This window comes from Acomys minous (assembly GCF_964271855.1).
Source record: "Acomys minous genome assembly, chromosome: 19".
Lineage (NCBI taxonomy): Eukaryota > Metazoa > Chordata > Mammalia > Rodentia > Muridae > Acomys > Acomys minous.
In genome coordinates, this window is record NC_140499.1 from 63,606,679 (window position 1) to 63,750,457 (window position 143,779).

At 43.3% G+C, this 143,779-nt stretch overlaps 8 protein-coding genes and 2 pseudogenes across 15 annotated transcripts; all 10 read right to left on the reverse strand.

Annotated features, from left to right (window-relative positions):
* Nucleotides 1-3,537: 3,537 nt before the first annotated feature.
* LOC311589933 (uncharacterized protein) lies at nt 3,538-16,269 on the reverse strand. Of its 3 annotated transcripts, none has more exons than XM_084768676.1 (2): nt 16,194-16,269; nt 3,538-4,187 (listed from the first exon to the last, which is right to left on the reverse strand). In XM_084768676.1, exon 2 carries the CDS (start codon nt 4,162-4,164, stop codon nt 3,739-3,741), a length of 426 nt encoding a protein of 141 aa, XP_084624802.1. In that variant the 5' UTR covers nt 4,165-4,187; nt 16,194-16,269; the 3' UTR covers nt 3,538-3,738. The 3 variants fall into 3 exon arrangements, with proteins under 3 accessions (XP_084624802.1, XP_084624800.1, XP_084624801.1); XM_084768674.1 differs by lacking the exon at nt 16,194-16,269 and adding an exon at nt 5,133-5,270 and having other exon boundaries at nt 3,538-4,198; XM_084768675.1 differs by lacking the exon at nt 16,194-16,269 and adding an exon at nt 5,133-5,262.
* Nucleotides 16,270-26,930: 10,661 nt separating this feature from the next.
* On the reverse strand, nt 26,931-28,670 carry LOC311589934 (late cornified envelope protein 1E-like). Its single transcript, XM_084768677.1, has 2 exons — nt 28,532-28,670; nt 26,931-27,547 (listed from the first exon to the last, which is right to left on the reverse strand). Exon 2 carries the CDS (start codon nt 27,522-27,524, stop codon nt 27,105-27,107), a length of 420 nt encoding a protein of 139 aa, XP_084624803.1. The 5' UTR covers nt 27,525-27,547; nt 28,532-28,670; the 3' UTR covers nt 26,931-27,104.
* Nucleotides 26,931-54,842, reverse strand: LOC311589935 (late cornified envelope protein 1C-like). 2 transcript variants are annotated; one of them, XR_014776697.1, is made up of 3 exons: nt 54,705-54,842; nt 53,236-53,726; nt 26,931-27,074 (listed from the first exon to the last, which is right to left on the reverse strand). XR_014776697.1 is itself a non-coding variant. In XM_084768678.1 (2 exons), exon 2 carries the CDS (start codon nt 53,701-53,703, stop codon nt 53,296-53,298), a length of 408 nt encoding a protein of 135 aa, XP_084624804.1. In that variant the 5' UTR covers nt 53,704-53,726; nt 54,705-54,842; the 3' UTR covers nt 53,093-53,295. The 2 variants fall into 2 exon arrangements, 1 of the variants encoding a protein (XP_084624804.1); XM_084768678.1 differs by lacking the exon at nt 26,931-27,074 and having other exon boundaries at nt 53,093-53,726.
* On the reverse strand, nt 40,432-42,154 carry LOC311589998 (late cornified envelope protein 1E-like). The gene is made up of 2 exons (XM_084768763.1): nt 42,017-42,154; nt 40,432-41,032 (listed from the first exon to the last, which is right to left on the reverse strand). Exon 2 carries the CDS (start codon nt 41,007-41,009, stop codon nt 40,632-40,634), a length of 378 nt encoding a protein of 125 aa, XP_084624889.1. The 5' UTR covers nt 41,010-41,032; nt 42,017-42,154; the 3' UTR covers nt 40,432-40,631.
* Nucleotides 54,843-59,875: 5,033 nt separating the features above from the next.
* On the reverse strand, nt 59,876-61,474 carry LOC311590176 (late cornified envelope protein 1E-like). Of its 2 annotated transcripts, none has more exons than XM_084769075.1 (2): nt 61,217-61,474; nt 59,876-60,499 (listed from the first exon to the last, which is right to left on the reverse strand). In XM_084769075.1, exons 1-2 carry the CDS (start codon nt 61,332-61,334, stop codon nt 60,093-60,095), a joined length of 525 nt encoding a protein of 174 aa, XP_084625201.1. In that variant the 5' UTR covers nt 61,335-61,474; the 3' UTR covers nt 59,876-60,092. The 2 variants fall into 2 exon arrangements, with proteins under 2 accessions (XP_084625201.1, XP_084625202.1); XM_084769076.1 differs by lacking the exon at nt 61,217-61,474 and adding an exon at nt 60,930-61,084.
* Nucleotides 61,475-76,375: 14,901 nt separating this feature from the next.
* LOC311590610 lies at nt 76,376-82,364 on the reverse strand (annotated as a pseudogene). Its single transcript, XR_014783589.1, has 2 exons — nt 82,276-82,364; nt 76,376-78,325 (listed from the first exon to the last, which is right to left on the reverse strand). The product of XR_014783589.1 is annotated as an uncharacterized misc_RNA (transcript).
* A 7,115-nt stretch (nt 82,365-89,479) lies between these two features.
* Nucleotides 89,480-90,597, reverse strand: LOC311589801 (sodium/potassium-transporting ATPase subunit beta-3-like; annotated as a pseudogene). Its single transcript has one exon. The product of its transcript is annotated as a sodium/potassium-transporting ATPase subunit beta-3-like (transcript).
* Nucleotides 90,598-91,481: 884 nt separating this feature from the next.
* On the reverse strand, nt 91,482-95,725 carry KPRP (keratinocyte proline rich protein). Of its 2 annotated transcripts, none has more exons than XM_084768436.1 (2): nt 95,616-95,725; nt 91,482-94,183 (listed from the first exon to the last, which is right to left on the reverse strand). In XM_084768436.1, exon 2 carries the CDS (start codon nt 94,153-94,155, stop codon nt 92,167-92,169), a length of 1,989 nt encoding a protein of 662 aa, XP_084624562.1. In that variant the 5' UTR covers nt 94,156-94,183; nt 95,616-95,725; the 3' UTR covers nt 91,482-92,166. The 2 variants fall into 2 exon arrangements, with proteins under 2 accessions (XP_084624562.1, XP_084624563.1); XM_084768437.1 differs by lacking the exon at nt 95,616-95,725 and adding an exon at nt 94,800-94,824.
* Nucleotides 95,726-114,618: 18,893 nt separating this feature from the next.
* Nucleotides 114,619-115,943, reverse strand: LOC311590611 (uncharacterized protein). Its single transcript, XM_084769771.1, has 2 exons — nt 115,888-115,943; nt 114,619-115,198 (listed from the first exon to the last, which is right to left on the reverse strand). Exon 2 carries the CDS (start codon nt 115,175-115,177, stop codon nt 114,818-114,820), a length of 360 nt encoding a protein of 119 aa, XP_084625897.1. The 5' UTR covers nt 115,178-115,198; nt 115,888-115,943; the 3' UTR covers nt 114,619-114,817.
* A 16,720-nt stretch (nt 115,944-132,663) lies between these two features.
* Nucleotides 132,664-134,612, reverse strand: KPLCE (KPRP N-terminal and LCE C-terminal like protein). The gene is made up of 2 exons (XM_084768996.1): nt 134,548-134,612; nt 132,664-133,735 (listed from the first exon to the last, which is right to left on the reverse strand). Exon 2 carries the CDS (start codon nt 133,712-133,714, stop codon nt 132,845-132,847), a length of 870 nt encoding a protein of 289 aa, XP_084625122.1. The 5' UTR covers nt 133,715-133,735; nt 134,548-134,612; the 3' UTR covers nt 132,664-132,844.
* Between the last annotated feature and the right edge of the window lie 9,167 nt (nt 134,613-143,779).

Consider the following 143,779-nt stretch of genomic DNA (forward strand, 5'->3'; position numbering starts at 1 on the left):
TATTTACAAATGGGTGGAGAATTGCAAGTGTACAGATCTATACTTCTCTACCTGCTATAATCTATTTTCATCTATCAATCACCTGTCTTCATAAGTGAATAGCATACTCTCTCAAAAATACATCCAGTATTTATGCATGAGCCAAGTTCTAACTCAAGCCTTGTCTCCTAAAGGCCCTTGACTTTTGATTCATTATGCGGCAGCGTCAGACACAATAACAGACCCTAACACTCCCAGTTATAACTGTCATGAAGTCATTACCAAACCCTTGCTCAGGCCTGTGTGTCCCTTAACAGAAGTAAAGGAGGACATCCTTATGACATCTGTGCTACTTCGTGTGAAATAATTCCCACCTGCTCTAAATTTATTTCATCTTAAGTAAATGATGTACTTTCTGGTTTTTTGGTTATGATTTCAGCAAAAATATATGTTATAACCTTACAGGAGTAAAGAGCCTTATGACATCAACCTTCTGTGCTAATTCACGTGAAATAATTCCCACCTGCTCTAAATTTATTTTGTCTTAAGTAAATGATGTACTTTCTGTTTTTCTGGTTATGATTTCAGCAGAAATATATGTTATAACCTTTAGCAGACATGAAAATTTGCTCTGCTTTGTTTGCACTGCTTTGTTTTTCTTTTCATCCATCATGTTTAATGTAGTCATGATGAATTCCTTTACCTTTCTTAGGCTTTGTGTTTTTTCTTTTTTTAAAGATTTATTGCATATACAATGTTCTGCTTGCATGTACACCTGCACACCAGAAGAGGGCACCAGATCTCATTATAGATGGTTGTGAGCCACCATGTGGTTGCTGGGAATTGAACTCAGGACCCCTGGAAGAGCAACCAGTGCTCTTAACTGCTGAGCCATCTCTCCAGTCCAACAGTAGTTGAACACATTCAACATGTAGATACTGGTGATTTCTAAGACTATCACTAGCATCTTCATTGATGTGTGACTGTAAGAACAGATACTTCTAAAGACTTGCATCACCACACAGGAAGCCAATCTCTGAGGCTCATGACCTTGAGAAATATTTCAGTCTCATGACTTTGACTTTATTCTCCAGCTCACTTTGTTTCAAAAGGCTTAGCAACTGGGAGAGGTCAGGAACTGATTCCTGATTTCCTCAATGGCAGCTCTGTCTGGATCACCTTGGAACGTCTAGGATGATGTGGCAGAGATACCAGCTAGTCCACACTCCTGCCTCTGAGGAAGACAACACCCAGGTCCTCAGCTGACCTGCCTGAGCATAGATCTATATGAGTAGCACGCTAGCTGGAGAGAGACTAGAAGCAAGCCTCTGGTGTCAGCTCTGGAGACCCGGGCCTCAACCCAATATCAGTATCAGGACTAACAACCTGTTGACGTTCTGAAGGTTTTAGCTCTCTGGTTTATCTCTTTGATAAAGGCAATCTTTCCATCTCCTAAGATATGAGAAAACACAGAGAACTTTAACCAGAAATAATTCATATAAAAGTTGTTTTTTTTCTGTGTACTTCAAAGACAGAGTCAAAAAATTGCAATGTTCTGAGGCGATATTACTTTAGCTTTCAGTTTTTTAGTTTAAAATAAATGTTTCATACAATATTTTCTGAACAAGTTTTCCTCCTCCTTCCAGATACTCCCCACCTTCTCAGCCTGTCAGTTTTACTTATTCCTTCTCTTTTACTTTAGAAAACACACTAAATAAATAAACACATAAGTAAATAAATCTTGAAGCCAAACCAAAACAAAATGAACCAACAGAATAAAAAAAATTAAAAAACACTAGAAACATGCAAACAGCAAGACATCTATATATATCTACAGTCAAAACCCATAAAAACTCAAAGTCACAAATCATAACCTTTAAGCAAAAGATCATTAATGTAAAAATATCAGAACAAAGTATGGAGAGACTAAATATCTCCAAAATATTATTGATTTCCTTTTTGGCCTTTGCATCTTCTGCTCGGCATGCAGCTTGCCCTTAACTGTGGTTTCTATATCTAGTGAGACTTCATTAAACAAAACTAAGGTTTCCTTTGCTGGAAGTTGCCATCTGGGGATAGGTTCTGAGAGAGCACTGAGGCCTCTTGTCTCTTAGGTTCAAAAAGCGCTGTCCTCAAACTAAATGACAGTGCTAGTGACAGTGTCCTAAACAGAAGGACTGTTACCAGGTACCAGAAAAAAAATATTATTAGGTAAATGGAAGCCCAAATCCCTGCGTTCCTCAGGAGTCTCATAAGGCAAGCTTCTACCTACCAGAAGCCTCACTTGGTCTCTTCAATGGTCTCCTATTTGGTGCAAGGGCATCTAGTCCTGCTCAACCCAAACAGCCCTTAACGTCTCAAACCCACACCCAGCTGGATGCAATAATGAGTCGACCTGATCTCCCACCCGTGTGCTGCTTTCTCCCCTCTCCACCCCTAAGAGAAAGCCTTGTCAGCCTGATCCTCAATGCACCTTCTCTCTACCCATCCAGTGGTCTCACTCAGTGCTTTCACTGAGCCCTGACTTACAGTATCTACTTCAGCTCTCAACACTGGAAATCACTTGGCTTAAAACGCTGGAGACTTGTTCGTGCTGCCACAGTTTCTGAGTTTATATGGGCTTCAGCCGTGTTGACTCTGGAATGGGCTGTTTCTTTTCTATCTTCCATCCCCACTGGCTGTGAATTTTTTCTACTTCCTCTTCTGCAGCGATCCCTGGCCACTGAGAGGAGTGGTTTGACAAAGCTATCCCAATTAGGAACGAGTATGCAAAAGGCTTGCTCTAGGTACACTGTGCAGTTGTGGGTCTCTGTATTAGTTCTCATTAGGAAGTTTCTCTGAAGTAGATTTTTTTAAAAGATAGTGATCTTGGGTATAGCACATAATCCAAGGAAGTCATTAGTAATACAGTAGTATTTAATTTTTTCTTTGTCCATGAACAATGCAGTCCAAGGCACTTGGCCAACCAAACAGTGCCATGCATAGGATCTTTTACATGATGTAGGCTATAAATTGAAGGACATAGTCCTGGGTTACTTTCACAACCCTTGTGTCACTGTTACACCAGAATATTTTACAAGCATTGTAGATTGGAGGTGTTTACCTGTCTCTGTAGCTTGCAAACTAACTTCTTGTAGCATGAATAATACCCATCGCAGTAAATGGTTGCAGTTAGGCCCCAACAAGGCTTCTCCATGTCCTATGAACTATGAAGATATTGTCTTTGGTAATACAGCCTCACCATCAGTTTGTAAAAAGGGAACAGATGTTCTTAGCAATCAGTGGTGTTGTAGGTGGGTTTCCATGGAGACACTTAAGCAAACAACAGAATTTCACATAGCCCATTCCTGTCATTGATAGCTTGAAGTGTCTTCTTGGTGTTTTCTCGCCCCATTATTTGTAACTTAATTCAGATTTCTTGTATGTATGTATGTATGTATGTATGTATGTATGTATGTATGTATGTATGTGCCACTCTCTATATGCAGGAAAAGATGACTAAGGGATCAGGATAAGGATGATGCTGAGAGGGGAACAAAACGAGAGTCTTGTCTGTAGTGCTTGTCAAGGCTGTTTTATTTGTGAAAAAGACAAAGAGGCAGAGTCTTCTGAGTCGACAGCAGAACATTTCTCATAATATTCCATCATCTCAAAGACAGGACAGGGCAGGAAGCAGGGGAGACAGAGCATCACACGTGGATGAGTCTTCTGAGCATGTGTTCCTCCTGCCTGGCTTGTCTGTTGTCTTCCTCAGCCAGGTCAGCAGCAGTCCCCAGACTGCTGGCTACTGCCACAGCAGCCACTGCTGCCACCACTGCTGCCACAGCACCCACTGCTGCCACCACTGCTGCCACAACAGCCACTGCTGCCACCACTGCTGCCACAACAGCCACTGCTGCCACCACTGCTACAGCACCCAGAGCTGTGACGATGGCGACGCAGAGATCTGCGGGGCCTGTGGTGGCTCAGGCAGCAGCCACCACCCCCAGAGCTACAGCATCCCCCAGAGCTGGAGCCGCAGCAGCCCCCAGAACCCAGGCTACAGCAGGAAGACACAGGGGGGCACTTAGGGGGACACTTAGGGGGACACTTAGGAGGGCACTTTGGGGTCTGGCACTTGGGAGGGCACTTGGGGGTGCACTTGGGAGGGGGCTGGCATTGCTGCTGGCTCTGTTGACAGGACATCTTCACCTGTGGCTGTTCTGTGGCTCTTCAGGAGCTGTAAGAGAGACACATACATGTCAGACACATGGCCAGCTAACCCACCCTGAGTACTGTAGAAACACCATCTACAGTCATCTCATTTATAATATACTCATATGGTCCCATCCTGTTCCTCACGTCTTTGGAACATCAGAAACCCATGCACCCGGCATACTGCTACCTGGAATCCAGCGGCACTGCATGAATATCTAGGGACATCTAGAAAGATCTGCTATTCTTAGTCCTCACACACATGCCTCAGAGAAAACTATTTGTAGAACAAAGTACAATCATCATTTGAAGGCGATTTTACTTTAAAATCAGAATTTCATGGAACCCTATACCACACTAAGAGAATATGGTCAGCCCTGACAGAAAAATGTACAAACCCTGTTCAGACCTGCCCTGGGAGCACTAGCCCCTTTTGTGAGGACAGAGTTCAGATGTATCCAAATGATCATCTGCTCAGCTAATGGTGGCAAGGTCACTGCTATGCTGGTGGTGTCCTATAGACCAGAGAAGGATGTGAACAGATCCTGAAAGCAGGACTGTCTTTCCTCCCCAAGGCAAAGTGACCCTTTGCTCTTTCCTGACTCCAGCTCTTCGCTGACAGGGACTGGAAGCGTTTCCTTCAGAATCCAACTCTCCTGTAAAGCCTGTCCACGTGCAGTTCTTTATGCTGGAGTGACCTGGCCTGAGGGATCCCATAGACTGAAGAAACTTTGTTCTTTCCAAGGCCAAAATACCCAACGTTTTCCAGTGTCTTTCAGAACCAAAGTTGTGGGTCCTGTGTGTCAAATCTGCCACTGCCTCACACCTCACACTTCACCATGATTGATGATTTATCAATATGGCTTCAAGGCTGAGGGATCCTTCCCTGTCCTCTGTCCTGCTATAGTCTTCCAACACCTCTGGTAAATAGTCTGCTTTTCCCTCCAGTGCCCACTTACCAGGATGATGGGCAGCACAAGATCCGTGTGTGTCTCAGGGGGTGAGTGGATGGAAGTGTCCTGTCCCTCAATCCTTTTATTCTGAGCCTGGGTTCTGCCCCAGCCAGTGAGACAGTGCCTGGAGATGGGTGGCCCTGCCTCCTGACACTCGCATGGTCTTGTGACTGGTGATGAGCAGTTATACCTCACCAGCCTTCCTCCTTGTAGCCAAGTAACACTGCATCTACCTTAGAGCATGGCTCAGGCATGTGGGGAGGAAGTGGATTCCTGGATCCTTAAGCCTGGCATTCCCACAGAGGACCTGCTTTAGGCCCAACCATTTCTCCTTCTTCCTCCTTTTCTACTGTTTCTTACAGTGATATGTGCACCTTGTAGTCCATCTTGGGCTAATAAGAGGTGCCTTGCACATCTGCTTCCACCCATGCAGATTCCCAGCTGTGCCTATGTGGGTGCACATCAGACATCCACAGCTGTAAACACCACATGATGGCACCAAGATATGTTAAAGTGTGGTTTTCAAAGTCTATTTAGCCTGTGATTTTTCCCACTTAAACTACTACAATAGGATATTACAGGTAATGTGTACTGTACATGAATATATGAAAATGAATGAAATTTCAACATACAGATAAAAATGTCTCACAGAAATGGAGCATCACGTTACACTATCACAGTAAACATATGTGCAAACTGATAATATGAGTTGAGAAATGTGATGTTTTAACACACCTTTGAGATATGCCTCATCAGTGGAGAATACTTATCTTGTAGAGTAGAGGATCTGAGTTTGCTTCTTACCACCTACATGGTTCAATACCCACAAACAACTGTAATTTCAGTTTCAGGGCATCTAAAACCCTCTTCTTAACTCCAAGGATACAATCATACACATAAACAAACATGCTGAATGCTCTGTTGAAGCCAGCACACCTCTTTGATGGTAACTGCGTGCTATTGCTGGCGAGGTCACACGTGGCACATTAGTAAGAACATAATGAGGGAAAGGGTCCACATGGTGTTGAGGGAATGATATTTTTAGGTATATATACATCAGAACAGACCACATGCAATGAGGTGTTGTCAGTCTACTCCTGCATGTGAAGGGAAGAAAAAGGGCAACTGGGCCATATACCCAACTGAAGGAAGGCAGGTTATATTAAAAAGGATCACTCATTAGTAATTGACAAAAATGGGTTTCGGTGGCCATTGGAACACTGTTCTCTCTGTGTCTCTGATTTTACTCCTATTCTATATGTCCATAGGCTGTATATGATATTAAAATTTTAACTTATTTTTCCTTTCAGTATTTAATAGAAATAGTTGTGATTCATTATACAATGATGTAGTTGTAAAAAGCCATGCATTAAGATTATCTTTAATCTAAAAATGCCAGTGAGAAGAGGCAAGGAAACCCCAAAGTACATTGATAAAAATCTCTTCTCCTCAAACGCTGATGGGCTCTCGAATTCCAGAGCCTCGGGTATGACATGAGCCTGGTGTAATTGAACATGGTGATCACAAAGGGTATGACATGAGCCTGGTGTAACTGAACATGGTGATCACAAACATAATACAGTGAAGACATATGGGCATTTACATGGGCAGAGAGTTTCTTTACACAGAGATACATGTCTTTCAATGTCCTGCCACCTATATTTATCTAGCTACCCTCTGTCTCCATGCAGGAATATCATATGCCTTTTAAAAATACATCTAGATTTAAACATACCCAAAGTTCACCTCAAAACATGGCCCCTGAAGCTCCTTGACTTTTCACTTACTACATTTCAGCATCAGACACAGTAAAAGCCCCTTACACTCCCAGGTGTAACCGCCACAACATCCTTGGCTTGTTCAGGGCTGCACGTCCCTTACCAGGAATAAGACACTTAAGATCTGCCTTTTGTGCTGCTTCGTCTAACGCACTTCCTACCCACTCTCCAATTTGTTCTTCTGTGAATGATGTTAGATTTTGTTCATTGAGTATGATTTTCCCTAACATGTATGTTACAATTTTTAGGTGGCTTGATAATAGAACTTAGTTTTTTTTCTTTTAATTCATGATGTTTAATGTAGTCATGATGAATTCCTTAACCCTTCTTAGCCTTTGCTTTTTTTATTTTGTTTTTGTTTTGTTTTGTTTTCCTTATCTTAAGTAGTTGAACGCATTCAACCTGTAGTACTGGTGATGTCTAAGCATCTAACTAGCATCTTCATTGATGTGTGTGCTTGAGAGTAGATACTCCTAAATATTTGGATCACCACAAAGGAAGCTAGCCTCTGAGTCACATGACCTTGAGAATTAGTTCACTGTCTCATGTACTTTGATTTTATTCTTCTGCTCAGGTTGGTTCTAAAGGCTGAGCAACTGGGTGAGGTCATGAACTGATTTCCCCAACGGCATCCCTGTGTGGCTCACCTTGGAGCTTCTAGGATGATGGGGCTGAGATACCAGTTAGTGCACACAGCTGCCTCTTTGCAAGAAGCCTCGGTTGACCTGCCTGAGCATAGTCATGTATGAGTAGCATGCCAGGTGAAGAGGACTAGAATCAGCCTTGACTGTCAGCTCTGGAGACTTAGGCCTCCAAAATGGATGCCATGACTAGTAAACTGTGTGTGTGTGTGTGTGTGTGTGTGTGTGTGTGTGTGTGTGTGTGTATGTATGTATATATGTGTGTATGCATATATATACATATATATATACACACACAAATAGCATAATACTGACTGAACAGTTCAAATTTTTGGAGTATGTTTTAATTATCCAAAAAGAAAAACATACAAACAACAACAGAAGAAAAAACAAGGCCATAAACTTGACAAAGATCAAGGAGGTGTGTGTGTCATGCTTTAGAGGGATAAAGGGAAATAGGAAAATTACATAATTGTATTGTAACTTCAAAATTAAAAGTAAAACCATCCCTGTTACATTATGTGCTAATTTTTGAAAATTAGCCGAAAACTGTATAAGGGTACAATAAGTATACCCAGGAACCAATTTCCACAATGACCACAGGCACAAACATCCTAATTTTAAAAATAACACATAAAGCGTGCATTTTTTTAAGTTGATCTTAATCCTACCAGGAAAGAGTTGATTACACTCAAAATACCTAGGCCACTATTGCGCCAGTGGGCTTATCATGCCTGTCATTATTGTAGCTCACAGGATTCAAAGCTGAATAATATTTTCAAAGAGTTTTTCTCCAACCACCATGAGCTAGCATAGCACCTTTCTGGAATATGAACGGAGCCCAGCAGGTGGTAAATGGCCTCATCAGGACCAACACTCTTTACTATGCTCTGAGACAAAAGTGATTGGTGATTTCAGCAAAGTCTTCTTAACCAGCATCTTTTGGTGCACAACGCAAAGCAATCACAATAGTCATATTCTAGTTGTCTCTGGATGCATCAACCAAACACTTGGGGAATTATTCTGGCCTAGTTGAAGACCAGAATTATGGTATACTGAGCTACTGAGGATCGTTGTCCGCTGGTGGCAGGACAGACAGACAGACACATGTTCACATGTCATTATGAATCATGCATTGTGTTCACTTTCCTACCCACCCTCCCTGTGTGTCTCTCCCACCCCTCCCTGCTCTTCAGCCTCCTTCTCTGTCTTCCACCTTTACCTCTGCCTAAATCTGTCTGAGGAACCATGGTGAGGATCTCACAGGCACCAAGCACACACTGAGTGAATATTTTACAAACTCTTTCTCTAAATTTATATCTCTATAGGTAGGAACATAATTAAACTTAAGATCTGCTCAAGGAGAGGGACACCATGCCTAGTACTGAAGAAATCAGACCTTATCAGAACCAACACTGGCCCCCCAACCCCCATGGACAGTACTTAAGGAGTAGGTTTGAAACTCATAGAAGTGTGGAGACTTATTCATCAGGAGATTGATAAGCCGCTACACGCTTCTCCAAAGACTCAGGAAACATGGCTGAAGAAGTTGTCCAAAAGATTATGAGAGTCAGAGGACACGCAGAGCCAAAGCAAACCATTGTCTTCTGGACACGATATGTCTGGTTCACTCATAAATCTCAGCAGCTGTGGTTGCTACAGGCTGAGCAGATACAGATAGCTGATGGCTTGTGGTGTAAAAGCAATTTTCTGTAAGGGTGTTGGGACTACTAGCTTGTCCTGGCCCCAGAGGACACCACCACAATAGTTTATAGCCAGGACAGGCTGGACTCTCTTGTTTACATAAGAACAAGAAGAGGACTTGAGTTTGGAAGAAGACACAGAAAGGGACCAAGAAAGACTGTGGAGAAATGAGGAGGTGAATTATCAAACTACAGAACATGCATAGGAGAAAAAGATGTATTAATATGTTATATTAAAACATTGAAATGGCACACATTAAAGAAACAGCCCGTGATTACTGTTTGGATTGCATGGATGCTAGGATTCTTGAACAATTACTATACAGCAAATGCAAAAAATGTAGGTATAGGTTAAGGGACAGAGTTGTGATACTTATTTCCTATGGTGCCAAAAATGACTACAGAAAAATGAAACATCATTCGTGAACCAAGCCATGGAGAAACTAGGACTAGAAAGGATGTATCAAACATTGCCTAAATAGGGCAAAAGAAAAACTAACAAGATAAGGGTGAGCATTATTCCCACTCTTCAGATTTTATCTAGAGGCCAAAGAGAGAAAGATATAAAGGGACTTAAAGTCAGCATGTTTGTGCAGGCCTATAATCCCAACACTCTGGGATGCAGGGACAGGTGGGTCTCTGTGAGTTCGAGGCCAGCCTGGTCTATGGAGTCCAGGACACCCAAGCCCACACAGAGAAAGCCTGTCTCAAAAATAACAAACAAACAAACAAAAAGATAAAAGAAGAAAAGGAAAGAGAAAATTACCCCTACTTGAGGACTTACTAGCCTATCTATGAATTATCCTAAAGTGGCCCTAGAAAAATGTCAGATATCATGTTTTACAAAATCAATATCCCAAGTTAGTAGAATTTCTGTAATTGAAGACTGAATATACTATCATAGAACTCAGAAAATACTGCCATTTCATAGTAGCTTTAAAGAAAAGAATGCTATGAAATAAGATCAAGGAGGGAAAAAAGTTCTTAAGGAAACTAAAGATAAGGTATTGAGGAAAACACTAAAAGATGGGGAGATCTCACAGACTAATAGAATTAAAATGTGAAAATAACAATATTATAACAAGTAGTATTCAAATTTAATTCTATCCTGGTCAAAGGCAACACAATAGGAATTTAGCCGAAACAGAAGATACAATGGTAAAATACCTTGAATTTAAGAGATTCCATACCAACAAAGAAATCAAACAAGAAAGCACAATACTGAAAGTAGTACAATAATTAGCTTCAATTTATATTACAACACAAAATTATTATATTAAGTAGCATAAACTGCTGGATACTAGCAGAAAATAGATGTGTACACCCACAGAATAGACTTCAGAACCCAAAGATAAATGTACACAGACACAGCTATGTAATCTTTGACAAAAGTGTCAGTAACACACGTTGAAAAAGAGAGTGCCCTTTCAGTGATTGGTACTGCAAAAGCTGGTACTTATGCAAGGAAAAAAAACTTGACCCATTTCTCTTAATCTGCAGAAAATCAACTCAAAATAGTAATAGTCGAGAGGTAAAACTGAGGACAGCTCAAGGCAATCAAGGAGAAAAGACTTCATGGTATATAAATGGGAAAAGACTTTCTAAAAGCTCTTTGTTCATTTTTTTTTGTATTGGTTTGGTTTGGTTTGGTTTTCTTTTTTAAAATAATTTGTTTAGATTACATCCTATTGTTCTCCCTCTCCTGTTCCTTCCCATCCCCTCATCCCCCTCTGAAGGTTGAGGATAACTTGAAAAGTGCTTTCTTAGCAAATGTAAGAAGCTAGAACGAGACAGCTAACAGAATAAGATAAAAATGTGGATGAGTGTATATTTGATGGGGAATTAGTTCCTACACTACACAAGGAAATAAAAGACTAACATAAAAACCACGCAATTAATAAAAGGAAAAATAAAATTAACAGCGGTACTCAAAAGAGAAATGACCAACAGTGTATGGAAAATATTTGTTTTATTTAAACGTCGGGAACATGGAATAGAAACTGACACTCAGATGGCAGCTCACAGCAATCATCATAGGTACTGCCTATAGACCCAATGGCAATAAATGCTGGGGAGGATGTTGGAGAAGAGGAACCCCAAAACTAAAACTAGAACTCAAGAAATTAAATGCCACCAAACCAAATAACACAATTAAGAAATGGGGCTCAGAACTAAACACAGAATTCTCAACAGAGGAATATAGAATGTCTGAGAAACACTTAAAGAAATGCTCAATGTCCTTAGTCATCAGAGAAATGCAAATCAAAATGACTCTGAGATTCCATCTTACACCCATCAGGATGGCTAAGATCAAAAACTCAAGTGACAGCACATGCTGGCAAGGATGTGGAGAGAGAGGAACACTCCTTCCTTGCTGGTGGGAATGCAAACATGTACAGCCACTTTGGAAAGATACCTGGTGCTTTCTCAGAAACCTGGGAATAGGGCTTCCTCAAGACCCAGCTATTCCACTCCTTGGAATATACCCAGAAGATGCTCCACTACACAGCAAGGACATATGCTCAACCATGTTCATAGCAGCCTTATTCATAATAGCCAGAACATGGAAACAGCCTAAGTGTTCCTCAGTCAAAGAATGGATGAAGAAACTGTGGTACATTTACACTATGGAATACTACTCAGCTATTAAAAACAAGGAAATACCAAAATTTGTGGACAAATGGATGGAACTAGAAATGATCATACTGAGTGAGTTAACACAGAAACAGAAAGACTCACCTGGTATATACTCACTTATAATTGGCCGCTAGCCCGAAAGGCATGTCCCACGAAGGTCATCACTTACCAGGAGATTGAGATAGATGTGAGGACATCGTACTGGGACTCTAGGTGAGCGAAGTATGGGAGAATGGGAAAATAGAAGGACACAGAGGGTCCTAGAAACCTACAAGAAGAACATCATGACGGGCTGATCTGGACCCAGGGGGTCTGCTCAAACTACTGCACCAACCAAGGACAATACATGCAGTAGGCATTGAACCCCTAGTCAGATCTAGCCAATGGACAGGACACCCTCCACAGTTATGTGGAGAGCGGAGACTGACTCTGACATAAACTCTGGTGCCCCACTTCTTTGTGGTGGGGAGGCCTGGGGCAGTCAGAGCAAGGATAAGCAGGCTACCATGAAGAGACATTATAGATAGCCTACAACCATATAGTGTGGGAGGAGGTCAGTCACAGACATAGGGGAGAGGAATAGGGTGAAAGCGGGAGGGAGGGAGGAACGGGAGGATACAAGTGAGGGGATAATAATTAAGACGAAATCTGAATAAATTAATTTTTAAAAATAGAATTATATTAGGATCTAGCTACGCCCTTCCAGCTACACATGAGAAGCCATCAAATCAGCATACCACAGAGACACCTACAGGCTGTTATGTGTTGCAATATGGATAAGAGCCACCATGTAGAGCCAACCTAGAAGTCCATCGTGTGTTGACAATGAAAATGTGCTGTGCGTGTACAAAAGAATTGTGTTCAGTCCTAAAAAAAAAAAATAAGGTATGCAACAAGCAGGATAAGGTATAGACTGATCACATTAGGTTAAAACATTAGACACACAAAGACAACCGTTACACATTTTCTCTCCTCTATGGAATTTAGATAGAAATTCATGTGCACATGCATGAAGATGAAATATGCATTATACTTAACTCAAATTAAAAATTTTATCAGTTCCATGGTGATTTCCATCACATATAATTCAGTATACTAAAATTTTGTTCATTACGTTTTCATTTATATTTTATAGGGAAGCTGTGCTATTTCATAAATTGTTCAAATAGCAAATGGTGAGTTCTCAACAGTTTTCACAGTGTGTACAGTGCTCCTTGTGACATAAAACTCTAAATGTTATTCAATTTACCATTACATCTAATGAATTTTATTGTGCTTAAATTGTTTTTACCAATGTGTTTTATTTGGTATAGGGTCTTTTCCACATACATTTACAAGTGTGTAAATAAACTTGAAGCTGGAGGTTGAGAGCACAAATGAGTACATTTTTAGGGATGACGCCTGTATGGAAATGAAATTAGGAAAATGATAATAAAGTTCCTTTCCTACTAATGAAGAGGGACAGTTAGAAACCTGGAAAAAAACCACAAGATGGAAGACAAATTTGTGCTAGTACTACTACAGTGACTTGTTTTAAAGCAAAACAAAGACTTAGGGAATAGATATATAGAAAAATTTCCAAGCATTTTCCTCTCCACAAATGAGCTCATTTGCCAGGACTTCCACAGGCACAAATAGAAAGGAAGGAAGGAAACCATTGCCAACGATCAGCTGTTGGCTCCCTTCCATGGGGTGGGTCTGGGTTTGGGCCAGGCATTGGTAGGACCATCCCTCAATCTCTAATCTATCTGTTCTGTCTTTATCCCTGCCTGTCTTGTAAGCAGGGTAAGTTGGGGTTCCAAGTTTGTGTGTGTGTGGGTTGCTGTTCCCTTCCCTCCACTAGGAGTCTTGTCCAGTCAGAGGGTGTCCTCCTCAGTCTCCACAGCCCCTGCTGCTAGGAGTCCCTGCCAGAGTCTCCTTCATAGCCTCCCAGAGGACTATTCAGGTTTAGGTCTCCAGCTAATCACAGAGAGCCCATCACCCACAGGGTCTCTTTTCTCCTCAGGCCTTCTGTGCCTCCACCCCGAATCTCCATGGCTCTGGTTGCAGACAGGAGACTATCGATTACCTAGGAGAGGCAGCTCCCAGCAGCAGTTTGAAACATATGCTGAGGCTCACATCCAAACATCAGGCAAAGCATAAGGAGTCTAGTGGAAAAGTGGGGGAGGGGAATAGGATAAAAGGATGAAAGACACAAAAGACAACAGGGGAAGAGGATGAACTCAGCCCTGATGTTACTTGATGAGCTGTGGTGGGTGGCTGTGGCGCACCCTTTTCTAAGGAGTAGGGATGAGGAAAGGGGGCTAGGACTGGAAGGAGAGGAGGGTTGGGGTGCACAGGATGCAAAGTGAATAAACAGTAATGAATGAAAAAAAACATGAGGTGGAAATAGACATGACTGACTGGTGTGCTGACTTCCTTTAATCTGAGTGTGCAATCTTCATCCTCCTAATAGGCATCTAATAGTGAACATTGGTCTTCAACACACTTGACCCTGGGTTTTCCCCAGTTCTTATAATTACTAGGAGTTATTGTCATTTCTCAGTTTTCACATCAACTGTACTGTGAAAAACATGATTTAAGTTTCGCAGATGCAGTGGAGCACTTGGTATGAAGTCCTAGGAAGCACACACATGTCTAAAAGAGGACATGAGGTCTGAGTGCCACTCTCTATGCAGGGAACGATGACTAAGGAATCAGGAGGAGGAGGAGGATGAGAAGGGAACAAAACGAGAGTCTTGTCTGCAGTGCTTGTCAGGGCTTTTTTATTTGTGAGAAATACATAAAGATGCATAGCCTTCTGAGTAGACAGCAGAACATTTTCCATAATATTCCATCATCTCAGAGATAGGGCAGGGGAGACAGAGCATCACACATGAGTCTTCTGAACATGTGTTCCTCCTGCATGGCTTGTCTGCTGTCTTCCTCAGCCAGGTCAACAGCAGTCCCCAGACTGCTGGCTACTGCCACAGCAGCCACTGCTGCCACCACTGCTGCCACAGCAGCCACTGCTGCCACCACTGCTGCAGCACCCAGAGCTGTGACGATGGCGACGCAGAGATCTGCGGGGCCTGTGGTGGCTCAGGCAGCAGCCACCACCCCCAGAACTGCAGCATCCGCCAGAGCTGGAGCCGCAGCAGCCCCCAGAACCCAAGCTACAGCAGGAAGACACAGGGGGGCACTTAGGGGGACACTTAGGGGGACACTTGGGAGGGCACTTTGGGGTCTGACACTTGGGAGGGCATTTGGGGGTGCACTTGGGAGGGGGCTGGCACTGCTGCTGGTCCTGTTGGCAGGACATCTTCACCTGTGTTGGTCAGGAGCTGTGAGAGAGACACACACATGTCAGACACAAGAAACTGTGGCCTCCTGGAACTTCCTGACCCCCAGAAATGTCACTGATTATCATAGAAACACCATCTACAGTCATTTCATTTACATATCTCATATGGTCCCATCCTGTTCCTCATGTCGTTGGAACATCAGAAACCCATGCACCCGGCATACTGCTACCTGGAGTCCAGCAGCACTGCATGATATCTAGGGACATCTAGAAAGATCTGCTATTCTTAGACCTCACACATGGGCCACTGTGTGGATTATTTCACAGAAAAATAATTTTAAAGGAAAAAACTATCAGTACTTGAATGTGATTTTGGTTTAAAATCAGTCTTTCAAAGGCCCTTCTGTCACACTTAGGGCATATGGTCAGCTCCTGACAGAAAAATGTGTAAATCCTCTTCAGACCTGCCCTGGGAGCACTAGCCTCTTCCTGAGTACAGAGGCCAGATGTATCCAAATTATCATCTGTTCAGCTAAGGGTGGCAAGATAATGTCCTACTTGTGCTGTCCTCTTGGTGAGAGAAATCAGTGAGCAGATCTCAGAAGCAGGGATCTCTTTCTTTCCCATGACAAAGTGATAAATAATCTGTTGACCATTCCTAACTATAAGTCTTGATTTGCAGGTAAGAGGGGAAGCATGCTCTCAAAACCCAACACCCTGTGGAGACCTGTCCAGATGCACAGAGGTCTGTGCTTGAGTATCCTGGACTAAGAGGTCCTATACAATGAAGGACCTTTGTTCTATCCAGACATAAAATATACCCAGAGCCTTCCAGTGTCTCTCAGAACCAAGGCTGTGGCTTGTGTCTGCCCAGCTGCCGTTGCCTCACTCCCCACACTTCACCATGTTCTATGATCTAGCCGGATGTCCAAGGCTGAGGGATCCATCTTCTCTGTCTCCTGTCCCGATCTAGTCTACTAACACCTCTGGTAAACAGTCTGCTCTTCCCTCCAGTGCCCACTTACCAGGATGATGGGCAGCACAAGATCCTTGTGTGTCTCAGGCGGTGAGTGGATGGAAGTGTCCTGTCCCTCGGTTCTTATATTCTGCTCGTGGGCTCTGCCCCAGCCAGTGAGACAGTGCCTGGATATGGGTGGCCCTGCCTCCTGACACCCACATGGTCTTGTGACTGGTGATGACCACTTATACTTCAGCAGCCTTCCTCCTTGTAGCCAAGTAACACTGCATCTACCTTAGAGCATGGCTCAGGCATGTGTGGAGGAAGTAGATTCCTGGATCCTTCAGCCTGGCCTTCCCACAGAGGACCTGCTTTAGGCCCAACCATTTCTCCATCCTCCTCCTTTTCTACTGGTTCTTACAGTGATATGTGCAACTTGTGGTCCATCTTGGGCTAATAAGAGGTGTGTTGCATGTCTGCTTGCATCCATGCAGATTCCCAGCTGTGCCTATGTGGGTGCACATCAGACATCCACAAGAGTAAACACCACATGATGGCACCAAGATATGTTAAAGTCTATTTAAAGTTCTGAAAGTCTATTTAGCCTGTGATTTTTTTTCCCATTTAAACTACTACAATAGAATATTACAGGTAATGTGTACTATACATGAATATATGAAAATGAATGAAATTTCAAATCACAGATAAAAATGTCTCACAGAAATGGAACATCATGGAAAGGTCTTTACAACAGACGTATGTGCAAACTGCTAAATATGGAGTGAGACATGGGCTGTTTAAGCACAGCAGTTGAGAGATGGCTCAACGGTGAAGAATGCTTACTTCTCTTGGAGAGGCTCTGAGTTTGCTTCTAAATGGTTCCATTCACAACCAGCAATAACCTCAGCTTCAGGGCATCTAATACCCTCATAATAACTCAAAGTTACAACCACACACACAAACAAACATGCACACTCATATACACACACTGGTGCAAATAGGGGCATAGACACAGACACACGCACAACAACACACAGACAAACAAAGACAACACACACCAACTCAGATAACATATACATACACACACAGAGAAAGAGACTAACACAAACAACACATACAGACACAGAAACTGACACACACACATATACACACACACACACACACACACACAGTCTCACACACATATGAATACACAATTAAAAATAATATTCTTAGATTTGAAAACATTAAGTAAAAGAAGATGGAGAAGTTAATGAATAATATTCATGAAAATGTCACAAGAAAACAAAAAAATTTGCAAATATAATATGCATTGATAATTATAAAGCAGTGGTTGTTACCTGAGTAGATTTCCTTATTTTTGTCTGTTTCTTTGCATCCTCTTCGCAAATATTTTTATATTGGGTATTTTGTGAATTTACCTTTAATTCTATTTTAGGAATATAAACGTAAGTGTTTAATTTTTCAGTATTGCTAAGTAAGCTGTTGACGCCAGCACATCTCTCTCATGGAAACTGTATGCTATTCCTGGTGAGGTCACACATGGCACATTAATAAGAAGAAAATGAGATGAAGGACCCACATGGTAGGAGGGAATGACACTGTTCACCTACAAAAGGCAACCCAGAACAGACCACATGCTGTGAGGTATTGTCAGTCTACTCCTGCATGGGAGGAAACACGGGTGACAGGGCCATGCAGAATATATTAAAAAGAATCATTTACTTGTTAGTAATTGACAAAAATGGGTTTCTGTGGCCACTGGACCACTGTTCGCTCTGGGTCTCTGATTTTACTCCTATTCTACATGTCCATAGGCTGTTTATGAAGTCCAAAATTTGAACTTATTGTTCTTTTCAGGATTTTATAGAAATAGCTGTGATTTATTATGCAAAGATGTGGTTGTAAGGAGTCATGCTTTAAGAGTACCCTTAACCTAAAAATGTCAGTGAGAAGAGGCAAGGAGAACCCAAACTATGTGACAAAATCTCTTCTCCTTAAATGCTGATGGGCTCCGGAATTTTTCGGGACTATTTGGCTCTTAACAGGAATAAAGATTGTCATGACAAAATCCTTTTCTGCGACTTCACCTCCAGCATTTCCCATCTTCTCTGAAGTTTATTCTTAGGGGAATGTTGTTATTTTCTGTTCTTTGGTTATGATTTTTTCTAACATGTATGTTATAACATTTAGGTGCCTGTATAATGCAGCTTAGTTCTGCCTTTCTTTTCCTTTTAATACATGATGTTTAATGCAGTCATGATGGATTCCTCAACTTTTCTGAAGGTTTATGTTTTTCTTAACGTCACTAGTTGAACACATTCATCCTGTAGATTCTGGTGATGTCTAAGCCTCTAACTAGCATCTTCATAGATGTGGAAGCTTAGGAAGAGATACTCCTAAAGACTTGGGTCACCACAAAGGAACCTAACCACTGAGGCACATGACATTGGGAAACACTTCACTGTCTCATTTGGTGTGACTTTATTTCCCTACTCAGGTTGTTCCAAAAGGCTGAGCAACAGGGAGAGGCCAGACTGATTCCTGAATTCCCCAACGGAGTTGTGCATGGCTCACCTTGGCACTTGTAGTATGATGTGGCTGAGATGCCAGCTAGTCCACACTTCTGCCTCTGAGGGAGACAACACCCAGGTCCTCAGCTGGCCTCCTGCCTGAGCATAGGTCTGTGTGAGTAGCACGCTAGCTGGAAGGAGACTAGAAGCAAGCCTTGAGTGTCAGCTCTGGAGACCTAGGCCTCAAGCCAATATGGGTTACATAACTAGTTAACTGTTGACCTTCTGAGATTGGGGTGTCAGGTGTTTCTATACAGGCATTTTCCCCATCTCCTGCAATGTGAGAGAACACAGTGAACTCTAAGCAGAAATAATTCAAGCCAGAAATTTGCTTTTCTATGTACTTCATAGGCAGAATCAAAAACATGCAAAGTTGCTTTTGAATAAACTCATTTTAGCTTTCAGTTTTTTAGTTGAAAATAAATGTTTTCTTACAATCTATTCTGAACAACTTTTTGTCTCCTTCCACATATTGCTCCACTTCCTCACCTTTTGAACACTATATATTCCTTCTCTTTTACCTCAGAAAATGAGCAAAGTAAATAAATATGTAAATAAATAATAAGTAAAACATCAACACAAAATTAATAAACAGAATAAAAAACAAAAGAAAATCCCCAGGAAACCAAACACACACACACACACACACACAAACATAAAAACTCAGAATCACAGACCTAGTTTAAACAAAAATTAAGTAAACTAAAAAATATATTTAAACACAATGAAACTAAATGTCTCCAAAAATGTCACTGAGTTCTTTTTGTCCCTTTCATTTACTGCTTGGCATACAGCTTGCCCTTAAGTGTGATTTTTTTATATTAAGTGCTAATTCATTAGAGAAAACTAATTTTTCCTTGGCTAATTGATGACATTAGGAGATAGATTCTGTGAGAGGACAGGGGACTCCAGACTCTGAGGTTCAAAGCGTTCATCACCACCCGTCAAATGGCAGTGCTAGTGACAATATCTTAAACAGAAGGACATTAACCAGGTAACAGAAAAAAAATGATATTAGGTAAACTGAAGCCTAAATTCTGCATTCCTCAGCAATTTCATAAGGCAGATTTCCATTGACCCCAAACCTCACTTTATCTGCTTTAAAGGTCTCATACTTCAGTCCAGGGCATCTGGACACAGCGTCATAAATCCTGAGGGAGACAGAGCTCCAAGAAGACATGTCGAACTATCAATGACAGAAATGGGTTACATATAACTTAGTTCTTTGCTTAAGTGTTTCCATGGAAAGCCACAAAGAACTCAAGTGTTTGCTAAGACCATCTGTTCTTTTTTACAAACTGATGGTAAGGCTGTATTACCTAAGACAATACCTCCATGTTTCACTGAACCCGGGAAACCTTGCTGGTGCCTGAGTGGAATCTTTCCCCCTATGGCTATTACTCATGGTAGTGGAAGTGATCTGCAGGCTAAAGAGGAGAATGGTAAACGCCTGTCAGGAACATTCCTTCCCATCTACAGTGTGATCTGCTTGTGAAATGCCCTGGTGGAACAGTGGCATATGCTCTGAGGAAATAACCCAGGGTTATCTGATGAGAGTCAAGGATGACAACATGGGATTGGTCCCATGCTTGATACTGCTTGGCTGGCTAAGAGCCAGAGATTAGAGTATTCATGGATAGAGGGAAATATCAAATACTACTGTATTACTAATGCAACATTGCAACTAGATGGCTCCTTTGGTCAATATGCTATAGCCATAAATGATTGTTTTCCTTAGAGAAACATCTTCTGGCAAGGGATAGGAACTGATACAGAGACCGACATTGGGACAGTGTACTGAGAGCCAGAGACTTTTGAATACTCAGGCCTAAGTGAGAGAGTTTCACCCAATCCCTCCTCTCATGGGTCAGGGAGCTCTGCAGAAGAGGAGGAAGAAAGAATGTAAAAGGCAGTGGGGATGGGAGATGAAAAAGAAACCATCTATTCCAGAGTCCACATGACTGAAACACACATGAACTCACAGACACTGTGGCTGCATGAAAAAGGTCTCTGGAGGTTCAAGCCAAATGTTTTTCAGTGGTGAGATGTGCAGTAGATACTGTCAGCGAGGAAGCAGTGAGATCACTGAATGAGACCACTCCATGGGCAGAAAGAGGTTTATTAAGGATCAAACTGCCAAGGCTTTCTCTCCAGGCAGATGGGGGAGAAAGCAGCTAACTGGCCGATGACCATGGACACTCAGCAGGGTTGGGGTTCTGAGATGACATAGGGTGTTATGTGCCCATAAATATGTACATATGAAGCTTCTACTCAAAGGAGTTCCCACATGCCCCCTCAAATAGACCTCATGTTCACTGCCCCCCGTATTCTCTCCCATAAACTCTCATTGCTCATAGACTGAGAGAATTAATATTGAAAAATGGTAGGCCTTGATTTTTCTTTACAAACCTACTTAATTTTGGATTCTTTAATGCCTATTCCCCCTTCTGCCCTACGTCCCCTACATCAGAGAGAAGAGGTTAATGTGCAGAGGAGAAGCAGCCCTTTTTAGACTCACTTCCTTGGAGCAATTCCTCTCCTCATTGTCAGGATTCCAGAAGACCTGTGAAACAGCAAACCAGACATTCAGCAGAAGGGACCACTACCACAGCAGCTGGAAACCTGGAGCATCAAAGTGTTTTCTCTGCACCTTTTCTTTCTTCTGCATCTCAAAGCAGAGCCATGAGCAGCCAAATGATGCAAAGCAATGCGAAATGCCATGAGCCAAGCCTCTGGTTTCAGTCTCTTAATTTATCTTGTCTCAGAGTCCAACCTGGGATGTTAATCAGCTGGCACAGACCACGCCCCCGCGAGAGCCAGTTCCTCTTCTAGCAGACAAACACCCTGTGTCCTCTCTCAAGCCTGCCTCACATCTCACACTTGGGATCAAAACGAAAGCATTGCTACAAAAAAGAGATCACTACAGAAAATGCCCATTCCAACAAAAGCTATTTACTAACTCAGTGCAACCTCAGTCAGAGTCCCTCTCTCATTTACACAGAAATGGAATATTTTAAAGTATCCTAGAATTCGCAGAGACTCACAGAAGATCCCATGTAGCCACAACAATCCTGAGCAAAAAGGACCTGACTGGGTGGCCGTTCCATATCTTCATCTATATTACAGAGTCATAGTAATCAAAATATTGTAGTGGCACAAAAACATGAACGGAGAACAATGGAACAAGATAAAAACAAAAAAAAAATGGGTACACTTAACTTCATCAATTTACCATATGACAAAGGAGCTAAAGACATAACCTGGAAGAAAAAATGGTGCTGGGAAAACAGGATGTCCTGTGCAGAAAAAGAAAACGAGACCTATATGTTTCACCTTGCAGAAGAAAAATGAATTCTAAATCAGAGACTGAAATGTGAAACATGAAACCCTGAAAATGACAGAAAAAAATGTAGTACTTTGTATGATATAGGTGTAGAAAGGTCATATTGAAAAGAAGACCATTAGCACAAGAATCAAGGCCCACAATTGACAGAGGGGATTTCACAAAACTAAAAATCTTCTGTATAGCTGAGGAAGGAAGTAACAGGGTAAAGCTAACACACAAGGAATAAGAAACAAGCTTTTCCAAATATACATCTGACAGAGGATTGCTATCCACAATATATAAACAATTCAACACACAAAGAATAAAAGAAACAACTACTGTCTACCTGGAAAATGGTCTTTGGACTTGAACAGAAAGTGCTCAAAAGACAAAAGGAAAAAGAAAAGAAAAAGAAATTTAAAACATGCTAAGAAATACCTCAAAAAACATGTTCATCATCTCTACATGTTAGAGATATGAAATGAAAACACTGTAAAGATTTCATCTTACACCAGTCAGGATGGCAAAGATCAACAAAACAATACGAACAACTCTAGAGGCACAAGGAGGAAAACAAGACCCCACTCTCTGTTGATGTGACTGCAGACTGGTACAGCCACCACAGAATCTGCCCAGCCGTGTTCTCTGCAGCTTCATTCACAATAACTAGTGTACTGGCTGGTTGTAGGTCAAATTGACACAAGCTCGAACCAACAGGGAGGAAGGAGCCTCAGCTGAGGAAATGCCTCCATCAGACCCAGCTGTAAGACATTACGGATCAGAATGGGAGGCCCCAGTCCACTGTGGGTGCTGCCATCCTAAGGCCGGTGGTCAGAGTTCATAAGAAACCAGGCTGAGCAAGGCAGAGGAAACAAGCCAGTAAGCAGCACCCTTCCATGGATTCTGCATCAGCTGCTGCCTCCGGAGTCCTGCCCTTTTCAGATCCTGATCTGACATCCTTCAATAATGAACTGTAGCGTGGACCTGTCAGCCACACAAACCATGTTCTCCACAATTAGTGTTCTGTTCATGGCGTTCCATCAGAACAGTAAAAACCCTAACTAAGGCACTAAGGAACAGAAACAAACTAAATATCTTTGAACCACTAAACAGAGTTTTTTTTAAAGATTCACTATGAAATGCTGTTCTGCAGGGGAAAAATGATACCAAGTCCTTCTGAGCTTAAAGGATGAGGTAGGAAAAAATCATACTGAGTAAGTAAGCCAGACCCAGACAGGCAGAGGCCACATATTCTATCTCATCTGAGCCTCTTACTCCAGATTCTCCTGTGAGAGCACATGTCCTGGAGTAAATCTATAAACCAGGAAAGTCAAAGATCATTGCAGGGTGTAGTATTGGGGGAGCAATAGAGACAGGAATAGAAGTCTGCAACTTATGATGTCAGGCAAATGGAGAAAAGTTGGGGACCTTAATTAAAGAAGAGGAGGGAGATTATAGGGAAGACAAAGGGAGGATGGTAAAATAACAGTAAGGATTTCAGAAAAACTGTTAAGGACTCCTAATATTGACTAATTATTGAAGCAACCTATAGCACATGTTGATATATATATATATATATATATATATATCAAATGAAAGTTTCTTGTGGCCTGACAATGATCCCTCCAAGAGCCTAACACCACCTCAAAACAACCAATGCCAGGCATGAGAGCCTGTGCTTGTAGCTGTTGTTCCCTGTAGTCCCCAGGCACACAGGCCATGTCACTAACCTCGCTTTACCCACACAGATGGAAGGCAAGGTCCCATCACTATTGACACCATGTGTTTCAGAGGCAGGGACCATGGGCAACTGAACTGCAAGAATCATGAATGCCACCTCATGGAGTACTGCGGTTCACGATACACAAAGGCTCCACGCAAGCATCCAAAGGATGGAAGCAACCACGAGTCCTATGGTTCCTATGCTCGCAATCATGAACGACACCACAACCTCATGTTTGAAGTAGTGACATGTGTGGCTTGAGTTTCTCTAATATCTCTATTTACAATTAACAACCCTTTAGCATGAGGAATATGTTGCCTGACACTGAATCCTAGACACTGACTCAGGCCTAGTGAGGTCCTGAATCTTGGAGGAAATTTAAGACCAATCAGAATAAACCACAACTACACTGCAAATATTTGTGCATAGGCATGATCTCTCAAACTATTAAGAAAAGTTCTCTCCAGTACAGAGAGAGACCATCAAAGAAGAATCACAGCCAATCCAAATGCAGATTGTGAAGACCAGTCCCACCTGACACATATGCATAAAGGCTCCAGCAGTTATGAAGGCTCTGCTATGATTATACAGTAGTAGGTGAAAAGTTGCAGCAGTCAGATGGTCAGGGGTTTGCTATGTGAATGTGCCTCCTAGTAACATCATAGACTTTACCCACATGTCTCACCATCATGGCTGCCTAAACATGAACTGAACCTGCATGGCAATAATCAGTCAAAGTGGACAGAGGGAAGCTCATGAGGCCTCCACACTACAGAACGAACTACAGGCAGCTAAGGAAGGCTGAGAGTGGGAGACAGAGTCTTCCCTCTGGAAAAGCACGCCAATGAGTATCCAATACCAAATGGCCAGCTATGAAAATATGCACACAACATTACATTGGCTTAGAAGTTTGTATTTAGGAATATGTGTGTGTGTGTGTGTGTGTGTGTGTGTGTGTGTGTGTGTATAACTTTTAATTATATGCACGTAACAACAATTACTAAAACTGGGAGGGTGACATGTAATTAGAAAGATCAAGCATAGGTATGTGGTAGAGGATGAAAGGAAAAATGGAAATCAGAAAATGATGTAATGAAAAGAAAGAAAGCCTGCTACTTTGTACTCTAATTTTTAAAATTATCAGAAAATCTGTTTACTATGATCCTATGGTTTCAGGGATTCAAGGATGGTTGAGAAATTGCCAATCAGTAAGGGCAATAACATACCACAGAGACACCTGGAGGCTGATATATATCATTGCAATATGGATAACAGCCACCATATTGAGCCTACATAGATGTCCATCATGTGTTGATAAAGAAAATGTGCTATGCGTGTACAAAAGAATTGTATTTAGTCCTGAACAAAATACAGTATAGACTGATCATACTAAGTTAAAAACACTAGACACACAAAGACTAGTGTTATACATTTCCTCTCATATATGGAATTTAGATCAAAATACATGTGCACATGCATGAAGATGAAATATGCACTATACTTCTCCCAAATAAAATTTTTGTCAATTCCATGGTGATTTACACCACATATAATTTAATGTTGAAATTTTGTTCATTTCATTCTTATTTATATATTATTGGGAAACTGTGCTTTTTTATATAAATTCTTCAAATAGCAAGAGGTGAATTCTTAGCAGTGTTCTCAGTGTGTACAATGCTCCTTGTAGCACACAACTATAAATATTTTTCAAGAATAATTTACCACTACATCTAATGAACTTTATTGTGCTTCAATTACATTTACCAATGTGTTTTCATTGGCATAAATTCTTTCCCACATACATTTACAAGTGTGTAAATAAACTTCAAGCTGGAGGTTGTTAGCACAATTACTACATTTTTAGAGACTGTGCCTGTATGGAAATGACAACAGGAAAATGATAATAAAGTTTCCTTCCTACTAATAAAGAAGAACAGATTTAGAAACCTGAGAAGACTACAAGATAAAAGTCAAATTTGTCTTAGCACTACTACGATGATTTGTTTTAAAACAAAACTCAGCCTCAGGGAATAGGCAAGTAGAAAGATTTGCAAGCATTTCGCTCTCCACAAATGAGCTCATCATCTGTCATGACTTCCGTAGCCACTAACAGAGGGGAAGGAATCAAACCATTGCCAATGGTCAGCTGTGCAGACATTCCCACAGTATGACACCTCAGTTAGAGCAACACATTGACCTGATGGAAACAATGTAAGTTTCTGCATGTCTGGGTCACAACTTTGTTAACAAAAGAGCAACAAAATCATGAAGAGGAGCATCCTTACTAGTGCCTGGGGTTGGCTCTGTTCCATGGGGTGGGTCTGGGTTTGTGCCAGGCATTGGTAGGACCATCCCTAAATCTGTAATCTATCTGTTCTGTCTTTATCCCTGCATGTCTTGTAAGCAGGGTAAGTTGGGGTTCCAAGTTTTTGTGGGTGGGTGGCTGTTCACTTCCATCCCCTCCAGTTTTTCACAGAGAGGCTCCCCACCCACAGGTTCTCTTTTCTCTGCACGTCTTCTGTGCCTCCACCCCCACACTCCCTGGGTCTGATTGCATGCATCAATTGCATGTGAGAGGCTCCTCCCCGCAGCAGTTTGAAAAAGATGCTGAGACTCACATCCAAACATCAGGCAAAGCATAAGGAGTCTAGTGGAAAACGGGATGGAGGGGGAACAGGAGAATAAAAGGATAAAAGCTATAAAAGAAAACAAGGAAAGAGGATGAACTCAGCCCCAATTTTACTTGATGAGAGGAGGGAGGGGGCTACACAGCCTGTAAAGTGAATAAACAATAGCAAAGGAAAAATAAACATGAGGTGGAAATAGACATGACTGACTGGTGTGCTGACTTCCTTTAATCTGAGTGTTGAGTCTTCATCCTCCTAATAGGCATCTAATAGTGAACATTGGTCTTCAACACACTTGACCCTGGGTTTGGCACAGTTCTTATAATTGCTAGGAGCTATTGTCATTTCTAAGTTTCCGCATTAACTGTACTGTGAAAAACATGATTGAAGTTCACACAGATGCAGAGGAGCACTTGGTATGAAGTCCTAGGAAGCACACACATGTCTAAAAGAGGACATTAGGTCTGAGTGCCACTCTCTGTGCAGGGAAAGATGACTAAGGGATCGGGATGAGGATGATGCTGAGAGAGGAACAAAACAAGAGTCTTGTCTGCAGTGCTGGTCAGGGCTGTTTTTATTTGTGAAAAAGACACAAAGAGGCAGAATCTTCTGAGTAGACAGCAGAACATTTCCCATAATATTCCATCATTTCAGAGGCAGGGCTGGGCGGGAAGCAGGGGAGACAGAGCATCACACATGCCTGGCTTGTCTGTTGTCTTCCTCAGCCAGGTCAGCAGCAGTCCCCAGACTGCTGACTACTGCCACAGCAGCCACTGCTGCCACCACTGCTGCCACAGCAGCCACTGCTGCCACCACTGCTGCCACAGCACCCACTGCTGCCACCACTGCTGCAGCACCCAGAGCTGTGACGATGGCGACGCAGAGATCTACGGGGCCTGTGGTGGCTCAGGCAGCAGCCACCACCCCCGGAGCTGCAGCAGCCCCCAGAGCTGGAGCCACAGCAGCCCCCAGAGCTGGAACCACAGCAGCCCCCAGAACCCAGGCTACAGCAAGAAGACACAGGGGGGCACTTAGGGGGACACTTAGGGGGACACTTTGGAGGGCACTTTGGGGTCTGACACTTGGGAGGGCATTTGGGGGTGCACTTGGGAGGAGGCTGGCACTGCTGCTGGTTCTGCTGGCAGGACATCTTCACCTGTGGCTGGTCAGGAGCTGTGAGAGAGACACACACATGTCAGACACAAGAGACTGTGGCCACCAGGCACATACTGGACCCAACAACTGTCATTGATAATCATAGAAACACCATCTACAGCCATTTCATTTATAATATACTCATATGGTCCCATTCTGTTCCTCATGTCATTGGAACATCAGAAACCCATGCACCCAGCATGCTGCACCTGGAGTCCAGCACTGCATGGATATCTAGGGACATCTAGAAAGATCTGCTATTCTTAGTCCTCACACATGGGCCACTGTGTAGATTATTTTACAGAAAAATAATTGTAAAGGAAAAAAACTATCAGTACTTGAATGTGATTTTGGTTTAAGGTCAGTCTTTCAAAGGCCCTTCTATCACACTTAGGGCATATGGTCAGCTCCTGAGAGAAAAATGTGTAAACCCTGTTCACACCTGCCGTGGGAGCGCTAGCCCCTGTTGTGAGGCCAGAGGACAGATGTATCTAAATTATCATCTGCTCAGCAAAGTGTGGCAAGATAATGTCCTACTTGTGCTGTCCTCATGGTCAGAGAAATCAGTGAACAGAGCTAAGAACAGGGATCTCTTTCTTTCCCATGACAAAGTGATAAATAATCTGTTGACCATTCCTAACTCTAAGTCTGGATTCGCAGGTAGGAAGGGAAGCATGCTTTCAAAAACCAACATCCAGTGGAGACCTGTCCAGATGCACAGTGCTCTGTGCTTGAGTATCCTGGACTAAGAGGTCCTATACACTGAAGGGACTTTGTTCTATCCAGACCTGAACTATACCCAGAGCCTTCCAGTGTCTCTCAGAACCGAGGCTGTGGCTTGTGTCTGCCCAGCTGCCGTTGCCTCACTCCCCACATTTCACCATGTTCTATGATCTAGCCGGATGTCCAAGGCTGAGGGATCCATCCTCTCTGTCTCCTGTCAGATCTAGTCTGCCAACACCTCTGGTAAATAGTCTGCTCTTCCCTCCAGTGCACACTTACCAGGATGATGGGCAGCACAGGATGCTTGGGTATCTCAGTCGGAGAGTGGATGGAAGTGTCCTGTCCCTCAGTCCTTTTATTCTGAGCCTGGGTTCTGCCCCAGCCAGTGAGACAGTGCCTGGATATGGGAGGCCCTGCCTCCTGACACCCACATGGTCTTGTGACTGGTGATGACCACTTATACCTCAGCAGCCTGACTCCTTGCAGCCAAGTAACACTGCATCTACCTTAGCGCATGGCTCAGGCATGTGGGGAGGAAGTGGATTCCTGGATCCTTCAGCCTGGCATTCCTACAGAGGACCTGCTTTAGGCCCAACCATTTCTCCACCCTCCTCCTTTTCTACTGGTTCTTACAGTGATATGTGCAACTTGTGGTCCATCTTGGGCTAATAAGAGGTGCCTTGCATGTCTGCTTGCATCCATGCAGATTCCCAGCTGTGCCTATGTGGGTGCACATCAGACATCCACAACAGTAAACACCACATGATGGCACCAAGATATGTTAAAGTGTGGTTCTGAAAGTCTTATAGGCTGTGATTTTTTCCCATTTAAGCTACTATGATAGAATATTACAGGTAATGTGTACTGTACATGAATACATGAAAATGAATGAAATTTCAAAACACAGGTAAAAATGTCTCACAGAAATGGAACATCATGGAAAAGTCTTCACAACAGATGTATGTGCAGACTGCTAAACATGGAGTGAGACATGTGCTGTTTAAGCACAGCAGTTAAGAGATGGCTCATCGGTGAAGAATGCTTACTTCTCTTGTAGAGGCTCTGAGTTTGCCTCTAAATGGTTCCGTTCACAACCAGCAATAACCTAAGCTTCAGGGCATCTAATTCCCTCCTAATAACTCAAAGTTACAATCACACACACAAACAAACATGCACACTCATATACACACTGGCCCAAATAGAGGCATAGACACAGACACACGCACAACAACACACAGACAACACACACCAACTCAGATAACATATACATACACACACAGGGAAAGAGACTAACACAAACAACACATACAGACACAGAAACTGACACACACACATATACACACACCCACACACCGTCTCACACACATATGAATACACAATTAAAAATAATATTCTTAGATCTGAAAACGTTAAGTAAAAGAAGATGGAGATGTTAATGAATAATATGCATGAAAATGTCACAAGAAAACAAAAAATGTGCAAATGTAATATGCATTGATAATTATAAAGCAGTGGTTGTTACCTGAGTAGATTTCCTTATTTTTGTCTGTTTCTTTGCATTTTGCATTTCTCTTGGCAAATATTTTTAAATTGGGTATTTTGTGAATTTACCTTTAATTCTATTTTAGGAATATAAACGTAAGTGTTTAATTTTTCAGTATTGCTAAGTAAGCTGTTGACGCCAGCACATCTCTCTCATGGAACCTGCATGCTATTCCTGGTGAGGTCACACATGGCACATTAATAAGAAGAAAATGAGATAAAGGACCCACGTGGTGTGGAGGGAATGATGCTCTTCACCTGCAAAAGGCAACCCAGAGCAGACCACATGCTGTGAGGTGTTGTCAGTCTACTCCTGCATGGGAGGAAACACGGGTGACAGGGCCATGCAGGATATATTAAAAAGAATCACTCGTTAGTAATTGACAAGAATGGGCTTCTGTGGCCACTGGACGACTGTTCGCTCTGTGGGTCTGATTTTACTCCTATTCTACATGTCCACAGGCTGTTTATGAAGTCAAAAATTTGAACTTATTGTTCTTTTCAGGATTTTATAGAAATAGCTGTGATTAATTATGCAAAGATGTGGTTGTAAGGAGTCATGCTTTAAGAGGACCCTTAACCTAAAAATGTCAGTGAGAAGAGGCAAGGAAAACCCAAACTATGTGACAAAATCTCTTCTCCTTAAATGCTGATGGACTCTGGAATTTTTTGGGATTATTTGGCACTTAACAGGAATAAAGAGCATCATGACAAAATCCTTTTCTGCGACTTCACCTCCAGCGTTTCCCACCTTCTCTGAAGTTTATTCTTAGGGGAATGTTGTTATTTTCTGTTCTTTGGTTATGATTTTCTCTCACATGTATGTTATAACGTTTAGGTGCCTGTATAATGCAGCTTAGTTCTGCCTTAATTTTTCCCTTAATCCATGATGTTTAATGCAGTCATGATGGATTCCTAAACTTTTCTGAAGGTTTATGTTTTTCTTAACGTCACTAGTTGAACACATTCATCCTGTAGATTCTGGTGACGTCTAAGCCTCTAACTAGCATCTTCATAGATGTGGAAGCTTAGGAACAGATACTCCTAAGGACTTGGGTCACCACAAAGGAACCTCACCGCTGAGGCACATGACATTGAGAAATACTTCACTGTCTCATCTGGTGTGACTTTATTTCCCTACTCAGGTTGTTCCAAAAGGCTGAGCAACAGGGAGAGGCCAGAACTGATTCCCAATTTCCCCAACGGAGTTGTGCATGGCTCACCTTGGCACTTGTAGGATGATGTGGCTGAGATGCCAGCTAGTCCACACTTCTACCTCTGAGGGAGACAACACCCAGGTCATCAGCTGGTCTCCTGCCTGAGCATAGGTCTGTGTGAGTAGCACGCTAGCTGGAAGGAGACTAGAAGCAAGTCTTGAGTGTCAGCTCTGGAGACCTAGGCCTCAAGCCAATATGGGTAGCATAACTAGTTAACTGTTGACCTTCTGAGATTGGGGTGTCAGGTGTTTCTACATAGGCATTTTCCCCATCTCCTGCAATGTGAGAGAACACAGTGAACTCTAAGCAGAAACAATTCAAGCCAGAAATTTGCTTTTCTATGTACTTCATAGGCAGAATCAAAAACATGCAAAGTTGTTTTTGAATAAACTCATTTTAGCTTTCAGTTTTTTAGTTGAAAATAAGTGTTTTCTTACAATCTATTCTGAACAACTTTTTGTCTCCGTCCACATATTCCTCCACTTCCTTACCTTTTGAACACTATATATTCCTTCTCTTTTACCTCAGAAAATGAGCAAAGTAAATAAATATGTAAATAAATAATAAATAAAACATCAACACAAAATTAATAAACAGAATAAAAAACAAAAGAAAATCCCCAGGAAACCAAACACACACACACACACACACACACACACACACACACACACACACACACACAAACATAAAAACTCAGAATCACAGACCTAGTTTAAACAAAAATTAAGTAAACTAAAAAATATATTTAAACACATTGAAACTAAATATCTCCAAAAATGTCACTGACTTCTTTTTGTCTCTTTCATTTACTGCTAGGCATACAGCTTGCCCTTAAGTGTGATTTTTTTATATTAAGTGCTAATTCATTAGAGAAAACTAATTTTTCCTTGGCTAATTGATGACATTAGGAGATAGATTCTGTGAGAGAACAGGGGACTCTAGTCTCTGAGGTTCAAAGTGGAACACATCACCTCTCAAATGTCAGTGCTAGTGACAATGTCTTAAACAGAAGGACACTAACCAGGTAACAGAAAAAAAATGTTATTAGGTAAACAGAAGCCTAAATTCTGCATTCCTCAGCAATTTCATAAGGCAGATTTCCATTGACCCCAAACCTCACTTTATCTGCTTTAAAGGTCTCATACTTCAGTCCATGGTATCTGGACACAGGGTCATAAATCCTGAGGGAGACAGAGCTCCAAGAAGACAAGTCGAACTATCAATGACAGAAATGGGTTACATATAACTTAGTTCTTTGCTTAAGTGTTTCCATGGAAAGCCACAAAGAACTCAAGGGTTTGCTAAGACCATCTGTTCTTTTTTTATAAACTGATGTTAAGGCTGTATTACCTAAGACAATACCTCCATATTTCACTGAACCCGGAGAAACCTTGCTGGTGCCTGAGTGGAATCTTTCCCCCTATGGCTATTACTCATGGTAGTGGAAGTGATCTGCAGGCCACAGAGGAGAATGGTAACCGCCTGTCAGGAACATTGCTTCCCATCTACAGTGTGATCTGCTTGTGAAATGCCCTGGTGGAACAGTGGCATATGCATTGAGGAAATAGCCCAGGGTTATCTGATGAGATTCAAGGATGACAACATGGGATTGGTCCCATGCATGATACTGCTTGGCTGGCGAAGAGCCAGAGATTAGAGTGCTCATGGATAGAGAGAAATATCAAATACTACTGTATTACTAATGCAACATTGCAACTACATGACTCCTTTGATCAATATGCTATAGCCATAGGTGATTGTTTTCCTTAGAGAAACGTCTTCTGGCAAGGGATAGGAACTGATACAGAGACCGACATTGGGACAGTGTACTGAGAGCCAGAGACTTTTGAATACTCAGGCCTAAGTGAGAGAGTTTCACCCAATCCCTCCTCTCATGGGTCAGGGAGCTCTGCAGAAGAGGAGGAAGAAAGAATGTAAAAGACAGTGGGGATGGGAGATGGAAAAGAAAGCATCTATTCCAGAGTCCACAAGACTGAAACACACATGAACTCACAGACACTGTGGCCACATGAAAAAGGTCTCTGGAGGTTCCAGCCAAATGTTTTTCAGTGCTGAGATGTGCAGTAGATACTGTCAGCAAGGAAGCAGTGAGATCACTGAATGAGACCACTCCATGGGCAGAAAGAGGTTTATTAAGGATCAAACTACCAAGGCTTTCTCTCCAGGCAGATGGGGGAGAAAGAGGTTAACTGGCCGACGACCATGGACACTTATATGGCACTCAGCAGGGTTGGGGTTATGAGATGACACAGGCTGTTATGTGCCCATATATATATACATATGAAGCTTCTACTCAAATGAGTTCCCACATGCCCCCTCAAATAGACCTCATGTTCACTGCTGCCCATGTATTCTCTCCCATAAACTCTCATGCTCATAGACTGAGAGAATTAATATTGAAAAATGGTAGGCTTTGATTTTTCTTTACAAACCTACTTAATTTTGGATTCTTTCATGCCTATTCCCCCTTCTGCCCTACCTCCTCTACATCAGAGAGAAGAGGTTAATGTGCAGAGGAGAAGCAGCCCTTTTTAGACTCAGTTCCTTGGAGCAATTCCTCTCCTCATTGTCAGGATTCCAGAAGACCTGTGAAACAGCAAACCAGACATTCAGCAGAAGGGACCACTACCACAGCAGCTGGAAACCTGGAGCATCAAAGTGTTTTCTCTGCACCTTTTCTCTCTTCTGCATCTCAAAGCAGAGCCATGAGCAGCCAAATGATGCAAAGCAATGCGAAGTGCCATGCGCCAAGCCTCTGGTTTCAGTCTCTTAATTTATCTTGTCCCAGGGTCCCACCTGGGATGTTTATCAGCTGGCACAGACCATGCCCCCGCGAGAGGCAGTTCCTCTTCTAGCAGACAAACACCCTGTGTCATCTCTCAAGCCTGCCTCACATCTCACACTTGGGATCAAAACGAAAGCATCGCTACAAAAAAGAGATCACTACAGAAAATGCCCATTCCAACAAAAGCTATTTACTAACTCAGTGCAACCTCAGTCAGAGTCCCTCTCTCATTTACACAGAAATGGAATATTTTAAAGTATCCTAGAATTCGCAGAGACTCACAGAAGATCCCATGTAGCCACAACAATCCTGAGCAAAAAGGACCTGACTGGGTGGCCGTTCCATATCTTCATCTATATTACAGAGTCATAGTAACCAAAATATTGTAGTGGCACAAAAACATGAACGGAGAACAATGGAACAAGATAAAAACAAAAAAAAAATGGGTTCATGTAACTTCATCAATTTAAGATATGACAAAGGAGCTAAAGACATAACCTGGAAGAAAAAAATGGTGCTGGGAAAACAGGATGTCCTGTGCACAAAAAGAAAACGAGACCTATATGTTTCCCCTTGCAGGAAAAAAAATGAACTCTAAATCAGAGACTGAAATGTGAAACATGAAACACTGAAAATGACAGGAAAAAATGTAGTACTTTATATGATATAGGTGTAGAAACGTCATATTGAATACAAGACCATTAGCACAAGAATCAAGGCCCACAATTGACAGAGGGGATTTCACAAAACTAAAAATCTTCTGTATAGCTGAGGAAGGAAGTAACAGGGTAAAGCTAACACACAAGGAATAAGAAACAAGCTTTTCCAAATATACATCTGACAGAGGATTGCTATCCACAATATATAAACAATTCAACACACAAAGAATAAAAGAAACAATTACTGTCAACCTGGAAAATGGTCTTTGGACTTGAACAGAAAGTGCTCAAAAGACAAAAGGAAAAAGAAAAGAAAAAGAAATTTAAAACATGCTAAGAAATACCTTAAAAACATGTTCATCATCTCTACATGTTAGAGATATGAAATGAAAACAATGTAAAGATTTCCTCTTACACCAGTCAGAGTGGCAAAGATCAACAAAACAATACGAACAACTCTAGAGGCAGGAGGAGGAAAACAAGACCCCACTCTCTGTTGATGTGACTGCAGACTGGTACAGCCACCACAGAATCTGCCCAGCCGTGTTCTCTGCAGCTTCATTCACAATAACTAGTGTTACTGGCTGGTTGTAGGTCAAATTGACACAAGCTCGAACCAACAGGGAGGAAGGAGCCTCAGCTGAGGAAATGCCTCCATCAGACCCAGCTGTAAGACATTACGGATCAGAATGGGAGGCCCCAGTCCACTGTGGGTGCTGCCATCCTAAGGCCGGTGGTCAGAGTTCATAAGAAACCAGGCTGAGCAAGGTAGAGGAAACAAGCCAGTAAGCAGCACCCTTCCATGGATTCTGCATCAGCTGCTGCCTCCGGAGTCCTGCCCTTTTCAGATGCTGATCTGACATCCTTCAATAATGAACTGTAGCGTGGACCTGTCAGCCAGACAAACCATGTTCTCCACAACTAGTGTTCTGTTCATGGCGATCCATCAGAACAGTAAAAACCCTAACTAAGGCACTAAGGAACAGAAACAAACTAAATATCTTTGAACCACTAAACAGATAGTTTTTTTTTAAGATTCACTATGAAATGCTGTTCTGCTGGGGAAAAATGATACCAAGTCCTTCTGAGCTTAAAGGATGAAGTAGGAAAAAAATCATACTGAGTAAGTAAGCCAGACCCAGAAAGGCAGAGGCCACATATTCTATCTCATCTGAGGCTCTTACTCCAGATTCTCCTGGAGAGCACATGTCCTGGAGTAAATCTATAAACCAGGAAAGTCAAAGAAGATCATTGCAGGGTGTAGTGTTGGAGGAGCAATAGAGACGGGAATAGAAGTGTGCAACTTATGATGTCAGGCAAATGGAGAAAAGTTGGGGACCTTAATTAAAGAAGAGGAGGGAGATTATTGGGAAGACAGAGGGAGGATGGTAAAGTAACAGTAAGGATTTCAGAAAAACTGTTAAGGACTCCTAATATTGACTAATTATTGAAGCAACCTATAGCACATGTTGATATATATATATCAAATGAAAGTTTCTCATGTGGGCTGACAAAGATCCCTCCAAGAGCCTAACACCACCTCAAAACACCAATGCCAGGCATGAGAGCCTGTGCTTGTAGCTGTTGTTCCCTGTAGTCCCCAGGCACACAGGCCATGTCACTAACCTCGCTTTCCCCACACAGATGGAAGGCAAGGTCCCATCACTATTGACACCATGCGTTTCAGAGGCAGGGACCATGGGCAACTGAACTGGAATGGGCGTGAACGCCACCTCATGGAGTACTGCTGTTCACGATACACAAAGGCTCCACGCAAGCTTCCAAAGGATGGAAGCAACCATGAGTCCTATGGTTCCTATGCTCGCAATCATGAACCTCATGTTTGAAGTAGTGACACGTGTGGATTGAGTTTCTCTAATGTCTTTATTTACAATTAACAACCCTTTAGCATGAGGAATATGTTGCCTGGCACTGAATCCTAGACACTGACTCAGGCCTAGTGAGGTCACAAATCCTGGAGGAAATTTTACAGCAATCAGAATAATCCACAACTACACTCCAAATATTTGTGCATAGGCATGATCTCTCAAACTATTAAGAAAAGTTCTCTCCAATACAGAGAGAGACCATCAAAGAAGAATCACAGCCAATCCAAATGCAGAATGTGAAGACCAGTCCCACCTGATACATATGCTAAAGGCTCCAGCAGTTATGAAGGCTCTGCTATGATTATACAGTAGTAGGTGAAAAGTTGTAGCAGTCAGATGGTCAGGGGTTTGCTATGTGAATGTGCCTCCTAGTAACATCATAGACTGTACCCACAATGTCTCATCAGCATGGCTGCCTAAACATGAACTGAACACGCACAGTAATAAACAGTTAAAGTGGATGGAGGGAAACTCATGAGGCCTCAACACTACAGAACGAACTACAGGCAACTAAGGAAAGCTGAGAGTGGGAGATAGAGTCTTCCCTCTGGAAAAGGACACCAATGAGTTATCCAATACCAAATGGCCAGCTATAAAAATACATACACACACACACACACATACACACAAAAAGAAAAGAAAATATGCACACAACATTACATTGGCCAAGAAGTTTGTATTTAGGAATATATATGTACTTTTAATTATATGCATGTAACAACAATTACTAAAACTACGAGGGTGACATGTATTTATAAAACTCAAGAGTAGGTATGTGGTAGAGGGTGGAAGGAAAAGAGCAAATCAGAAGATGATGCAAAAGAAAGAAAGCCTGCTACTTTGTACTTTAATTTTAAAAATATCGGAAAACCAGATAAGAACACAATAAAATATTATTAAAAATCAACTCCACAGGGAACACAGACACAAACATTTTATTTGGTAAAATAATACATAAAGCACACACTCTTAGTGGTCTTAATCATAACAGGAAATGTTTGGCTACCCTCATAACGTATATGCCACTACTGTACCAATGGGCCTATTAAACCACAGCTCTAATTATTGTATATCACAGGGTTCACAGCTGGATAATATTTATGATGACTTTTTTCCCACCTATGAAGAGCTTGGACAGAAACTCTTTGAAACATGAAAGGGAGCCCACAGGAGAAAATGTCCTCAGTGTATCTCTTTAAAAAAAAAAGTTTTATTTTCAGCAAAAAGTTCTTAACAGCTTACGATGCAAGACCCAAAACAATGGCAAGAGTTTTTGTTTTGTTTTGTTTGTTTGTTTGTTTGGTCATCTCTGAGACATCTTTGACTAACAGCTCTAGGACAATTATCATAGATTACTTGAGGAACTTTGTTACACCAAACATTCCTATAATATTTAACTCTATGCAAGAGACCAATGTGTCTTTAGATCTTATCAGAATAATATATTTTTGTCAAGTGGACAATGGTTACTATAAAGCATCAAAGCTCATCAAAGTGCAGCACATTAATGTCAGCAGATTGATCCACCACTAATGAGACATCTACGGATCCTTATACTCATGGACCATTTAGGAAGAGATTGTAAACACATTATGAGAGTCAGAGGCAGGTAGGACCAAAGCAAAACATTGCCTTGTGGATATGACAAGAGTGGTTCTCTCAGGAATCTCAACAGCTGCGTTTGCCTCCAAGGTGAGTGGATACAGACAGTTGATGACGTCGGGTATAAGAGTCCGATTTCTATAAGGGTGTGGCCACGAGTAGCCTGGACTTGCCTCAGAGAATAGCACCACACTCAGGAGTTTGGAGCCAGTACAGACTGGACCCCCTTTGCATAAATCAAACAAGAAGAGAACTTGGATACAGGAGGACATTAGGCAGGGGACATGTAAGGATTTAGTAGGAATAAATGGGATGAATATTACCAAACTCCATTTATGTGAGAAAATCTAATGAATTAATAAATAATATTAAAAGATTGGAAATGGAGCACCATAACGAAATAGTTTACTATGATCCTATGGTTTCAGGGATTCAAGGATGGTTGAGAAGTTGCTAATCAGTAACTGCAATAGCATACCACAGAGACACCTGCAGGCTGATAGGTATCATTGCAATATGGATAATAGCCACCATATAGAGCCAACCTAGATGTCCACCATGTGTTGACAAAGAAAATGTACTGTGTGTGTACAAAAGAATTGTACTCAATCGTAAAAAAAAAAAAAAATAAGGTAAGTCACTTGCAGAATAAGGGCTAGACAGATCACAGTAACTTAAAAATATTAGACACACAAAGACAAGCATTACACGTTTCCTCACATATATGGAATTTAGATCGAAATACATGTGCACATGCATGAAGATGAAATATGCACTATACTTCCTTCAAATAAAATTTTCTGTCAGTTCCATGGTGATTTCCACCACATATAATTAAATATTGAAATTTTGTTCATTACATTTTTATTTATATATTATAGGGAAGCTGCGCTATTTCATAAATTGTCCAAATAGCAAGTGTTGAGTTCTCAGCAGTGCTCACAGTGTGTACAATGCTCCTTGTGGCACACAACTATAAATTTTTTCAAGAATAATTTACCATTACATTTAATGAATTCTATTGTGCTTCAATTACATTTACCAATGTGTTTTCACTGCCATAAGGTCTTTTCCCCATATATTTACAAGTGTGTAAATAAACTTGAACCTGGAGGTTGTTAGCACAAATTACTACATTTTTAGGAACTATGCCTGTATGGAAATGACAACAGGAAAATGATAAGAAAATTTCCTTCCTACTAATAAAGAGGGACAGATTTAGAAACCCGAGAACACTACAAGATGAAAGTCAAATTTGTCTTAGCACTACTACGGTGACATGTTCCAAAGCAAAACTCAGATGCAGGAAATAGGCACGTAGAAAGGTTTGCAAGCATTTCACTCTCCACAAATGAGCTCATTATTTGTCAGGACATCCATAGCCACTAACAGAGGGGAAGGAATCAAACCATTGCCAATGGTCAGCTGTGCAGACATTCCCATAGTGTAACACATCAGTTAGAGCAGCAAATTGACCTGATGGAAACAATGTAAGTTTCTGCATGTCTAGGTCACAACTTTGTGAACAAGAGAGCAGCAAAAACATGAAGAGAAGCATCCTTACTAGTGCCTGGGGTTGGCTCTGTTGCATGGGGTGGGTCTGGGTTTGGGCCAGGCTTTGGTAGGACCATCCCTAAATCTGTAATCTATCTGTTCTGTCTTTATCCCTGCATGTCTTGTAAGCAGGGTAAGTTGGGGTTCCAAGTTTTTGTGGGTGGGTGGCTGTTCACTTCCATCCCCTCCAGTTTTTCACAGACAGGCTCCCCACCCACAGGTTCTCTTTTCTCTGCACGTCTTCTGTGCCTCCACCCCCACTCTCCCTGGGTCTGATTGCATGCATCAATTGCATGTGAGAGGCTCCTCCCAGCAGCAGTTTGAAAAAGATGCTGAGACTCACATCCAAACATCAGGCAAAGCATAAGGAGTCTAGTGGAAAATGGGATGGAGGGGGAACGGGAGAATAAAAGGATAAAAGCTATAAAAGAAAACAAGGAAAGAGGATGAACTCAGCCCCAGTTTTACTTGATGAGAGGAGGGAGGGGGCTACACAGCCTGTAAAGTGAATAAACAATAGCAAAGGAAAAATAAACATGAGGTGGAAATAGAAATGACTGACTGGTGTGCTGACTTCCTTTAATCTGAGTGTTGAGTCTTCATCCTCCTAATAGGCATCTAATAGTGAACATTGGTCTTCAACACACTTGACCCTGGGTTTTGAACAGTTCTTATAATTGCTAGGAGCTATTGTCATTTCTAAGTTTCCACATCAACTGTACGGTGAAAAACATGATTGAAGTTCACACAGATGCAGAGGAGCACTTGGTATGAAGTCCTAGGAAGCACACACATGTCTAAAAGAGGACATTAGGTCTGAGTGCCACTCTCTGTATGCAGGGAAAGATGACTAAGGGATCAGGATGAGGATGATGCTGAGAGGGGAACAAAGCAAGAGTCTTGTCTGCAGTGCTTGTCAGGGGTGTTTTTATTTGTGAAAAAGACACAAAGAGGCAGAGTCTTCTGAGTAGACAGCAGAACATTTCCCATAATATTCCATCATTTCAGAGGCAGGGCAGGTCGGGAAGCAGGGGAGACAGAGAATCACACATGAGTCTTCTGAGCATGTGTTCCTCCGGCCTGGCTTGTCTGCTGTCTTCCTCAGCCAGGTCAGCAGCAGTCTCCAGACTGCTGGCTACTGCCACAGCAGCCACTGCTGCCACCACTGCTGCCACAGCAGCCACTGCTGCCACCACTGCTGCAGCACCCAGAGCTGTGACGATGGCGACGCAGAGATCTGCGGGGCCTGTGGTGGCTCAGGCAGCAGCCACCACCCCCAGAGCTGCAGCAGCCCCCAGAGCTGGAGCCACAGCAGCCCCCAGAGCTGGAGCCACAGCAGCCCCCAGAACCCAGGCTACAGCAAGAAGACACAGGGGGACACTTAGGGGGACACTTTGGAGGGCACTTTGGGGTCTGACACTTGGGGGGACACTTGGGGGTGCACTTGGGAGGAGGCTGGCACTGCTGCTGGTTCTGCTGGCAGGACATCTTCACCTGTGGCTGGTCAGGAGCTGTGATAGAGTCACACACATGTCAGACACAAGAGACTGTGGCCACCAGGTACATACTGGACCCAACAACTGTCATTGATAATCATAGAAACACCATCTACAGCCATTTCATTTATAATATACTCATATGGTCCCATTCTGTTCCTCATGTCATTGGAACATCAGAAACCCATGCACCCAGCATACTGCACCTGGAGTCCAGCACTGCATGGATATCTAGGGACATCTAGAAAGATCTGCTATTCTTAGTCCTCACACATGTGCCACTGTGTGGATTATTTTACAGAAAAATAATTGTAAAGGAAAAAAACTATCAGTACTTGAATGTGATTTTGGTTTAAGGTCAGTCTTTCAAAGTCCCTTCTGTCACACTTAGGGCATATGGTCAGCTCCTGACAGAAAAATGTGTAAATCCTCTTCAGACCTGCCCTGGGAGCACTAGCCTCTTCCTGAGGACAAGGCCAGATGTATCCAAATTATCATCTGTTCAGCTAAGGGTGGCAAGATAATGTCCTACTAGTGCTGTCCTCTTGGTGAGAGAAATCAGTGAACAGATCTCAGAAGCAGGGATCTCTTTCTTTCCCATGACAAAGTGATAAATAATCTGTTGACCATTCCTAACTATAAGTCTTGATTTGCAGGTAAGAGGGGAAGCATGCTTTCAAAAACCAACACCTCCGTGGAGACCTGTCCAGATGCACAGAGGTCTGTGCTTGAGTATCCTGGACTAAGAGGTCCTATACACTGAAGGAACTTTGTTCTATCCAGACATAAAATATACCCAGAGCTTTCCAGTGTCTCTCAGAACCAAGGCTGTGGCTTGTGTCTGCCCAGCTGCCGTTGCCTCACTCCCCACACTTCACCATGTTCTATGATCTAGCCGCATGTCCAAGGCTGAGGGATCCATCCTCTCTGTCTCCTGTCAGATCTAGTCTGCCAACACCTCTGGCAAATAGTCTGCTCTTCCCTCCAGTGCCCACTTACCAGGATGATGGGCAGCACAGGATGCTTGGGTATCTCAGTCGGAGAGTGGATGGAAGTGTCCTGTCCCTCAGTCCTTTTATTCTGAGCCTGGGTTCTGCCCCAGCCAGTGAGACAGTGCCTGGATATAGGTGGCCCTGCCTCCTGACACCCACATGGTCTTGTGACTGGTGATGATCAGTTATACCTCAGCAGCCTGACTCCTTGCAGCCAAGTAACACTGCATCTACCTTAGAGCATGGCTCAGGCATGTGGGGAGGAAGTGGATTCCTGGATCCTTCAGCCTGGCATTCCTACAGAGGACGTGCTTTAGGCCCAACCATTTCTCCAACCTCCTCCTTTTCTACTGGTTCTTACAGTGATATGTGCAACTTGTGGTCCATCTTGGGCTAATAAGAGGTGCCTTGCATGTCTGCTTGCATCCATGCAGATTCCCAGTTGTGCCTATGTGGGTGCACATCAGACATCCACAACAGTAAACACCACATGATGGCACCAAGATATGTTAAAGTGTGGTTCTGAAAGTCTTATAGGCTGTGATTTTTTTCCCATTTAAGCTACTACAATAGAATATTACAGGTAATGTGTACTGTACATGAATATATGAAAATGAATGAAATTTCCAAACACAGATAAAAATGTCTCACAGAAATGGAACATCATGGAAAAGTCTTCACAACAGACATATGTGCAGGCTGCTAAATATGGAGTGAGACATGTGCTGTTTAAGCACAGCAGTTAAGAGATGGCTCATCGGTGAAGAATGCTTACTTCTCTTATAGAGGCTCTGAGTTTGCTTCTATATAGTTCCGTTCACAACCAGCAATAACCTAAGCTTCAGGGCATCTAATTCCCTCCTAATAACTCAAAGTTACAATCACACACACAAACAAACATGCACACTCATATACACACTGGCCCAAATAGAGGCATAGACACAGACACACGCACAACAACACACAGACAACACACACCAACTCAGATAACATATACATACACACACATGGAAAGAGACTAACACAAACAACACATACAGACACAGAAACTGACACACACACATATACACACACCCACACACCGTCTCACACACATATGAATACACAATTAAAAATAATATTCTTACATCTGAAAACATTAGGTAAAAGAAGATGGAGATGTTAATGAATAATATGCATGAAAATGTCACAAGAAAACAAAAAATGTGCAAATGTAATATGCATTGATAATTATAAAGCAGTGGTTGTTACCTGAGTATATTTCCTTATTTTTGTCTGTTTCTTTGCATTTTGCATTTCTCTTGGCAAATATTTTTAAATTGGGTATTTTGTGAATTTACCTTTAATTCTATTTTAGGAATATAAACGTAAGTGTTTAATTTTTCAGTATTGCTAAGTAAGCTGTTGACGCCAGCACATCTCTCTCACGGAACCTGCATGCTATTCCTGGTGAGGTCACACATGGCGCATTAATAAGAAGAAAATGAGGGAAAGGGTCCACATGGTGTGGAGGGAATGACGCTGTTCACCTACAAAAGACAACCCAGAACAGACCACATGCTGTGAGGTGTTGTCAGTCTACTCCTGCATGGGAGGAAACACGGGTGACAGGGCCATGCAGGATATATTAAAAAGAATCACTTGTTAGTAATTGACAAGAATGGGTTTCTGTGGCCACTGGACCACTGTTCGCTCTGTGTCTCTGATTTTACTCCTGTTCTACATGTCCACAGGCTGTTTATGAAGTCAAAAATTTGAACTTATTGTTCTTTTCAGGATTTTATAGAAATAGCTGTGATTAATTATGCAAAGATGTGGTTGTAAGGAGTCATGCTTTAAGAGTACCCTTAACCTAAATATGTCAGTGAGAAGAGGCAAGGAAAACCCAAACTATGTGACAAAATCTCTTCTCCTTAAATGCTGATGGACTCTGGAATTTTTTGGGATTATTTGGCACTTAACAGGAATAAAGATCGTCATGACAAAATCCTTTTCTGCGACTTCTCCTCCAGCGTTTCCAACCTTCTCTGAAGTTTATTCTTAGGGGAATGTTGTTATTTTCTGTTCTTTGGTTATGATTTTCTCTCACATGTATGTTATAACGTTTAGGTGCCTGTATAATGCAGCTTAGTTCTGCCTTAATTTTTCCCTTAATCCATGATGTTTAATGCAGTCATGATGGATTCCTAAACTTTTCTGAAGGTTTATGTTTTTCTTAACGTCACTAGTTGAACACATTCATCCTGTAGATTCTGGTGACGTCTAAGCCTCTAACTAGCATCTTCATAGATGTGGAAGCTTAGGAACAGATACTCCTAAGGACTTGGGTCACCACAAAGGAACCTCACCGCTGAGGCACATGACATTGGGAAATGCTTCACTGTCTCATCTGATGTGACTTTATTTCCCTACTCAGGTTGTTCCAAAAGGCTGAGCAACAGGGAGAGGCCAGAACTGATTCCCGATTTCCCCAACGGAGTTGTGCGTGGCTCACCTTGGCACTTGTAGGATGATGTGGCTGAGATGCCAGCTAGTCCACACTTCTACCTCTGAGGGAGACAACACCCAGGTCCTCAGCTGACCTGCCTGAGCATAGGTCTGTGTGAGTAGCACGCTAGCTGAAAGGAGACTAGGAGCAAGCCTTGAGTGTCAGCTCTGGAGACCTAGACCTCAAGCCAATATGGGTTACATAACTAGTTAACTGTTGACCTTCTGAGATTGGGGTGTCAGGTGTTTCTACATAGGCATTTTCCCCATCTCCTGCAATGTGAGAGAACACAGTGAACTCTAAGCAGAAACAATTCAAGCCAGAAATTTGCTTTTCTATGTACTTCATAGGCAGAATCAAAAACATGCAAAGTTGTTTTTGAATAAACTCATTTTAGCTTTCAGTTTTTTAGTTGAAAATAAGTGTTTTCTTACAATCTATTCTGAACAACTTTTTGTCTCCTTCCACATATTCCTCCACTTCCTCACCTTTTGAACACTATATATTCCTTCTCTTTTACCTCAGAAAATGAGCAAAGTAAATAAATATGTAAATAAATAATAAATAAAACATCAAAACTAAATTAATAAACAGAATAAAAAACAAAAGAAAAGCCCCAGGAAACCAAACACACACACACACACACAAACACACACACACACACACACACACACACACACACACAAACATAAAAACTCAGAATCACAGACCCAGTTTAAACAAAAATTAAGTAAACTAAAAAATATATTTAAAAACAATAAAACTAAATATCTCCAAAAATGTCACTGAGTTCTTTTTGTCCCTTTCATTTACTGCTAGGCATACAGCTTGCCCTTAAGTGTGATTTTTTTATATCAAGTGCTAATTCATTAGAGAAAACTAATTTTTCCTTGGCTAATTGATGACATTAGGAGATAGATTCTGTGAGAGGACAGGGGACTCCAGTCTCTGAGGTTCAAAGCGTTCATCACCACCCCTCAAATGGCAGTGCTAGTGACAATGTCTTAAACAGAAGGACACTAACCAGGTAACAGTAAAAAATGTTATTAGGTAAACTGAAGCCTAAATTCTGCATTCCTCAGCAATTTCATAAGGCAGATTTCCATTGACCCCAAACCTCACTTTACCTGCTTTAAAGGTCTCATACTTCAGTCCAGGGCATCTGGACACAGGGTCATAAATCCTGAGGGCAACAGAGCTCCAAGAAGACATGTCGAACTATCAATGACAGAAATGGGTTACATATAACTTAGTTCTTTGCTTAAGTGTTTCCATGGAAAGCCACAAAGAACTCAAGGGTTTGCTAAGACCATCTGTTCTTTTTTTATAAACTGATGTTAAGGCTGTATTACCTAAGACAATACCTCCATGTTTCACTCAACCCGGAGAAACCTTGCTGATGCCTAAGTGGAATCTTTCCCCCTATGGCTATTACTCATGGTAGTGGAAGTGATCTGCAGGCCACAGAGGAGAATGGTAAACGCCTTTCAGGAACATTCCTTCTATCTACAGTGTGATCTGCTTGTGAAATGCTCTGGTGGAACAGTGGCATATGCACTGAGGAAATAACCCAGGGTTATCTGATGAGATTCAAGGATGACAACATGGGATTGGTCCCATGCTTGATACTGCTTGGCTGGCTAAGAGCCAGAGATTAGAGTATTCATGGATAGAGGGAAATATCAAATACTACTGTATTACTAATGCAACATTGCAACTACATGACTCCTTTGCTCAATATGCTATAGCCATAGATGATTGTTTTCCTTAGAGAAACGTCTTCTGGCAAGGGATAGGAACTGATACAGAGACCGACATTGGGACAGTGTACTGAGAGCCAGAGACTTTTGAATACTCAGGCCTAAGTGAGAGAGTTTCACCCAATCCCTCCTCTCACGGGTCAGGGAGCTCTGCAGAAGAGGAGGAAGAAAGAATGTAAAAGGCAGTGGGGATGGGAGATGAAAAAGAAAGCATCTATTCTAGAGTCAACATGACTGAAACACACATGAACTCACAGACACTGTGGCCACATGAAAAAGGTCTCTGGAGGTTCAAGCCAAATGTTTTTCAGTGCTGAGATGTGCAGTAGATACTGTAAGCGAGGAAGCAGTGAGATCACTGAATGAGACCACTTCATGGGCAGAAAGAGGTTTATTAAGGATCAAACTACCAAGGCTTTCTCTCCAGGCAGATGGGGGAGAAAGAAGCTAACTGGCCGACGACCATGGACACTTATATGGCACTCAGCAGGGTTGGGGTTCTGAGATGACACAGGCTGTTATGTGCCGATATATATATATACATATGAAGCTTCTACTCAAATGAGTTCCCACATGCCCCCTCAAATAGCCCTCATGTTCACTGCCCCCCATGTATTCTCTTCCATAAACTCTCATGCTCATAGACTGAGAGAATTAATATTGAAAAATGGTAGGCTTTGATTTTTATTTAGAAACCTACTTAATTTTGGATTCTTTCATGCCTATTCCCCCTTCTGCCCTACCTCCTCTACATCAGAGAGAAGAGGTTAATGTGCAGAGGACATGCAGCCCTTTTTAGACTCAGTTCCTTGGAGCAATTCCTCTCCTCATTGTCAGGATTCCAGAAGACCTGTGAAACAGCAAACCAGACATTCAGCAGAAGGGACCACTACCACAGCAGCTGGAAACCTGGAGCATCAAAGTGTTTTCTCTGCATCTCTTCTCTCTTCTGCATCTCAAAGAAGAGCCATGAGCAGCCAAATGATGCAAAGCGATGCGAAATGCCATGAGCCAAGACTCTGGTTTCAGTCTCATAATTTATCTTGTCCCAGGGTCAAACCTGGGATGTTTATCAGCTGGCACAGACCACGCCCCCGCGAGAGGCAGTTCCTCTTCTAGCAGACAAACACCCTGTGTCATCTCTCAAGCCTGCCTCACATCCCACACTTGGGATCAAAACAAAAGCATCGCTACAAAAAAGAGATCACTACAGAAAATGCCCATTCCAACAAAAGCTATTTACTAACTCAATGCAACCTCAGTCAGAGTCCCTCTCTCGTTTACACAGAAATGGAATATTTTAAAGTATCCTAAAATTCGCAGAGACTCACAGAAGATCCCATATGGCCACAACAATCCTGAGCAAAAAGGACCTGACTGGGTGGCCGTTCCATATCTTCATCTATATTACAGAGTCATAGTAATCAAAATATTGTAGTGGCACAAAAACATGAACGGAGAACAATGGAACAAGATAAAAACAAAAAAAAAATGGGTTCATGTAACTTCATCAATTTACCATATGACAAAGGAGCTAAAGACATAACCTGGAAGAAAAAAATGGTGCTGGGAAAACAGGATGTCCTGTGCAGAAAAAGAAAACGAGACCTATATGTTTCCCCTTGCAGGAAAAAAAATGAACTCTAAATCAGAGACTGAAATGTGAAACATGAAACACTGAAAATGACAGGAAAAAATGTAGTACTTTATATGATATAGGTGCAGAAACGTCATATTGAATACAAGACCATTAGCACAAGAGTCAAGGCCCACAGTTGACAGAGGGGATTTCACAAAACTAAAAATCTTCTGTATAGCTGAGGAAGGAAGTAACAGGGTAAAGCTAACACACAAGGAATAAGAAACAAGCTTTTCCAAATATACATCTGACAGAGGATTGCTATCCACAATATATAAACAATTCAACACACAAAGAATAAAAGAAACAATTACTGTCAACCTGGAAAATGGTCTTTGGACTTGAACAGAAAGTGCTCAAAAGACAAAAGGAAAAAGAAAAGAAAAAGAAATTTAAAACATGCTAAGAAATACCTCAAAAAACATGTTCATCATCTCTACATGTTAGAGATATGAAATGAAAACAATGTAAAGATTTCATCTTACACCAGTCAGGATGGCAAAGATCAACAAAACAATACGAACAACTCTAGAGGCACAAGGAGGAAAACAAGACCCCACTCTCTGTTGATGTGACTGCAGACTGGTACAGCCACCACAGAATCTGCCCAGCCGTGTTCTCTGCAGCTTCATTCACAATAACTAGTGTACTGGCTGGTTGTAGGTCAAATTGACACAAGCTCGAACCAACAGGAAGGAGTCTCAGCTGAGGAAATGCCTCCATCAGACCCAGCTGTAAGACATTACGGATCAGAACGGGAGGCCCCAGTCCACTGTGGGTGCTGCCATCCTAAGGCCGGTGGTCAGAGTTCATAAGAAACCAGGCTGAGCAAGGCAGAGGAAACAAGCCAGTAAGCAGCACCCTTCCATGGATTCTGCATCAGCTGCTGCCTCCGGAGTCCTGCCCTTTTCAGATGCTGATCTGACATCCTTCAATAATGAACTGTAGCGTGGACCTGTCAGCCAGACAAACCATGTTCTCCACAATTAGTGTTCTGTTCATGGCGTTCCATCAGAACAGTAAAAACCCTAACTAAGGCACTAAGGAACGGAAACAAACTAAATATCTTTGAACCACTAAACAGTTTTTTTTTTAAAGATTCACTATGAAATGCTGTTCTGCAGGGGAAAAATGATACCAAGTCCTTCTGAGCTTAAAGGATGAAGTAGGAAAACAATCATACTGAGTAAGTAAGCCAGACCCAGAAAGGCAGAGGCCACATATTCTATCTCATCTGAGGCTCTTACTCCAGATTCTCCTGTGAGAGCACATGTCCTGGAGTAAATCTATAAACCAGGAAAGTCAAAGAAGATCATTGCAGGGTATAGTGTTGAGGGAGCAATAGAGACGGGAATAGAAGTGTGCAACTTATGATGTCAGGCAAATGGAGAAAAGTTGGGGACCTTAATTAAAGAAGAGGAGGGAGATTATAGGGAAGACAAAGGGAGGATGGTAAAGTAACAGTAAGGATTTCAGAAAAACTGTTAAGGACTCCTAATATTGTCTAATTATTCAAGCAACCTATAGCACATGTTGATATATATATATATATATCAAATGAAAGTTTCTCATGTGGGCTGACAAAGATCCCTCCAAGAGCCTAAAACCACCAAAAAACAACCAATGCCAGGCATGAGAGCCTGTGCTTGTAGTTGTTGTTCCCTGTAGTCCCCAGTCACACAGGCCATGTCACTAACCTCGCTTTCACCACCCAGATGGAAAGTAAGGTCCCATCACTATTGACACCATGCGTTTCAGAGGCAGGGACCATGGGCAACTGAACTGGAATGGGCGTGAACGCCACCTCATGGAGTACTGCTGTTCACGATACACAAAGGCTCCACGCAAGCTTCCAAAGGATGGAAGCAACCATGAGTCCTATGGTTCCTATGCTCGGAATCATGAACGACATCACAACTTCATGTTTGAAGTAGTGACACGTGTGGCTTGAGTTTCTCTAATGTCTTTATTTACAATTAACAACCCTTCAGCATGAGGAATATGTTGCCTGGCACTGAATCCCAGACATTGACTCAGGCCTAGTGAGGTCATGAATCCTGGAGAAAAAATTTTTTATTAATTTATTCTTGTTACATCTCAATGGTTATCCCATTCCTTGTATCTTCCCATTCTTCCCTCCCTCCCATTTTCCCCTTATTCCCCTCCCCTATGACTGTTCCTGAGGGGGATTACCTCCCCCTGTATATGCTCATATGGTATCAAGTCTCTTCTTGGTAACCTGCTGTCCTTCCTCTGAGTGCCACCAAGTCTCCCCCTCCAGGGGACATGGTCAAATGTGAGGCATCAGAGTACGTGAGAAAGTCATACCCCACTCTCCACTCAACTGTGGAGAATGTTCTGACCATTGGCTAGTCCTGGAGGAAATTTTACACCAATCAGAGTAACCCACAACTACACTCCAAATATTTGTGGCTAGGTGGGGGTCTCTCAAATCATTAAGAAAACTTCTCTCCAATACAGAAAGAGACCATCAGAGAAGAATCACAGCCAATCCAAATGCAGATTGTGAAGCCCAGTCCCACCTGACACATATGCGTAAAGGCTCCAGCACTTATGAAGGCTCTGCTATGATTATACAGTAGTAGATGAAAAGTTGTAGCAGTCAGATGGTCAGGGGTTTGCTATGAGAATGTGCCTGCTAGTAACATCATAGACTTTACCCACATGTCTCACCAGCATGGCTGCCTAAACACGAACTGAACACGCACGGCAATAATCAGTCCAAGTGGACAGAGGGAAGCTCATGAGGCCTCCACACTACAGAACGAACTACAGGCAGCTAAGGAAGGCTGAGAGTGGGAGACAGAGTCTTCCCTTTGGAAAAGCACGCGAATGAGTTATCCAATACCAAATGGCCAGCTATGAAAATATGCACACAACATTACATTGGCTAAGAAGTTTGTATTTAGGAATGTGTGTGTGTGTGTGTGTGTGTGTGTGTGTGTGTGTGTGTGTGTGTATAACTTTTAATTATATGCACATAACAACAATTACTAAAACTAGGAAGGTGACATGTAATTAGAAAGATCAAGCATAGGTATGTGGTAGAGGATGGAAGGAAAAATGGAAATCAGAAAATGATGTAATGGAAAAAAAGAAAGCCTGCTACTTTGTACTCTAATTTTTAAAATTATCATAAAACTTGTTTGCTATGATCCTATGGTTTCAGGGATTCAAGGATGGTTTGAGAAATTGCCAATCAGTAAGGGCAATAGCATACCACAGAGACACCTGCAGGCTGATATGTATCATTGCAATATGGATAACAGCCACCATATTGAGCCTACATAGATGTCCATCATGTGTTCACAAAGAAAATGTGCTATGCGTGTACAAAAGAATTGTATTCAGTCCTGAATAAAATACAGTATAGACTGATCATACTAAGTTAAAAACATTAGACACACAAAGACAAGTGTTATACATTTCCTCTCATATATGGAATTTAGATCAAAATACATGTGCACATGCATGAAGATGAAATATGCACTATACTTCTCCCAAATGAAATTTTCTGTCAATTCCATGGTGATTTACACCACATATAATTTAATGTTGAAATTTTGTTCATTTCATTTTTATTTATATATTATTGGGAAACTGTGCTTTTTTTAAATAAATTGTTCAAATAGCAAGTGGTGAATTCTCAGCAGTGTTCACAGTGTGTACAATGCACCTTGTGGCACACAACTATAAATATTTTTGAAGAATAATTTACCATTACATCTAATGAACTTTATTGTGCTTCAATTACATTTACCAATGTGTTTTCATTGGCATAAATTCTTTCTCACATACATTTACAAGTGTGTAAATAAACTTGAAGCTGGAGGTTGTTAGCACAATTGCTACATTTTTAGGGACTGTGCCTGTATGGAAATGACAACAGGAAAATGATAATAAAGTTTCCTTCCTACTAATAAAGAGGAACAGTTTTAAAAACCCGAGAAGACTATAAGATCAATGTCAAATTTGTCTTAGCACTACTACGATGATTTGTTTTAAAACAAAACTCAGCCTCAGGGAATAGGCAAATAGAAAGATTTGCAAGCATTTCGCTCTCCACAAATGAGCTCATCATCTGTCATGACTTCCGTAGCCACTAACAGAGGGGAAGGAATCAAACCATTGCCAATGGTCAGCTGTGCAGACAATCCCATAGTAAAACACATCAGTTAGGGCAACACATTGACCTGATGGAAACAATGTAAGTTTCTGCATGTCTAGGTCACAACTTTGTTAACAAGAGAGCAGCAAAAACATGAAGAGGAGCATCCTTACTAGTGCCTGGGGTTGGCTCTGTTGCATGGGGTGGGTCTGGGTTTGGGCCAGACATTGGTAGGACCATCCCTCAATCTCTAATCTATCTGTTCTGTCTTTATCCCTGCATGTCTTGTAAGCAGGGTAAGTTGGGGTTCCAAGTTTTTGTGGGTGGGTGGCTGTTCACTTCCATCCCCTCCAGTTTTTCACAGAGAGGCTCCCCACCCACAGGTTCTCTTTTCTCTGCACGTCTTCTGTGCCTCCACCCCCACTCTCCCTGGGTCTGATTGCATGCATCAATTGCATGTGAGAGGCTCCTCCCCGCAGCAGTTTGAAAAAGATGCTGAGACTCACATCCAAACATCAGGCAAAGCATAAGGAGTCTAGTGGAAAATGGGATGGAGGGGGAACGGGAGAATAAAAGGATAAAAGCTATAAAAGAAAACAAGGAAAGAGGATGAACTCAGCCCCAGTTTTACTTGATGAGAGGAGGGAGGGGGCTACACAGCCTGTAAAGTGAATAAACAATAGCAAAGGAAAAATAAACATGAGGTGGAAATAGAAATGACTGACTGGTGTGCTGACTTCCTTTAATCTGAGTGTTGAGTCTTCATCCTCCTAATAGGCATCTAACAGTGAACATTGGTCTTCAACATACTTGACACTGGGTTTTGCAGAGTTCTTATAATTGCTAGGAGCTATTGTCATTTCTAAGTTTCCACATCAACTGTACGGTGAAAAACATGATTGAAGTTCACACAGATGCAGAGGAGCACTTGGTATGAAGTCCTAGGAAGCACACACATGTCTAAAAGAGGACATTAGGTCTGAGTGCCACTCTCTGTGCAGGGAAAGATGACTAAGGGATCAGGATAAGGATGATGCTGAGAGGGGAACAAAACAAGAGTCTTGTCTGCAGTGCTTGTCAAGGCTGTTTTTATTTGTGAAAAAGACACAAAGAGGCAGAGTCTTCTGAGTAGACAGCAGAACATTTCTCATAATATTCCATCATTTCAGAGGCAGGGCAGGGCGGAAACAGGGGTGACAGAGCATCACACATGAGTCTTCTGAGCATGTGTTCCTCCTGCCTGGCTTGTCTGCTCTCTTCCTCAGCCATGTCAGCAGCAGTCCCCAGACTGCTGACTACTGCCACAGCAGCCACTGCTGCCACCACTGCTGCCACAGCAGCCACTGCTGCCACCACTGCTGCCACAGCACCCATTGCTTCCACCACTGCTGCAGCACCCAGAGCTGTGACGATGGCGACACAGAGATCTGCGGGGCCTGTGGTGGCTCAGGCAGCAGCCACCATCCCCAGAGCTGCAGCAGCCCCCAGAGCTGGAGCCACAGCAGCCCCCAGAGCTGGAGCCACAACAGCCCCCAGAACCCAGGCTACAGCAAGAAGACACAGGGGGACACTTAGGGGGACACTTTGGAGGGCACTTTGGGGTCTGACACTTGGGGGGACACTTGGGGGTGCACTTGGGAGGAGGCTGGCACTGCTGCTGGTTCTGCTGGCAGGACATCTTCACCTGTGGCTGGTCAGGAGCTGTGATAGAGTCACACACATGTCAGACACAAGAGACTGTGACCACCAGGCACATACTGGACCCAACAACTCTCATATAATCATAGAAACACCATCTACAGTCATTTCATTTATAATATACTCATATGGTCCCATCCTGTTCCTCATGTCATTGGAACATCAGAAACCCATGCACCCAGCATACTGCTACCTGGACTCCAGCACTGCATGGTTATATAGGGACATCTAGAAAGGTCTGCTATTCTTAATCCCCACACATGTGCCACTGTGTGGATTATTTTACAGAAAAATAATTGTAAAGGAAAAAACTATCAGTACTTGAATGTGATTTTGGTTTAAGGTCAGTCTTTCAAAGGCCCTTCTGTCACACTTAGGGCATATGGTCAGCCCCTGACAGAAAATGTGTAAACCCTGTTCACACCTGCCATGAGCACTAGCCCCTGTTGTGAGGCCAGAGGCCAGATGTATCCAAATTATCATCTACTCAGCAAAGGGTGGCAAGATAATGTCCTTGTGCTGTCCTCATGGTCACAGAAATCAGTGAACAGAGCTAAGAACAGGGATCTCTTTCTTTCCCATGACAAAGTGATAAATAATCTGTTGACCATTCCTAACTCTAAGTCTGGATTTGCAGGTTGGAAGGGAAGCATGCTTTCAAAAACCAACACTCCCATGGAGACCTGTCCAGATGCGCAGTGCTCTGTGCTTGAGTATCCTGGACTAAGAGGTCCTATACAATAAAGGAACTTTGTTCTATCCAGACCTGAACTATACCCAGAGCTTTCTAGTGTCTCTCAGAACCAAGGCTGTGGCTTGTGTCTGCCCAGCTGCCGTTGCCTCATTCCCCACACTACACCATGTTCTATGATCTAGCCGGATGTCCAAGGCTGAGGGATCCATCCTCTCTGTCTCCTGTCCAGATCTAGTCTGCTAACACCTCTGGCATATAGTCTGCTCTTCCCTCCAGTGCACACTTACCAGGATGATGGGCAGCACAAGATCCTTGTGTGTCTCAGGCGGTGAGTGGATGGAAGTGTCCTGTCCCTCGGTCCTTTTATTCTGCTCCTGGGTTCTGCCCCAGCCAGTGAGACAGTGCCTGGATATAGGTGGCCCTGCCTCCTGACACCCACATGGTCTTGTGACTGGTGATGACCACTTATACCTCACCAGCCTTCCTTTTTGCAGCCAAGTAACACTACATCTACCTTAGAGCATGGCTCAGGCATGTGGGGAGGAAGTGGATTCCTGGATCCTTAAGCCTGGCATTCTCACAGAGGACCTGCTTTAGGCCCAACCATTTCTCCATCCTCCTCCTTTTCTACTGGTTCTTACAGTGATATGTGCACCTTGTAGTCCATCTTGAGCTAATAAGAAGTGTCTTGCATGTCTATTTCCACCCATGCAGATTCCCAGCTGTGCCTAGGTGGGTGCACGTCAGACATCTACAGCAGTAAACTCTGCATGATGGATCTGGATCAACACACAGATATGTTGAGGAATCTTTCTGAAAGTCTATTTAGCCTGTGATTTTTCTCATTTAAACTGTTACAAAAGAATATTAAGGAGAATGTGTACTGTACATGAATATATGAAAATGAATGAAATTTCAAAACACACTTAAAGATGTCGCACAGAAGTGGAACATTATGGAAAAGTCTTTACAACAGACATATGTGCAGACTGCTAACTATGGAGTGAGACATGTGCTGTTTAGGCTCGGCAGTTGAGAAATGGCTCATTGGTGAAGAATGCTTACTTCTCTTGTAGAGGCTCTGAGTTTCTTTCTAAATGGTTCAGTTCATAACCTACAATAACCTCAGCTTCAGGGCATCAAATATCCTCTTCTTAACTTCAAAGTTACAATCACACATACAAACAAACATGCACACTCATACACACACACTGACTCAAATAGAAGCATAGACAGACACAAAGACAATACACACACATATAACACACACACAAACACAGACAACACACACAAACTCAGATAACATACACATACAGAGAAAGAGACTAACCCAAACAATACATACATATAGGCACACACATACAGTCTCACACACACATGAATCCAAAATTAAAATTAATATTTTTATATCTGAAAACAATAAGTAAGAGAAGATGGAGATATTCAATGAATAATATTCACAAAAACATCACAAGAAAATACAGATTTTTGCAAATATAATATGCATTAAAATCATAAAGCAGTGGTTGTTACTAGAGTATATTTCCTTACTTTTGTCTGTTTCTTTGCATTTCTCTTGGCATATATTTTAATATTGGTTATTTTGTGAATTTACATTTAATTCTGTTTTAGGAATATAATACTTTTGTGTTTAATGTTTTAATATTGCTGAGTATTCTGTTAAGCCAGCATACTGCTCTCATGGAAACTACATGCTATATTCCTGGCGAGGTCACACATGGCACATTAATAGGAAGAAAATGAGGGAAAGGGTCCAGATGATGTGGAGGGAATGATGCTGTTCACCTATTAAAAGCAACCCACAACAGACACATGCTGTGAGGTGTTGTCAGTCTACTCCTGCATGGGAGGAAACACGGGTGACCTGGCCATGCAGGATATATTAACAAGAATCACTCCTTAGTAATTGACAAGAATGGGCTTCTGTGGCCACTGGACCACTGTTCGCTCTGTGTCTCTGATTTTACTCCTATTCTACATGTCCATAGGCTGTTTATGAAGTCAAAAATTTGAACTTATGTTATTTTCAGGATTTAATAGAAATAGTTGTGATTCATTGTACAAAGACGTGGTTGTAAGGTGTCATGCTTTAAGATTACCCTTAACCTAAAAATGTCAGTGAGAAGAGGCAAACCAAGCTATGTTGACAAAATCTCTTCTGCTTAAATGCTGATGGACTCTGGAAATGTTTGGGACTATTTGTCCCATAACAGAAGTAAAGATCCTTACGACATCAGCCTTCTGTGCTACTTCACGTGAAATAATTCCCACCTGCTCTAAATTTATTTCATCTTAAGTAAATGATATACTTTCTGCTTTTTGGTTATGATTTCATCTAAAATATATGCTATAACCTTTCACAGACATGATAATGCAGTTTGTTTGCAATGCTTTCTTTCCTTTCAATCCATCATGTTTAATGTAGTCATGATGAATTCCTTAACCTTTCTTAGGCTTTGTGATTTTTCTTATCGTCACTAGTTGGACACATTCATCCTGTAGATTCTGGTGATGTCTAAGCCTCTAACTAGCATCTTCATAGATGTGGAAGCTTAGGAACAGATACTCCTAAAGACTTGGGTCACCACAAAGGAACCTAACCATTGAGGCACATGACATTGAGAAACACTTCACTGTCTCATCTGATGTGACTTTATTTCCCTACTCAGGTTGTTCCAAAAGGCTGAGCAACAGGGAGAGGCCAGAACTGATTCCTGATTTCCCCAACGGAGTTGTGCATGGCTCACCTTGACACTTGTAGGATGATGTGGCTGAGATGCCAGCTAGTCCACACTTCTGCCTCTGAGATGACAACACCCAGGTCCTCAGCTGGCCTCCTGCCTGAGCATAGGTCTGTGTGCGTAGCACGCTAGCTGGAAGGAGACTAGAAGCAAGCCTTGAGTGTCAGCTCTGGAGACCTAGGCCTCAAGCCAATATGGGTAGCATAACTAGTTAACTGTTGACCTTCTGAGATTGGGGTGTCAGGTGTTTCTATAAAGACATTTTTCCTATCTCCTTAATGTGAGAGAACACAGAGAACTTTAAGCAGAAGCAATTCGAGTCAGAAATGTCCTTTTCTGTGTACTTCAAAGGCAGAATCGAGAACATGTAAAGCTAGTACTTTTTCAGGCAAAGCACATTTTATTTATTTTTTAAAATACATTTATTTTATTACACATGTATAAAACAAACTACAAACAGCAGGAAGAACCATGTGACAACTATGAGTTCTATAAATGTTACATTCATGGTGGTTTGGCTATTTGTATTTGTGTAGCTTGAAGTAAACGTCTTTCTTGTGTTGTTGGGTCTAAATTTCTGAATGAAATTCAATATCTATCCTATCTCAACTCTAATAACTTAACTTCTTTATCTTGATTTAAAACTATCTTATCCCCTAACCAACTAAAGGTGATTATAAAACTATACTATCTGGCCTTCAATGCCTCTCAGAGACCTGAGAAGGAATAAAACTTAAATTCCTGAGTGAACCAGCAGTAGGGGTTAGCAGTTTCCAAAGTGTTCAAATTGACTTAGACGGTTTATGGCTTGAACAGTCACCCAATACTCTCTATGATATTGGAGCTTCATCTTCAGGTTTCTGGCCCAGTCATTGCTATAGAATTTAGTATATTGATACAAAACATAGACATGTCAAAGACTTGTCATATCTTAGCACAATAATATATATATATATATATCCTAAATCTAATAGACAGATATGACTCTATCGATAGATGAGGTAAAATAGTTGAATAAGGTCTTCAAAAGCCTCAGAGACACACAAAATATGACATTTAAAGTTGTTTTTATAATCCTAAATTTCTTGGATAGCAAGTTAACTCCTGTCAACACTCAGCTGACTTCAAAGAAGATGATGAGCATCAAAGAGCCTCCTTATGGAGATGGCTTCAAAGGTGGCAAACCAGCCATTGGGCAAAGGGTCCTTGTTCCTGCCGCAAACAGAATTCTGCCTAAAAATGGGCAGCTTAGATGCAGAGTCGACCGCTGTGCTCTGCCAAGCCAGGGTAAAGCAAGTTCTCAATAGTTCCTGCCCTGTGAATAAGTCTGGCAGAGATCTTGGACAATGCTGGTTTTGAATGAACTTGTTTTAGCTTTCATGATTTTTTAGCTGAAAATAAATGTTTTCTTAAAATATGCTCTGAACAGATTTTCCTCTTCTTTCATCTCCTTCCAGATATTCCTCCACTTCCCCATTTTTTGTACTCTATATATTCCTTCTTTTTCCCCTCAGATAATAGGCAGAGTAAATAAATATTTAAGTAAATAATAAATAAAACATCAAAACAACATTAGCAAACAGAATAAAAAACAAAAGAAAAAACCAAGACCAGCACACACACACACACACATACACACACACACACACACACACACACACACACACACACACACACACACATATAAAAACTCAAAATCACAAACAAACCAAGTTAAAACAAAAGTTTATTGAACTAAAAAATATAATTAAAAATACTATAAAACTAAATATCTCCAAAAATATCACTGAGTTCTTTTCTTCCTTTTCATCTACTGCTAGATTGCCCTTAAGTGTGATTTTTATATCAAGTGATAATTCATTAGAGAAACTAATGTTTCCTTTGCTAATGAATGACACTTGGAGATAGATTCTGAGAGAGGACAGGGGACTCCTGTCTCTTAGGTCCAAAGTGGAACACATCACCTCTCAAATGGCAGTGCTAGTGACAATGTCTTAAATAGAAGGACTCTAACCAGGCAACTGAAAAAAAATATTAGGTAAACAGAAGCCTAAATTCTGCATTCCTCAGGAATCTCATAAGGCAGATTTCCATTGACCCCAAACCTCACTTTATCTGCTTTAATGGTCTCATACTTCAGTCCAGGGCATCTAGTCCTAGTAAACACCCTGTGCCATCTCAGACCCCCAACCCTGCTGAGTGTCATATAAGTGTATATGGTCGTCGGCCACTTAGCTTCTTTCTCCCCCATCTCCCTGAGAGAAAGCCTTGGCAGTTTGACCTTTAATAACCTTCTTTCCACCCATGGTCTCCTTCAGTGATCTCACTGATTCCTTGCTGACAGGACCTACAGTCTGAGCGCTGAATGGTCTTCCTTCTAACAGGTGTTTAATAGTGAACATTCGCCTTCAATGTCTTTGAACTTGAAAAGTCATGAGGCTATATCACTGTGAAGAGTGATTGTTCTTTCTAAGTTTTCACATGAACTTTACTATTAAAAATACCTAGGACGTTCTTAGAGATGTTTTACTGCATTTGGAAGGAAGTCATAGGAAACACATACATGCATAAACACATACATGTATGCACAAACACATACATGCATCTTTGAGTGTCACACTGATTCTAGGGAAAGATTATTAAGGGAAGAGGGTGAGGAAGACGCTGAGAGAAAAATAATCAAGTCTTGTCAGGAATGGTGGTCTGGGCTTTTTTATTATTATTACTTGTAACAAAGAGGCAAATAGACACTGTAATCTGGTGAGGAGAATGCAGAACATATCCCTACAGATATCAGTGCCTCAGAGGGCAGGGCGTGGAGGGGAGCAGGAGGAGATAGAGCAGCAAGAATTGATGAGTCTTCTGAGCATGTGTTCCTCCTGCACCGCTTGTCTGCCGTCTTCCTCAGCCAGGTCAGCAGCAGTCTCCAGACTGCTGGCTACTGCCACAGCAGCCACTGCTGCCACCACTGCTGCCACAGCAGCCACTGCTGCCACCACTGCTGCCACAGCAGCCACTGCTGCCACCACTGCTGCAGCACCCAGAGCTGTGACGATGGCGGCGCAGAGATCTGCGGGGCCTGTGGTGGCTCAGGCAGCAGCCACTACCCCCAGAGCTGCAGCAGCCCCCAGAGCTGGAGCCACAGCAGCCCCCAGAACCCAGGCTACAGCAGGAAGACACAGGAGGGCACTTAGGGGGACACTTAGGAGGGCACTTTGGGGTCTGACACTTGGGGGGACACTTGGGGGTGCACTTGGGAGGAGGCTGGCACTGCTGCTGGTTCTGCTGGCAGGACATCTTCACCTGTGGCTGGTCAGGAGCTGTGAGAGAGACACACACATGTCAGACACAAGAAACTGTGGCCACCAGGCACATAACTTAACCCCAGAAATGTCACAGATAATCGTAGAAACACCATCTACAGTCATCTCATTTATAATATACTCATATGGTCCCATCCTGTTCCTCATGTCATTGGAACATCAGAAACCCATGTACCCGGCATACTGCTACCTGGAGTCTAGCAGCACTGCATGGATATCTAGGGACATCTGGAAAGATCTGCTATTCTTAGTCCTCACACATGGGCCACTGTGTGGATTATTTCACAGAAAAATAATCGTAAAGGAAAAAAATCAGTACTTGAATGTGATTTTGGCTTAAGGCCAGTATTTCAAAGGATCTTCTATCACACTAAGGGAGTATGATCAGCCCCTGACAGAAAAATGTACAAACCCTGTTCAGACCTGCCCTGGGAGCACTAGCCCCTTTTGTGAGGACAGAGTTCAGATGTATCCAAATGATCATCTGTTCAGCTAATGGTGGCAAGGTAACTGCCATGCTGGTGGTGTCCTATAGACCAGAGAAGGATGTGAACAGATCCTGGAAGCAGGGCTGTCTTTCCTTCCCAAGGCAAAGGGAGGCCCTGTTGCCCTTTCCTGACCCCAGCTCGTCACTGGAAGGGACTGGAAGCGTTTCCTTCAGAATGAACTCTCCTGTAAAGCCTGTCCACATGCAGTTCTCTATGCTGGAGTGACCTGGCCTGAGGGATCCCATAGACTGAAGATGCTTTGTCCTCTCCAGGGCCAGAATACCCAAAGGTTTCCAGTGTCTCTCAGAGCCAAGGCTGTGGCTCCTGTGTGTCAAAGCTGCCATTGCCTCATCCCTCACACCTCATGTTTTATAGATCTATCGATATGTCTTCATGTCTGAGCGATCCTTCAGTGCCTGTCCAGCTCTAGTCTGGTACCCCCTGGTAAAGTCTCTGCTCTTCCCTCTGGTGGACACTTACCAAGTTGATGCTTGGGTATCTCAGGCTGTGAGTGGATGGAAGTGTCCTGTTCCTCTGTCCTTTTATTCTGAGCCTGAGTTCTGTCCCAGCCAGTGAGGCAGTGGCTGAACATGGGACGCCCTGCCTCCTGACACCCACATGGTTTTGTGACTGGTGATTGGTAATGAACGGATCATCCTCATCAGCGTTCCTCCATGTGGCCCAGGCGTGCTGCATCTATCTTAGAGCATGACTTAGGCATGAAGTGAGGAAGTGGATTTCTTGATCCTTACCGCTGGCATACCTGAGGAGTGTCTATCTTAGGACACCAGGTATATCTCCATCTTCCCTCCCCCCCCTTTTTTTTTTTTGGTGGTTCTTAGTGTGATATGTGCAGCTTGTAGCCATGTTGAGCTAATAAAACATTAAAGCGTCTTGCATGTCTACTGCCATCTGTGCACTTTTCCAGCTGTGCCTATGTGGGTGCAGTTTAGACATCTATAGCAGTAAAATCCTACATAATTGAGCTGGCTCAGCATGAAGATACGTTGAGGTGTGGTTCTGAAAGTCTATTTAGCCTGTGTCATTTACCACTTAAACTATTACAACAGAATATTAAGAAGAATTTTTATAAGAATGTTACAAGAGTAAATTAAATATCAAAAAGGGAATAAGAAGCAATGCCTCAAAATAAATAAATAAGTAAATAAATAGTGCCTCACAGTAGTAAGTGATCACATTAGACTGTTTACAAAACACATATGTGAGACTTGCTACATGTTCGATGATGATTCTACCATTTTATAAGCTATAATCCTGGACTGAGAGAATGGTTCATCATTAAAACTATGTATTCCTTTAACAGGGGCTGAAGTCAGCTCCCAGCACCTGATTTGGATGGCTACTTTAAGTCCATTTCCAGAAGAAACAATGACTACATTTTTTACCTCCAAAGGCACAGGTGGTCAAGTAAGTACACATACATTTACATAGATATACACACAAATGTATAATTAAAAATATAAATGTTTCAAACAATAATTGAAGGAAGGTGAAAGTCTGCAGCATATATTGTATGTATGAATATGTCATAAGAAAACCTATTATTTTGTAAAAATAATGTATACTAATAATTAAAAAGTGTTTCCATCTAAAGTGCTAGATTTTGTAAAATTTATCTTCATATATATTTATATGGTATATCTCATGTTTTCTTATGTATCCTTGCTTACGTCTATGATAGTTTTATTTTTACTGTTTCATTATTACTAGCTATTCTGTAGAAGCCAGCACACCTCTGTCATGGAAATTGCATGCTATTTCTGGTGATGTTTCAGTTGGGGAAGAGGTAAGAAGAGAATCAAAAAAGAGATTCATACGAAATAGAAAGAATAATGTTTCTAAATAAGGAATAGATGGAAAGAGCATACATATGCTGTGAGACCCTGTCGATCTATTCCTGCATGTGAAACAGTGGTTACTTGGGTCATTGTTTGTATACCCGCTTGTATTAGAGCAGGTAGTTGATAGTGTGACTCCTTAGGACTTTTTCAGGCACTCGTACCCTGCTCCTCCATCCTGCGCTCCTCCTCTCCCTCACCCTTTCCTAATCTGAGCTCACTCTTCTCCTATCTCTCAGGTCAGATCACTTGTGTCCTGCTGTTTCCTTCTCTAATGCTCCCGCACACCACACCCCTGGCAATGGTCCCTCTTTACTTTCCTGGTTTCTGAAGTTACTCCTCAATATGTTCTCACATCTGAAGATACAGAGATAGGAGCCCATGGCGAGAGGGAATATATGACATTTGCTTCTTCGTGTCCGGCTTGCCAAACTCAATATGATTGTTCCTACTTTCACCCATTTTCCTGCGAAGTTCGTTTTACTTTTCTTTACAGCCTGACCATTACTCAATAACGGGTATCTGTATCGTGTTTTCACTATTCATTTGTTCGTTGAAGGGCACTTAAGTTGTACAGATACATGACCGAGAGAGTCTCTGTAGGGTAGGATGTGGAGGAGAAGCCTTCTTTTGAGTTGTTGAGCAGAGTTGTCCAATAGAATTCCAAAACCGTCCAGGCTACCACTGTGGTCCATGGCAGTCTGCCCGGGGTGGACGTTAAGCACCCTCTGCTGAAGACACCATCCACTTCAGACACAAGGTCCGGACGCCCATGGACTAGGAATTTCAGGTGAATGTGCCATATGAGCTTCCATAGGAGGGAAGCCACTAACAGTCCCATCAAAGCTGCGATGCATATAAAACACAGCAACAACCAGCGTGGCATGGCGTTATGAACGTAAGGACGCAGGACTGGCACACGAATCTTGGTAACCAGCAGCTCTCTAATTTGACGCAAGATCTGATAGACAGAAGGGAAAATTGCCTGGTATTGAAAACCTAGTGAATCCATTATCCCAGCTGATGAGGTCACGGGTCGTGGAGGATATTCTATAACCAACACTTTACTAAGCCAGCACAATCCGTAACCACGTTCTAAATATTTATCTCTGTAGCCCCAGGTGAGCGTAGTTCTCATGCCTCATCAGAGGAAACCGTTACAGAAAACCACAACTAATGAAAAGGCAGAGCTGCAGAGCCCAGACCTGACTGATTCATCCATGACACTAGCCCATCACTTAAGGCTCAGGGGTCAGAGGCCATTGTGGGTGAGGGGACAGGAAGACTGTATGATCCAGAGGAACAAGGTGTTGGTTGTGCAATTATGTCTCCTAGAACTGTCAGAAGCTACACTCAAAAAGTGTCAGCAACATGACTATTTAAGCATGAACAGAGCATGAGCCACTGTACACATGCTGACATGGATTAGGAAAGCCTATGAGGTCTCAATACTGCACAAAGAACTAAATGTATATGTAAAAGAAATTTAATTTAAAAAATAAACCATTTTATAGACATTGTTTTCTAGGGAAGCCCTTCTGACTTATTGTGCCAAACACAAGAAATGGGCTCTCCAGGGAGAAGGCAGAAGAAGGTGAAGATGCCTGGAGACACGGGGCCTGGGAAGGGGCTTAGAATAGATGCCATCTCCCTTTGCAGTGTGCACCTCTACGTGTTGAAAATTCAGCTACACGTTATAGAATCAGAAAGGCTAACGTTCTTAGTTGGTACATAGTGATTGCACATATTTATGAGCACAGTGAGATGTGGATAATGAGTAAAACATGTAATGATCATGGGAAGTAGCATATTATTCACCTCAAGCATTATTCAGTGTACAGTGACCAAGCATGGTAAAGAGCACACCCACCACCTCGAACATTTATCATCTCTTTATCCAGAGAACGTTAAAATGCTGTAGTTTATTTAAAGATATGCAATAATCAGTTGTCAACTGTAACTACTACCTTATTGACCCACAGGACACTAGACCTTAGTATACCTAAGTAGACAGTCGTTTTGTTTTGGTTTTGAACAAGATCTCACTGTGTCGACCAGGCTGGCATTGAGCTGACAGAAATCCTCCTGCCTGTATCTCCTAAGTCACGAGAATAAAGATATTTGCCACCATGACCTGCAACGTAGCTTGGCTTTTGATGTTGTTGTTTGTTTCTCTGTGTAGCCCTGGCTGCCCTGGAACTCACTCTGTAGACCAGGCTAAACCTAGAACTCAGAAACCCGCCTGTCTCTACCTCCCGAGTGCTAGGATTAAAGACATACACTGCCACCTCCCAGCTTATACTTGTATACCCATTGAAAAAGTGAATGTTTAACTCTCTGTAAAAGAATGATGATGCACAAAATAAACAGAGATATAATTTTTAAAAAGAACTACAAACAAGTAAGGAATGCTGTGAATGGAAGAAATGGTCTTTCCCAGGGAAGAGGACACCAACTGCCTCTTCCGGAAGTATTTCTCACTTACTCTCAAAACTGTTCTTAGATAAATGATATTACTTTTTCATAATTTGGTAATGGACCATACACCATGCCCTTTGATTCCCAGGATAACGAAGCTGGGTTCCACTCTTTTCTTTTAAGCCATCATATTTAATGCAGTTATTACGCCTTCCTTTGACAGCCTTTGTTAGGGCATGTCTTTTTTCTTTCTTTCTTTCTTCAGTAGTTGGCCACAGCACTATGCATACAGTAGATAATTTTACGGTGTCTCAGCCTCTCACTAGCATCACCACTGATGTCTCAGGTTATAAATAGCTATTCCTTACGGCTTAGGTCACTGCACAGGAACAAGAGCTCTCTGAGACAGACAGAGGCATGCGTTTCATCACGACCTTGAGAGACCTGCCACTGTCATGCCTCTTCTGACATTTGCTCTCCTACTAGGTTGTTCCAAAGTGATTAGTAACAGGGAGAGGCCTGGAATTGATCCCTGGTTTCCACAATGACAGTTCTTCTCAGCTCCCGACTTCTAAGACGACTGAGATGAGATGCATCTGGTGCAGACATTTGTGTGCGACAACACCCAGCGCCTCAGCTAAGGTGCATGGGCACAGGTATGCTGAGCACCGTGCCTGCTGAAAGATGACCGGGGACTCTGTGCACACAGATTTAAAGCCAATATAAACAGTTTGACCAGCAAGCATCTGGCGATTGGGGGGAGGGGTTTCAACTATCAGGGTGTTTCCTAAACATAAGATAAAGGCAAATTTTCTCCATCACATAGAATATAGGTGAGAGATCTGTGCAAGAAGCAATACAAATGAAAAAAAAAAGAAGTTCTTTCAAGTAATTCCAGCATTGACATATTTTCTTTCTCTGTTTTATTAATCTGTTTAACAAGTACAAATCATGAAACAATACTGTTACACATAAATTTGTTTTTATTTAAGTTCTTTATACATTTTTTATATTAGACCTCTATCAGATATGTAGTTGGTAAAAAATCTTTTCGCATTCTGTAGGTTGTCACTTTTCAAAACAACGGGGCCCTTTGCCGTACAGAACCTTCTCAGTTTCGTAAGGTCGCACCTATCGATTGTGGGTCCCAGTGCCTGTGCTAACAGCGCTGTCTGTTCAGAACATCTTCTATGCTACGCCCTCTTCTATCAGGTTCAATGTATCTGGTTTTACGTTGAGCTCTGTGATCTGTACAAGGTGATAGGTATTTAGTGCATAGAGGCTAAGAATTACAATGGCCTCTTGATGGAATTTTCTTCTGAGAGTATATAGTGTCTTTCCCTATCTCTTCTGATCAGCTTCGGTTTTAAGTCTATTTTGTCAGCTATTAACATGGCTACGCCAGCTTTCATCTTAGGCCTATTTATATGTAACGTGTTTTTCTAGCCTTTTAGTGTGAGGGTGATGTCTCTCCTTGATGTTAAGATGACTTTCTTAGATGCAGCAAAAAGATGAATCATGTTTTCACATCCATTCTGTTAGTCTTTGTCTTTTTATTGAAGAATTGAGACCAATGATATTTAAAGATATCAGTGAGCAATGTTTGTTGGTTCTCACTTTTGTTGCAGTGTGATGTTGGTGTGGGTGTGGGTGTGGGTGGGTGTGAGTGTGTGTGCTCGCACCTGTCCTCTTTTGATTTGATTATCTGGGATTACTTATCCCTTATATTTTCTTGGGTGTGGTTAACCTCTTTAAATTGGAGTTTTCCTTCTGGCAGCTTCTATAGGTCTGGATTTGCAGATATGTATTACTTAAATTTAGTTTTAACACGGGATGCTTTATTTTCTTCATCTATTTTAATTGAAAGATTTGCTTGGTATAGGAGTAGTCTGGGATGCCATCTGTGGTCTCTTAGGGTCTTCAGAACATCTGTGGAGGCCCTTCTGGATTTTAGAGTCACCATTGAAAAGCCAGGTCTTATTCTTAGTAGGTCTCCCTTTACATGCTATTGGGTCACATTCCTTTGCACCTTTTTAATATTCTTCTCTGTTCTGTACATTTACTGTTTTTATTAGTATGTATTGAGGGAAATTTATTTCTTGTTTGCACCTTTTTAATATTCTTCTCTGTTCTGTACATTTACTGTTTTTATTATTATGTATTGAGGGAAATTTATTTCTTGGTCCAGTCTATTTGATGTTCTACATGTTTCTTATAGATATCTTTATGCTAGGGAATCTTCCACTTGTAATTTTGTTTAAAACATTTTCTGTGTCTTTGACCTGGATTTCTTCTTCCTCTATTCTTATATTCTATATATTATCTTTGCAGGGTATCCCAGATATTTCTGAATGTTTTGTATCAGATTTTTTTTGACATTAACATTTTCTATGACTGAGATATCCATTTCTTTTATTGTGTCTCCAACGTCTGAGATGCTTTCTTTTATCTCTTGCGTTCTGGTGGTGAGGCTTGCCTGTAAGGTTCCTTTTCAAGTTCCTAATTTTCTAAATTTCTCATTTCCAGATTTCTCTTAGTTTAAGTTTTCTTTATTGATTCTACTTCCATTTTCAGGTCTTGTGCTGTTTTATTCATTTCCTTTCACTGTTTGTTTGTGTTTTCATAGATGTCTTTAAGGGATTTACTCATTGCCTCTTTAAGGTTATCTATGATATTTATAAAGGCTATCTTAAAGTATTTTTTTCAGCTATGTTGCAATTCTCAGGGTCTACTATGGTTGGGTCATGGAGCAGGGCTAGAGCAGAGGAAGGAGAGTGGAGATGTGAATCTCGCCTGCTGGTTTCCCTGGCCTGCTTGACTGGCCAATATCCAAGGACTGCCTACTGGTATTAGAGGCTAGGATCATGGGATATGTGAGGGGGAAGAAAGTTTGAGGAGAACATCTACATGATCCATGGGAGACTGAGGCAAAGAGAAAAGGAAGGTAGCAACAGGTGGCCTGTTAAATAGGACATTGAGGCAAAGAAGAAAGGAAGGTAGCATCAGGTGGCCTACTAAAGAGCTATATAAAGGCTGGGGCGTTGGATTTGGAGGAGAAAGAGAGAGGTGATAATTTATAGTTATCCTGTCTAGGAATGTAAAAAAAACTAAATATAAAGAGAACAAATAACCTAATTTTAAAATGTTATAAACTCTGGTGCCCCATATTTGACCACTTCCCCTTGGTGCGGAAGCCTGGTAGCACTTGAAGAAAGAATAAGCAGGCTACCAAGATGAGACTTGATAGCCTATGACTGTATAGTGGGGGAGGAGGTCCCCCTCGGTCATAGACATAGGAGAGGGGAATAGGGTGAAAGTGGGAGGAAGGGAGGAACAGGAGGATACAGGTGATGGGATAACAACTGAAATGTTCACAGTTTACTGCATGTATTGTCCTTGGCTGGTGCCATAGTTTAGCAGGACCCCTGGGCCCAGATCCACCCTTCATAATGTTCTACTTGTAGGTTTCTAGGACCCTCTGGATCCTTCTATTTCCCTCATCCTCCCATATGTCTCTCACCTAGAGTCCCAATAGGAAGTCTTCCCCTCTGTCCCACTTTCCTGGTAAGTGAAGACTTTCATGGGACCTACCCCTTGGGCTAGCATCCAGATATAAGCGAGTATATACCATTTGAGTCTTTCTGCTTCTGGGTTAACTCACTCATTATGATCATTTCTAGTTCAATCCATTTGTCCACAAATTTTGGGAATTCCTTGTTTTTAATAGCTGAGTAGTATTCCATAGTGTGATTGTACCACAGTTTCTTTATCCATTCTTCTATTGAGGGACACTTAGGCTGTTTCCAGGTTCTGGCTATTATGAATAATGCTGCTATGAACATGGTTGAGCATATGTCTCTGTTGTGTGCTGGAGTATCTTCTGAGTATATTCCAAGGAGTGGAATAGCTGGGTCTTGAGGAAGCCCTATTCCCAGTTTTCTCAGATAGAGCCAGATAGATTTCTAAAGTGGCTGTACTAGTTTGCATCCCCACCAGCAATGAAGGAGTGTTCCTCTCTATTCATATCCTTGCCAGCATGTGGTGTCACTTGAGGTTTTGATCTTAGCCATTCTGATGGGTGTAAGATGGAATCTCAGAGTTGTTTTGATTTGCATTTCCCTGATGACTAAGGAGGTTGAGCATTTCTTTAGGTGTTTCTCAGCCATTCGATATTCCTCTGTTGAAAATTCTCTGTTTAGTTCCAAGCCCCATTTCTCAATTGGGTTATTTGGTTTGGTGGTGTTTAATTTCTTGAGTTCTTTATATATTTTGGATATTAGACCTTTGTCAGATATAGGGTTGGTGAAGATCTTTTCCCAGTCTGTAGGTGGTCACTTTGTTCTGTTGACAGTGTCTCCTGCCTTACAGAAGCTTCTCAGCCTCATGAGGTCCCATTTATTAATTGTTGACCTTAAGACCTGGGCTGTTGGTGTTCTGTTCAGGAAGTTGTCTCCTGTGCCAATATGTTCCAGGCCTTTCCCCACTTTTTCTTCTAACTAATTTAGTGTGTCTGGTTTTATGTTGAGGTCTTTAATCCACTTGGCCTTGAGTTTTATGCATGGTGACAAATATGGGCCTAATTGCATTTTTTACACATAGACATCCAGTTAGACCAGCACCATTTGTTGAAAATGCTATGCTTTTTCCATTGAATGGATTTGGCTTCTTTGTCAAAAATCAAGTGACCATATGTGTGGATTCATATCTGGGTCTTCGATTCGATTCCACTGATCAACCAGCCTACTGCTGTACCAGTACCATGCTGTTTTAATTACTGTTGCTTTATAGTACAACTTGAGATCAGGTATGGAGATTCCTCTGGAGGATCTTTTATTGTATAGGATTGTTTTAGCTATTCTGGGTTTTTTTTTCCATATGAAGTTGAGAATTGAACTTTCAGTAGCCTTAAAAAAATTGTATAGGTATTTTGATAAGAATTGCCTTGAATCTGTAAATTGCTTTTGGTAAAATAGCCATTTTTACTATGTTAATTCTCCTGATCCACGAGCAAGGAAATTCATTCCATCTTCTTATGTCATCTTCAATCTCTTTCTTCAGAGTTTTGAAATTTTTTTCAAACACGTCCTTCACTTGCTTGATTAGAGTAACTCCTAAATATTTTACATTGCTTGTGGCTGACGTGAAGGGTGTAGTTTTCCTAATTTATTCCTTTTCATGATTGTCATTTGTATATAGGAAGGCCACTGACTTTTTTGAGTTAATTTTGTATCTAGCCAATTTGATGAAGGTGTTTATCAGCTGTAGGAGTTCTCTGGTGGAATTTTTGGGGTCATTTATGTACACTATCATATCATCTGCAAATAGGGATAATTTGACTTCCTCCTTTCCCATTTGGATCCCCTTGATCTCCTTTTGTTGTCTTACTGTTTTGGCTGGAACTTCCAGTACTATATTGAAGAGATATGGAGAGAGTAGGCAGCCTTGCCTTGTTCCCGATTTTAGAGGAATTTCCTTGAGTATCTCACCATTTACTTTGATTTTGGCTATTGGCTTGCTGTATATAGCCTTTATTATGTTGAAGAAAGTGCCTTGTATCCCTGATCTCTCCAAAACTTTAAACATGAATGGGTGTTGGATTTTATTGGATGCTTTCTCTGCATCTAAGGAAATGATCATGTGGTTTTTTTATTTTCAGTTTGTTTATATGGTGGATTACATTGATGGATTTGCATATATTAAACCATCCCTGCATGCCTGGAATGAAGTCTACCTGGTCATGGTGAGTGATATCTTTGATGTGTTCTTAGATTCGGTTTGCTAGTATTTTATTCAGTATTTTTGCATTAATGTTCATAAGAGAATTTGGTCTGAAATTCTCTTTCTTTGTTAGGTCTTTGTGAAGTTTAGATATCAATGTGACTATGGCCTCATAGAATGAATTTGGTAATGTTCCATCCATTTCTATGTTTTGAAGTAGCTTAAAGAGTATCAGTATTAGCACATCCTTGAAGGTCTGGTAGAATCCTGCACTGAAACTATCTGGCCCTGGGCTTTTTTTGGTTGGGAGACTATCAATGATTACTTCAATTTCTATAGGGGAAATTGGACTATTTAGCTTGTTTATCTGTTCTTCACTCAATTTTGGCAAGTGGAATTGATCCAGAAAATAGTCCATTCCCCTTAGATTTTCAAATTTTGTGGCATATATGCCTTCAAAGTAGGATCTTATGATTCTTTGTATTTCTTCAGTGTCTGTCATTATGTCTCCCTTTTCATTTCTGATTTTGTTGATTTAGATACTGTCTCTCTGCCTTCTAGTTAGTTTGGCTAACAGTTTCTCTATCTTGTCTATTTTTTCAAAGAACTAGCTCTTGGTTTTTTGATTCTTTGGACTGTTCTCTTTGTTTCTAATTTATTAATTTCAGCCCTGAGTTTGATTATTTCCAGACATCTACTCCTCTTGGATGTTTCTGCTTCTCTTTTTTTCTAGGGCTTAAAGCTGTGTCATTAAGTTGCTTATGTGGGATGTTTCCAATTTCTTTTTAAAGGCACTTAGTGCTATGAATTTTCCTCTTAACACTGCTTTCAACAGCCTAGGTGTCTCTCAGTAGAAGTATAGATAAAGAAATTGTAGTACATTTACACAATGGAATACTACTCAGCTATTAAAAGCAAGAAATTCCAGAAACTTATGGACAAATGGGCTGAACTAGATGATCATAATTGAGTTAACCCAGAAGCAGAAAGAGTCAAACGGTATATACTCACTTATAACTGGACATTAGCCCAAGGGGCATGTCCCATGAAAGTCTTCACTTACCAGGAAAGTGGGACAGAGGGGAAGACTTCCTATTGGGACTCTAGGTAAGAGAAGAATGGGAGAATGGGGAAATAGAAGAATCCAGAGGGTCCTAGAAACCTACAAGTAGAACATTATGACGGGTGGATCTGGACCCAGGGGTCCTGCTAAACTATGGCACCAACCAAGAACAATACGTGCAGTAAACTTCGAACCCCTACCCAGATCTAGCCAATAGACAGGGCATCCTCCACAGTTGAGTGAAGAGTGGGGTTGGTCTGACTTTTACACAAACTCTGGTGCCCCATATTTGACCACGTCCCCTTGATGGGGAGGCCTGGTGGCACTCAGAGGAAGGAAAGCAGGCTATGAAGAAAAGACTTGATACCCTATGAGCATATACCCCTCAGTTACAGTCATAGAGGAGGGGAGTAAGGGGAAAATGGGAGGATACAAGGGATGGGATAACCATTGAGATGTAATATGAATAAATTAATAAAATATTTAAAAATAAAAAAATAAAAAATCTACTCATGGCCTAAATAAATGTCTGAGTTAAATTAAATAAATAAATAAATAAATAAATACCTACAATGTAATATAAACTACATATAAAGACAAATCCTAATGGATTAGAGATGAACATCTTCTGTTTATGCTATATTTGGTTAATGAGAAATAATTTACTCATGTAATAAATATATATTTAAGTATAAATTTTCCAAAACAAATTACAAGTATATTAATGTAATTTTAAAAATCCAAAGGAAGATATTCTAATTGAGAACTTCAATATTAATGAAGTATCTTTAAAATAATTTAATTATACTTATGATTTAAGCACTTTCAATGAAGGCTATGCTTGTATACCTAATGTATTCTTTATATGAAATGTCTGAAATGGAACTTATTGAAACTCAGAAAATTCAAACTCATGAGTGTAGCAAGGTGTTCTTCTATCTGTTCACTGGTGTATTTCTATCATTTGAACTCCTGGCATATACTTAGCATTTACTGATTATTTTCCATTGGGTATTTTAACTTTTCTATTTTTGCTTTGTTTATATGATTTGTATTTATTAGAAATGTTTTCTGGACAAAACTGGCTCATCAGAATAAACATTTGTTCTGTTTATTTTGTGCAATTAACATAGTTTTTCTAGCCTGAGTCATGCTTTCTGATTATTTCTTAATTTTGTATTTACTGGAAACTATATACTGTATTATTTCCCTTTACATTTTTTAACTTATTTATTTGTGTCATCTATCTATCTATCTATCTATCTATCTATCTATCTATCAATCAATATTTGGATCTTTTCTGGTTTATCTCCAACCCCTGGGAGGAGTTAAAGAAAGTGTCATCAGAATGTACTGTATGAAGTTTAAAAAATTTTAACTTATTAAGCCACTCTACTGACACATGATGACTCACTTGACATATTTGATATTATGTCATGCACTGGGACACTTTCTGGGTAGTCTGTTCATTCCCATTGGCTCTTTTATTGTATTTTTCAAGAATAAGATCTAGTTTTTGCACTTGAAGAAGTTACTGGACAAAGGTCATAAGGACTTTAAAACAACCCTGATTATCAGTCTGGGTCTGTGGAACTGAAGTATCCTGTGTTTCCAGGAAGGAAGGAATAAGAAAAGAATCTAACAGACTGGCCAAGCTCTTTACTTGTGCCTCCACAAGTGTTAATGCCCGGATGGTGCTCTGGTGAGGGTCCAGGGTAAATTCTCTCTGGGGTTGGATTGCGGGTGCCCTTCTTGTTCACTTTGTCTCTAGGGTGGCCAGAGCTGATGGCTCAGGCAACCGTTCAGGATTGGAAGATGAAATAGGAAGGAAAGGGAAAAAGAGCCCAAGGTTTCTTCTCTAGGGACTGGCTGTACTGCGGCTGAGGAGAACTTAAACTGACCACCTTTTTTCCTATGGCTGAGGCTGTAGAAGCAGCTTCTGGCTAGAAACTGCACAGGGTCGTAAAAGGAGGCTCTTTGATCTGTAGATAGGCTTCTTTACGGAGATCTCCAATAAGTTGGTGTAAACTTAGGCTTATTAGCGTAGAAGGCTGATGACCCTGAGTCTGCTAACTTATTTGTGAATCTACAGAGAAATAAGAAGTAAGAGAGAGATAGAAAATAAACCACTCACACACATACATTCAAGAGAAGAGGATCAGGAGAAAAAGTGGATGAAGTCAGGCATCTTAACTTCAACTGAAGTTGAGCTGCTTCATTTCTTCTCTTCTGTTCTCCCGCTCTCTCCTTCTCATTTATTGTAGAAGACCATACTTATACTTCTGAGAACAGGGAATTACCTCATAGTCAAAACAGTACAATTAATCACAAAACAGATACATTCTAAAAATACAACAGGTTACATGTTTTAAATCTAAACATTTCTTATCTATGTATCTATTACATAAGTTCATGGCGAGTTCAGAATGACGAAGGTTGGCAGAGTCTAAGGTTAATAGGGTCGGAAACTTACAAGAGTATACAACTTATCAGTTAGGATGGACCTGACTATACATTATCCAGCTATCTCTTAGTTTGTTATGAGCTCAGGACAATAATTTTGTCTGTCTTTCATTCTAAGAAACAGAGTAAATTCAGACATCTCTAGGTAACTTCATTCCACATAGGTTCACATGGGGTTTAAACAAATTTGGCTATATTTATGGTCAAATACCAGGATTCGTGGTGCCATCTGCGGTGGAGGCTTATCTGAAGCCACAAATCTGCTGGTAGGCTATCCTAGTGAGGCATCTGGAGGTCCACAAAGGTATTTATTGCAGCCATAAACTAACTTTAACTTTTAAAACTATTTGAGCCAAATCAGGAATTCCATAATCAGAGATTAATTCATCTGGATAACTAAAAGTACATCTTCAATAATATCCTCTAGGAAGTTTGCTCAATCAGAGCTGGTCAGTACCCAGAAAATAACAATTCACACCAGTGCCAGATGTACTTATTTTTGGTTTTTCGAGACAGGGTTTCTCTGTGTAATCTTGGCTATCCTGGACTTGCTTTGTAGACCGGGCTGGCCATGAATGTACTCTTGGCTGTCCTGGACTTACTTTGTAGACCAAGCTGGCCTTAGACTCACAGTGATTCACCTGCCTCTGCCTCCCTGGGCGCTGGGATTAAAGGCATGCGCCACCATGCCCGGCTCTAATGCCAGATTTCAGAGAGATGCAGCAGTGCACAATTGACAGGGTAGTCAGAGGTTGGAAGCAATTCTGGGGCACATCACGATACAGACCTTGCAAATATCGGATCACCTCCAGAGATCTCTCATGCCTCCTGGACTTTCCCAAATCAATGGCTCCTGACAGCATGTTAGAGGCTGGAAGCAGTTTCAGGGTATATCATGGTATAAGACCTTGCAAACACCAGATCACCTCCTAGACAGCCCACATGCCTAGTGAGCCCCCTCAACAGGGCGGCTCTTGGCACACAAGCCATGAGAGATATCATGAAAACTATAAGGCTCTCCAGCCTCTATTTTGATTTTGTAGAGTAGATTGAGCGTGAACTTGGTATCACAGAAATTTTAAAGACTGAATAGTATAAACCGAGGGGCCCAAGGTTAATGAGCCTGCTATTCGGGACTACCAGTGACAGCCCATGTAATAATTCACATTAGTCAGAATGTGGACAGCGGGACAAGGCGTGTTCTTCAGGGAATGAGAAGACAGGTGACCCCAGGCTAGTCAATGAGAGTGGCCTCTTGACCACTGTCTGGAAGCAGTGGACCCTGGAGACCCTCCCTCCAGCAAGCTGAGCATAAAACAGGGAGGGAGGTGTTCATAGAGGGCATCTGGAGCTTCTTGTGTGTTCACCTATGTTAAACGTCTTAGCCTCCGAACATATGGCAATTCTTGGGATGTCCCTGCTTGAAAAGGATGTACCTCTCAAAAGTGAGAGAGAAATAAACCATATCCAGTCACCACCGCATGACACTGGGTCAAGGGTTTATCAGAAAGCCAGAAAAGACAGACAAGTTTACGAGGACCCCCGAGTGTAAGGAGTCCCAGGCCATAAAGATCTGCCGGTCCTCATAAAAGCGTCTTAGAACCTGGGGACTGGGCAAAACAACAAAGAGACAGTTCTTCACCTCCAGGCTGAGTATTTTCTGGTTTCCTAATCTCCCTGGAAGAACCTACCCATATTAAAACATAGTCGTGACTTATGGAGCTCAAGTAGGGAGAGAGGCCCAGCCCTTGTCACTTTGGTCTCAGAACACGCTGTCGGTACATTGCTGATCCATGGTTGCCAGGACTGGCCTCCGGGAGTGATGCTGACAAAACAAACAGGAGTCTGGTGAAGATCACTGGGAAAGGCTTTATTACTCTGACACACAGAAGGGAGGTAGCAACATGGGGACAAATTTTGAATCTCCAGAGTTAGATTTCAACATTGTACTGACTTGGACATGGAGGGCATGGGGGACCAGGGCAGAACAGCAGTCAGGAATGGGTCATCTGAACAGGGATGGGTCATCTGAACATGGCTTCCCATTGGCACAGCTAGTCCAATGTCCTCATGGCACAAGTCAGCAACAGCCCCCAGACTGCTGGCTACTGCCACCACAGCATCCACTGCTGCCACCACTGCTGCTACAGCACCCACTGCTGCCACCACTGCTGCCACAGCACCCACTGCTGCCACCACTGCTGCCACAGCATCCAGAGCTGTGACGATGACGACACAGAGATCTGGGGGGCCTGTGGTGGCTCAGGCAGCAGCCACCACCCCCAGAGCTGCAGCAGCTCCCAGAGCTGGAACTACAGCATCCCCCAGAACCCAGACTACAGCAGGAAGACCCAGGGGGGCACTTAGGAGGACATTTGGGGGGCACTTTGGGGTCTGGCACTTGGGCGGGCACTTGGGAGGAGGCTGGCACTGCTGCTGGCTCTGTTGGCAGGACATCTCTGTCGGTGGATGTGGGGGAGCTGTGGGAGAGTCCCACATGTGTCCGACCCGATTCCAGGGCCACACCGTCTACTCTTGTCCTTGCAGCTTCATCTCTAGTTCCCTCTTGAGTCTTTTGATCAGACATAGGCGAGTACTATGAGGTCTTCATAATCTTCAGCATTCACTAAGTGCTTTGTTTCAGTATCTCATACCAAACTCCATTCAGAATGGTTCAAGCAACGCACTCTTCAAGTATTCCACGGAAGTTGCTGATCATTAAAATCACCAGAGGGTGCAGCTGAGAACTCACTCTCTCACATCACACAGAACCCTGAGAACACTCAAGGAGCTTAGAGGTGACGAGCTCTTTCAGAAAAGAGCAAAGTCATTCCCTCAAAAGAATTTCAGGAACACATGGTTTTACACAAATGAGAGAAACTACAAGGTCTTTGGGGGTCAATTTGTAACCATCAACTTTCACAAGACAAAAAACCAAAGAGAAGTGCAGGTGCTGGCCCCTGGACTGGTCCCCACTCAGTATCTGGGGGTTGTTTCCAGACCTCCAGGCTCCCAGCCCAAGGCTCTGTCCCCCACAACAGTTTTCTTGCTGACTAATCAAAGCTACTGGCCTCTCTTCCCTTCTCTTCCTCTAATACTGACATCCTCAGTACATCTGATCCAAAAATGGACATGGCTGACTTTCAAAATTGTATTCCAGTCCCCACTTGAATAATCCAGTAGCCAACATCCCACAAGATCAGAGGGACACACTAAACAACAGAATATAATCTAGTTTCTTTGAAAACGTAGCACACATTCCTAAGTCTTCTCATTTGCATTTGATTATTTTCAAATTCCCCCTCATTCTCTACTTTGGAATGCCACTCCCTACATCTTCCTGATCACAACTTAATGCTTCTTGCAGCTCTGATCTGGCCGTTAGTCTGAAGAGGCACCTGCTCTTGTTCCCTGTGCGGCACTTGCCTGGGTGACACACAGCACAGGCTCTGCAGACACCTCAGGATGTGAGTGGGTGGTGCGTTCTGGCCACCAGCCTTTTTATTCTGCTCTCAAGTTCTTCTTCCCTCAGCGCATGAGACAGGGCTTGAGCACGGACAACTGCCTTCTCATGCCCACATGGCTCTGTGACACGTCATCGCCGGGTGTTGCTCGCCTGCCACTCTCCACTGGGCTCGGGCCGCCCACTCCCGTCTCAGAGTGTGTTTGCTTGACACGGGAGTTGCTTGGAGAGAAGATATGGATGGGGCCGTCCATGACGTCATCGTTTCCCTTCATTCCTGTGTTTTCCTCAACCCTGATAACGCGGTAATTCTTAAGGATTCTGGTCGTGCCACACCTCAGTTCCTTCTTTCTGTCCATAATAGAAAAAGTAAATTTTTATTAGACCTCTGATCCTAGTGGCTTTATGTGAAATTTCATTTTAGAGAGAGAGAGAGAGAGAGAGAGAGAGAGAGAGAGAGAGAGAGAGAGTGTGTGTGTGTCTGTGTGTGTGTGTGTCTGTGTATATGTGTGTGTGTGTGTGTGTTGGGGGGGTGTACATGCACAGAATACCTTAAAGAGAAAAGAGCCCTTAGAGAGATAGGAAAAGCATTCAACATTTTCAAACTTCAAATTTCTGATCTTAATATAATAATAAAAATGTTTTCTTATGGGATTACAAAATTAATTACTATGGAAAAGTGTAAGCAGCCAAGATAATGTATCGTTTGTTTTGACATTCAAAACATGAATAGATGGACGAGTGGGAAGACAGATGGTGGAGATCAACAGGTGATAGATTTGATACAAGGAGACGGAGAGACTGATACAGTGTAACGATGGGGAGCCGGTTTCTAAGTGTAAATTGTGCTGTTTTAAAGCTGCAGATGCCTTTCAAGCAAGACAATTCTTGTTAAATTACATGTTACTTTTTCCTCCCCATATACCTCAGTGACTTTATCTTTGTGAAAATATAGAAAATAAGACTAATAAGAAAACCACTGCCTTAAAATATACCATGAGAAGAATCTGCAGTTTCAAAAAAAATGTGACGAGATGAGCGGGCTTTGAACTATAGCTCAGAGTAGTCCAGCTGGTCAATGTGAAAATAGCTGATGCGGGTAGCCTTTGCTCTATCTTCCCTACCTTAAAAGCCCTCTGAATGCCCCTTACTGGCTTCCTACCATCTATGAGCACTCAGTTTTAAGGAAAAAACCTCACAAACGGACGTTGTGGAGAGAGTGGGAGATTTTGGAGCATTCCCTCAGGGCTCAGAGAGCTACGGAGATTGTAAGAGCCAGTGGTGATGATGTCAGCAATAAAACAGTACTTTCCAAACACAATAGGACTGACCACATATGAACTCACAGATACTCACTTGCATAGGTTCAAGCCAGACAGGGTCTCACTCCTGAGAGGAGGAAACAGATGTGAGTTCTACCCCTAACCAGGAAACTATTTGCAATTGAGATCTGTTGGGAAGAAGAGAAAGTCAGTTTTCTCCAGTGGAATGACACTAGGTGTATTTCAAACACACTCCAGGGTACCAGGAGTAGTTGACCAACAGAAAATGAACCCGTGATGTTTTTGTATGGTTTCATTGTTATGATTTTGTGCTTGTTTTTAAGAGAGAGGGAGAGAGAGAGAGAGAGAGAGAGAGAGAGAGAGAGAGAGAGAGAGAGAGAGAGAGAGAGAGAAAGGCAGGCAGACACAGAGACAGAAAGACAGAAAGAGGAAACAAAGAGGGATGAAAGAGAGGGTGTGCATAAGTATGGTGGATAGGGAACATTTGAGAGGGGTTGGGGGAGGGGGAAACATGGTCAAAATATATCATATGAAAAAAATTGAAAAGAATTGGTTGACTAAAAAGTCTAAAGCCAGCCGGGCACGGTGGCGTGTGCCTTTAATCCCAGCACTCGGGAGACAGGCAGGCAGATCATTGTGAATTCAAGGCCAGCCTGGTCTACAAAAGCAAATCCAGGACAGCCAGGACTGTTACACAGAGAAACCCTGTCTGGAATAACCTAAAAGGGCAAAACAAAAAGTCTAAAGCCCCAGTAGTTATGTATGCAGTGCAGCTGCTCCATGTATAGCTTAGGGAACAGTGTGGAAGAAGGGTGCAAAGATTATATAATCCAGAATACCAGAAAATTCCCTGTGTGACTGACTTTCTTAAAAACATCTCCATAAACAAGACCTAAACAATGACAATATCAATATAAACATGCTAAAACAGAAGGAGGAAAAACTCAAAAGAGCGCACCTCTAAACCAAGAACAACTGCGGGCAGCTAATGACTACAGCGAGAAGGCTTTTAGGGATGAGGCTCCTGATTGGTTATCCAATGCAAAGTGGTGATCACTAAGCCATATACACACAAATAAAAAGGGAAGTAAAAAGCTTGTTGTATACATATTTATATGTGTGTATATGACAATAATATAAAAAGAAGCTATCAATTTGAGAGTGTTGACTACATAGGAGGGGCTGGAAGCAGGAAAGGAAGGGGAAGAAATTATGTAGTTAAATTTTAATTAAAAACATAAAAATAAAGATAATTTTTAAAAATTCAAAGCTAGCATACACATATGAAAAGGACATGTAGAATTTGCCTTTCTCCAGCTCCATCCATTTACCTGTGAATTTCATAATTTTATTTTTCTTAACAGTTAAATAATGTTCAACTGGGTAAATTTACCACATATTCACTGTCCACTTATCAAAATGACAGACATTTAGGGGTTTTCCATTTCTTGGATGAGTACAGCAGCAATGAATATGGATGGACAATTCACCTCTGTGTTAGGATACAAGATGCTCAAGAGCTATATAGCTGGATCACGCTTATATTACTAAATAAAAATAATTAGTGTAGTCTTATATAAAATCTACTATAAAATAATCTAACATTCTATGATAAGCCCAAAGTTCCCATGGGTTAGAAAAGCAAATGCCCTCTACAAATCCCTAATGCTGTGGCTACTTATTTATACTTAATTCACTGATGTTTACAATGTAAAGACTTTTGTTTTCAATGGCTGGAGGTTTGAATGGGAAGGGGAAAAGGCCAAGACTTGACTCCCTATTGGACTGTGACTATCCTGAGGGAAAGGCCTGGGTTTCTTTAATTTAGTGATGTTCAATGGTTGGAAAGGGAAAAGGATGCTTTAACTTTTCTCTGATCCCAGAACATAGTATTAAACAAGTTGGAGACATGTTTTCCTGAGGGAAAGGCCTGGGTTTCTTTAATTTAGTGATGTTCAATGGTTGGAAAGGGAAAAGGATGCTTTAACTTTTCTCTGCTCCCAGAACATAGTATTAAACAAGTTGGAGACATGTTTAGTCATAGCAGCTGTCGTTTGGGGGTCAGAGATTCTCCTAAACACTGTGCTGTTCACCAGAAACCCGTCTCATAGCAGAATCATCAGGCAGCCATAAGGGCCAGTTCACCTTTAAGCCATATGGGGGTGATACAGATCGCTGGGATGGACCAAGATGACTGACGTGAGACATGGTGGGTGGACATGAGTCAGCATGAAATGACTGTCATCGGATGCCTAGGAAACCCAAGAGTAAACAATTATATTGTCTGCTAGCCAGCTGTCCCTGACAAAACAATGTCACGTTTGTGAGATTCTATAGAGGTCTTTCAAGCTCGCCAGCCTGGCTGTGTGTGTCTATATGTCTGCCTGCATGTGGCCCATATAGGCCACAGGAATGTGCTTTTCTAATGGCTTGGGTGCTGGCAAATAAAAGGTATGTCGTGTTGATGTATCTGCCTTGGCTTGAAATCTCCTCAGCCTCCCGAGTTCCAGTGACTGTCCTCCACTCTTGCTATCAGAGCATGGACCCTACCAGCTCAGTGAGAAGCGGCAGGCTGCTGTGAGAGGAATGAGGCGATGCTCACTGGAACTAGGTCCTGAGTTACTCACTGACCACAACAAGCCTCTGGAAAAATGCTAGTGAGATACCATAGAAGTGCTTGATTAACAGATCCCCACCCGCCCCCCCCCCCCAACCCCAGCCCTGCCTTTTCCCTCCAGGCCACATAAAGCCAGGAAACCTGTCAATAACTAAGGCTCCAGCTCAGCTGAAGAACTAAACAGCGTTTCTATTTGAATACAAGGCCTCCACTCCCTGGGATTCTACCTGGTCCTGGGAGCCATCTCAGGGGCAAAGTTGCCGAGGAACCTTTCCAACAGTTGCTTTTTCTCTGCCTTTTTAAGCTTAAACACTCATCAAATTATATGAAAGTTCTGCCTCACGAGTCCTTTATTGTCCCCTGACTTGGGTTTTCCTAAACTGTGCTCCACACCAACTCACCTGTCCTTGTCCTTCGGCTCCACGTGATTTAACCCCTTCGTTCCTCCCTTGGGGCTTCCCTGAATTCCTGCGTCTACATTTCTTCAGCTCATCTCTGCCTAAGGCGGGGCTTGGCTTCCCTCGGCAGCCAGCAGCCAGCAGCCGGCCTCCCCCACCCGACAAACATTCCTCTTCCTCTCCCCGTAAGGGTGGTATTTCACTTTCAAAAGTACATGTTTGGTGTTTGATATGTGAAATATTTTAAGTTATATTTCACTTAATCATTACTGCAATCTAGACTAGAATTACAGCTTATTAGCCACATTTTATAGATCAGGAAAATCACTTAAGCCAAGACCGCAGCTACTGAGTTGGTGGGGCTGAGTTCACAGCGTTACCTTAGGGCACTGTCCGTTCCCACTGCCTCTGGCTCACAGCTCTGCACTCCCATGAGCCTCTCTGTCCTCACACATGTAGCTCATTCTCCACCTTTCCTGGTAACTTGATTTCTTACTCACATCCTGAGGCTACATGGCTTTACTATTTTTTAGTTTCAAAGCACGCTGTATACTTAATGTGTCACATGATTTAACAATATGTCTATTTATTATACATTTTCATCTGCTATAAATTTAACTCCTTGATAGCCAAAACACATGTTCTGTTCACTGATCTGTCCCAGGATATCACTACCTGTCCTATTATTAGAATAAACAGTAGCACAAAATAAAACTCAGCATTTTAATGCATGGATAAATGACACATTTCATCTCCAAATTGTTCTTTTTATTTATTTATTTTTCTTAATTCTTTCTAGAATCTTCCTTTGCTGGTTTATTTTCATTGAATTTAATTCCCCAAATACCAGGTGCCTGAATTGCTTTCTGAATGAAGGCCAATTCAAATAATGGAAACTATAGATTCCTTTCAAAATACTAAGTTAGTATTATTTCTGTGGGAAAGTGCACAGACATACTAGTTGATTTCTCCATCTGTACAATGGAGTAAATGCTAACAGTTTCAAGTTACTGTAAATGTGAGGAAGGATTCCAACTTCGTGTGTTCGGTGCACAGAGGGGTACCATGCCCTGTCTTTACCGCAATTGACCCAAGCTAAACAGAGAACCCTGGGAGCATTGTCTGAGCCAAGAGGAGCAACTCTTCTTAAAGCACAGCAGTTAGCAACAAGGGTCCTCTCACGTGATCAAGCGTGTTCCTTCTCAAGCCTCTGATGGAGGTGAAGACCAGGTAGCTTAGTTTTACAATGAGGCTTAGTTGTCTAGGGGTGAAGATGCTTTTAGGTCTAGATAGATGGTTTAAGTTGATAATGACAGGACGTGATGGAGATTGATTTACTCTCAGAATTTTAGACTCATCAAGATAGGAAGGATGCTTTCTTCAAGGCTGCCAAATACAAACAGCCAAAACACTAAGAATGTAACATTTACACAATTCCTGATTGTTTTCATGGTTCTTCTTGCTATAGGTAGTTTATTGTGTATATGTGTAATAGTATAAATGTATATGTGAAAATTTTTTAAAAAGAAAACAAAATGGAACAAAGACAGCTAGTGAGTGCACTTCAAAATTAAAGACATATTTTGTCTTAAAAAAAGAGAAAATTTAGCCTAATTCTTCACATATTGCAGGTGAAGAAATAGCATCTTTTATCCATGGTCACTCAGCAAAATCATCACTACACTGTACTCTACTGTACTTCATGCCCTTGTGTGTCAGTGCTGTGTGTATGTGGATGAACCTAGAGTGAGAATGCGGGGTCACTGGGGAAGACTGTAGCTGCTTCTTCGTCTTTCCCTGGGCACACGATGACTATTCAACAAGTACAAAATGTAAGACAAGGGCTGGAGAGGTTGCTTGGGGATCAAGAGTTCTTGCTGTTTTTACAGAGGACGGATGTTTGTGTTTCATTCCCTGCACTCATACCACAGCTCACAGCCATCTGTGACTGCAGCTTCAGGGGACCCAATATTGTGGAGAGCCACAGATAGCAGCGCCCCCTACTGCTTCCCCGGGGCAATGCACCCCTTTTGCGCATGCACAGTGAGTAAACCTTATGCGCATATACAGTGAGCAAGCCCCTTATGTGCATGCCTGAAGGCCTGGCATGAGGTGGCGTGATCCGAACAAGGCATAGCGTGCGGTGGCGTGATCCAAATGCACCAACCAGGAGCGACAACGTGGTAGTCTCTGATAGGACCAGGCACACTATAAAGGTTCTGTGGGATCTTTTCCCGGGGTCACTCCGGTAGTCCAGAATCCTGAATAAAACTGCAGCAAGAAGAGTTCCCGGTGTTGGTGTCTTTCCTGCTGGACGGGGGCAGCATCGACACAATATAATCTTCTGGCCTCTGAGGGTACTCTGACACATGTGCAGATGCACACACACACACACAAGCACGCATGCACACACGCGCACACACACACATACATGCAAACACGCAAACACGTGTACATATAACAAAATGAAAATTTTTAAAGGTGGACATATTTTTAATTTTCTATTAACCAATTTTTTAAGTAAAATGAGACAGGTAAATTTAATTTATTATGTATTTGATTTAATCCAATATTCATGGAATATCAGTATTGTAACATGAAGACAATGTGAAAAGTTGCTCGTGAAATATTCTAATTCTCTTGTTCTGAGTCTATCACACTGTCAACTGGGCAAATTGCAAGCCCCTGGCACCGAAGTGTTTACACAGAACAGCTTCAGTTGTTAGAAGTCCTTGTCTCTCACAAATCTGTTCCTGTAACCACGTGTCACTGAATAAAAACCCAGAGATTTAGGAGAGAGAGAGAGAGAGAGAGAGAGAGAGAGAGAGAGAGAGAGAGAGAGAGAGAGAGAGAACACAGGTCCTAGGGTGCATAGGGGGTTGTGGAGTCAGAAGCACCAACCAGGAACTGGACCTAGGTCCTGTACACAGATGTAGGGGAAGGGCAGCTCAGGCTTCATGTGAGTCCCCTAGTAAGGGGAGCAGGGGCTGTCTCTGACATGTTTTTTGCTCACTTCCCCCTGGTAGGACTACCTGGCCAGGCCACAGGGAAGGAGGACTCAGCTCAGTCTGGATACACCTTGATGAGCTGGGGTTGGTTGGTAGGGGGGCTCCCCTTTTCTGTGGATAGGAGAAGGAAGAGAGGAGGGAGGAGCTACAACCAGCATGTAAAGTGAATAAATAAATCAATTAATAATAATAAATAAAAAGGGTCCATCACCATGTAGCACAGGAAATTTCATCCTTTGCTTTTTCTAAGATTATTATCAACCAAGCTTTTTCCATACATCTAATTGTATACACAATGACTCATAAATAAGTGCAGCTAATCTGGACCTTAAATTGAGGGTTCATATTGAATTTCATCTTGTGTTTTTTTTTTTTTCTGGACCTTAAAATAAAGGTTCATATTGAATTTCATCTTGTGGTTTTTTTTTTTCACATCAGCTCCATGATTCCAGCCCACACTGGGTCAGCAGTTTACAGCTCAGTGCCCCCTCTTAAACTCGATGACACCTAGAACCTAGGTCTCTGTCTTTTAAAGTGTATCCTCAACTTTTTGATTCCAAGGTCATTGGAAGTGTACCAAAACCTGAGTCCTGAAACCATCAGGACACCTCCAGACAGTATAAGGCACCAGGGAAGATAGTTCATCAATGAGAAGCCACGTGTCCCTCCCTGGCCCATCTTTCTGTAGATCATGCTCATGGTATGACTGCTGTCATGCCTTCCTGGAACAGTTTTCTCCTTGCTCCTTCGCTCCACTCAGCGTCCGTGTCTGGCCTGGAGTTGCCTCTTGGACGTTTGGTTCACTACATTCCTCGCCAATGTGCTTCCAGAACAATCCATGCCTCCCATTCCGAAGCTCATAGCACATACGCTGTTTACATTGCTCAGCGTTGCGTCTCCAAGATCCATCACTCTCTGGGCGTTAGCCAAGTCCTTCCCGGGAGCAGACTGTAGAGAGCAGGGGAGATGTTAACCCAGCTCAGGGTTCCTGTAGCAAATGTTACTGAAAACCTTTTCATGTAATATATTCTGGTTACAGTTTCCCCCTCAACTCCAACTCCTCCCATAACCTCTCCACCTCCCCAACCACACAACCTCACGTGCTTCTTTTTATTCTCTTTAAAAAGCAAACACGCAAAAAAATAAAATTAACACACACACACACACACACACACACACACACACACACACACACACACACCACTAAAAACTTAGGGTCAAAATCATACTAGGCCAGCAAAAGACCTATAAGATAAAAAAAAAAATTCAAACAAAACAATATAAGACAAAAAGTCTACAAAAATACTACTGAGAGTTTGTGTGTGTGTGTGTGTGTGTGTGTGTGTGTGTGTGAGTTGGCCATCTAAGGCTGGGCAGGCAACATACCCTTAAGTGTGCTTTATATACCCAGTGGTATTTTATTGAAGAAAACGGTGGGGTTTTTTTTTCCCTTTACAAGTGGATTTCAGTTGGAGATAGCTTCTTGGTTAGAGATGGAAATTCTTGACCCTTCCCCTCTCAGTGCTGGGATCTCACGTGGCTTGAACTTTTGCAGGCCCTATGCACACTGCCACAGTCTCTGTGAGTTCATGTGTGTGTCAGTCCTATTGTGCCTGGAAGACATTGTCTCTTTGGCATCATCCATGCCCTCTGGCTCTATGAAACTTTCTGACTCCTCGTCTGCACAGTTCCCTGAGTCCTCAGGGGAGGAACTTGATGAAAACATCTCATGTAGGACTGTTTCAAACATCTCTCAGTCTCTGCACATTGTTCAGTTGTGGGTGTGTGTGTTAGTTCCCATCCCCGTTGCAACTGGAAGCTTTTCTGCGGATGGGTGAGCAAGGCATTGGTCTACAGGCATGGCAGAATCCCGTTGGGAGTCATTGTATTGCTATGCTCCCTCAGCAGAATATAATACTTAGCTTTCTTTTAAGTCCATGGCCTATCTAGTCTCATGCAGTTTGCCACCCAAGCAGTGTCATACATGGGTGTGATCTCATGCAGAAGGCTGTACATGCAAACAGATAGTGGTTGGTTACTTCCAAAATGTTTGTGTCACTGCGGCCTCAGCTTATCACGCACGCAGGTAACTGCTGTAAATTTCAGGGTTTGTAGCTGGACTGCTGTTAACCTTTCTTCTCCAGCCAAGTGCAGAGTACCTTTCAGTTTTATGGTGAACACTAGTAAGCCGGGGTGATGACTTTAGCTAGGCACCAGCATGGGTTTTCCATGTCCTTTTATGATGAACACTAGTTAGCTGGGGTGATGACTTTAGCTAGGCACCCGCATGGGTTTTCCGTGTTCTTTTATGATGAACACTAGTTAGCTGGGGTGATGACTTTAGCTAGGCACCCGCATGGGTTTTCCGTGTTCAATGAGATAGGTAGGCATTGTCTTCAGTAATAGAATTTTACCATTTGGTTGTAGAGAGAAACTAACAGACTTGGCAATAACTTGAGATGGGGAGTTTTCATGTTGTTCCTTTGACCCATGACCCAGCTAGATGTAGAATATGCCTTGCACTGGGTGTTTCAGTTGGTGGCGATCTAGGTAGGGCATTGTCTCTACTGTTACACAATGACTTCACTTAGATGTCTATATATAGTGTATATATGTATATATATGTATATATATAATGTATACATATATGCATATATATAAGCCTCTATAGTAAAGTGTTATATGTTCCCCATATTCCCTTTCATATCCCCCTCTTTCACCCCCTCCCCATTAAATCCTACTCCAGTCTCCCCAACGTCCCTTCATAACTACATATTCTATTTTTTCATCCTTCAGGAGAACCTTCCTGTTGCTAGCTAGTTTTATGTCAACTTGACACAAGCACGAGTCATTGGAGAGCAGGGAGCTAAAGTGAGAGAATCCATTAATAAGATTAGGCTTAAGGCAAGTCTATAGAGCATTTTCTCAGTAAGTGATTGATGTGTCAGGGCCCAGTGTACTGTGGGTAGGGCCACCCCTCAGCTTGTGGCCCTGGGTACTATAGGAAAGCAGTCTGATCAAGCCATGCGGACCAAGCTAGTAAGCAGTTTACCTCCATGGCCTCTAAGCAGAGCAGGCTCCGGCAGTGGAGGCATATTTGTCTTAGCTATTAATATTTGCATTTTTTTTGCATTGGTGTCTAATCACCTGGGCTTGAGCTGATTGTGATTGTAAGTGTCTTGTCTTTGTTAGGTAGGTGTTCTGGTCCTTGGGTTTTGTTGCCATCTCTGCATCTCAGGAAAGTGTGGTAGCTGTGGGTTCCTCGGAAGAGAGTGCTTCTGTAGGTCAGTAGGTGGAAGATCAGAATAGAGACTAGCTAGGAGAGTAGGCTAAGAATTGCTTTGGGAAAGAGCTAAAAGGATCCTGTTCTCATCTAGAAGTGGCTCCCCAGGGGGTTGGAGCTGTTGGAGGAGCTCCTGAAATGTGTTGCGGAAGGCAAAGAATGTATCCAGAGAGACAGGGATGAAAGGGCTAGAGACCCTACATTCTAGAAACTACCAAAATGCCAGGCGAAATGGAGCCACTTGTACAATCATAGGTATAACTAACTACTTCCTCATTGGACTTAAGGCCGAATCCACAAAAAGGAATTCACTTCTGATACTCAGTAGTGATACTCAGATAGCCCAGTCAAAAGCTGATGGCTGGGGATGTCAGGAAGGCAGCTGTTGGCGTTTTACTAAATGGATGTGACGTGTGGGTCAGATTGCCTTCTGAGCACTTATGTTTACAGTCATAGGCATGACTGCCCTCATCCTCGGTCAAGTACACTTTTATACGCCGTGGGCACCAGTTACAACAGAGACTCACAACTACTCTAAAAATCCTGAGAAAACGAGACTGTCGAAGATGCACCTATATAAGGAACATCTAAATCACACACACACACACACACACACACACACACACACACACACACACACAAACACACACACCATCCTCAGGGAGCATCACAGAAGAGGGCCTGAAAGAATGTGAGAACCGAAGGAAAGGGTAGAGTGTTGTAGAGTGCTGTCCTCCAGGAATTGCCTTTGCCTTTTTGAACTTTGAGTAGCCATGATTACCTGCGTGAGATTCCTAAGAGATTGGGCCCGTTGATGTCTGTCAAGGAGAGAGGGGGCCTGGCTTCTTCCTAAATAGATACAATTGGTTAATGGTTGCTGGGAAAGATGTTTTATTTTCTTCAGCTGTCCAGGCGCCCATAAGTTACTCCTGCTTCTGTATACAACCCCTCACTCATTCTCACGTAAGGGCCCCTAATTAAACCCACTTATTCATCAAGCTAGACTTAAATGGAATCATTTCTCTGACCTGAAATTGTTGACGTATCCTGGATGGGTAGATTCTCGTGTGCTTCATTAGGAAAAGTTCACACAGCAGCATTGCTATTTCGTCTCCAGGCACCACCAAGAACACTTTGCTAAGTTGTTTAGTGATTTTAGACAGGATTTATGTCCCCTTTGCCAGTGTTTATTGTAACACTCTTTGCACGTTCCTTAACACTCTGATCCAGAGGCACATTATGGTGTCACTCCAGTGTGTACCACACCACCTCCTCCTCCAAGGTGGCCTCATAATCCTAGAACGGCAGGCCCAGCTGATACAAAATGGAGACAGCACCAAATTTATTCTGTGGAGCCGCTCTACTCCTAAGCACTTGACGCTACTTTGAATACAACTCGTCCCAAAATCCTTGTCACGTTCATCCTTGTTTTTCACGTTGTGTGACCCGTCAATCGTACACTCAGCTGTTACTTCTTTCTTTGTAGAGTCAGTGACGACCTGGACGACAAGTAGAGGCTGTCGATACCCAACATGGTGTTTCCCCGTAATATGGGACATACTTCAAATCAATAAGTCCATGACCAGGACAAGTTGATCTGTTTGCTGCGTTTGTATCCTTTGTTATACACGCTATCTGTGGTGCTCCTTCTGGGATGAACTCAATTATTCTGTTCACTTTCACAAGAACGCAAGGCCGTCCTTTGGACTTGCCAAAGTCAGTATCATTCACACCACTATGTTCTTGAAGCAAGGACACTGGAAACTGCCTTGCATTATAATCTGGGCCGTTCTGCTTAAACAGTGCTCGGTCGGGACAGTCTGTGAGGTTCCACTGTTCATATACAGAATACGGCTTTAGGGACTCCTACAGGTCTCCAGTGAGTCTTTTGTAAGTATGTGGCTCAGACACACTGTATGTATGTTCCAAGGCAGTCAGTGGTTTTAGAAAAACCATAAGTCCCCAGCTTTTGGAGGTGTGTGTGGAGAGCCACAGAGCCCTTTGTGGACCTCGCCCCAAGATGGCGCCTGGCATGCGCCAGAGCCACCTAGATTTAGACAAACAACACCTTATTTGGAAGAGGCCCGCTGCTTGCATTAGCTCCGCCTCTACGAGCCTATCAGCATGTGAGACGTGGCTTAGTGTGATTGGCTGTTTGGGTGGTATAAATGAGCGTGACGGGAGTGGCTCGGGGGATTCTCCTGGAAACAAAGCCTGAGTAAACCGCTTGAGAGAAGAACTGGTGGTCACGTCTTTCTTGCTGGTCGAGTGAGGCACGACAGGTGTGCCCCAGGAACTCTCCACTGGTCGGGCTGTAGATGAACATCTTTCACTCGGCCAGGCTCTGATGGAAGGACGTCTTCTCAGTCTTCGTCATGGTGTGCCATGCGACAGCGGTGGAGGACTGCGCAGCCTGGGACAACTCTCAGTTACGAGACCACCAGAACCAACTCCGAAGAACTCTTTTATACCGATGTTGATTAGACCATTACTAACTGTGCCCAAACGACGGAAGCAACTCAAGTGCTTAAGCCACATAGCACCACACTGCCCTAAACAGCTGCCACAAGCGACAGCAAAGATGAACCTGGAGAGAGCATTGTGCTAAGTGAAATAAGCCACTAGCAAAAGTACAAATGCTGTATCAGTCTACTTGTGACACATACGGCCTCAATTTTTAAAAATGAAAAACGGAATGGTAGTGTGCAGAAGTTCAGGGGAAGTGGGCAATGTCCTGTAGGATAGATAGCTGGTAGTGAAGGTGATGTAGTAATGTAAACATAATTAATCCCGCCGAACTATACACTCTGATGTGGATGTGGTGCTAGGCTTTGTTATGTGTGTTTTTACGGTGATTTAAAAAGACACTTCATTCTCAGCAAGTTGGCGTCGAAAAAAGAGCAGACGTTACGCAGGACGAAAGCTGTGAACACAACTGGATTTTATTCTCATGTATCCTCCTCTTGGCCCAGTTCCTATAGTTTCCCAACAGGACCGAATATGAGTCAAGCTGCCAAAACCACAACCTTGGCCAGCTATTACCTGGCTTGAGGTAGGCACAGAGATGTAAGGATACACTGAGTTCTCCTGAATAAAAGTTTACAACCTAGCTGGACAGAGAGGACAGTAGCTGCAAAGAGAGGTTAACCAATTCAAGAGCGTTGTGGAGCACTGGCTAAATAGAATGGTGTTGGGGGAGTGGATTCTAGAAAGTTAAGATAGGCCCCTCCTAGTGAAAACAGGAAACAACAACAGTAACAAAAGGTTTCAAGGAAGAAGTACTAAAAGACAGGTACAGAGGTGAGGAATAATTCAGGCGGTGAGAGTCTCCGCTGAGGTAAGAGGAGCTGGGGACGGTCAGGGGAACACCCAAGGAGCGCCCTAGTGGCCAAGCTGGTCTAGGTATTGTTAAAGCTGTGTGCAGAGGAGGAGTGAGGCGTAAGGCTGGAATGTCTGGAACGCAGCTGTGGAGCCCGAGACGACAGGCAAGGAGTTTGGAGCAGGAAACACCTCAGCGACTGTGGAGAGATGTAACCCAGATGAGAAGGGAGAAATAGTCTAAAGAAGCTGAGGCGGGAGCATTTATCTTGACCACGCTTTTGTTTAAAAGTAGGCGCCCTTCGCCCCACCGTTCCTGCCACCGTAGGTGTTTCCTTGGTCTCCACAACCACCTAGACCTTGTGACCCTGAAAAGACGTCACCAGATCCACAGCTGCTATTGCTCCCCGGCCGGTGGCTGTAGCTGGACGGGCCACAGCCCGGGCCTTCGGTATCCAGGTGGCATGGGTTAGACTCATGACAGCCTAGTTCTTGGTGGGAGGGAACTGGATTGGGACGAAAGCAGGGACTAGGGCAGCGAATGCGCTCCCCACAAGGCTCTGGGCTGGAGCAGGGCATCGGACGTGGCAATGGCTCTGGATGAGGGCAGGGCTGTCGGCGTGGGAATGGCTCTGGATTCTCACAGTGAACCGGGCGAGGACGTGGCATTGGCTCTGGATGTGGACACGGCTGTGGACGCAGACATGGCTCTTGATCCTCACAGTGAACTGGACGGGGACGTGGCGCTGGACGTGGCGCTGGTTGAGGAGCCGGACATGGTTCTGGATACAGACAGGGTTCTGAAAATCTTCTCAGAGGAGGGCGTGGGCGGGGTTCTGGACTTGGGCATGGCTCTGGGCGTGGGTATGGACGTGGTGCGCACGGTTCTGGACTTGGGCATGGCTCTGGGCGTGGGTATGGACGTGGAGCCGGAACTGGGCACCGCTGCCATGATGGCTCTGGAGGCCGATCAGTACGCAGTGGCCCACAGGACCTTGCGAGTGGACGTGGTTCTGAGCGTGGCCTCAGATCCGGGCAGGAGACACCCCAAGAGGGTTGCCGGCCACAGCTCTGGGATCTTCCTCTGATGGGAGGAATCTGGACAGGACACCTCTGGGGGGAAACCTGCCTGGGGCAGCAGGGGGAGGAAATCTCGACCCGGCATCTGGGTCCACATCTTTGAGAACAGGCTGAAGGGCGGCCCCGAGGAGGGCAGTGACTGCTGTAGATGGGCTCCGAGCGGCGGGGTGGAGTGCAGTAGTTGTAGGAGCCCGAGGAGCATCGGGATGGCAGGCAGCCGCTGTAAGAGGGCTCAAAACGTCTTGGTGGGGAGCAGCTGCGGTAAGACGGCTGGAGCTGACGAGGAGGGAGGCATCGGCTGGTGCTCTGAGACCGACGCTGTGTGGTGAAGCTTCCGTAGGAGCCCTGGGGCTGGCACTGAGGTGCACAGGTTCTGAATGAAGTCCCGGACCGACGCTGGGGGGAGCAGTTGCTGTAGGATGCCCGAGACTGGAACTCAGTGGCGCAGCTGCCATAGGAAGCCTGTGACTGGCGCTGGGGGCCGCAGTTGGTGTAGGAGGGCCCTGACTGGAATTGGGGCGCACACCGACTGTAGGAAGCCTGAGACTGAGGCTGTGGGCCACAGCTGCTGTAAGTACCCCACGATTGTGATTGAGGAGTGCAGCTACCGTAGGAGCCCTGATAACGGCACGTAGTGGAGAAACTTCCTGGACCCTGGCCTACTGAGGGACATTCTACATAAACGTGGCTAGGCTGAGGAACTGGAGCAGGCACATAGGTTGAAACTGGATACTCCACATAACTAGTTTCTGTATAATACACTGGAGCGCTATCTACATAGTAGGTCTGAAGAGGTTGTGGGACTTGGACATAGGCAACCTGAGGCTGGCATGGAGCCTGGCACTGAACACAGGAAACGTGAGTCTGGCAGGGAGGTTGGCACTTAACTTCAGTGGTCTTAGACTGGCATTTCACCTGAGTGGCCTTTGGTTGGCAGGGAGCCTGGCATTTAACCTTGGTGGTCTTAGATGGGCACGGAGCCTGGCCCTTCACTTCAGTGGCACCCGACTGGCATGGAGCCTGGGAACCCTGAACTGGGCACGGTGCAGCGCATTCCAGAATTTGCGACCCGCACGGAATTTCAACCAGGCCCTGGTTGTTGGAGAGGAGAAACTGTGGGGGACCAAAAGAGGAACCCTTGACACAGCACTGGGGGATCGGCACACAACGCTGAATCTGCTGCTGGTCACACATGGTCCTGATCCGGGTGGGTGAGCAAGACCTAAGGTAGAGAAACCAAGGTCAGGGGCCTGAGAACTGGGAGGGAGAGAGCTCGGATCTAGAACCAGGAGCCTGGAATCTTCTCGGGTTTTTCTTCATATGCCCTCCACCTTCACCCCAGAACCCTTACTGACTGAGGGGGCAGTCTATGCTAGTTGTTGTTCAGGAGTCCTGGCCCTGGTTTGGCAAAAGGGTTCAGTTCTGCACGCGCGCGCACGCACACACACGTAAGCATACCAGTGTCTGCCACCAGAGGGCAGTGATGAGAAGCAGTTTCTCCACACTTAAAGTCAGGTGGTGGAAACAACCCTACAGGAAGAACTGGTAACAGCTTGTTTTCAGGACGTAACCCAAACTGAGGCTTCCACGCTCTTGAGAGCCTGGATTTCCTCACACATGCCGCAGGTGGATGTAAAGAACAAGGCACCATCTATGCTCTATGTTCATATCACATCAAAGAGTCCACTGAGAAGAGAAGGGTCCAGGCAGGTTCTGGACCTCTCTGGCCCAGCATTTAATATTTGCTACCTTCTATTCAATCCTTCTTAAGTGAGTTAATTTCAACAGACCCTCATAGAAATATGCAAGTTCGCTTGTACTTCATATGCCAAACGCACCAGCCTTAAGATGAGCATGACCACTTGCCCAGGCAGGCTGCTCTTACTAATCATCTGGAAGGTGGCAGTCTGGTGGCTTCAGAAACATTTTCTCTTCAGACCCTCGGAGATTCAGGATAGAGTTAATTAAGGTAATTAACTGCCATGTTATTCCTCACGCTCAAGGATGTCCAGCTGTGTAAGGATATTCAAGCACACTTACAGATCTACACTGCACAATCATTCGCACATGGCCTAAGGCGTTCAGGCACACACTCGTGTACCAACACCCTTAGCTACCACAGTAGCTGCCACCTGCTCTCCTCAGAGGCACCACTCCATGGTCAGGTATCCCAATGACCAGCAAAAATCGTGGCTACTTTGACAGTTGAATCATAACAACAAAGCATCCCTCACAAGCTTCCAGAATACCAAAAACGCTTCCACTGGAAGACAAAGCTAAACATTTTCCATTTTTCCAAGTGTCTCTCTTCAGTGTTCCTTAGAGGGGATGATCTACCCTCATGTGCCCAAACTCACACAAAATAAATAACTATTGTGTCTTCTCAAGGGACAACAAGTTCCTACCAAAGGAAAATAGTGCATGGAGAAGAGACCAGGGCTGTCAAAGATAAATACACCGACTTGATAGTCCCATCTCTTCCCATAAACGCCACATATTTTATATTCCTTAGTCAGTCTTTCTCCTCAGACTGATATTCCTCTGCCCCGGCTTCTCCCTTAATCACGCCTCATTCTTTTGAGTCTGAGAACTCCCTGTACATCAACCACCCCTCCCCCAGTTCAATCCCAGGAGGACCCAGCTCCCAAACTCACCCTCCTCAACAGGCGCAAAGTCATTCAGGCTAAGGCATCTGGGCCGAGGGCCGTGTTTATATAAAGAGCTGTGGGTCTGGCTCAGGCTGTGAGGCAGCTGGTTGGCATCTGCTCAAGGAAACATTCCACCAGCCAATTCCCTCCCCGTGCGCTGTCTGTCTAGTCACCTACTGGGCTGGGAGTGCCTGGCCTTAGTGTCAAAGCTTCCAGGCTGTGAAGAAGCAGTTTGTTGTTTGTTTTCATCCTCCTTTTTTTTTTTCACCCTATCAGTTTTCTATCCATCCCAACAGGACCAGACGGTGAAGGTGGTGAGGAGGCGCTGAGGTAGCATCTCTCCTAGAAAATTAGCGCATGCTCTACCTTCTCCTTGCCTCAGAGTGTCACAAGAAGCTGCACCTAGGGTTTTGTGTTGATGGCTTACAATTTGGGGACCTTTATAACCATCCTAGATAACAATTTGCTCTTCTGAAAAATGGATAAAATTGAATCTCCTTGTCACAGAGGCAACGGCAGGTCTTTCATACAAAACCATCTTACCAGGATGACGTTCAAAATATGCAACATCCTCTCATGGGTAAGCATGCTCAGGCAACCGATGCAGCTGCAGCGATGGGCATCAGTTACAACCCAGTCTGAAGCTGAGGAGACGGTGGCTGAGCAGAAGGTGCCTGGCTAATGAGACAGAGCAGCCCTTCCAAGGCAGTGCAAGGCTCTTCATGTGGTGCAGCTGTCTGTGAAGATTGCACAGCTCAGAAAAGAACTAACAAGGTGACCCCATGAGCCACATAAACACAAGTTGGGTGTCTTTTATGTTTATCTGCATCTTGTTAAAATTAGTAACTAGTATTTTTAATAAGAGGACTTTAGTTAAGGTCCTAGATCTCCGGGTTTTCTTTTAAAAATCAAATTGGTCTAAGATTGCCTGCCTTTAGTCAGCCCAACAGCAGCCACCTTCCATAAATAAAGCGTGCAATTTTCCATTCTACAAAGCTTTGCCATTCTTCATTCTATATTGTACAGTGTAGTCTAAAGTGCAGGGCTCCTTATGTTGGTTTTCTTGAGTTACTTTTTATGGTTGGAAAGAAAGTGAACATCGGGCTTGAGAGATGCTAGGTGGTTAACAGCACTTGCTCTGCAATCCTGAGGACCAGAGTTCAGTCACTTAGCAACCTACCAGGCATCCCTGCCAGCACCCATAACTTCAGCTTTTTGGGGGCCACCAAGCCATGAGTATTGCTGGGGTGGACACCAAGCCAGGAGTATCGCTGGGGTGACATGCTGAATTCTATCCTAGCCCAGCTGTGAATCCCTGGGTTCAAAAGGAAGAACGTGTGGTGAATAACAGAGGAGGACACTTGACATCCTCTTCTGGCACCCACATAAGTACCAGGCATAAGTACCCACATCTATCCATTCATAGGCACTCACACAGACACCCGCTTGGGCACATAAATAAATAAAAATACATATTTTTAAAAAGAAAATGAAGTGTTGACAGTCTTCCCTAAATCATCTCGCGTGCTTCCCTCACCCTCTATCCTTTGCTGTCATTCAGCATTCTGACCAAGCTTGTGAGCAAATATTGTAAATTCAGACATATTTTGAGCTCTGGTGCTTACTGATGAGGTGAAATCTACTTAGTTCTCAAAAACCTATATCCATTGTCTATAATCACTTCAGAAAACAAAGGAGAAGAAATAATGGTGAGGAGCTGGAGTCACAACGAAAGGCCTTAAGACTATTTGGGTGAAACAAATAAGAAAATTAGCATAAAGTGCTTGATTCAGTTATTTCACTCTCTGCGGTTCGTTTTCTTCATGAAATGATGGGAATGATAATTCCCTGGCAGCCTCTCCTGCTGGGGAGAAAATTACAGAGTAGGCATGAAAGGTCTTTGTGGCCTGCAGTGAACATGGCGATCATGTCTCTGAAGCCCCTCCCCCTCCAAGGTGCGATCTGCCCAGGTCAATGCGACTTCAGAGTCCCAGCTCTCATCCCCATCTCTCACTCCAGAGAGGACCCATGTGTTATTCCAGCCTCTGTACAGAAACCAGAATCCTCAAACACTTTCAGGTCCTACTTTGCCCTTCTGCAGATGAGGATTCTGAAGCCCAGGCAGAGGAAAACTGTCTGGGTACCATATGCTAATGGCTGGCATGGAGAGACTAAATCCTAGGTAGGTCCAGTACAGGGCCACTGGCATTTCCACTGAGTTATTTCTCTAATCCCAAACTTCTGAGCTTGAATAAACATATGAGCAGCTCAGAAAACAGCAAACAGTAACAGCTGAGAACGGAGACTTCTTGTCAACGCCGGGATATGAATTGTTGAACAACGACATCTGTCCCCTCTATTCAACTTTTTGTGGAATCTGTATTTTTGAAGGGAAACGTAGCTGTGGAGTTCCTGTTTGTCTCTGTCCTGACAGAAGATGAATCTGTCAATAGGTTCATGGTAGATGAGTAGAAGATTGGCCATGAAATTGGGCTTGGCTCAGATATCTTACATCATTAGAGAATGAGTTGACAAGCAACAGGAACGTTGTTAATCTTCACTACTTGTTGTAACTTACAGAGACAAGAGGGAAGATGGTGGTGGGGAAAGCTAGACTTTAGATTTAGTCATACAGTTTTCGAAAATACAGTTTCAGACACCAGTCACTGGTAAAGCAAAATGTTAGACCTCTGACACTCTTTCTCCTACTATGTATAAGGTCCTAGAAATTAAAAGTTGTCGTTGGTGGGGTTAGGGAAATAGCTCATCCGTGACGTGTTTTCCACACAAGCAATAAAAAGCCGAGCTAGGATTCCCAGCACTCTCACATGAAAAGCTAAGTGTTGTTCTTTGATTCTGTGACCCCAGCTGTAGGGAGGCAAAGACAAAAGGATCCCTGAGGCCTGTAGGACAGTCAGCCTTGCTTAAGCCATGAGCTCCAGGTTTACTGAGAGATTCTGTCTCAAAAAAAGACAATGTAGAGCGATTGAGGAAGACACTCAGTGTTGACCTCTGGCACATGCACACAAACACTAAACACAAATACAGCACACATCAAAAGTTGTCCTTGGCTAAGTGCTAGAATGAGTGCTGAGATTTCCTGAAGACGTTGATAAATGTGGTGTGTGTGTGTATGTGTGTGTGTGTGTGTGTGTGTGTGGTGTGTGTGTGTATGGTGTATGTGTGTGTGTGGTGTGTGTGTGTGTGTGGTGTGTGTGTGTGTGTGGTGTGTGTGTGTGTGTGTGTGTGTGTGTGTGTGTGGTGTGTGTGTGCGGGGGGTGTGTGTGTGGGGTGTGTGTGTGTGTGTGTGTGTGTGGTGTGTGTGTGTGTGTGTGATGTGTGTGTGTGGGGTGTGTGTGTGTGTGTGTGTGTGTGTGTGTGTGTGTGGTGTGGGGGGGTGTGGGGGGGGGGTTGTGGGTGGGTGGGTGGGTGTGGTGTGTGTGTGTGTGTGTGTGTGTTTCCCAACAAGGTTTAGACTTCTTCCAAAGTGCAGTCCTTATCTGGCATCATCTGGGTCCAGGATGGGGGGGGATGGTTCAGTGAATACAACGTCTGCCACATGAGCATGAGGACATCCCTGGGAACTAGCGCCCAAACAGAAATCCAGGTGTGGGGCTCCGTGCCTGTAGCCCCAGTGATGAACAGAAGGTGGGGAAGGTTCTATGAGAAGCTGTATTTGTGTTTAGTGTTTGTGTGTCTGTGTTTTAATTCTGTATTGCTCTTGTGTGCTTCTCGTCTTGAACATTTCAACAGTTTAAAAATATGTTATGGAGTTCTAGAAAGATCTTCCTGTCACAGTCTCATTGTTAAACAGTGAGGAATACTTGCTCCTTTTTCTGCTTTACTCCAACACATGATCCTTACACAGCCCTCATCATACTCCAGAATTCCTCTCACATGTGCCTGCGTATGTCCAGCACTGTTGTCTACACATATGGCAGGTTTTTGTGCTCCTATTAATACAATGGTCTCCCTACTCTCTCTTCATCCTGAAGGAGAGATAAACGTGTTTTTGTTGTTGTTGTTTACATCACAAGCGGGGAATGGGAAAAAGACTTGTGAGAGAGCAGGTGATGTTCATCCCCTTAGAAGTCGAACCACCGTGTGGGGGAGATTGGTTGTTAACCAGCTGAGAAACATCCTTGAGCAAATTCTGAGGGGAGGTATAAATGTGAGCCAAAAACAGGAGGCGGGGTCTTTAGAGACTTGGGATAGTTTTGGCTGTTCATCGCTCCACTTTGAGACGCTTGTAGAGAGAACCGCTCAAGGGAAGGCTTCAGGGCTCTGGGATCCTGCTGAGGTTCTGGGTTCTGGTTACTCCAGGTTCCAGCAGAAGAAATCCTGCTGATTATGCCAGGAGAATCGTTCTTCAGAACTGACATCCTTATGGGTTTGTTATTGCATTCTTTTTGTTTGTTTGTTTGTTTGTTTGTTTGTTTTCAAGACAGGGTTTCTCTGTGTAACCTTAGCTGTCCTGGACTCACTTTGTGGACCAGGCTGGCCTCGAACTCACAGGGATCTACCTGCCTCTGCCTCCCAGGTGCTGGAATTAAAGGTGTGTGCCAGCTGTTATTGTATTCTTTAATCTCCCTTTCCTATTGTTTAAGTTAGTCAGGTTAAGTGAGGTATTCTCAGTTAATAAGTTCATAATAAAATATATTTGTTAAGAAAATTAAGCCTCCAGCATCCAGGCCTTATCTGAAAGTAGTCATAAGAGTCATTTTAATAAAGTAATAAAACAACAGTTATTTATGTTATTTAATTTATTTTCCATTGTCTACTATAAAAATACCCAAATTCCCTAGCAAGGAATATGAATCCTTCTTGAACTGGCTTTTTCCTACATTTCCAAGCTCATGTCCCTCTCGGCATCACTAACTCCCACTCACCCGCCATGACACACAATTACGAACAAACTCATGTGGAGAAGTTCTCATCCTCTCTAGGTGCCTTGATATTTGCGGACCTTTGTAGGTGTCTTTTCTTCTTCCTATAGCATCCTTTCCTTTCTTTCTACATGTGAACTATTGCTCATTGCTGAGACAACTCTAATAATAGTCTTTGGCAATGATTCTGACTGCACAGCCACGATGGCTGTGACTCACCCGGCTCTCTGGTAGCACCAGAAGCCCGTCTGTCATTGAGACTGTCGTGCGCTCTAACAATTTGCATTCCTGTCTTCCACACTAACGCAGTTTTCACAAGAAAGGCAGGCTGTGGTGTTTAAAGCCTTGTATCCAAGAAAGAGACGCTGTGCCCTGCATTTTCCCTGGTAAACTAAGCCATTGCATTCTTATTTGTTCAAATGAACACATGAATACGAGTTTATGTCTCTTCTTGTAGTTTATGAGCTGGTCTGTTTCATTGAATGTTGAAACACAACAGGTGAGCACTGTTAATACATTACAGTCAAACTGAAAGCAGGAATAGTTCCTAAGAGACATGGGATGTAATTGATAGATGGTTTTTTTTTTTTAACGTCTTAAAGGTAAAGGTTACTTCCAGGAAGAAGTCGTTAATAGGTTTTTAAAAAAATTTTTTCTCTGTGGTACAGATCATTATTTTATAACTGTTAGAATAGGGGTTCAAAAGCAAAGTAATATTTCGGAGGTCCCAGGCCTGGGAACATCAGAGCAAGTGTTCATGGCCACATTATTTAGCAAAATAGGGACATTATTTAGCAAAATGCTTTTAGAAGCAAACTTGAGCACAGCGATACACAGAGATGCTCCATATTTCATTACAGAACCTTGCAACCATTTGAGACTCTGGGTTGTCAGTCCTTGGAAGAATTCAGTGACATCATAGTGATCCTGAGACATGAGCAGACTTGCTTCATGCTACAAAGATGACTTTAAAATATTTTATATGTTATTCATACAAGTATATAACGTGTTTTGATCAAGTCTCCCTCATTCTCTCTCTTTCAGTTGCTCCCCTTTTATCCACCACGTTTTCTTCCCAACTTGACATTCTCTCTCTTTTTTTAAAAGAGAAGATCTTGATATGGATTGCGTACATGTACTGCTGCCTGTAGGTGCGTGGGTGTGGGACCCATCTGCTGAAGCAAGGGCAAGCCCTTAAGATCCACATCCTTAAGGAAAGCTGAATTTCCCTATCTCAGCAGCTGTCAAGTGTTAACAGCACCTTATGGGGGAGGCTTCAAGAGCCCCTCTAAATCCATGTTGAAATTTGCCTTGATCTCCTGCCCTCCATCCCAACTGTCCTGGGTTCATGTATGGAACTAACTGTGCCGCCATGTCTGGTGAGTACTAATTCTGCTGAGCTCAGCTACTCCCTCTGCCTTCTCCTCCAAAGTGGCCCCTGAGCCTTGGTAGGAGAAGATATAATATTCGTGTTCCTTAGAACTGAGCACCTGACCACCTCTTCCTCCCTGTAAGTAGAAGAGGTGCAGGTCTCCGTGTGAAAGGCTCTTCTCCTTTCATAGTGATATAATTTTACAATCTTTTTTGTTTTAGCTTCCTGGTCTCCATTGTAATAGTGAAGGGCAGAAGGCCTCACCTCTGAAACAGAGATTGTATTTGTCGCCTTTGTTATCTTTCAATCTTTTCACGTAAATTCTAGAGTCTTTTGAAATTCATCCGTTGAAGATCTCCAGGTATTTATCCTGATAGAAGAGCAGCATTGAGCCTTCTGACCCAAGTCCCAGCTTCATTAAATCAACCTCCTATGTCTGGTCACTCCAAACCTATGTGTCAAAGGTAAACACACAGCATCACAAGTTTCTGACACATGACTAAACAGCTGAAGAAACACAAACATCTGAGGACTAGCATAAGGAAGCAAGGAAGAGACCAGACTTAACAGTGAAGAAGAGCTTCTCAGCTCTGTTTCCTGCTCAGCAGTGCGGGCAGCTGCTAGCACAAAATGGACACGTGCGTGGAAGGCCACAGGCAGGCAGACAGGCATCGTGTTTGACACTGAAACCAGAGATTAGATAAAAACAATGATACAAGCGGGAAAACCAAAAGTAAAATTATTCTTTCAATTTATTACCTTTTTGATTTTTCAAATTTAATACTGTTGCTTCAGCTAAATGGAGTTATATGCCTGTTTATTGGCAGAATAAAAACTAATCTACATAAACTGTACTCTTAGAAAAAGAATCTGAACCTTTGAAAAGCTGACTACTTTATTATATCCATGTCACAAAAGCAGTAATATTCTCAGCCTAATATAAGGGTGAATCAACTACTCTTAATATAAAAACTTATTGTATATATTTATTATGTATACTGTAATATACTATATTATATATAGTGATAGATTTCATAAAGAAAATTTCACAAAAGAAGATGATGTAGTTTGACCCTATACAACCCTGAACTCCCCTTTGAATCAGGTTATTTTTAAATTTTTTAATTTATTATAATTTACATGAATTACATCTCGATTTTTATCCCCTTACCTGTATCTTCCTATTCCCACTCTCCTTCCCTCTTCCACCTTATTCCCCTCCCCAACACATCTGACAGAAGGGGACCTCCTCTCCCCCCACATATGATCACAGCCTATCAGGTCTCATCTGGATAGCCTGCTTCCCCTTCCTCTGTGTGCCTGCCAGGCCTCCCCACCAAGGGGAGGTGGTCAAATTCGGGGCCTACCAGAGGTCATGTCAGAGGCAGTCCCTACTCTTCGCACAGCCGTGGAGAGTGAGCTGTCCATTGGCTAGATCTGAACAGAGGGTCTAGGTGTATTGCATGTGTTGTCCTTGGTTGGTGCAGCAGTTTGTACAGGCTCCTCTGAGTCCAGATACACAAATCAAGTGATTTTTTAAATCATAGTAAATTCTTGGTCATCACAATTGGTGTGTGTCCTAGTTTGACCTCTGTTGCTGTGATAAACATCAGGATCAAAAGCAACTTAGAGGAGGAAAGAGTTTGTTTGACTTCCAGGTCACAGCACTTCATAGAGGGCAGTTAGGGCATGAGGGAGTCAAATGGGCACTGAAGAAGAAACCATGGAGAAGGGCTGCTTGCTGCCTTTCTTCCTAACTCATGCTTAAGTAGTTTTCTTCCGTAGCCTAAAACAACCTGCCTAGGCATAGCACCGCCTACCATGGGCCTTCTAAAATGAATCAACAATCAAAACCATCCCTCACAGACATGACCACCCGCCCAGCTGGTAGAGACAGTTTTTGAGTTAAGGTTCCCTTTTCTCAGGTGACACTAGGCTATGTCAAGTAACCATTTAATCTAACAAGCACTGAGTTATGTTTATTCAGACTGTGGCTTCAATAAATGGTACAAAATAATTTCTAATTTTCAAAAATTTAGGATGCAACAAAGTAGGCTGTATTGCTTCTGATAAGGCTGTGGCTACATCCAAGGCTTCGCACTGGCCCTATTCTAGGCTGGGCCTCATTCGCTGCCATTCCTCAGAACCCTGCTTTACAGGACCAATGAAATGCTGCAGGCTTTTGCTGCTGTGTTTAGCTCCTTCACTAGATGGCAAGCATTCTCACGGAACGTGAAGAACTACTTAAAATAGGCGGTTAAAGCCAACACTGTAAAAACTTTCAGAAGAAAACATAGAGACAAATCCCTGTAGACTTGAGATATAATATCAGATAATGAAAGAAAAGCATAGAAAAAGGAGACTTCATAAACACTGAAAAAACTATCATGGCAGTTTTTTTGTCACATACTGTCACATGTATGCCATATTACATACATACATGTGACACACTCTATGTGCATTATTATGGTGCTGAGGAAGGAAAATCAGGTTTTCTAACATGTTTGGTAGGTGCTTTACCACTGAATTAAATGCACAACCAAAAATGGAATTGCTATGCTGCAAATTTTGCCACTAAAAAGTGTAAATTGTATATCTGAAAAAAGGGGACTTGCAACTAGATTATATGCACCAAGTTCTACAACTCAGTCACAGAGAATAATGTAATTTACATGAGAGCAGTGAGTTTGAACAGACATTTCTTCACAGGACCTGCGTGAACCGTCAAGAAGTGCAGAGAAAGATCCTCAGCGTAGTGAGCCTCTAAGGAAATCCAAACAAAGCCATAACAGTATGTTTCACATCCACCAACATGACTCTAATAGGACATAAAATTAGAACCTTCAGTAAGCTCTAGTGGGACATACAGGGCATGATCACTGAAAAAAATAGTTCGGTAGTTCTCCAAATAGTTAGGGGACAGTTACTCTGTTACTCTATGAACCATCAGTTTTACTTCAAGTAAAACGAAAATCCCACCAACTACAACGGAAGCGCATGTACGCACACAGACCTGTTTGTGGAGGCTTCTCGGCAGCAAGATTTGCTGCCGTATACAACAGGCAGGAACAATCCATAGAGATGTCAACTAGTGAGTGGGTAATCTCATGTGGTTTACCCATAAAATGGAATATTAATCGACCATGGAAAGGAGGTTTTTTTTTTTACACACTCTGTGACATAGCTGGACTTTACTGATTGTAAGTGGAAAGAAGCCTAAGGAAGAACACGCTGGGTGCAATTGACAGGAAGACCTGAGGGAGCAGAGCTGCTGGTGGCCTCTGTCTGGGTATTTCAGCGCACAGGAGCAAAAAAGCTCTAAAGTTATATTGTGATGATAATTATACGGTTCTATGTAAACACTAAGACATTGGATTTTATATCTTTAAATAGATTTTTACAGCCTACAAATATAATATGAATATGCCTATTTACATGAACAATGTGTGTAAACATAGACAAATATGCTAACTACATATACTCAGATACAGACAGATTTATAATAGATAACCACACACATGTGTTCTCAAAAAATTTAAATCACATTCTTGAAACGCAGCACAAGCTTCTTGAGACCCACCCTCTTAGCTGCAGGTGCATCTTCTACAATATCCCTGTGACCGAGTCGCTCTCGAGGTCCAGTGAATTTCACCCAAGCGTCTGGCTTGTTCACCGGAAGCCAAGTTACACTCCAAGGCAGCAGTTCGGTGCTCTTGAAGACAGTCACCATTTAAAAATGTCTTCACAGCTAATAGTTATTGTCTCACACAGTGGATAAGATCTTAGCTCAGCTGGTGGATCTTCTTAAGTTCAGTTTACTCAACAAGTAAGAACACGCCACCATTTAATTCTAGAATTAGATTAAGAGGAGTCATTATCTATTCATCCAACAAATACTTTGAGCACCAACCCAAAGGTTGCCTCAAGGATCTTATAGTCTAATGAGGAAAATGAAAAGGTAAATGGACGGGAAATGGTTATGTCTTTTCTAATTACAGATTTGTATCTATCCTATTTTTTTTTTTAAAGGCAAATAGACAATGATATTGCAGCAGCCTAATGACTCCAGGAGACCCAGGTATGGCGTAAACTCACGGAGCACAAGAATTTCAGAAGAAGCAGCATCCTGGGGCACATCCTGTGAAGCGTCTACCTTCCTCTATGGAGAAAAACATTCAAATAACACCAGGGATGGCATGAGATCATGAACTTCCATCATGACATTGGTTAGTCCGGGCCACAGAAAAATCTAGTACATGAGGGGGAGTTTCCTAGCAAATGAAAATACAGAATGTCCATCTGAACTTAAAAATTCAAACTAACAAATATTTTAGTGCTATTTGTATTAGCTCATTGAGAACTTGATGTAATATACTTCGGTAGCCTCTCTCGCCCCTCAGCTGGGCCCAGATCCTGCTCCCACTTCCTCACCCACCCAACTTTCTGCTGCCCTCTCAGTTCCTTCAATTCCATCATACGTGTGGTTCCATAGGGCTGGAAGAGCTAGGAGAAATATTTCTAGGCCAACACACACTGCAGGGACGATAGCTATGGTGGTAATTATGCTGACTCATTCACCCATGTGTGCATCTGTTCATTCAGCAAATATGTATTCAACTCTGAGTAGGTAGGAAGGATTCTACTCTGCTCTGAGTGACAGAGGAAAGACATAGAACCATGCACGTGTAGCTCTAGGACTCTGACTGAGTGGTGGGGAAAAAAAAAATACCAGGAAAAAAAAAGTCACAAATAAATAGCCAGTCGGTGTCCTTGATTAGTCTTAGGTGGAATTTATCTACAAAACAATGAAAGTGTCCAAGGCCAAGGTCCGCAGACAAACCAGAAGAGCCGACCTGACTAGGGAGACAAGAAAGATAAGTAAACATGAGATGTAAAGCCCTTGGGGTGGAAAGGCATGAGAAGAGAGCGTGCAGGAACTAGAGAGAGAATTTATGGGGGAATAGCAGGTGGAAAGGGGAACTGCAGTACCTCAGTGCAACTGTGATGTCTGGACAGGAGGAAGGGGCTACTTTGCGGGTAGATGTGCAGACCACAGAATGTGGCCAACTATCGTAAGCAGACGTACGGTGTGGTGTGACTCTGGGTAGCCTGGAGGGATGGCTTGGGGAGCTAGAACAGAACCAGGGACATGGGTGGAGACCGTTTGTCTCTCTCAGTTAAGCCTACCGTGGACCTGTGCTAGCGCTGTGCACCACCTACAACCTCTTATTTAATCTCAAGAAACAAAAAAAGCCTGAGCAGGAGCCTGAAACGTGGCAGGGAAGTGACAGGCCCTCCCTGCTCAGACTTCTGAGCTGCCACTGTGACTCCCTGCAATTAACTGTGCGGCAGGGCAAGTCCTTCACTCTCTCCGAGCCCTGGTTCGTTTCGACACATAGAAAAGGTAAATAATGTTCATCTCACGGGTTGCGGAAAAAGCATACAAAGAGGCAAGCTATGAATCAGCCCTGAGTGGAGATAATTATCTGGTTAGCATCATTATATCATTATTACTTAACATTATAGCTGCTGATTGCACCACGGCCTCACCTAATGGAAAAATAATAATAATAATAATAATTGTCAAACAGTTCCCAATCAGCTAAAATTATTTGGAATCTAAAATCCCAGAGGCTGGTAATGTGGCATGTGATGTAACTGAAAGAGTAACTGAGTAAACTTCCAGATGACGACCACTCTATCCAGGCAGCTCTCTCACGACCAGTTTCTTCATTTCTCTATACAGTCAGTTTATTGTTCTTTCTTCCATTCCACAGAATGCAATATATATATATTTATTATTATTATTATTATTATTATTATTATTATTATTATTATTATTATTATTAATACTGGACCTTCTGGTCTCCAACCTTGAAATTGGCAGAAGGCTGGTGTTTCTTGATTAAATGACAAGTTTGTTAAGTGTCTCTGGGCCTGTGTCTTGTGGGGAGTCACAGTCTACGCCCGGGAATGTGAGAAACCCAAATGGGGCCATTTTGCCTAGAAGAACTGTGAAAACCCACCAAGGAAAGATTCAGACAACCGCAGTGATTAAGCCAATTAAACGGGAATAAGGTCTTTATTATCAAGCAAACAAGAGCGGGCTCATGCCTCAAAAATCTCTTAGTGCAGCAGCTCAGGATGCAGCGTTTTAACATCAGAAACCACAAAAAGCATAGTTTACATCAAAGTTAGCTGAAGTCGGAGTAACTTTGAAACGTACATTTTTGGCAGAATATAGTAATTATGATGTAACAATGATTTTTTAAAGTCACACCTTCCTCAGTTATGCTAGTTTATGTTAGTTTGTATAAACATTAGCTATTTTAGTTAATACATCTGAACCATGGTCAAGGTCCTGGAAATATCAAATGTATTGCCAAGGCAGAGGTGACTGTTGGGAGGTGGGGTAGAGGGCAGAGAACTGTGTGTGTAAACACAAAACGGAGTCAGGACAAGTTGGCATCAGAACAGTGATTAATAGTGTATGTAGTGTGTGTACGGTGAGTACAAAAGAGAGGTGGTGTGTGTGTGTGTGTGTGTGTGTGTGTGTGTGTGTGTGTGTGTGTGTGTGTATGTGTGTGTGTACACATGTACGTGCAGTGGGATGCAAGGTGGCACCACAGTCATTTAGAACTTGGGGCCACAGACCAGGTATCAGAAATGTGGGGTTAGAAGAGCACAAAGATGAGCCCCTGAGAAGAGGTTGTCCTCAGCACCCCCAAATTCTAAGATGAAGGAAGAGAAGGGAAGAGAAAGTTCAGAGGCAAGTCGCTGCCGGCTTGCATCTTCCCACTGCTACTCCCTGCAGAAAGGACAGCAGCAGCCCCTGGAGCCATGGCGGCAGCAGGGAGTGCTCAGATGGGCCACATGGCTGGAGTTATCGTCCAGACATACTGGGGAGAATACAGGACATGAGGTGGCTCTGGCAGCAGTTACCAGCCATGAAGTGTCTGTGCATCTTAGAGGGGAAGCCACAGTAGAGGAAGCCTGGAGGTAGGTACTTGGCCGAGCACTGTATGGCTGTTTTAGACAGTACTTTGCAGGAGCTTTAAAGGGGCTGACCCAGCTGGCCATGGTCATGCACACCTATAATCCCAGCACTCTTGGAGGCAGAGACAGGTGAGTTCAAGGCCAGCCTGGTCTACAAAGTGAGTCCAGGGCAGCCAAGGCTACTTAGGGAAACTCTGTCTTAAAAAACAAAACAAAACAAAACAAAAACAAAAAAAGAGGATGACACTGTTAGTGATCCTGCTAATGGAGATGCTGAACAAAATTCAGTCAACTGGAGAAATGGAAAGAAATTAATTCACCAGTCCAAGGATTAAGTCTTGATAGTCTCCCATTCCTAGATGTCATTGAAAAGTACCCTGTACAATGAGCTGGTTGATGGTTCACCATCTACAAAGAGATTTGAAAACTGATTTGTCAGACAATAAGTCTTTTGGGAGGGGACATTTTGAGACAAGGTTTCTCTGTGTAGCCTTGGCTGTCCTAGACTCACTTTGTAGACGAGGCTGGTCTTGAATTGACAGAGATCCACCTGCCTCTGCCTCCCAAATGCTGGGATTAAAGGCATGCACCACTATGCCCAGCTTAATAATAAATCTTAATATTTTCTTCTTTCGCTTCCATGTTGCCTGCACTAGTGTATTCTGGCTTTCTTCTAAATGGGCTACAAAGCCAGCCTATTATTCAAAGGAAACAGATGACTTTTTCACTTCATAATTTCTGGTATCTCGGTGGTGATGGCATGTCATATCCTAGAACATAAATTTTCTAACAGCTAAAGAGCAAATAGTGATTCTGAAAACCAATGCTCTTCAGGGTGCGACATCTTTCACATATCCCAGCCCCTAATCTCTACTTCCTCTTTTACATCTTATTCTGTCCTTCCTTTTTTTTTTTCTTTTTCTTTCTTTTTTTTTCTTTCCTTTTTTTCTTTTTTTTTACCAAACATTCACTTGGCTTCAAAAAAGGAAGAAGGAGCAATGAGAAGGGACTTGGCTGAAGACCAAGGAGACTAGCACTAAAGGCCTTTTCTTTGGGGCCTTCTGTCTTCCCAGGAATGAGGTGCAGCCTCTGTATGTCACTTTCATGGCTGGAATGAGGGTAACTCTTCTCTACTGCCAACACTGAGTCTCCAGAAAGCACTTCAAATACAACAAATCCTAGAAGACAGGAATGCCTAGGTATCTGCTCACAGGCCTGCTGTGGTCAGACATTCATCCATCATGCATTCATGTACTCACTGATTCAAAGATACGCATCCTCTGTTTTGGTCCTGAGTTTTGAAAGATGCTTTTGTCATAAAGATTAGCTAAGTTGCCCTGAGGATATAATGTATAAACAACGCACAGTAAAACAACCTACTAAGTGTGGTAGCAAAGCTCACCTGACCCAAGTAGAGCTCCTAAGAAGAAGCTATTATACCAGGACAGTGTCACACCTAGTTGTATACGTTTCTGTTTTTCCAAATGGAAGCCTGCTTAAGGCAGAATTGCTAGAATTCATTCATCTTCATTCACCTAGTGTTGGCACAGAAACACATCTCTCGGCACAAAGAATAAGAGATAGATCTTTCTGTAGTCAAATTTGAACAGCCATGCACAGCCCAGGCACAAGGATATAGGTTACTCCAATTTCCATTGTGGAAATTCCAGTGTGGAATTAGTTTCATGGAGTTTTTGTGGCAACAGAAGAAAGACAGTTGTCAATCAAAGAATGTTTTTAAATACCCTGGTGTAAGTATTGAAGCAGGTTACAAGTAGGCAGAGGTGGCCTCAGATTCTAAGTCAATTTTCTTAGCTCTTTGGTTGGTAGAGAATAGAGTTTCAATAAGTTGATATAGTTCAAAGGATTTTATTTGTTTATCACGGTGTTAGGTCTGACAGAGATAGATAAGCAATGGTGTAGGTTTAGACCTACAACAGCCTAAACTCTCCACGTTGTTGAAATTTAATCTGTCAACATTTGTAGACAGAGCTTCTTTTCAGGAATTCTTACTCTAGTAGCATTAAAGAACTGATTAACTAAACAAATAAAAGCACGAATAATTTGGGACTTTCTAGACCAACGGGTGAGGTCAATGTCTCAGGACACCATTATTTGAGACTTTGGAGTTCCCCGAAGGACAACACACATTAGGTCCAATGCAATGTGGCCTTGGCTGCACTCACATCTTGCTGTTCCCATAATGTTACCTTAGCTGATAGAAAGGGCCTAAGAGAATCACATTTGGGTGGAGTGAAGGGTAAATGAGCAGGTGAGCAGAAGGGGTGAAGTTCAGTTCACTGACAAGGAACAAGGGCTCAAGGATGGACCGGAAGACAGCCTAAGGCACTGTAGAATTATGGTACCGTCAGCATCATGAGGGGCAGTCTTGTTCCCTTTGGAAAGGAACAGAGACTCTGATAGATGCACTTTAGTTATCAGAGAGCCTGCTGGGCTTAGGTGTAAAACAAAACGGCAGAAAATGTAAAACTGTGTGAGTCTCTAGATGCCTTGGTGATAAATCTGAATTTAGAAACAAAAGGACTTAATCGGAAAGCAAATGTGCCCTACCTTAGAACGGGCACTCTGCTAAGTAAAATAAAAAGAAAACCCTTGTGCTGAAGAATTCAAGAGCTCGTGAGTGTTTAGGTGATTTCCCAACTAAAGAAGCTACTTGTTCTGTGAGAGGGCTCATAAACTAGGGGGTGGAAGGAATATAAAGAGCTGTGTGCTGCTGTGAGCTGGAGCGAAGCCAGCATGAGGATCAGGGTCAGAGAAAAGTCTGAGTTTATGGCTCCTGTGTCTGGATATGAGATGAGGAAAGAAAAGAGATGATGTACAGAAAAGAGTCAGAATTCAACTAAGACATAAATACTAGAAAGCGACATTATTTAAGTGGAGACGATTTAAGAATGATCCAGAAAGCGAGCTCCCTTCCTTTAGCTTCTTAGTCACCAACTGTGCTTCTGGAGAAACTGATCTTAACATGAATGAAAGGCAGAAGTCATTATTTTGCCTAGCAATGGATGAATGGGGTTAAGAAAATAGTAAATAAGAAGGAAAAAAATAACTTTATAATAAATTGTGAGGGACAAGTATATAACAATTATAGAAACAAAAACTTGATTGGAATGTCATGAGGTGTCCAAATGAGTGTCAGCACTATGGAATTCCTTGCAGGGATCTGATGTTTACAAAGGCTGGGGACAATAAGGACTGAGTTAGTTAAGGGTGGTTTGCTCAAGGAATGGAGGTCACTGTTGGGAGTGGCCATGGTCATAGTGATGTTGTTCTCACTAATGATGAATATAGTTTGACCTCAGTGGTATTTGAAAAAGACCCACACTCCATGAGATAAATTCATTTCAGTAGACTTTTTGTTTTAATGTTTGTCCCTGGTCCTTGGCATTCCTGGGGTCTCCTCAGGGTCTGGAGTCCCTTTAGAGTCTAAACTTTAGACTAGACCATGCCTGTGTATGTATTTATGAGATGACGAGGAATATATATACCCTCAGTAGTGGGAGCTGGAACATGATTGGAGAGTTGGAAGTTTCAGCCTCACCAAGATGGCTGACCCACAGGGCCATCAGTCAGTCTGGGTGCACCAGTATATTAACCTTGTGGGAATTGAGCAGTTCCAAGGAAAGGATTTAAAAAACTGTCCCCCTCCTCTCTATACATGACTTTACACATCTTCTACAATTTGTATAAGTGTCCCCACCAAAGAACCGAGTGTTAAAGACTTGGTCCCTTCCCTTAGATGCTTTGGAGAAGTAGTGATATCTTTAGAGTGTGGAACTTAAAGAGAAGAAGTGAAATTCCTTAAGGCATGTCCCTTGAAAGAAATACTGGGCCCCAACCTTTTATCTTGCTCTCATTGTTTACTCTGACCATAAAATGAGGTCTTTTCTCTCATTATGTACTGACTCAAGACAAGCCCAAGTAAGAAATGATTGAAGCCTCCAAAAGTTTGAGCCAAAATAAATCTTTCCTCCTTATACCAGCTCAAGTATTTTGTCATGATGACACAAAGGTGACTAACGCAGCATCTCTCTCATTGGTCTATTATGCAGCTGTAACCTTCATAACAGACACGTCATCGTAGGTGGACCCTTTCCTGAGTTCTGTGAATTGTTCTGAGGAATCACTAAGCTCAGGGAGGAAGTTTGTAGTCATCCAGGCAGAAGGATGAATACACCAGGACCCAGCTTCCAGTGGGAAGATGGAATAAGAAGAATAAGTGTAGGTCTGATCCTTAGCCCATGGTTAACTCGGGGAGCTGGGGTTAGAAGTAAACCGAATTATTAGAAGCTAGTGATTGTTAGAAGATGGTGGGATCAGCATAGAAATGTGCCATGCATGTGATGTTAAAATCAGTCACACATTTGATTGCCTCAATCTTCCTAACAGCCTAGAACATGCACAATTAGCTTTCTCTCCCCTTTTCAAGGACAATATTGAAATCAAGTAGAGTTGATAACGTACTTCAAGTCATGCAATCAAAATTTCACTAAATAATATGTAGCTCTCTGATTCATAATCATCACTGACAAAAAGATTTGGTGAGCATTGATTAGAAGAGGAAGAACAATTTGATATGCTTTCATTTCTCCACTGGGCAGGAGACAATACCTCTCTCCCTGAGGAGACTAAACAGAAGGAGGCCCATTGAATGGAGGCTGGGGCTGAATTTCATTTTGTAAACTCGAAGTTGAGGTTAAAATAAAACCTCTGGCTGATGAGATCTCACGGGAGCCAAATGTAGACTCTGGACTTGGGAGTTGTGTTTACAGTGCAGAATGAGCGCATCCTGGGTGCAGGAGATGCAGCAGTGGGCACGGAGAGACGCTCTCTTCCCTCTGGAGGTTTACGTTAGAGTGGAGAGGCACAGATTGCAGAAAAGCATGTGAATGCGAGGACATTCATTCTCCTGGGTGAAGGATGTTCTGAAAGCAAAGTGAAGTGACTGAGAGGAGGAAGCTGCACGGGGTTCAGGGGTCCCCGAGGAGAGCTCCTTAGCCATCAGTGTCCTCCACTGCTGTGGGATGGTGGGAAAACAGTGCCTGTGAGAGCAGGAAGTGAGAAGATGAGCAGGCAGGGGTAGGAAGGCAAACACTGACAGCATCCCTTGCTCCTGCTGGGCGAACTTGGACAAATTAAACTTGTGAGGCCTAATTTCTGACTCTGAAAATTAATACTGTTTCAAAGTCATATATTCAAAGGAGTACTGAAAGTAATTTGAAAGCATTGAAAGTTTTCATAGTGATAAAAAAAATCATGACAAATACAGTCTCCTGAATTTTCCAGTTTGTGGTGCTCCCATCTGTTTTTCATTTAGTTGAAAAAGTTTAGTCATATTAAAAAACAACAACAACAACAACAAAAAACAGGAGACAAGTAAAATAAATTAGGTTCTTGACATAACCAGCCACTAGCCACATGCCTAGACTTTTCCCTCTCCAGCTTTTCCACACCAAATATATCTATTGTAAAATAATTTTATCAATATTTCCCTTTGTGTATAATCTTTCATGATTACTGATAGGCCAACATCAAAAGATATGTTTTCTAATTTTAAACATATCCAGGATTCACTGTTTGGGAATAGTTTGTCTCGTCCACCCCACTTTGCATCGTGACCTCCCTTATACTTCTAAACAGGCTTATATCCCAAAAGAGGGCACCATGGTGCCCCAGTTGCAAACAATGACCTGTGAGGAGAATGCTGGGAAAAAATAAGCAAGAGACCAATGAATATTAGTAGGAAGGATTTATTTCGAATCACAGAAGGGAGTGTAACTAGGACACACAATTTGAAATTTCATGCAAAGTTTCATCATCTTAGAGTCCAAAACACGGAAGACAGGATAAGATGGGAGGAAGGGCAGGCAGTAACAGGCCTTCGGAACATAGCTTTCTCCTTTACTGCTTGTCTGAAGTCTTCCTCACCCAGGTCAACAGCAGTCCCCAGACTGCTGGCTGCTGCCACAGCAGCCACTGCTGCCACCACTGCTGCCACAGCATCCACTGCTGCCACCACTGCTGCAGCATCCAGAGCTGTGATGATGGTGATGGAGAGATCTGCGGTGCCTGTGGTGGCTCAGGCAGCAGCCACCACCCCCAGAGCTGCAGCATCCCCCAGAGCTGGAGCCACAGCAGCCCCCAGAGCTGGAGCCGCAGCAGCCCCCAGATCCAAGGCTACAGCAGGAAGACACAGGGGGACACTTGGGAGGACACTTAGGGGGGCACTTTGGGGTCTGGCACTTGGGAGGGCACTTGGGGGTACACTGCTGCTGGCTCTGCTGGCAGGACATTTCTGAGACGAAGTCTGTAACCTAACGAGAAACATAAATGCCATCAGCACAAGGGTCAGGCAGCTGTGTCCTCTGTTCTTTGCGATACTGATTCCAAGACAAGCTATCCTAAAAACAAGACCTATAACTGTAATCGGAGGACTGGTGTGAAGTGAAGTAGAACACAGCGAATGCTCTCTCACATCCCCCTGCCCACCAGTAAGTGGTCCTTACCACCTTCTGACAAAGTCCTTAATACATATCCCATACAGGGTCCCTAGGCTCTGAAACGGAGCTCCTCAGAACTCGTAGTTCTCACTGTGATGGACTTATCTTTCTTACACATGTCAGGGAGACCCCGTCAACACTGAGAGCATTTCCTAGATGAAGCCTAGAGGGGAGGCTGTGAAAGGCCCTACCCCAGCAGCCCATCTCTCACGACCCCTCCTGGTTAGCTGTACTCCCCCATGGCTGTTGTCCTGACTGCTTTGCCCTCACAGCCACAGCACTTGCTTCTCCAGGTATCGACCGGACCAAGAGAGGTCGGGAGATGTCACAGACCGCTGTTCGCAGAGACAGATTGGAGCCGAGGTCAAGATGAGACTGAAGAACCCGTCACCTCGGCTCCCTCTCCCCTGTGGTCTCTCCATTTCCCCTGCCTTTTTCTGCCCTCCTTCCATGCAGTCCTGCCTCTCTCTCTCCCTCCCCAGCCTTGCTTGCTAAGCACTCACCCGTTCACCAGAACAAGCAGGAACTGAGGCTGGTAAGGCTGAGAGGGCTGGTGAGCCTGGCACGGGAGCCCTTTTATGCTAGGCCCCGCGGGATCCTCCTAGAGGTGAGGCATGGCCTGTGTATGCGGAGCGGTCACTTTCCCGGGCTGGAATGAGCATGACTCTTCCCATACTCCCTACTCTGGAACTCTAGGATCTCTGTAGGAACAGTTCAAAAGGAATCTTAGGAGTTCGAGGCTGTGCAGCTATCTCCTCACCAAGTCTATCACAGGCCAGCCATTTCACCGTCAAGCATTCACTCATTTACTAAATCAGTAAATATGTATCCTCTCTATTACTTAGGTTCATACATTTGCAAGATATTAATGACAAAAAGGATGACATGGTTGCCATGAGGAACATATAGTCTTAGAGCATGACTATGCAGGCAATGGTTCACAATGGTGTCATGTGATCTAGATCTCCTGCTTGGCTTCTTATAGCTCTTCCTATGGGTGGTGCCACAGTCTTCATAAACATTTGAAGGTAGAATACATCTTATTCACCTGTGGGTTCTGCAGACATTGTACATCGCTTGACAGAGCAGATTTAGGAAGAGGATTAACCATCAAGAAAAAGGAGGGCAGTCAGGCCAGGTGGCGTGCGCCTTTAATCCCAACACTCAGGAGACAGAGACAGGTGGATCTCTGTGAGATTGAGGTCTAGAGTAGGTTCCAGAGCAGCCCAGGCTACACAGAGAAATCCTTATCCTGAAAAAAAAAAAAAAGAAAGAAAGAAAGAAAGAAAGAAAAGGTAAGGAAAAGGAAAAGAAAAAGAAAGAAAAGAGGGCTGATGTTCATGTAGCACTGAGACAGGCTCAGTAGCTCAGCAGCTTTTGGGGTTCAGTATCCCTTGAGATAAGACAGAGTTCAAGAAAGATGGAGTGCCATTTCTACTAGTACCGGGTACTACCTCTAGAGATCAGTTATCTGAATTGATAACTCTCCAGGGATGAGGTTGGATCCAAAGTTAGATCTGAAGGAATTGTGAAGTGCAGAAGGCAGAGGCCCAGAAAGCCCATGGATCTGGATTCACAGAGCACACAGAGGACTGCCATAAGGAGGAGCTAGGGGGAAAGCAAATATTAACTTTATTTTAGAAGTTACTACAGGCTTTCGCTCTGGGAATGGTGTGAAACTTCTTGAGAATTAGCACTGTTGTATTCGTGAGCTATTACCAGCTCTCAGCAGACACAGCGAAGGTGAATATAATCAGACAATTGTGGTGTTTACACCTGTACCAATTCAGTAGCACTAACTAGCACATACAGGGTGACATTATCGTGGACAGGGCATTGTCGCCACATTTAATGAGCTCATCATGAAACTGGGTACTCTTATAAGAGAGCACAGCAATCCTGTGGCAGGAGTCTGTCAAGGCTTAATAGGAATATGCACAGAAGGACATCAGCTAAAGCTGGTTGTGTGTGGCTTTGTGGCAAGTAAGTGGGCATTTGAAAAATTGTGCAAGTAGATAAAAGTCAGTAAAGGAGAGGACAAATGCTGGGAGATGACATTCTAAAGGGTAGGTAAAGAAGACAAATTAATCTGTTTTGCTTTTGAAACTAATCCACTTACTACACCTAAGGAAAGGGATTATTTGGGCTCACAGTTCCAGGAGGTCAAAGTTTAAAAACACTATCTACACAGAAAGGCAATGACCTTGTTGCTAACGGAGTCCCAAGGAAGTTCACGGCATCACAGGGCAAGAGACAGGTCACTAGTCTAAAAGTAATTGGTAATTTAGAAAAGGGGTAAATATACATAAAGCAAAGATCACTGTTTTAGAAAGATGAAGAAATAAAGGAATTATGAATAAAGAGTAAGGAAACCATTGCTGTTGTATTACACATAGCAACCGAGATAACTGTGGCAAACCGTTAGATTTGCGGTGCTGAATCAAAGAACGACAGCAATGGAAAGGGCACGGTTTAAAAATAAAAATAAAAATAAATAAAAAAATAAAATAAAAATAAGTAAATAAAAAATAAAATAAAAATAAAAAAAGAAAGGGCACAGTTTTTGAGAAATATATTTTTTCAAGTAAATTAAAAGTTGACTTTTAAGAACATGTGGATTTTAAAGAATGGATTATTCAAAAGCCAATGGCAATTTTGTCCCTGTAAAAACCAATGGCGATTTTGACCCTGTTGACTCTGGTTATGTCTACAACCAAGAGAAATTGAAGCTAACAATTGAGCAGCAGAAGTCTAAAAAATAAACAAGGGAACCGATGGCTTTCTGTGACCCTGGTGAGACACAATAGTGATGAACCTAGCAAAACGCATGCCTGGGGTGAATTGGTGGCCTGGGTACAACAGTGGCATGAACGACGTGGGACAGCATGTGGGACAGCACGTGGGACAGCACGTGGGGACAGCACGTGGGGACAGCACGTGGGACAACATGTGGGGACAGCCAACTGCTTCCTAACAGGTCGTAGGCCCCCGCTCCGTGGGAAAAAAAGCAGGCCATGGACTGTCAATCTAACCAAGAACCTGAAGATTCCGAGTTCATGGGCCCCAGGAGTGGACCTACTATTGTGTTGTTACTTTACTAAAGCATAATAGCATCAAACAGCCTTCAAAATGCACATCTGTACACCCACAGGTCAGCGCGGGCTCTCAGCTGTCAGAAAAGTGTCTTTGTGTCGTGGACAGCAATCCACAAAAAGACTAACAGCTGGATAGAGTGAAGGGAGCAAGTGTCTCTGGGGTGCTCCGCCATCAGTGGGGGGCATCTGTACCATATCTCTCCCCCACCGAGCTCAGGGAACATGCAGAAGAGGCATGGAAGCTGGTAAGAGTGAGTTTGGGGAGGGCTGTTTCCAGGCAACGTCTTCTGACGTGATTGGGCCATTACACCCACAAACTCATAGCAGCTGTAGTTAGCTGCGTATGGCCTATACAAGATCAGGCCAGTCAGGATTCCAGCGTGGGTGGAGGAAGGGCACATGCATCCCACTCCTGCCTGTGGAGCTGGTGGCTGCTGGTGGCTGCTTGATAGGTTGACCTGGATCCTGTGAGTAACCCATGCCAGAGTGTACAGGGGCAACTAATGGGATGTGGTAAATAATTAGAACATAAAGTTGGGACCAGGATGTGAGGGGTTATCGCGAAGGAGTTGAAGGAAGGGAGGGAGGTGGATATGATCAGAATACATTCTGCATGTGTGAAATTCTTACAGAATAAAAAAAATAATATTTTAAGAGGAAAGGCTGAGTGGAAAGAAGAGCTGTTTCAGAATATTAGTTTAAAGACTTAAATTCGCATTGCTTTCCCTCCTCCGCAAAGCAAGTAGTGAAAATGTAAGAAAGTTAACGTGCATTTCCTGTGGGGAAGTTTCATTCTCCCCAAAACTGTGATTGTGATTCTGTGTGTCTGAAAACAAAGTGTGACACCGTCTAGAAAGCTCTGCACGAAGGCCCTCAAGTAAGCCTGGGGCTCAGAGCAGGCAGCCGCTTCCACAGCTGCAGGGGCTGCTATTCTGCGGCCGATGCCCATCACTTCACATGCTTCAGTGCTTAACTAGGTACCGTTCCGCCCAACAAGACTCCATCACCTCCGAGGAGAAGTGATGCCACCTGCTGTAATTAACAGCCTTCATTCTGTCCTGTTTTTCTTGGTGCTTTCAAATCAGGCCCTTGGCTGATATTTATGAAGATAGGAGAATTGGGGGTGAGGCACGGCTTCTTCTAAAGCACGGGGTTAGCACTCTGCGTGCAAAGCGTCACCCTAGATGCAAGCAGTATTGGGAGATACTGAAAACCGCCCTTATCGCCAAAGACGTGTCTACAAAACTTCCCATCTAGAAATCCAAACAAGTACTGTGCCACTTTAGCGGAGGGCAGAAAGTAATAATTACAGAGAAGGTTGTTCTATGGAAACCAAGGTGTGGCTGTCTGTAGATAAAGACAGCATGAGGAAACCGTGAAGAGGTGGATACAGAAATATGACTATTAAAACAGAGCAAATAAGAGAGAGAAAGTTTATTCATAGTTAAAACATCAATTACATCAAATAGTTGAGAAGGGATTATGATATAAAGTGATATGAGGGAGACATATATATCTCTAATCTTAACATAAAACAAATGGTCCACACTTTAGTCTCTAATTGAAATAATGATTCTATGGGGTGTTTGAATTCAGAGAAGTATTCTTATTGGCTATAAAAAGTAAAACATGTTTTACATCTATTGTAACTAATAGAAATTACAATGGAGTTGTTATCTATAGTGGTTATACATTTTTTATCTGAAGCACTTAAACATAAGTGAAAAGATGCCAAATTTATTTATAGCATAAATGGTTCTGCTAGTTTTACACTACTAAAAATTGCTTTCTTAATAGATTATATATCTCTCTAACTCACAATTCAAATTGCTCTTTTTAAAATAATGATTTAAAGGACAAAATTAGTCCAATTATTCAAGCATTTACCCAGCATGCATAAACTCCTGGATTCAGTCCACTGCACTGTATAGAACCTGGCATGGGGGGCACACGCCTGCGATTGCAGCACTCGGGAGCTGGAAGCAGGAAGATTGGGAGTTCAAGGTCATCCTCAGCTTTACGTAAAGTTTAAAGTAATCTCAGGCTGGGTGAGACTCTGTCAAATATTGGGGCTGTAGAGATGGTTCAGCAGTCAAGAGCACTTGCTGCTCTTCCAAAGGACTCGGACCCATGGGATAGCTCCCACATGGGACAGCTCACAGCTGGCTAGAAGTCAAGCTCCAAGGCACTTGGTGTCTCTGGCTTCCTCAGCCTCTTACACTCATATATATATACCCATCCCTAACACACAAACACATAACTAATAAAATAAAAAAATAAAAACAATGTCAAAAGCTACCTAATCTTGTTTTCCTCAATGCAATGAGACCTCACTTATTCTTCGTCAGGCTTCTCTTCACCTCATTCTAAATGATGAAGGTGATCTGATACTCTTAAGACTTCTGCAGCAATAGATGGTCACATAAGATACAGATGTGTAGGGGAAAGCAGAGCGACACAGAGCATTTAATCATCTGTTCACATGGAGGCACCTGTTTCGCAAAAAAAAAAAAAAAAAGACTTAGCTCCACCCAGCAATTAGCAATGCAAATTCATTTTCCACAGACTTATTCATTCATAAACAGGCATCTGGGAGGAATAAAATGTTAATAAATGAATAACATTTCCTCATCCAGGCATGGTGGCACATGCCTTTAATCCCAGCACTCAGGGAGGCAGAGGCAAGAGGATCACTGTGAGTTCGAGGCCAGCCTGGTCTACAAAGTGAGTCCAGGACAGCCAAGGCTACACAGAGAGACCCTGTCTCAAAACAGCAACAAAAACAAACAAACAAAAACACATTTCCTGACCTGGCAATACAGGTTTATAATAGGGGAAAGCAAGGTCTATTGAACCCTGTTCTGCAGAGAGGGCGGAGCTAGAGGAAGGTGGATGCGCATCAGTGTTTTAGAGGACAGGGAGAGATCCTACACATCTCTTCCACCCATTGGTATCTGGATCAATAGATGGATCAGGCTGTTTGTGTTTATTTTTTCCAACACAGACAACAGTAATTAATTAAGAGGACTCTCTTATTACTTTGCATGCTATGTCTCACCAAAGCCTTACAGTGACATATGTAAAATAAGAATTGTGATTACCCAGATTTTGAATATGGAAACTGTGGAAAAGACAAGTTAAGTAACTTGCCCAGATTTTGACACTAGGCACTGTGCCTGAGACTTAGAATTGGGCGTTCTAACTTCAAACCACATGCAGTGTTGCACACCTAACCCCTTTCCCGCAGATTTCTCCCTTTGCAGTCTGACTATGTGAAGGAACGCGTATTTGTTAGACATGGCACTTTGTTATAAACAAAGATTCATAGGCCTTGTACTGACATGAATCATATAGACAGGGAAACACACACAGATCCAAGAAGTATCTTCTAGAAGGTTCCCTGGCACACCATGAAGTGTACGGGAACTTCTTTCTGACTCCCTCCTGTCCCGTATGTGACTTCCAGCATCAAGCTTTTCTTCGCTCACCCATCTCCTTCCGACTGTGCCCACTGGCTTCAGGTGCTCACCGTATCTCTGCTCATGTTGTAGACGTATAAAAACATTAACATAAATCGCGTATACGTGCATATCGTGAGAGGCACTGTCAGGGAAGCCTCGGGCTCAGAGTGGGCCTCCTCATCTATCACGGCAAGGGGAGAGGTGCTAGGACTGACATAAGAATGATATGGGAGAGGTAGCTGCCCCATCTCTCTGAGGAGAAAGGCTGCTGGTCTCTCTGAGGAGGAAGGCTGCTGGTCTCTCTGAGGAGGAAGGCTGCTGGTCTCTGAGGAGGAAGGCTGCTGGTCTCTCTGAGGAGGAAGGCTGCTGGTCTCTGAGGAGGAAGGCTGCTGGTCTCTCTGAGGAGGAAGGCTGCTGGTCTCTCTGAGGAGGAAGGCTGCTGGTCTCTGAGGAGGAAGGCTGCTGGTCTCTCTGAGGAGGAAGGCTGCTGGTCTCTCTGAGGAGGAAGGCTGCTGGTCTCTCTGAGGAGGAAGGCTGCTGGTCTCTCTGAGGAGGAAGGCTGCTGGTCTCTCTGAGGAGGAAGGCTGCTGGTCTCTCTGAGGAGGAAGGCTGCTGGTCTCTCTGAGGAGGAAGGCTGCTGGTCCTCTTCTGCTAATACCAGCACCCTAAGCCCCTGAGCACCGTGATGAAAACCTTGACAGGTCTACCCAACCTGAGTCTCAGGAAAATTCCGTACTGCTTTTTGTCCACATCACACATATACACTCCTTTTTTTCCCCCCAGCAAATTTAGCCAATGTTATCCTCAAATAGCACTCCAGGGCTAACAATAGTAATGCACAAATTATATGCACTGTGAAGTTGGCCACACTTCTGAAGCCTTCAGAGTTTTCCAATAGTGTTGTCTTTCCTGGCCTTTACTGGATGCAGCTCACCATATTCTCCAATGCTTGGTGATATCTTCACTTTATTGATGTTTTGTAGAAATTCTCATAATGTTTCCTCTATCCTGTTTAATCCCTTGGTACTAGTGAATGTGAAAAGCGGATACATGGCTACAGATCATGTAATGCAGAATGAAGTCGAATCTGAAACCTGTGTATAATTTATGATTTTTTCCCCAAAATTAAAAATCTTTTTCATGCTGCTTTGGTCAACCAATGAGGGGGCTCGTCCTTGGGAGAGGTTATTTCTCCTTCTCCTGGTAATTACTTGCTTGTCCTTCTTTGTCTAAGTGTGGGACCCCATGAAACTTTCCCCTCTCCCGCTAACATGTCTCTTGATACCTTGTTCTGGTCTTGTTCGTGCAGCACATTGCAGCGGAGACTGTTTCACAGCTTTCTGACACTGTTTCTCCTCCTCGCTGTTCCCCGAGACACAGATGCGGGATGCGCAAAGGAGATGCAGCAGGCAGAGCTGGGTTCCCCACAGTCTATCAGTCACTGCATTGTGTACAGTTGTGGTTTTCTGTGATGGTGCCCATGTGTTGTATATACACACAAACAACAAAAATGGACTCAGCAAGGGTGTGTATGTGTGTGCGTGTGTGTGTGTGTGTGTGTGTGCGTGTGTGCGTGTGCGAGCGTGCAGGCGCGTGCATAGAGGAATGCACTGTGTAGCAATAACAATCAAAACTGTTATTGAAGAGTAGGGGCCATGGGAGGGGTCAGAGGGAGGGCAGCTGGGAGGGACAGGAGGGTAAAACGAGAAGAAGGAGCATGATACGTCTGTTTCAATAAAAAACATGGTTTTTAAATTTAATTTTTTTCTAAAATAAAGACAATGTAGAAGATAATTAAGACTTTTGCTGAGTAGTATTCTATAGTGTAAATGTACCACAGTTTCTTTATCCATTCTTCTACTGAGGGACACTTAGGCTGTTTCCATGTTCTGGCTACTATGAACAAGGCCGCTCTGAACATGGTTGAGCATATGTCCTTGTTGTGTGCTGGAGCATCTTCTGGGTATATTCCAAGGAGTGGAATAGCTGGGTCTTTTTAAAAATTAATTTATTCATATTACATCTCAATTGTTAGCCCTTCCCTTGTATCCTCATATTGCTCCCTCCCTCGCACTCCCCCCCTTCTCCCCTCCCCTAAGTCTGTGATTGAGGGAGACCTCCTCCCCCTATATATGCTCTTAGAATATCGAGTCTCTTCTTGGTAATTTGCTATCCTTCCTCTAAGTGCCGCCAGGCCTCCCCATCCAGAGGACGTGGTCAGAAAAGGGGCACCAGAGTTCGTGTGAGAGTCAGATCTCACTCTCCACTCAACGGTGGAGAACATCATGTTCATCGGCTAGGTCTTGGTAGGGGTTCGAAGTTTACTGCTTATATTCTCCTTGGCTGGTGCCTTAGTTTGAGGAGGACCCCAGGACCCAGATCTGCCTGTCATAAAGTTCTTCTTGTAGGTTTCCAGGACCCTGTGGATCCTACTATTTCCCCATTCTTCCATGCTACTCTCGCCTAAAGTCTCAATAGGATGTCCTTTCCTCTGACCCACTTTCTTGGTAAGTAGAGTTTTTCATGGGACGTAGCCCTTGGACTAGTGTTTTGATATAAGTGAGTATATACCGTTTGTCTCTTTTTGCCATGCCAAGGGGCATGTCCCATGAAAGTCTTCACTTACAAGGAAAGTGGGACAGAGGGGAAGACTTCCTATTGGGACTCTAGGTAAGAGAAGCATGGGAGAATGGGGAAATAGAAGGACCCAGAGGGTCCTAGAAACCTACAAGTAGAACATTATGACAGGTGGATCTGGGCCCAGGGGTCCTGCTCAAACTATGGCACCAGCCAAGGACAATACGTGCAATAAACTTCTAACCCCTACCCAGATCTAGCCAATGGACAGGACATCCTCCACAGTTGAGTGGAGTGTGGGAACTGACTTTCACACGAACTCTGGTGCCCCATATTTGACCGTGTCTCCTGGATGAAGAGGCCTGGCGGCACTCGAAGGAAGGATAGCAGGTTACCAAGAAGAGACTTGATACCCTATGAGCATATACAGGGTTAGGAGGCCCCCCTCAGTCACAGTCATAGGGGAGGGGCAAGGGGGAAGTGGAAGGGAGGGAGGGAGGAATGGGAGGATACAAGGGATGGGATAACAATTGAGATATAATATGAATAAATTAATAAAATATATTTTTAAAAAGATTTTTCCAAAACTAAAGTGCTAATCTCTTTTCTTTAAATGAACTCAATGTTTTCCCCTCCTTGAAACCATAGCCTTAGCAGCTACAGTCCCTGAAAATAAATTCTGGTGTAAGGGACTGAGATACTATTACACAGTTCTCAGTAGGACAACTTTGTGACAGAATGCTTGTCGTGTGGGTCCCCTAACATTGGGAGTAGGGGCCGTCTCTGACTCTATTGCCTGATTTTGGATCCCTTACCCTTAGCTGGGCTGCCTTGTCTGGCCTCAGTGGGAGAGGATGTGTTTAGCTCTGCTGTGACCTGAGGTGCCAGGTGGGTTGGCACCCCGTAGGGACCTCACCTTCTCTGAGAAGAAGGAGAGAACGGAATAGTGAGACGGGGGCATGAGGGCAGAACTGGGAGGGGGGGGGAGATAGGATCATGCTGTAAAGTGATTAAATAAATAAAAGTTTAAAATTTAAAAATATATTAAAAATAGGAACAAAAAATATTAGAAGCTCAAAATTGCAACCTCTTTTCTTAATCCTCCATGCTAGAAGGAAAACACATGGGTTGAGTAAAAAATTAAAATTCCAATATAAAGATGGATGGACTAAAGAAGAGGGAAAAAGTTTAAATGGGGACATAGAAAAATTGTTAGTAGATGGTTTTGCTGAAAATGTGGCATTTACTTCTTTCTTATTTGGGAGTGACTCTCCATCTTTATGCACAGTATGGATATGTCACCTGTCTATATGCCTGCCAATATTTCCTACATAAACCCCAGTATTCTAGCACCCAAAGAGACAGAAACTCTGCCCTCACCGTTCCTTGAGTTCTTATTTGCCTGTTAGTCAATATAGCTAATCTAGAAGTTATTGACACTAAGATATTGATCTACTCAGAGGAAGGGTACACCCGCCATTCACTGAGCCACAGGCAGCTCGTGGTTCCCTTTAGACCACCAGGCACTGTCCAGACAGGACAGCAAGTATGATAGCCCCATCCTAGACTTATCAGGATCACTCCTAGTGCTCCCCAGGCGCCAACCCCACAGACTTGTGGCTGTGTTCCAACTGTGCCCAGAACTTCTAGAAAAGTCTTGTTATATCCCTAAGCTGAGTCCCTAATCACAGGTCTCCTTGTAGTCCCGCATGGGGCGGCCATGAGGCTGGCCACGGGCATCTTCGAGAACATTGCTCACTGCCTGCCCTTCTCAGTGCTTGGTGCTGTGTGTCCTATTGTGTTCTGAGGGGTCACTCTTGGGAGAGATGGGCTCAATCCGAAGAGCCTTTGAAGAATTCACAACATGAAAAATGGAGGAAGACAAAGAACAGGAAGATGAGAGAAAAAAGGATACAGAGGGGAAGGAAGCCAGGGGTGAGTCATGTTTAGGACTCCTGGTCTGGATCCTGCCTGACCGTGTTCCCATCCTCTATTGCTTGGGTGCACCTTGCCATCCCAGACTCCCAGTTTTCTGTGCTGCAAATGAGAAGCAATGACAGTGCTATTGTTTCATTTACTGTTTTACATGCCTATGATATGAGTAAGATAGGGTTAAAGTTGGGTTTAAAGTTGCTTTATAATTCAAAATGTGAGGAAGCCAGATTTCACTTGAAGCGTTTGGTTAGCATTACTGCTGGTACTTACGGAAGATCCGGGGGACTAAAAGCCACAGTGGGAAAAAGAGGCCTGAAAAGAAAGATGCTGCTTATTTAACAGGAAGCAGAATCCTAGTGTTGCCTACAAGTGTTCATGTGAGAACTGAGGTTCTGCAACAGAGAACAAAGCAAGGCAATGAGGAAAAACAGGGCCCTGAAGTAAAGCTAGGCTAAAATCTGAGGTGTTACTGTGACTTTAGGCCAGATACTTAGGCTTCGGAAGCTCACTACTGGGGCTGGAGAGATGGTTCAGTGGTTAAGAGCACTGGCTGCTCCTTCAGAGGACCTGGGTTCAGTTACCAGCACCTACATGGCAGCTTGCAATTACCTGTAACTTCAGTTTCAGGGGATCTGGTACCATCACCAGCATTGTCATAGTAATTAATGCAGGAAAAACACAAGTACACATAAAATAAAAGAAAATAATAAATTTCTGAAAGGAAAGCTCCCTCCTAAATGAGGATGAAAACTATATCTGCTCTCTGGGTGATATGTAAAAACTATTCTTCCAACAAATAATGCTGCTTGCTTGAGTGTTGCATTGTTTTTGGTGTGAGTATACAGATGGTAAATGGGCACCAAGGGTCCAACAGGAAAGGAGCACAGTAAGGAAATGGATACAAACTGCAGCATCAGGCAGTGAAGCAGCCAGGAAGGAAACAAAGTAAGAAAGAGCACAAAGCGGACCCAGCACATAGTCCTGTAGTTGAAGGCCACGTTGTGATGGAGCGCTTAGCTCCACGGCCAGCTCACAAAAGCGTTTGCCCCTGTATTAGGGAGCCTCAGAAGCTGCCATTGGTGCTGTCCCTGGGATCATGAGAAGCAAACCCCCACAGAACAGACACATAAACAGGAAGAGTCATTATTTTATCTGACAAGGATATATTGTGTGTCACCCTAGGGGTGGGTTTCCTGGTTTCAAACAAATAAGGCCCAGTTGTCACTTCAGAGTGCTCAGGCTAAGGTAAGGTAAGACAGACAGGTCTCCTACAGACCCACGTGTGCAGGACACGAGGCTGGCCGTGGGTACTCACTGCCTGCCCTTCTCAGCCCTCAGTGCTGACATTCTATTCCGCCCCCTCTTTTCCCCTGTGGCCCAGCCTTCCTTAACACCCGTCTGTCTCACCCAGCAGGTGTGCAGTTGCCATCAGCTGGGTGGAGACCCAGAAATGACATCTGATGATGGTCTTGCCAGTTTCTGTTTGGTGACCTGGCCCAGATGCCCTTCTTGCCAAGCACTGACTCTGCTTCTCCTTCATCCTCTTCAAGTGATGCTCGTGGGTACCAACCAAACCTCTCTGCCCTGTTTCTAATATTTTAGGTGGATGTTCTCTGTGGCCTTCAAGTAAGATTCAGAGAATTAAAATTACAGGGTATCCAAACTGCAAAGGCCTTGAGCCTGTCTCAGCTGAAAGTACTCATTTTTACAGAAGAAGAAACTTAGGTCCGAGGAAGTGATTTATTCAGTGTAACAAAAGGAATTTGTGGAAGAGTTGGAGGAAGATCAGAGGTGGAAGAAGCGGGAATGCGTTCAACGAGGAATCTTCATAACTTTGTCTACAACAAGATTATTTTTGTCTCGCTGCATTTTACTGCACAGCAAAGGATTTCAAATCATGCTATTGCTTCCACACTTTTTGTCTGCCCACCCTCCTCATATTTCCTAAGCTGACACACATGTTTACTGACTGCATCCCTGGGAGAAAAGCTATAACTACTGCTCCTAAGATACCCTAGGTGCCGTTGCCAGTGATTTTATTACACACTCCCCCTGAACTCAGAGCTCGTGTTACCTGCCTGGAGTCGTAGGGTCTCACTCAAGTCTAGACCTGGCAGTAGAGCCATATTGCTCCCTTCAGACCGCTCCAGTTCAGTCCAACTGTCTCAGTCCTCAAGTAAGAGGATTCCACAGCACACTGACCAACATGGTGACTGGCGTATGGAAGACCCTCACCTGTTTGTTGGTGAGTATTATTGTTAGCTTTTTCTTCCAGGTGTTGAGATTAAACAGAGATTTGAGAAATTTCTCTTACAGATTCTTTAAAATATTGGCCATAGATTTGTGCAAATGCGCGCGCGCACACACACACACGCGCATACACACACACACACACACACACACACACACACACACACATTGGTTAGGGGGAGGTTGTGATTCTACTCAGAGGACTTTTCTACTCCATAAATCTGCAGGGAAGTGACCAGTGCTAAATTCCACATAGCAGCGTCATGACCTGTCCAAGAAGACACTTCCCACCTCGAAAGTATTTGCTTCTATGCTCTGGATTTGTGAGGTCCTCAAAACTACCCATCATGAAGTTCCCAGCATATACTGTAGCCCTGGGTCTATGAGCCAGAAAATCAGTTTCACATAAGAAATGGCATAGCAAGATGTTTAGGTTGTAAAATGCAGACTGGCATTTTTATTAGCCTACAAGTTCCCAGGACCCAAATATTTAGAAGGCCGCATTTCTAACCTGTCAGTTTTAGGAGCAAGAGGGTCACCATCATGTAGTTCAGAGGTCCTCTCATTCCAGAACCTAACATCACCTAAAACCCCTGACTCTTACCTGTCACTTTACAGCTGTGCCAGCGAGGCGCAGAGAGGGAGTTATATACAGGACCAGGAGAGAACAAGATAAACTAGTGCTATTTTTCAACTGATTTACGTTGTGTTTATTGTTCTGAAATGTGACATTTTTCACTATGGAAATATCATGTGTTCTCACCTGCCTCCATGGATTTTGAGAGCAGCTGCTTAGATCCCTCTGGTGACTTGGCCTGATTTCCAGGCCCTCCTGCTGCCCATCTGCTCCTCTCTTTGTCTGGCAGACCCTTCAATGTACTGAGCCCCCAGCACAGAACCCGTATGGGCCCTCACCTGTGCAGGGAATGCCTTCCCTCCCAGCCGAGTCCTGTCCCGCCTGGACGAGCCGCACTTTCTCCGAGCCATGTCATTCTATTCTCCTGACCGGGTAAAACCACACAGTGTTTGGAACCCTCCTTACTGTCGTAGTTGAGTAGCCACATTCCTTTATTCCTTCATTAGAATACTGAATTGTTCATTTCCTTCTCCCCTGCCTCTCCCCTACAAACCCCCAAAACCATAGAAATGGTACCTGAGACACAACATATTTCAATATCTTTCAATATCTATTGACTGATGAATCCTTGGAAATCGGTCATATGACTTCCCTACAGCCTTTCCAGATTGCCCATGTTCCTGAAAGCAGCCAAACTCTGGCTTTGGACTGTTTGGTTTCCTGAAGTCTGTATAAAACAAGGGCCCCTGATGACCAGTGTTGCGTTCCCTGGGAGAATCTCCGGGTCCCTGACGACCAGTGTTGCGTTCCCTGGGAGAATCTCCCAAGTACTCATTTCAGGTGCCTTGAGAGGTGAAACAACCTCTGTATTCTTTTGTGTGTCCATCTAACACATACCAGGACTTTGCTGAAGACATGAATTGTGCAAAGTATTTATGTGCTTTTCCACCATGTGTCTTCATGGAGGTCAGAGACCTAATTCTCAAACTGAAAATAAATTTCTTGGCCTGAGAATAATGCATGCGATTTACACAATCCCTAAACTACAAATTTACACCACTCACCTTAAGATAAAAGCCAGTCTGGACTATCTACAAGATCTAAGCCTGCCATAGGCACATATAGAAAACTTGTTTCAATGAAAGGCCAATAGCAAGGGCCTAGTTAGATGCACAGAGCACTATAAGCCAACAGTAACAGGATACAATTAGATGCGTTACTTACTCCATTCAGACAGTACATCCATGGATTGTAAAGAGAAAAATAGGTGAATCTGGAAAGCATAATATTAAGTGAGGTGAGCCAAATTCCAAAAAAAAAAAATGCCATACATGGATCCTAGCATATATGTGTAGCTGGATGGATGGATAGTAATGTAAATATGGGTAAAGCCTAAACACTAAAAAAAAAAAAAAGAAGGTACCAGAGAGATGGTTCAGTGGTTAAACACACTTGAAGGACCCAGGATTGGTTTCCAGCAGTCACATAATAGCAACTCACAACCATCTTTAATGCCAACATAGCCTTTGCTACACTGGACTCACTCTGTAGACCAGGCTGGCCTCAAACTCACAGCGATCCTCCTGTCTCTGCCTCCCTGAGTGCTGGAACTAAAGGTGTGCCACCATGCCTGGCTTCCAAAGATGTTTTTAAGACATCACGTCATATAGGAAAAAAGTGTCGTTACCTAGTATAAAAAAAGAGATGGTGAGATTGAGAAAAAGACTCAACAGTTAAGAGTGCGTGCTGCTCTTGTAGAGGACCTGGGTTCAGTTTCTTGCACCCACATGGAGCCTTTCAACTGCCTATAACCCCAGTTGCAGGGGGCCCAATTCCCTCTTCTGGCTTCTATGGGAACTGTACACACATTGTGTACATAAGCTCACTCAGGCACATGTAAACGCATGTGAATTCTTTTAAATTAAGAAAAATGAAAAGATTGGAAGTAGAGCTTATGCTGGTTACAGAACTGCTAAACAGGCAACATAGAAAGGCACCGCATCCTGTGTTAACTTCAGAGTGAGCGGCACTCTCATCTTCCCACGCTGCAAGTACCACTTGATGGTTCAAGAAGAACACACCATCCTGGGCAAGGCCATTCCCGGCTCTGATTTAAGGAGCATCAGGTGCTTAAACATTAAAAGACAACAGGGCACTAGATACAACTAAACAGTTTCCTAGTTACATCCCACTACTTCCTGCTCCTCTCCCTCCCCACCCTCTCTCTGCCAATCATTTATGGATTCGCCAAATACAGTGTCTCCGTGTACCAGGCCTGTGTGGTTCTTGCGGACAGACGTTACCCTTGGTGTGTTTTGTATGTGCGTGTCTGTGTGCGTGTGCACGGGTGAAGATGTTTGCTTGTGCATTCCTTTGGAAGCCAGAAGTCAGCCGCAGATGTTCCTCGGCGTGCCATCAACCTTGGTTGTTGTTGCTGCTGCTGCTGTTTGTATGTTTCTTGGTGTTTGTTTGTCTGTTTTTATTTTTCAGAAAAGGTCTATCGCTTGCCGGCCTGGGACTCACTGTGTAGACTGTGTTGGCTGACCTCCCCATTACTGGGATTGTCAGTGTGCAGCATTCGTGCTAACGTGCCAAACTACTTATAAGTGGGTCCTGGGGATTAGACTCATCTTACTTAAGAATCATTTTGCTAATTGAGCTGTCAATCCAGAAACCAACACCACCCAGGTAGTGTGTGTGTGTGTGTGTGTGTGTGTGTGTGTGTGTGTGTGTGTGTTTTAGAGCCTTCAGACATAAAACATCATTCAGAATCATCTGTGACTGAGTGCTAGCGACAATGGCGACCTGGCCTTGGAGCTAGGATGCTTGTCACACAAGGTTCTCCTTCCTCTTGGAGATACCTTTCTTACTGCCAGAGCTGACCTGAACACTGTTTTCCCGGAGCAGGAGAGGCCTTGTCTAAAGCATCAGGCCTGAACCCTGTATCCTCAAGAAGAAAGGCCTAATAAATGAGAAAAAATTAACACACAAAGCCCACCAGTATCAAACCACTTTCACAACAGCGGTACCATCCTATGGTGTACCATCCTATGATGTCGAGGAACTCAAGGGTTGCATAGGAGCAGCAGCAAAAGCCACGCCTCAGGGAGAGTCTGCGACCAAAACGCCGCAGATTAATCAGAAGAAAGGAGGGAAGCCGACCCCAAACCCAAAATCTACAGCCTCACTCCCTAGCTCAAACGAGGCTGTTTACAGCACTAGATGACGTCAGAATCCCAAGCTGGAAGTTCACCAGCTTTATCTATTTGCACTGTTCATTTAGATCTTCCATCTGATAGTTGAAAGCCAAGAGCAAGAAGAGGAAGACGAGGCTTTCTAACGAGAGGCACAAACACAGAGCCAAGAATTCAACAGGAGCCGCCATGCCTTGCACTCAGAGCTTTATTCTTGCCACAGTTTGGGGGCTGTGCTAACTCTGGCAGGATGCCTTGATAAAGGAAGCAAGTTACAGAGAACCGGGGAATCTGGGAGAAACAGGGGATGGGAAGTTTCAGAAGACATAGCAGGAGGTAAATTTTGGAAGCAGGGTAGAGTCCTTTTGTGTTTAACAGCAGCAGTCATCGTCGTTGTCACAGCTGTCGCAGCATGCAGGACCTCGGGACCTCATGGGAATAATTCCTAAACAGCAGCAACCAGAACCACAGCCACAGCCACAGCCTCCAGAGCCGCAGCCGCCGCAGCCGCCGCCGCCGCAACCTCCAGAGCCGCAGCCTCCGGAGCCACAGCACCCAGAATCCTCACAGCAACCAGATCCTGTGTTCCATCCCTGGGGCCGCTGGACCCAGCGTCTCAGAGGACTCACCCCAAAAGACCGGGGAGCCAAACAGCAGTAGCTCATGGAACATGGGATAGAGCATGGGTCAGGGACACCGCACTGAGAACTTAAACCACTTGAAGACGCCTGGGTGTAGTAGGTCTGGCAAGGAACCTGGTACTGCACATAATACGTCTGAGCCTGGCCCGGGGCTGGGCACTTCACGTAGGTTGTCTGACACGGGGCTGGGCACTTCACACTGGTTGTTTGGCACGGGGCTGGGCACTTCACACTGGTTGTCTGGCACGGGGCTGGAGTCTTCACACAGGTCGTCTGGCACGGGGCTGGACATTTCACATATGTCGTCTGGCACGGGGCTGGACACTTCACGTATGTTTGGCAGGGAGTTGGGCATTTCACGTAAGTTTTAGTCTGGCATGGGACTTGGTATTTTACATAAGTCTGAGCTGGAACCGGAGCTGAGTAGTATCTCACGATGGTTTGAGGCTGGAAGGGAACAGGCCCTGGAGCACCAACAGTTTGCACCGGGCCTGAAGCCTGGCTTTCCCCAGAGGCGCCAATGCTACCTTGACCGGCTCCCAGTCCAGAACCCTTCACACAAGATGGAAGGAACTGTGGCTGCTTTTGCTGGTCACACATCTTGCTGTGGTTTTGAAAAATCTGAAAAGAAAAGACCCATCAAAACTCTAAGACCAGAAAAGTTTCCAGAAAATTCTGCACTGCATCCACTTGGGAGAGTGACCTGAAAAAAGGTCTCCCTTTTGAGATCATTACCATCCAGAGACTGTCCATCTGGCAGTAAGGTAGGTGCAGAGTCAAGGGTTCCAGGTTCACTCCTCTCACCTCTAGCTGGCTATGTGACTTCAGACAAGCCACCACTCACGCCTGCTACTCTTCTCCCACAGTAGGAAATGGAGGGCAGCCTTGAAACAGCAACTGCACATTCCTACCAAACTCTCCAGGCCTCTGCCTTCATCCTTCAGTGTCTACATTGTAAATCAGCCTTACTTTACTCTCCACCAGTTTGCCCTCCACCACTATTCCCCTTTGGGGTGGCATCCCTTATTATTTCTTCTAATCCAGCAAGTCCTCAGGGAGGGCGGATGTATGTGTCTGAGCTAACCTGAGTCTTAAACTGAACCCGAGAAAGCAATACGCGGCCTCAAGACTTAGTAAGTCTCTACCTGTTGGGGCACTTGAATGCCGGTTTAATCTGATAGTTAGTAGAGCCAAGAAAAGATGTCGCACGTGGCCCCAGAGGAACCCAGTCCTCTGAAATCCCTGCCCAAGTGGAACTGCCCCCTGCCCTATCCAGCCAGAGCCTCAGTTTTCCATCATCAATGGCATCCTCGTTTTCCACAGACGCCCTCAATGTCTATTCCTGGCTCATTCTGTATCCCCTATCACTCCACCCCAGCTCCACCTCAGCTCTGTTTCTTGCCAAGTCCCTATCGCAGGTAGGTAAGACTTACCTTCTTTCTTGGCAGGAGCAACACTGGACGAAGTCAAGGCTCTGAGGAGCTTGCGTATGGTGAGACTTTTATAGGCTGGCAATGAAGCAATTTGATGCCATTTAAATGAAGCACCTGTGATCACGAGGACAAGCGCCGATGTGGCATTGGTGAGATTCCTCCCCAGTATGTCTGGCCGTTCAGTCAGAGGCAGAGCATGTCTCTACTTGATAATTGAATTTTCCTAAATATGAGATTTAAAAAGGGGCCACCTTCTTCATGAAACAGGGATCCTTCTTTTCCTAGAAGCCATGAGTCATTCCTGTGCAGTGGGACTCTAATATCAGGGTGATTTACTTGAGACTCCCATTATTTCCACACACACACACACACACACACACACACACACACACAGTGTCAAAAAGTACTGTTCCTTCCAACTTGACATGAGTATTCTTCTGTGGACTGCCACAGGGGGGTGGGGTCTCTGCTGGTCTGAGTAGTTAGGGAAAGACATTGGCACGGTAGTGGCTCAGTATAGCAGGAAGGAAGGTCACCAGGAACACTGCGTTTGTTCCATGAGCCATAGGTTATTCTACGTAAATTTGGGGACTGGATGAGTGTTGTACGATCTCAAATCCCCAAAAGTTAGTTAGGTCTCTGGCTCAGTATAGCCCCCAGAAAGCCACCACAGATCTGTTTGTTCCATGAGCCATAGGTTATTCTAACTTAATTTTGGAACTGGATGGACGCTGTATGATCTCAGACCCCAGGATTTAGCCCTGCGCTGGCTCATCTCAGCTTCTCCTGTTCCCATGCCCTTCCCTCAACTCACCTCCCTGGGTCTCATTTCCGGGAATAGAGTCCAGGGACCTGGGACTGGAAGAATTCCATCCAAATGAATGTGAGTGGTGACACTGATAAAAATCTATTCGTTAGTTGAATGTTTTTACGTGCCAAAAATTTACGAGGCATGTGCGTGCAACAGAGGCCTGAAGGGTGGGTAAAAGGAGGTTACGGATCACCCAAAGTGAGTAAGTCGGCAAGCCGGGATTCAAGTGCAGCCAGCCTGCTGTAGTAGACACGATCTTTGAGACCAGATGTTGTCTATGAATACCAGCCACATTTCATTTCCTCAATACAGTAAGTGTGGAAAGAAAGATGCAAATGATATCTCTTGAGCGCTATTGAATACCGGCCCAGTCTGTGTCTTCACTTAGCTTTCATCATAACTCTGTGATACAGGCTGTAGAGGATAAGGCAGCCCAGGGGGTCAAAACATCTCACCATCGTCACCACCGACTGAGCCAGCAGAGAGTGAGTGGTATCTGCTATGGGACGCTATCAAGCTTGTGCCTGGAGTTGGTTTCAAAGGCCAGCTTCTTTAGATCACCCAGTCAAGGCTCCACAAGGTCACTGTGACCTCTTGGGTGAAAGGTGCTCCAAATAGACCCTCAGTTCTCCGAGGATCCATAAACGTTTTCCTAAGGAAAATCAAAGTGCCACTAGTCCATTAACCCCACCACATCCTACACGAGTCTTACAAAGTCTGCTCTGAACAATGTTGAGGAAAGAAGAAGGAGAAGATCTGCCCCGGCCTTGGAAAGAATCCTAGCTTTTCCTGTCATCCCTGCCCAGTGGGCTTGCCACACTGCGTACCATCAATGTGAGGACCGCTATCTGTCAGGGGGAAGCGGGACTAAAGGGGGGCACATGGGTCCAGGCCATCACAGTCCTCAGTTGTTTCCCAGGAGCAGTGCCTCGTGGGAAGGAGAAGAACATGATCTCTTTGGGGTCGGGGTGGGGTCGCAGTGGGGCTGGAAGGGGGGGTGGACTTCAAACTCTCCACACCAATAACTTGTCAGTTTAGTCTTCGCAATGGTGGCTCAAATAAAAGAGAACACACATAGGCAACTGTGAAAACCCACTTAGCTAAAACTAATTGAACCATAACTTAAAACCAGACAGTAGACACCTCAGAGCCTGTTATTTCTCCACAACATGCTGCCTCTGATTGCCACCCACCTGTTTTAGTTGCACAGCCCTCGGGCTACACACACATGCGTGCACACACACAACACACACACACACACACACACACACACACACACACACGCATGCACACACACAAGCACACACATACACAAACACACACACATACACAAACACACACATACAATTCACAGCAGTGATAAAGACTTAGAAGGTCAGCTGTCTCAGAACACTTCCGCAGAACAGGACAGAGGCTCTTCAGAACCCAGATGAAGAGAACTGACCCCTTGTCCTACAATTCTTCCGCTCCTTTGGCTATTCTAGAGTACTGAACATAAGGGTCTGTTCTACACACAAAATGTATGCTTCCACAGCCTACCTGCCCATAGAGATATTTGCATTAGTTTATAATTCTCAGGTGTTGGTAAGTATGTGTCGATGACCGTATCTCATCTCAGGACCAGGGAAACATTAACCAAATAAATGAAATGACGTAGTGAATGATTTGTTACGTTGAGAGCACAGAGCAGACCGATTTCCCTCCTCCTGTGGTTAAAGTGATCCTGCTCTGCCGTTAGCCAATCTGCGTGTCTCATGCCAGCTGCGGGCTCTGATTGGTTCACTTCCTGCTCTGTGGGTGAGGTTCTCACTAATGGTTTTGACGTCTTCCGGTATCGCCGACATCACTGGTGAGAAATCCTGCATCCATGTGCCATGAGACAGGTGGGTGGGCTGTGCTCCACCCATTTTCCAGACTGGAAATCAGAGCTGCAGGAGTCAGGAGATTAGTGCCAGCATCAAGATGAGTCATGAGGATATCACAAAAAGTTTCGGAGGCCCCGCTCCTTTATCCCTTTGGCAACGTATAGGATCACAGACTTGGGGCCTTATGCGGTAACAGTCCAATAGGCTCACATGAGATTAATTAGAGGGAATTACCTCTGAGATAGTGGGTCCTAAGACAAGTCATCGGATCTGGCCTCCGGTCTTAGTCTATGCAGAAAGTCCTAGTGGGTTTTAAAAGCTCTTTGGAATCTCTTGGTTAACGTGTTTCATAATTTCCCAGCTGAATAATCAGGAAGCACATATTAGATTATCAGTTCATCTAGGAATCCTCAGCATCCAGACAGTAAACTTGAGACCAGAGCAGGTGGACAGCACCAGAAATAGGCCAATTCTTCCCATTTGTTGTGACAGAAAGGGGCTGTCACAACCACCTCTGGCCACAGCCCCCCTTGGCCCTTTCTCACCCATTACATTGCTCTGGGCACCGTAGGACCAGAGTTTCAAGTCCCGTTTTTGTAAGCCGCCCATGCCATGGCTGCTGGCGAGGGCACATCCCAAGCCATCACAGCTACTGAGTAGGTTCTAGAGCTACAGAGGAGCGTGACTGTTGCTTCCAGATTTCTAAGTAATACTAAGACTCCCTCAGCCTTTCCAAGCCTTTCATAACAAACTCACTGTGCTGGACCTCTCTATTTCAAGTAGTGTGGCTGGTCCACCTGAGGAGACACCGACATCCTGAAGCACCTCTATTGTATATAGTAAGTGAGCTAGAGCATGCTCCTGAAAATGATAGACACAGTTGATGGAAATAAGTGAAGGAAATAAATATGAAACTAGAGCTGGTGGCAAGTGTTGGTGCAACAATAATCTAGGTTTATTCCAGCGGCTTTCCAGGAAAGACCGCAGGAGCCAGTCCAGTACCCATTTCAGTTCTCGCCTCCCCAGGGTGAATTCTTTTTAGGTTCCTGCATGGTCACAAAGCATAGACAGTTCAGCAATTTCAGATCTATTGTAGCTAATGCTTTTGTCTCTAGAGAACTGATGTTAGGTACTCTTCTCATAGATGTGACAAAATTATTGACAAAACCAACTATTGACAGAAAGGCTCGTAGTTTAGAAGGGATGCTGTCCGTTGTGATGGGGAAGGCATGGCAGTGGGCACTTGAGGGACCTGGTCACATTGTGTCTGCTGTGAGAAAGCAGAGAGAAGTGAACGCTGGTGTTCAGCTTGCTTTCTCCCCTTTTCTCACCTGGGATGCCAGTCATGGCCATAGTCATGATGGGTTAATCTTCCTTGGTTAAACCTTTATGGAGACACCTTATGGGCACACAGTGGTATGTTTCCATCTTTGGTCTCAATCCAGTTAAATCCAGTTGGTTTGATGATGAAGAACAACTGTCTCAGACTACTGCATCTGCAGCACTCCCTCCCTGACCGATAGGGGAGGAAAAGGGTCAAGGCAACGCTTCCACAGATCCCAAGTCTGACTGGCAGATGACAGTAAATAGACTTGTTTGAAAATTGTCTGGATGGCAATAGTACTTTAACTAGCCCTTATGTGCAAAACACAAACAATGAGAGACGCTGTTAAGATCCAGAACTTTCCCACTTGCTTCCCAAAAGAATATGTGTTGCTTTATTAAGTTCTTATGTCATAATGCATATCTATTGTACAAAGTCAGGAGCTTCCTTATGACATGCCCATGGGATATGCTCTAACCACATTCACCCCTTGGTCACTCTATCTTATCCCTAGAGTCCATGTGTAACAGAAAACATGGTGTGTGCCCTTGTGGGATCAGCTTCTTCCACTTAACATGATGCACTGGGTATATCTGAAATCCCATTCATAATCCTGAAAACAACATTATTTCATTCTTATTTGCGACGGGGGGAAACCCCATTGTGTACACATCTCCTGCTCCCTTTATCCGTTCATCCTCTGGTGGACCATAGCCTGACTCTGTAACTGCTTCTGTGGGCAGTGCAGCGGTGAGCATGGGTCTGTGGGGTCTCCATAGTAAGATGGCTGATTCTTTGTGGGTACATGCCCGGAAGTGATATACCCAGGACATACGGTAGTTCTCTTTTTTATGTGGGGGAAACTTCCATATTAATGTCTTTAAGGATATCAATTTACATTTCCACCAAGAGTGGATAAGAGGGTCTTCCCCTCTGCTGAATTCTTTTCAATATTTGGTAGAGTTTAATCTGATTATCAGTTTGCTTTCTTGATGATAACCAAAATGACTGAGATGAAAATCAGTATAACTCTAAATTTACTTTCCTGACACATTACTACTATGTGGGACAAATTTTTCATGTGCTTTTTGGTCATTTGTGCTTTACCGGGAAGTTATATTTTTGAGTCAATGGACTATTTATTGTTTGGACTATTTGTTCTTTTGTTGTTAACTTTTTTTATTTCATTATATAGTCTAGATATTAATTGTCAGTTTTAAAAGATAAGTTCAGGGCCAACAAATTGGCTCTGTGTGAAAAAGCACGTGTACAAACTTGATGAGTTCCATCTCCACAACATCAGAGAAAAGAGAAAAGAGATGCCCACAAGTATCTCCTGAGCTCCACACATGTGCATGTGCACAAGCACATGGATATGCACACACGCACGCGCACACACACACATGCACAAACACACATGCATGCGCACACGCAAGCGTGCACACACACAGACACACACACATACATACACACACATGCACACACATACACACACACATACATACACACACATATACACACACATACGCACACACACAGACACACACACATATACACACACACACACAGTGAACAGAACTAATTAATTTAAATAGACCCACTTGGAATTCTAGCTGACCCTTATTAGTTGTTTTCACAAATATTGAAAATTTTTAGATTTTTCTATAAACATATTAGTTAATTAATGTTTTAACGGGCTGATTCTTCTGGAGTCCAGGCAAAATGTCTGTATGTCTACTCAAGAAAGAAGCTGTGATTTAGATAAAAAGAATAAATGTGATACAAAAAGAAAAAAACAGTAAAATTGAGACTTGAAAGTAAATATACTATTGGAAATAGTGTAATTTACAGTGGTTTTTTTTTTTCAACAATCTGATGAATGTGCAGAAAAGGAGCATGAATCCAAAGCACACAGATGGTGGGTGAGGGCTGAGACGCAAGCTCTCATGATTGTTAAGATGACTGAAGTCAACACCAAGTCAGAGGGAAGAGAAGTCAAGCACCAGGCCAAAGCCGTCCTTCCTTTAACGCTCTCTCATGGCCTGGAGCAATGTCCAGAGGCCCCCAGTTAACGGCCAGTGGTGGAGCTGCTCCCCAGAAACACTGTCAGCCACTACCGCCACAGCAGCGAGAACCCTAGTGTGGGTGACAGAAGAATTAGGAGACCCTGGGTTGGCTCAGGCAATAGCTGCCATCCACAAACCTAAAGTAGATACCAGAGATGAAGTCATAGTAGTTCCCAGAACCAAGGCCACAGCGGAAAAAGAGCCAGTTGGCATGGGTTGGCCTCTGGGAAACAGGTAGGGGAGAGTCAGCACTGATGGTGGCTTTAGTGGCAAGACATCTGGGATGGGTTTGGGTAGACTTAAATGGTAGTATAGACATACACAGAAACTCAGACTTCTAAACTCTGTATCTAGAACTATATAAGATTTTTACTATTTTAAAATTCTTCCCCAGGCTTATAAGGGAAGAATACGTAAAGTACATGCATTTATAGAAAGCTGTGAGACAGGAATAGGCCTCCTTTACTTTTGTGTCTCTAGATTCTTCTATGGCTCCTGGTGTTTGTTAGGCCACTGGTAGATGACTGTGAAAATAATGGGTCAAGCAATGTAAAATGTCCTCTGCTCTTTCAAAGACACAGTAAGCACATATTACCTGCATGGGGTTACTTTGACAAGGAATTGAGAATACAGTAGAAAATAGTATATGAATTTGGGATCTACAAAAGTCTGAGAAAAGTTTCTTTTCCACCAACGGACTCAGCCATAGCAACAACCCTGTCACCTTCCCATTGAATCACAGAAAAGACTTCCCAAAACTGGGCACTGCTCCATCCATTGCTCCTGGCCTGTCTTGGTCACTGTCCTGTCCTCCTTCATAGTCCACCACCTTCATCACCCAGTCTCTGTCTGGCCCTGTTTCCAGCCTTATCAGCACCCTGCCCTGAATTCCCAGAGAAATGCTCACCCTTGTCTCAGAGGGAACCAGGGTTGCATCTCTGGGCAGACAGAGCAGATGAGGAGGCAGCAGCCAGAGTGCGTTTTATGTGGGACACTACGTCTGAGCTTCGGATGACCCATGCTTTTAGAGGACGGTGGATGTTACACAGCACCACAAATACTGCGTCACTCCTAATGGCCCTATGTTCTGTTTCCTTTACACATGAACTCAGCATGGCTGCTCCTCTAGACTGCAGCAGTTAAGGGTAGTTTGTATAGGAGACCTCCAATGTGTCACATCCTTCTGCAAGACTAGGGTCTCAAGCAACGCCCTTGAAGCTTTCACTCCAGAGAGTCTAATGTTGTCTGTGGTTTCATCCCCAGCCTCCTTTTCAGATGATTTCTCATCAGCCCTTTAGGAAGAACTTCTGAGACCAGTATCTCAAGACTACTACAGACTCAACATACAAAATGTATTAACAGAGCTATAGCCCTATGCTCTGAAAGTTTCCTGGGAAAATCTATCCTGAAGGGCTGGTCCATGCTATATCTAATTTATTCTTATGGAGAAAGCACTGTCCATATTTTTTTAGACCAATGCAAAACCCATCTCTACCTGTGACAAGAGGCGTGCTTCATTCAATATGCTTCAGTCTTCAGTTTCTCTCTTCTAAGAACCTTTAGCCTGGATTCAAGCATCATGATAGAGCCTATTCCTCTTGTGTTCCTGTAGGAGTTTTGGGGTTCACATGCCAAGTGTTGCATGTGTGAGTCTATCCTAGCCAGTAGCTTATGAGGATAAGTCAGTATCCTTAAGACTTTTGCCAATCCAAGGCTTTTGTCTCCGTGTCTGTTAACTGCACATGTGACACCCACACCCACACCCACACACAGACACACATCTATTGTGACATTGGAAGGATAAGCCTGGAGACATGATTCAGCCTTAAGAATGTTTGTTGCTCTTGCAGAGACCTATGTGTGGTTCCCAGCATGCCCCTGGTGGCTCACAACCATCCTTAATCCCAATTCCAGAGGATATTTTGTTCTTTTTCTTTTTACTTTTGTGGACACCAGACATATATGTGGTCCACATACATACAGACAGGTACAACACTCATGAGCATAAAATAAAATAAGTAAATTCAAAAAAGCTGTTTAATGAAAAGAGTAGGGTTTTTTCCCCTCAGAAGCTGTGTCTGGAGACTTTTATGAGGAGAAGATCTTTCCTTTAAGAGGAAAACAACCTTCCTCCCTTTCACCCTCCAATGCACTTAAAACAAGTAAGAACCATAAATAATTGTGTTGTGGGCTCCTTTCATTTTTAGAAAAATTATGTATGTCAAGAAAATCAATTTATCTTTCTCTTTAAAGATACTATGTGGCTATTTGACCACGTCCCCTGGATGGGGAGACCTGGTGGAAGGACAGCAGGCTACCAAGAAGAGACTTGATACCCTATGAGCATATACAGGGGGAGGCAATCCCCCTCAGTCACAGTCATAGGGGAGGGGAATAAGGGGAAAATGGGAGGGAGGGAGGAATGGGAGGATACAAGGGATGGGCTAACAATTGAGATGTAATATGAATAAATTAATAAAATATATTTTTAAAATATATTATGTGGCATTGTATTGTATTACATAAATTATTGCATAGTTATATAATCCATATTGCCACAAAGTACTTTTGAAAAACAGCTACTATGTAAAACAGATGCCTGACAATGACTGAGTTACTTGATAACTCTGAAGACATGGTGACACAAGAGGACATTGGTAAGGACCAGCAAGGTGACTAAGGCTCCAGCTTACCCCTCTATGTGAGAACAGAACTTACCCGGGTTTATAGTAACTTCTGTGATTATCAACTCAGAAAACAAGCACAGGATGCAGGGGTGGTGGTGCCGGAAGGGCCAACGCTTCCTGGAAGTTTAATTTGTAGGGCCACCTATTCTCCATCTCTCCTCTAGGCCCAGGTCCATGGTGCTCCTGACAAGCACACTGCCAGCCGTAGAGGGCTGCTGCAGCGCCAGACACAAGCAGCAAGCACGTCTCAGCCTTTAATGTGTGGCGAACACTCTCCTAGTTGTGTGAAAAGTGGGTATTAGTTAATCCGGATAAAATGACTATATTAATAAGTTCTGAAAAGGAAATTTATAAAACACAGCTTTACCCATTATTGCAAACTTTAAAACAGGTTCTTACTGCGAGCATGCTCTGTAATATAACCACATCATCATTACAGTGGGTTATTTTTCTGTTTTGAACAATTTTTTAAAGATTTT

What these genes read in the sequence shown, in the direction of transcription:
- LOC311589933 (XM_084768676.1), bottom strand. Translation starts at nt 4,164, where the DNA reads ATGTCCTGTCAACAGAGCCAGCAGCAATGCCAGCCCCCTCCCAAGTGC.
- LOC311589934 (XM_084768677.1), bottom strand. Translation starts at nt 27,524, where the DNA reads ATGTCCTGCCAGCAGAACCAGCAGCAGTGCCAGCCTCCTCCCAAGTGC.
- LOC311589998 (XM_084768763.1), bottom strand. Translation starts at nt 41,009, where the DNA reads ATGTCCTGCCAGCAGAACCAGCAGCAGTGCCAGCCTCCTCCCAAGTGC.
- LOC311589935 (XM_084768678.1), bottom strand. Translation starts at nt 53,703, where the DNA reads ATGTCCTGCCAGCAGAACCAGCAGCAGTGCCAGCCTCCTCCCAAGTGC.
- LOC311590176 (XM_084769075.1), bottom strand. Translation starts at nt 61,334, where the DNA reads ATGGCAGCTTTGACACACAGGAGCCACAGCCTTGGCTCTGAGAGACAC. An exon ending in TATGGGATCCCTCAGGCCAG is followed by an intron (nt 60,500 to 61,216) that starts GTCACTCCAGCA and finishes TCTCTCTCACAG; the next exon opens with CTCCTGACCAGCCACAGGTG.
- KPRP (XM_084768436.1), bottom strand. Translation starts at nt 94,155, where the DNA reads ATGTGTGACCAGCAGCAGATTCAGCGTTGTGTGCCGATCCCCCAGTGC.
- LOC311590611 (XM_084769771.1), bottom strand. Translation starts at nt 115,177, where the DNA reads ATGTCCTGCCAGCAGAGCCAGCAGCAGTGTACCCCCAAGTGCCCTCCC.
- KPLCE (XM_084768996.1), bottom strand. Translation starts at nt 133,714, where the DNA reads ATGTGTGACCAGCAAAAGCAGCCACAGTTCCTTCCATCTTGTGTGAAG.